Source organism: Muntiacus reevesi, chromosome 2 (assembly GCF_963930625.1).
Source record: "Muntiacus reevesi chromosome 2, mMunRee1.1, whole genome shotgun sequence".
Classification (NCBI taxonomy): domain Eukaryota; kingdom Metazoa; phylum Chordata; class Mammalia; order Artiodactyla; family Cervidae; genus Muntiacus; species Muntiacus reevesi.
The window spans coordinates 205,060,280-205,175,144 of record NC_089250.1 but is presented as its reverse complement, the minus strand read 5'-3'; the positions used below and the strand labels follow the sequence as shown (position 1 = coordinate 205,175,144).

The 114,865-nt window shown below is 48.2% G+C and overlaps 6 protein-coding genes and 3 non-coding genes across 23 annotated transcripts; 3 read left to right on the top strand and 6 right to left on the bottom strand.

The window, feature by feature from the left end:
* The first annotated feature begins 16,530 nt into the window (after positions 1-16,530).
* Positions 16,531-25,216, top strand: ZNF629 (zinc finger protein 629). 8 transcript variants are annotated; one of them, XM_065924667.1, is made up of 4 exons: positions 16,531-16,699; positions 17,235-17,903; positions 19,115-19,222; positions 19,383-25,216. In XM_065924667.1, the coding sequence occupies exons 3-4, from the start codon at positions 19,150-19,152 to the stop codon at positions 21,914-21,916; spliced, it is 2,607 nt and encodes an 868-aa protein (XP_065780739.1). In that variant the 5' UTR covers positions 16,531-16,699; positions 17,235-17,903; positions 19,115-19,149; the 3' UTR covers positions 21,917-25,216. The 8 variants fall into 8 exon arrangements, with proteins under 8 accessions (XP_065780739.1, XP_065780742.1, XP_065780746.1 ...); XM_065924671.1 differs by lacking the exon at positions 16,531-16,699 and having other exon boundaries at positions 17,051-17,383; positions 17,801-17,903; XM_065924668.1 differs by lacking the exon at positions 16,531-16,699 and having other exon boundaries at positions 17,051-17,383; positions 17,724-17,903.
* A 1,717-nt stretch (positions 25,217-26,933) lies between these two features.
* On the bottom strand, positions 26,934-41,062 carry RNF40 (ring finger protein 40). The gene is made up of 20 exons (XM_065924658.1): positions 40,929-41,062; positions 40,617-40,820; positions 40,024-40,191; positions 39,748-39,889; positions 38,918-39,124; positions 38,260-38,381; positions 37,992-38,138; positions 37,819-37,893; positions 36,624-36,743; positions 36,344-36,523; positions 36,014-36,149; positions 35,079-35,200; positions 34,565-34,992; positions 34,361-34,478; positions 34,086-34,235; positions 33,696-33,908; positions 33,490-33,615; positions 32,221-32,361; positions 32,028-32,129; positions 26,934-29,918 (listed from the first exon to the last, which is right to left on the bottom strand). The coding sequence occupies exons 2-20, from the start codon at positions 40,746-40,748 to the stop codon at positions 29,742-29,744; spliced, it is 3,006 nt and encodes a 1,001-aa protein (XP_065780730.1). The 5' UTR covers positions 40,749-40,820; positions 40,929-41,062; the 3' UTR covers positions 26,934-29,741.
* Positions 41,063-41,468: 406 nt separating this feature from the next.
* Positions 41,469-45,253, top strand: CFAP119 (cilia and flagella associated protein 119). 3 transcript variants are annotated; one of them, XM_065924663.1, is made up of 9 exons: positions 41,469-41,687; positions 42,054-42,085; positions 42,645-42,710; positions 42,883-43,052; positions 43,598-43,668; positions 43,863-43,979; positions 44,060-44,129; positions 44,207-44,296; positions 45,075-45,253. In XM_065924663.1, exons 1-9 carry the CDS (start codon positions 41,484-41,486, stop codon positions 45,251-45,253), a joined length of 999 nt encoding a protein of 332 aa, XP_065780735.1. In that variant the 5' UTR covers positions 41,469-41,483. The 3 variants fall into 3 exon arrangements, with proteins under 3 accessions (XP_065780735.1, XP_065780737.1, XP_065780736.1); XM_065924665.1 differs by lacking the exon at positions 43,863-43,979; XM_065924664.1 differs by lacking the exon at positions 44,207-44,296.
* Positions 45,254-45,380: 127 nt separating this feature from the next.
* PHKG2 (phosphorylase kinase catalytic subunit gamma 2) lies at positions 45,381-61,660 on the bottom strand. Of its 3 annotated transcripts, none has more exons than XM_065924659.1 (11): positions 61,544-61,660; positions 54,536-54,884; positions 54,094-54,206; positions 50,490-50,773; positions 50,178-50,232; positions 48,967-49,032; positions 48,720-48,883; positions 46,487-46,577; positions 46,227-46,380; positions 46,029-46,154; positions 45,381-45,932 (listed from the first exon to the last, which is right to left on the bottom strand). In XM_065924659.1, exons 3-11 carry the CDS (start codon positions 54,186-54,188, stop codon positions 45,639-45,641), a joined length of 1,329 nt encoding a protein of 442 aa, XP_065780731.1. In that variant the 5' UTR covers positions 54,189-54,206; positions 54,536-54,884; positions 61,544-61,660; the 3' UTR covers positions 45,381-45,638. The 3 variants fall into 3 exon arrangements, with proteins under 3 accessions (XP_065780731.1, XP_065780733.1, XP_065780732.1); XM_065924661.1 differs by having other exon boundaries at positions 50,490-50,665; XM_065924660.1 differs by having other exon boundaries at positions 54,609-54,884.
* On the top strand, positions 56,489-56,592 carry LOC136162100 (U6 spliceosomal RNA). The gene has a single exon (XR_010661949.1). It is a non-coding gene; the product is annotated as a U6 spliceosomal RNA (small nuclear RNA).
* Positions 56,886-56,992, bottom strand: LOC136162013 (U6 spliceosomal RNA). The gene has a single exon (XR_010661865.1). It is a non-coding gene; the product is annotated as a U6 spliceosomal RNA (small nuclear RNA).
* On the bottom strand, positions 58,914-63,189 carry TMEM265 (transmembrane protein 265). The gene is made up of 3 exons (XM_065924666.1): positions 62,761-63,189; positions 61,544-61,714; positions 58,914-60,255 (listed from the first exon to the last, which is right to left on the bottom strand). Exons 2-3 carry the CDS (start codon positions 61,709-61,711, stop codon positions 60,094-60,096), a joined length of 330 nt encoding a protein of 109 aa, XP_065780738.1. The 5' UTR covers positions 61,712-61,714; positions 62,761-63,189; the 3' UTR covers positions 58,914-60,093.
* A 147-nt stretch (positions 63,190-63,336) lies between these two features.
* Positions 63,337-94,104, bottom strand: SRCAP (Snf2 related CREBBP activator protein). 4 transcript variants are annotated; one of them, XM_065924654.1, is made up of 34 exons: positions 93,816-94,104; positions 92,242-92,315; positions 91,238-91,500; positions 89,775-90,026; positions 87,833-88,018; positions 87,456-87,596; positions 86,458-86,680; positions 86,065-86,342; positions 85,352-85,442; positions 85,122-85,211; positions 84,439-84,627; positions 84,020-84,348; positions 83,739-83,916; positions 82,744-82,880; positions 82,357-82,526; positions 82,034-82,226; positions 80,410-80,546; positions 80,136-80,322; positions 78,973-79,142; positions 78,337-78,602; positions 77,834-78,121; positions 77,125-77,289; positions 76,665-76,850; positions 76,180-76,446; positions 74,328-75,835; positions 71,180-71,445; positions 70,841-71,043; positions 68,937-69,106; positions 68,582-68,778; positions 68,371-68,485; positions 68,043-68,162; positions 66,769-66,963; positions 66,533-66,616; positions 63,337-66,424 (listed from the first exon to the last, which is right to left on the bottom strand). In XM_065924654.1, the coding sequence occupies exons 3-34, from the start codon at positions 91,289-91,291 to the stop codon at positions 63,737-63,739; spliced, it is 9,723 nt and encodes a 3,240-aa protein (XP_065780726.1). In that variant the 5' UTR covers positions 91,292-91,500; positions 92,242-92,315; positions 93,816-94,104; the 3' UTR covers positions 63,337-63,736. The 4 variants fall into 4 exon arrangements, with proteins under 4 accessions (XP_065780726.1, XP_065780728.1, XP_065780727.1 ...); XM_065924656.1 differs by having other exon boundaries at positions 68,043-68,159; XM_065924655.1 differs by lacking the exon at positions 93,816-94,104 and adding an exon at positions 93,522-93,745.
* LOC136162276 (small nucleolar RNA SNORA30/SNORA37 family) lies at positions 85,527-85,657 on the bottom strand. The gene has a single exon (XR_010662082.1). It is a non-coding gene; the product is annotated as a small nucleolar RNA SNORA30/SNORA37 family (small nucleolar RNA).
* Positions 94,105-114,865: the final 20,761 nt, after the last annotated feature.

Genomic DNA, 114,865 nt, shown 5'->3' with positions numbered 1-114,865 from the left:
TACACATCTGCTTCCTGTCAGTTTTTTACATAAAAGCTCATCTTCTCAGAGAAATACCCCTGGCTTCTCTCTACAAAACAGCAACATGCTCCCTGATGAGGACACTTCCCAGTTTCCCTTCCCCACTTTGTTATTTTGTTTTTATGTCTTCCTTAGACTTTAACTTCTGTGAGGGCAGGTTTTATTTTAATTAAAAAATTTTCTTTGGTTGCACTGTGCAGCATGCAGGATCCTAGTTCCCAGACCAGGAAAGGAACCCATGCCCCCTGCAGTGAAGGATGGAGTCCTAACCACTAGGGAAGTGGTCCCTAACCACTAAGGACTCCTAGGGATGTCCCTGGTGTTCTTCATCTGTTTAAGTCCCTGGGTTCCTCAATTAAAAACTCAGTTAAGATACACATAAAATAAAATTTACCATTTTAACTATACTGAAGTGTAAAGTTCTGTGGTATTAAATAAAGCCTCAGATGTTTGGAAGGAGCACAGTGCTAAGCTCAGAAGCCCTGGAATCAGCCCAGATAGACTTAGCTCCTGGCTCAGCCTGTTACCCTGTGGCTTCAGGAGAGTTAAACAGGCATTAGAGCCTCTGCCATCTCTCTGTAAAGAGGAGATACGGTATTGATGCCATGACCCTAGTGGGGCTTGAAGGCCATGGGTGTGAAGCACGAGGCAGGGCTTGACTCATGGGGAGCTACGGTACATGTGAACCATTGTTGTTAATTCTAGAGCTTGGAATTCAGAATCAGAATCAGGCTGGGTTTCACTCACAAGGTCACATGGATACAGCTCGGTTAGAGATGTAACTTTAGCTGAATTTCGAGCAAAGCCTCCTGGTCCAGGGGTTTGTGACGCGCTCCTGGCTGTCAGGACTGAGTAAGCCTCTGTTCTCTCTTCTCTGGGGCTGCCTCTCCATTCTTCTGCAGCACTAGGACGTGGTGAGCAGGGGGTGCTGCCTCCAGCCTTGGGCCTGGGCTGAAATTTGATACTTATTTTTTGCCTGGGGCATCTCCTTATGACACTTATTTCCTTAGCCATAACCAGGTGTCTGCTGTGTGCAGGGACAGTAATGGTTGCTAGGGAAGTGAAGACAGATCCCATTTGGACCCCATCCTCAAAGATCTTACAGTTCAACCAGGGGAATAAGACAGGTATGACTGGGCCATCTACTAGCTGGTAATTACTTATTGGGGCTTCCCTGATGGGTCAGCAGGTAAAGAATTCATCTGCAATGCAGGAGACACTGGAGACTCAGGTTTGATCCCTGAGTCCGGAAGATCCCCTGGAGGAAGAAATGGCAAACCCCTCTAGTATTCTTGCCTGGAAAATCCCATGAACAGAGGAACCTGGTGGGCTACAGTCCACGGGGTTGCAAAGAGTCAGACACAGCTAAGCATAAGCACAGTTATTTACTGACCGCCTACCATGTGTGAGATGCTGTCTAAGACATTGATTCAGGAGCAGCCATAGAAATCTAGAGGAGGGAAGAAACAGTGGGGGCTTAGTCATACTCATCTAACCCGGTGCCCAGCCTCCAGAAATACTGCTGAGATGGATGGAGGTGGTTGGATGTGTGGTTGTCGGGGAAGGTTTCATGGAATAGGACTAGCTGTGGACACTGCTAAACAGAATCTACTCACTGGAGAAGATACTGCAAAGATATGGTTCATCTGAGAGGCTGTGAGGCAATCTAGCTGGATATGAGTGTTTCTGTAGGGCAAGTGGAAAATTCAAATGGAAATAGAGTCCAAGAAAGAAAAGGAAAAGTGTGAAGGAGGCTGGGCGCATACTTCCTGTTGTCCTTATTATTTTTTGGCTGCATTATGTGGCATGTAGGACCATACTTCCCCCACCAGGGACTGAACCCATGCCCCCTGTATTGGAGCAGGGAGTCTTAACCACCAGACCACCAGAGAAGTCTCTCTCTGTGTTCTTTGCGAACAGGTCCCTCTGGGTTTACTTTCTATTTGAGTCCTTTTGATAAGAGACATGGGCTTCCCTAGTAGCTCAGTTGGTAAAGAATCTGGCTGCAATGCTGGAGACCTGGGTTTGACCCCGGGGTTGGGAAGATCCCCTGGAGAAGGGAACAGCTACCTACTCCAGTATTCTTGCCTGGAGAATTCCATAGACAGAGGAGCCTGGCAGGCTACAGTCCATGGGGTTGCAAAGAATCAGTGGCTCTAGGTGCTATACAGTGGAAGTGACAAACAGATTCATGGGACTAGATCTGATAGACAGAGTGCCTGATGAACTATGGACAGAGGTCCGTGACATTGTACGTGGGGCAGTGATCAAGACCATCCCCAAGAAAAAGAAATGCAAAAAAGCCAAAATGGTTGTCTGAGGAGGCCTTACAAAGAGCTGAGAAAAGAAGAAAAGCTAGAGGCAAAGGAGAAAAGGAAAGATGTATCCATTAGAATGCAAGCTCCAAAGAATAGCAAGGAGAGATAAGAAAGTCTTTCTCAGTGATCAATGCAAAGAAATAGAGGAAAACAATAGAATGGGAAAGATGAGAGATCTCTTCAAGAAAATTAGAGATACCAAGGGAACATTTCATGCAAAGATTGGCACAATAAAGGACAGAAATGGTAGGGACCTAACAGAAGCAGAAGATACTAAGAAGAGGTGGCAAGAATACACAGAACTTTACAAAATAGATCTTCATAACCCAGATAACCACAATGGTGATCACTCACCTAAAGCCAGACATCCTGGAATGTGAAGTCAAGTGAGCCTTACGAAGCATCATTACCAACAAAGCTAGTAGAGGTGATGGAATTCCAGCTGAGCTATTTCAACTCCTAAAAGATGATGCTGTGAAAGTGCTGCACTCAATATGCCAGCAAATTTGGAAAACTCAGCAGTGGCCACAGGACTGGAAAAGGTCAGTTTTCATTCCAATCCCAAAGAAAAGCAATGCCAAAAAATGTTCAAACTACCGCACAATTGCACTCGTGTCACATGCTAGCAAAATAATGCTCAAAATTCTCCAAGCCAGGCTTCAAGAGTTTGTGAACTGTGAACTTCCAGATGTTCAAGCTGGATTTAGAAAAGGCAGAGGAACCAGAGATCAAATTGCCAACACCTCTTGGGTCATCAAAAAAGCAAGACAGTTCCAGAAAAAATGTCTATTTCTGCTTTATTGACTATGCCAAAGCCTTCGACTGTATCACAGCAAACTGGAAAATTCTTAAAAGAGATCGGAATACCAGACTACCTTACCTGCCTCCTGAAAAATCTGTATGCAGGTCAAGAAGCATCAGTTAGAACTGGACATGGAATAACAGACTGGTTCCAAATTGGGAAAGGAACACATCAAGGCTGTATACTGTCACCCTGCTTATTTAACTTCTATGCAGAGTACATCATGTGAGATGCTGGACTGGATGAAGCACAAGCTGGAATCAAGATTGCCGGAAGAAATATCAGTAACCTCAGATATGCAGATGACACCACCCTTATGACAGAAAGAGAAGACGAACTAAAGAGCCTCTTGATGAAAGTGAAAGAGGAGAGTGAAAAAGTTGGCTTAAAAAGCTCAACATTCAGAAAACTAAGATCATGGCATTTGGTCCCATCACTTCATGGCAAATAGATGGGGGAACAATGGAAACAGTGAGAGAGTTTATTTTCTTGGGCTCCAAAATCACTGCAGATGGTGACTGAAGCCATTAAATTAAAAGATGCTTGCTCCTTGGAACAAAAATTATGACCAACCTAGACAGCATATTAAAAAGCAGAGACATTACTTTGCTAACAAAGGTCCATCTAGTCAAAGCTATGGTTTTTCCAATAGTCATGTATGGGTGTGAAAGTTGGACTATAAAAAAGCTGAGCGCCGAAGAATTGATGCTTTTGAATTGTGGTGTTGGAGAAAACTCTTGAGAGTCCCTTGGACTGCAAGGAGATCCAATCAGTCCATCCTAAAGGAAATCAGTCTGGAATAGTCATTGGAAGGACAGATGCTGAAGCTGAAACTCCAATACTCTGGCCATCTGACGCGATGAACTGACTCCTTGGACAATATCCTGACGCTGGGAAAGATTAAAGGTGGGAGGAGAAGGAGACAACAGAGGATGAGATGGTTGGACGCCCTCACGGACTCGATAGACATGAGTCTGAGTGAGCTCGGGGAGTTGGTGATGGACAGGGAGGTCTGGCATGCTGCAGTCCATGGGGTTGCAGAGTCAGACAGAACTGAGTGACTGAACTGAACTGATAGAGTCCCAGGAGCCAAAAACCTGCATCTCCATTCCAGGAAAAACATCAATGGAAGCAAAACAGCTGATCCTCTGGCTCAGAGACGGAGAGGACTCAGAGTGGATGGGACTAGGGTAAACAGGGAACAGAGCCCTACCTAAAAGGGAGCAGGCACTGCTCGGTTCAAACCAGATGCTGGAGGCAAGAACCTGGGCGGGCAGTTTCCAGCTCTACTGATGGATCATAAGCTGGAAATCTGTGTGTGTGTGCTTAATGAAGTCTTCTGATGGTAAAGTAAACATCAATTCGAATTTTGAAAAGAAAGTCTGCTACTTAGGGCTCTACTTAGGGAACCAAGAGAAACCAGGTTAGACAGATGGGCTGAAGCCAAATTTTAACTGGCCTTGAATGCCATGCTTACAGAGAACTGATTTGAGTCCATATACAGCTTTACTTTAATAGATTAAAAAAAAAAAAAAAAAAAGACTAAAAGTTGGAAAGAAGATGAGGGAACCAGAGTGGGGTGGCAGGAGAAAAAATAACTGGGCTTCCAACTTGACTTAGAATGACCCAGTCATCTCGCAAATAGAAAGGGCAACGGGGCCGGTTTCAGACCTGCTTGGTTCAGAGAAGGTAGCCGGAGGCTAACCCATCGCCCCAGCTGACCGGGTACTGAGCTCGCGGGCCTGAGAAGCAAGACGCGCGTTCCTGCCTCCGCTCCTGACCCCGAGGATCTGGGACAAGCCCATTTATAAACTGACTTTATAAAACAGTCGCCTACAACATGGGGCCCATATCACCGGCTTCTCGGGGCAGTTGTGGAGTTAAGGAGGAGAGGGGCCGGCCAGCAATAGGGAGCGGGGAGGAACGAGCGAGCGCTTTCTTACCCGGGGCTCTGGAAGGTTCGAGGTCTCGGGGAGGGGCCGGCGGGGGACCGGGAGGCTAGCGCTTCCAGGAAAAACGGCCCCCCACCCTATGCCTCCAAGTGACAGCCTGCAACGGGGGAGATCAGAAGCCTCCCGGGGCGGCCAAGTTCACCGGCGCCTCCCCCCGCACGCCGCGGGGACATCTGTTCTGGAGAGGCAGGCCTTCGCCACCCCAACTCAGAGTCCCCCCTTTCTAGATCCCGGGGGTCAGGGATGCCTTTCGGGGAGCCCTACCCCTCTGCCCGCCCAGGGCTCATCCGCCCCACCGTGGGACTCCTGGCGAGGCGGGGGAGAGCGCCGCAACCGGTGGCCAGCGCGCCGGATTCCCGATTCCCAAACCCCCGCACCGCCGGAAGCAAAGTTTCCTCCCGCCCCCAACGCGGCCTCTCTAGGAGCCCGGGGTGCAGGCGTCTCAGTGGGAATAACCCCTTCGACCCCGGCAGAAAGCTGCAACTGGAGCTGCTCCCTGAGAAGGGCCGAGTTGTCTAGTGTTCACTCTGGGGGACGTTTTGATGATTCTGGTGCCCAGACCAGGGGGAGAAGCAAAGCCCAACTGCCTGGGTTTCTAAACCAGCTCGACTGTTATTCCTCTTCTCTGAGCCTTGGCTTTCTTTGCAAACATAACCGAGCCAGCTCAAAAGCTTTCTGTATGGATTCAATGAATTAATATATGCAAGCCCTTAAGTGCGCTTGACACATAATAAGTGTTCAGTAAATGCTAGTGTGTGTTTGTTCGTTTGTTTGTACTGCTACCTTTTGTTGTGGCGGTGGTGGTTTTGGCAGCATGGCTTGTGGAATCTTAGTTCTCCGACCCAGTATTGAACTGACGCAAAATTCTAACCTCCGGACCGCCAGCCAATTCTTTACGGCTTCATTTTTTTAAACGGCTGTTGGTAGAAGGTCAGTTCTGCGACAGGAACATCAGGAACACCATAGAGAGGATAGTAAGGGGCTGCTGTTGACTGCGGACCTTCTTGCTAGGTTCCTTGTAGACCTCATCTCAGTGGCTGTGGGGCACTTTTGTGAGGGAAGTATTCTTCCCATTTTAGGGGTAACTGAGTGTATGTAGGTCAGAGTCTGATTTGAACTCAAAGCCCCAGGTCATGTGCCTCTTCTCCTCACACTGCATCTCTGAGTTTGAAAACTTTTTCTGGAAATTCCAAGCTAAAGCATGGAAGCCATCAAAACTAAACCCATGTGTGTGGTGTCACAGACATGAATGTCTAGAGTCCAGGGCTGAGGAGGCTGTGCCAAAGCACCTAATTTCTCCCCAGGATGGACACCATCCTCACCTGAAAAAAAGGTTCTTGTGACCTTAAAAAGAAGCAAGTTGAAAAAAAGAAGCAGCAGCAAGCTGCAGACATCCAAAGAGAGAAAGGCGTTGAGTATCCATTTTAAGGATAAATTAAAACCACATTTTTACTTTCAAAAACTATTACCATCCAGCCCAACCTTTCACACACCCTGTGGAAACCTCAGGGGCCAGTCTGACTGGCCATTTCTTCCTGCTCAGGGTCCCTCTGGGCAGTTTTCACTGGGCTCTAGCGCTTAGTCCGACTAAAGGTCCTTGGAGAGTGTGGAAGCCTGGAGGAAGTGGGCAGCTGTCCTCTCATTCCCTAGGGATGCAGCAACTAGACAGACGTGCAGGAGAGCAGCCCAGGAGAGGGTGGGTCGGGAAGCTGTGAGTGAAAGGGGTGAGGGGCGATGGGAGATGAAGGTCCAGAGCTGGCAGGCGCCATCTTTCTTCCCCTCCCCTACCATGTCCTTAGCCACACTGCTCGCTCTGCCTGGCTGAAGGTTTGAGAGGGCTGGACATCAGCGTCCATCTTGTCGTTTCTGTGAGAAAGTGCTGGGCTTTCCCAGGACCACTCTACGAGTCAGTGATTTAGTCAGGACTGTTCAGTCAGAACAGGATATGAATTCTCACTTCATGTACCCCAGGCAGGAAGAGTGGTGTGAGGCCACACTGGTTCAAAGACCACACACACTTTCTCCAGTGAGGAAACCAGACAGGGTGCTTGCTAAGTCGCTTCATTCGTGTCCGACTCTTTGTGACCCCATGGACTGTAGCCCACCAGGCTCCTCTGTCCATGGAATTCTCCAGGCAAGAATACTGGAGTGGGTTGCCGTTTCCTTCTCCAGGGGATCTTCCCCACCCAGGGATTGAACCCAGTTCTCCTGCATTATGGGCGGATTCTTTACCACTGAGCTACCAGGGAAGCCCCATTATATGTTTAGGTCATAATTTATTTAATCAGCTCCCCTATTGGTGGACATGTAGGTTTTGGTTTTTTTGTTTGTTTTTAATTTATTTGGCTTCATTGGGTCTTAGTTGCAGCATGTGGGATCTTAGTTCTTAGTCCTTATAAATAATCAAACTATTTATATTTGAAGATTTCTTAAGTTAAAAATAGTGTTTCACGGTTGTTTTTATTTGCATTATGAAATTTGTTTATAACCAACAGTGGCAAGAGAAAATGGAAACGTGACATTGGAGGTGTGAGATTTTAAGAAAGCATTGTGCTGCTCTGAACTAAGTCATATCTTCTGATCCCACCTGGACAAGGAAAATGAGAAAATTTGCCAGTGAGCTCTAAGCCACCTGATTCCTTGGAGAAGGAGGTACAAAAGACAGACAAATGAAATCACAGTTTTCAAAAAAGATGTTAGTAATACAAACCAAAGGTCAGCAGTCTTGATGTTTAACTCAGCTGGAATTCTCAATCAGACCATCCAGTGGATGACTTGTGAGTACAATGGCATGGTGTAGGGAAGAGGAAAGACATTGAATCCCATCAGGCTGAAATAATAACAGCTCTTACCTAACCAGGTAACCTTGGGCAGCTACCTCATATATTGCTGAACTTATACCTCTTCAGCATAAAATAGGGGCAACCATAGCCACCTGCCAGAATAATGGCAAAAACTAAAATACCTCATGGGACTACTTGGCACAAATGTGCCAACTCTTGGGGGTTCCCTGGAGGTCCAGTGGTTAGGGCTTGGAGCTTGCACTGCCATCGTAGGTTCAGTCCCTGGTCAGGGAGATAGGATCCTGCAAGCCATGCAGTGTGGCCAAACAACAACAACAAGAAAAGCATATTATGTTAATATGGAGGGAAAGAGGTCAAATCTGAGCCCTAGACATCTGAGAAAAGAGGAAGAAGGCTGGACAGATAAGCTGGAGATTGAGTAGCTGAGAGCCAGAACAACTTGATTGCCCCTGTAAAAGGCAGTCTTTTTCCAAATCTAGTGATCAGATCTCATGTGAAAAATCAGACAAACAAACCTCCAAGGGACTTCCCTGATGGTGCAGTGGTTAAGAATTTGCCTTGCAATACAGGAGACGAAGGTTCAATCCCTGGTTGGGGAACTAGGTTCCACATGCCACAGGACAACTGAATCTGTGCACCACGGCTACTGCAACAAAAATCCAGTTTGCAGCAGCTAAGACCTGATGCAGCCAAATAAATAAATAACTACTGGTTTTGTTTCAAGCCATCTGCTTATCAGCTAGGTATTTCTTTTCTTTTTTTTTCTTTTGGCCAAGCTGCATGGCATGCAGGATCCCAATTCCCTCTCCAGGGATTGAACCTGAGCTCCCCTGCAGTGGAAGCGCAGAGTCTTAACCATTGGACTGCCAGGGAAGCCCTGTATGCTAGGTATTTCTAGGGCCACCATTGCATTCTTTGTGTATGGCCCCTGGAACTGACACAGAAGAGATATTACTGTGTATTTATCTACCAACCCCAAAGAGCCAAAAGGCACATGTTATAGCTAATCCCCTTATTGAAATCATTTATGACTCGGATGTGTAATCTGTAACAGAGTCTTGAAAACTGGTTGAATTTACAGTAGCCATGCTGCATATCCTGTCCCGCTGGGGCTTTGCTTGCCATCTGTCTCTGTGTTGGACTGGATTCAGAATTAGGGGATGGGTTGAGGATATGACCCTTGGCATCATAAAATGTCATTTTAATGAGAACTCACAGGAGAACTTTCTCCCAAACCTTATATGAATTTTTAAAAATTAATTTATTTTTGGATGCACTGGGTCTTCATTGCTGAACGCAGACTTTCTCTCGTTGTGGCAAGCAGGGGCTACTCTTCATTGTGTTGCAAGAGCTTCTCATTGCCATGGCCTCTCTTGTGGAGCACAAGCTTTAGGTACCCTGGCTTTAGTCATTGCGGCATGCAGGGTCAGTCGTTGCAACTCGCAGGCTCTATAGCACAGGCTCCATAGTCGTGACCCATGGACTTAGTTGCCCCATGGCGTGTGGAATCTTCCTGGAGGACACATCAAACCTTTGTCCCCTGCCCTGACAGGTGAATTCCTATCCACTGTGCCACCAGGGAAGTCCTCATATGAATTTTGTAACCAGTATTTTCTGGGGCCTCTAGAAAGCTCAGCAAATCTATAACCCGCTTTTAAAAAAAACATCTTTAGTGGAGTATAGTTGACGTACTAAAGCCCACTTTGAGCAATTGTACAAACAAAGCTCTATACATATGTATTGTACACCAAGCCTGGGTTCATGTTATCACTTTCCACTTATTTTCCTTTTGCCATTTTATTTTTTATCTTGATCATGATACTGTGCTACCACAGCTACAATTGGTAATGATGGCCAGCATTTTAATGGCTGGGAGGCTTACTAGATGCCAGGCACCTGTTGTAATGCTTCAAGTCCTTTTCTGAAACCAAGCAAGATACAAATAAAGAAACAAACACAACTGCCAGATTCCCTATCTCCCTTATGGTTTGTTGTGATCCACACAGTCAAAGGCTTTAGCATAGTCAATGAAGCAGAAGTAGATGTTTTTTTTCTGGAATTCCCTTGCTTTCTCTGTGATACAGCAAATGTTGGCAATTTCATCTCTGGTTTTTCTGTCTCTTAGAAACGTAACTTGTACATCTGGAAGTTTTCAGTTCATGTATTGCTAAAGTTTAGCCTGAAGGATTTTGTGTATAACTTTGCTAGCATGTGAAATAAGTGCAACTGTATGGTAGTCTGAACATTCTTTGGCATTGCCCTTCTTTGGAACTGGAATGAAAACTGACCTTTTCCCAACCTGTGGCCACTGCAGAGTTTTCCAAATTTGCTGACATATTGAGTGCAGCACTTTAACGGTATCATCTTTTAGGATTTTAAAGAGTTCAGCTGGAATTCTGTCACCTCCTTGGATTGCAAAGAGATCAAATCAGTCAATCCTAAAGGAAATCAGTCCTGAATATTCATTGGAAGGACTGTTGCTGAAGCTGAAGCTCTAACACCTTGGTGACCTTATGTGAAGAGCTGATTCATTGGAAAAAACCCTGATGCTTGGAAAGACTGAAGGCAAAAGGAGAAGGGATGGAAGAGGATAAGATGGATAGATAGCATCATTGACTCAATGGACATGAACCTGAGCAAACTCTGGGAGACAGTGGAGGACAGAGCGGCCTGGGATGCTGCGGTCCATGGAGTCGAAAAGAGTTGGACTCGACTTAGTGACTGAACAATAACAACAACTCTTATAGTACCAACTTTAAAAAGATGTCGTTTTAGTATCTGAGGCCATAAATCTTAGAGAAAGGCTACATATCTGACTTCAGGTTCTCCACATGAAGCAGTATTTGGAAATAAGCAAACCTACAGAGCAAAACAAGGATCTCTCAGTAGTCTGAAGGCATCAGTTAGGGACTTCCACTTAACTGGTGGTCCAGTGGTTAGGACTCCATATTTCCACTGCAGAGTTCCTGCGTTCAATCTCTGGTCAGGGAAATAAGATCTTTCATGGCCAAAAAAAAAAAAAAAAAAAAGAGGGCATCAGTCAAGTGATAATAACCTTACAAAGCTCAACCCCTAAGGTTCCTATAGGAAAGTGGTGATCACTAGGAGCCCACAAAGAACCATAGAACCAGACAACACTCATGTCACTTATCCAGTGAATACAAGAATAGGAACTGACAGTGACACAGTGCTCATTCTTTCTGAGCCCTGGTCTAAGAGGTGTCATGCATGGTCTTAGCAATATCTTTCTAGATATGACTCCTTAGACAAGAAAAACAAAAGCAAAAATAAAGCAATAGGACTACATCAAACTAAAGAGTTTCTGCACAACAAAGGAGACCATCGATACAATGAAAAGACAACCTACATGGTTCAGTGATTAAGAATCTGCCTTCCAATGTGGGGGTTGTAGGTTTGATCCCTAGTGGGTGGCGCTAGTGGTAAAGAACCCACCTGCCAATGCACAAGACTTAAGAGATGCGGGTTCGATCCCTGGGTCAGGAAGATCCTCTGGAGAAGGAGATGGCAACCCACTCCAGTATTCTTGCCTGGAGAATCCCATGGACAGAGGAGTTTGGAGAGCTATGGTCCATAGCATCACAAAGAGTCGGACACGACTAATGTGACTTCACATGCACACGGGGAACTAAGATCCCACGTGTTGCAGAGAAACTAAGTCTGCATGCAGCACTCCAGAGCCCGTGTGCCATAACTAGAGAGCCCGCACTAGTCAATTAAAAAAATGGACAGAGGAGCTGAACAGATATTTTTCCAAAGAAGGCGTACAGATGGTCAACAGGCACATGAAAAGATGTTCAACATCACTGATTATTATCAGAAAGCAAATCAATGCAAGAGTGGGATATCACCTCATGCCTGTTTGTGGCTATTATCAAAAAGGCAGGAAATAATATATTTGGGATTTTGCACTAGAAAAGTAGTATAGCCATACTAAAGAAAATATGTGAAAATTAAATCATACACCTGCAAATCACACAGTAGTGTCAACTGAGTTAACAAATTAACTCACTCATTTTTAACCTGCCCCTAGTTCAACCATTTTTGCCTATTACTGTATTTCCTCCTTCTGTTTTTCTAAGCTTGAAAAACACAGTTGTCAGTTTTTGTTTCTTCATTGTCTTCACAGTCGTATCCGTTTAAAAATGATTTTATTTATTTTTCGTTGCTCTGGGTCTTGATGGCTGTGCGTGGGCTTTCCCCACTTGCAGCAAACGGGGGCTATTCTTCCTTGGGGTGCACAGGCTTTTCCCTGCGGTGGCTTCCCGTGCTGTGGAGCCAGGCTCTAAGCACATGGGCCTCAGTGGTTGCAGCATGCAGGCTCAGGAGTTGTGGTGGGCAGACTTAGCTGCTTGTGCATGTGGAATCTTCCCAGACCAGGAATTGAACCTGTGTCCCCTGCATTGGCAGGCGGATTCCTATCCACTGTACCACCAGGGAAGTGCTTCACAGCCATACTTTTAATAGCTGTATGTACAATGCCTTCCATATCTACCACCTACACTATATCATGCTGAGTTATTTTTCCTGTGTTTGGATATTTACACTGCCTCAATGTTGTGCTCTTACATGTAAAACTTTAATGAACATCACTGAGAATATATGTCACCCGATTTTTGTTGTTGTTGTTTGGCCGCACGACTTTGGGGATTTTTGTTCCCCAACCAAGAGTTGATGGGGAAACAGGTCCTTGCTCTTAAGGCTGCTCATGAGTGCTTCTCCTCAGTCTCCCATCGCCTCCCTTTCCTAAGTAACAACTGCTTGAATCTGCCCATTGGAACTGAGGGAAGGTCCTGGAGGCTGAGTGAAGGCTGATTGCTGTAATCAAAGAAGTGGGAGACACAGAAAGGCTTGGCGCCCAGGAGCCCCACAGCGCCCTGAACACCTCCAGCATGCATATCTCGGGGGTAGAAGGGCCCATCCTTTTCTGGTGGCAGCATCTGGCAGCCTTTCTGCCTGTGGCTAGAAAGGTGTCTTCACGGCAAGGTGCCTGGGGTGGTGAGGTGAGTGGCCTCCTCTGGCTTCACCTTCCCAGCCCTTGCCTCCTGCCTTGAGAGCATCCCTATCTACAAAGCAGGGGACTGGAGCGTCTAGTCATGGCCCCGCATCCTCCCAGATTACCCAGGACACAGTTTCCAGGTTCCTGGCTCTCCTGCCCACCAGGCTGAGGGCTGTGCACTCTGACAAGGAAGACTGAGGCAGACCTGGCTACAGTCGGTCAGCTCTGAATTCTTGCGTCACCTCAGGTAACCCTCCCGTCCCTTGGAAAACAAGGCTTATCCTCTTTCCAAAGAAGAGGAAGCTAAGTCTCTAAGAGGCAAAGTGAGTTGCCCAAGCCCACATTGGCAGTGAAGATGGAGGGTTTGGACCAGGATCCACCTCCAGGGGATCACAGGATGGCACCAGTGATAAAGAAGCTGCCCGTCAATGCAGGAGACACAAGAGACGCGGGTTCAGCCCTTGACTCGGGAAGATCCTCTGGAGCAGGAATATCTTTGTCTGGAAAATTCCATGGACAGAGGAGCCTGGCAGGTGCAGTCCATGGGGTTGCAAAGAGTCGGACACAACTGAACACAGACACACACCTAACCACTGTCAGGACCCTACCGCTCTAAGCGTAACCTGGGCCTTGGGGCACAAGGCCGTGTATTAAGGGGCCGCATGGCAGGCTGGTGAGCTGTGGCCAAGAAGAGCATGGCAGTGGGCTGTCCATGAAAGGCAAGGAGCCAATGCTCATCCTTCCAGAAATTTCCCTGGCAGGAGGGTCTCCTTCATGGCTACTGTGCCAGCTGACTATAGGCAATAGGACAGCACACTCCCGCCTTCAGAGCACCCTTTGCCTCCCTAGAAGTGGGTCAGGAAACTGTCTGGAGAATGGCTCGGCCCACCTAGGGTGCCCCACCCTTCCCAATTCCTCTCTCCAGCTTCTGGAGCTAGTGGAGGAGAGAATGGTGGGGCTGAGAGGTTTACCCTGTGGTCCCAGACACACACACACACACACACACACACACACACACACACACACACACCCCAACCTGAGTCATGGTTAAGAGCCATGATGTTTCTGAAGTCAGCATGCCTGGGTTTGAATCCATCTCATTCCTAGAAAGTTGTGTCCCAGTGACTCACTTTATCTATCCTCAAATAATAATAATGGTTTCATGAGTTGTTGTGAAGGTTTGTGGAATTACTACATGTAAGTCCTTGGGACAGTGCCTGGCATCATCAATGGAACCACGTCAGCAGATATCATCCTCCTATTTATTATTCTGAATCTGGTGAACCTAGAACAAGGGATAAAGAATTAATAGCTACGGTGACGTGGGTGCTGGAGCATCGACAATGAAAGATGATTAATACATTGAAACTGCCTTTCAGTCTCACGGTTGGGGACACAATGGAGTGACAAGGACTGTGACAAACGGAGAATCAGTGTCCTGCTAAAGAAGCACCCGACCACCCAGCCAGTTGTCACCACGTGAAAATTTGGGTGATGTTGCCACATCTTTGGATTTTCCAAAATTCGATTTTTTTATATGAAATGTACCAGTTTGGGGGTAGTCATTTAAAAATGTATTTATTTTTGGCTGCACCGGGGTCTTCGTTTCTGTGTGGGCTCGTCTCTAGCTGCAGTGTGTGTTTCTCATTGCAGTGGCTTCCGCTGTTGTGGTGCACAGGCTCTCGGGTGCAGGCGCTTCAGTAGCCACAGCACATGGGTTTAGTAGTTGCAGCCCCCGGGCTCTCGAGCACAGGCTCAATAGTTATAGCACACAGGCTTAGTTGCTCTACAGTGTGTGGGATCTTCCCAGATCAGGGATCAAATCAGTGTCTCTTGCATTGTAAGGCAGATTCTTTACCGCTGAGCCAGGGAAATCCTGAAATGTACCAATTTTTTAAAGGTGGCAATTTATTCAGTTAAAAAAAAGAGACAAAAATCTTGTAGGTCAAATTCACCTCTTTCTGTGAGCCTCTAGGGTACAACTTTCCTGTCCACCACCGCCCCAGGGCCCGGTCAGGCTTTTGTAGCCCTGGGAGGGCTGGAGAGAGCCTTGGAGGTCAGCCTTTCTGATCCCACGTCAGCCTCCCTCTCACACGTCCCTCAGAGAGAGGGGGCGAGAGTGGGGATGTCTGTGAACGAATGTGACTGTGCCCTGGAGGCTCTGCCCATCTCTGCCCCATCTGTCCAGCTTGGGGACTGATCCAGAAACATATAGAAGAGGCAGGAGGTTGACTTCATTCCATGCACTGGGCACCTACTCCCTGCCAGTTACTGTTCTAGGTGGCAGTGATGACAAGAGGCCAGGCCCCTGCCTGGGTGGAGCTGATCTTAACCCCTGTGCGTGCAGGAGGGGCCGACAGTGTTGGGGTGAAACATGCTGCGAGGAGAGCAGGGGAAGGGGGCCCAGGAGGAGCACAGACCCTGAGGTGACAGCGAGGTGTCAAAGGTGTCGGAAGCCAAGGATAAGATGGAGATACGGCTGCTAGGGAAGGTGGAAGGTGACAGTGCTGATAAGGAACAGAGGCAGACCCAGCGGGGCCTCTAGTCCTGCTGGCCACACTCTCTAAACGGCAGATGTAGGTCCAGAGAAGCTGCGTCCACTGTAGCAATTTCTATAACAATTTTTGTCCCTCCCCTGGCTCCAGCTCACTCACGTCTCTGAACAGATAGAACTCATGTTCTCCTGTAATTCCTTTGTGTTTAACGCACACACACACTCAAACCTTCTGAGTTCTTGAGGGTAGAAAGTCCAGTTTTCGTTCAACTCTGAGGTCTCCCCACCTTTCTGTTCCCCACAGTGCCCAGAGGTAATAGGCTTCCATATACAAATGTGTTAAACTGAAATAATGGCATGGCCTCACATCTCACACCTTAGTTTCCTGTCCTGTAAAATGGGGATGATCATGAACTGGAGTGAGGAGGAAAAGAGATCAAGGCTATAAACATTGGGAACCCACATAAACTGGCCTTGGGAGGCCACCTGGGTTTTCCTCTTGCTCTGAGCCGGATGCCCCAGGAGCTACTGGGAAAGGCTCTGGCCCTCCTCCCTCCTGCCACAACCTGGCCTCAGTTTCCTCCTGTAAGGAGAGCTAATTGGGGCTGAGGGGGCGGGCACACACTTGCCAGGGACACAGGTTGCCACAAATCCCTCCTGGCTGTGCTGGTCCCCTCAACCCAAATGCTTGCTGCTGCGACTTATTTCAACTAAGCCGTTTTTTTCGTCTGTAGATGTTCCATCTCCAAGTGTGGCCAGGTAGCCCCTGCTCCCACCCCATAACCCAGGCATCCAAGCCCCCTTCGTGGGTCTGAGTCCCAACAAAGGCAGGCCCCAGGGGACCAGCAGCCACCAAATCAGAGCTCAGGCTTTCTGGGAGCGGCAGGCGGAGCCCCTGCGAGATGCAAGGTGGCCAGAAATCCGGAGCCCCTCACTGGTATCTCGGTTCCCCCAAGAACCAGCTCCCACTGGAGACGGAGAGAGGGGCGCCGTCTCTGCCACCTCCCGGCTGCCCCGTCCTCTTTTTTTTCCCAGGCTGTGGGAGGCAAAGGGTTAAATCCCATAGAGCTGATGCTCTGACTCCAGGCTAGAGGGGCCCGGGAAGCTGGGGTCACTTCCTGCTCCGTCCCAGTCACCCTGAACTGGTCCCCGGGTCCTCAGCTTGGGATCACCCCTTGAGAAGGACCCTAGAGTCCTCGGCATCTAGCCCGCCCCCCGAGGCAGGGCATTCAAGGGGTTAAGGCCCCTGGGGCTGGATCCTGCCTTCCGGCTTTTCCCAGACCCCAGAGCCGTGAGTGGGGGACGCCTGGGTTCCCGGGGGGGTGGCCCGGAGGGCCCGGGACGGCCGCCGGGGAACAATGGGGCGCGGGAGGACGGGGGCCCGGGCCCGGGCGTGAGCCCCCTCCCGCGCCCCCCGGCCGCCCGGGGTAGGGGTGGGGGCCGGGCAGGGGCCGCGAGGGCCGAGGATTCTGGGAAGAGCGCGAGGGTCTGGCCGTGGGGGAGGGGAGGGCGTGAGCATTCTGGGAAGAGGGAATTCGGCCCGGCGGGCCGGGGGCTGGGGCGCCGCGGGGGAACCGGGAATCCTGGGTGCCCCCGGGGGGCGGGGGAGGGGAGGATCCCGGGCTCGGGGTTGGAGAAAGGAAGAAGGGTCGCGGGGACGGGCTGGAGCCGAAATCCAGGGTCTGGGCCGGTGCGGGCGTGGGGGGACCGGGGCCAGGGTGGCTGCATTCCTGCAGCTGCCTCCATGTCAGGGTCACCCTGGGCCGCTCTCCACACCTCTCTGGGAGGCAGCCTCCTCCTCTTCTGCCCTCCCTCTCCCTTCGCAGTGGGGCTGGCCTGAGGTCGAGGCCCGTGCAGGCCCGAGCACCTCTCACCTCCCTCGGCCCCCACTTTCCTGCTCCATGTCGGCCTTGTCGTTAACCCTTTCCCTTCTACCCCGGACCGCTGAGCTTGAATTTCTCCAGAGACGATCAAGGTACATGAGTGGTCACCTGTCCTCAGCAAACACAGCAGGTCTCTTCAAAATAGGCAGGCAGCCCCCAGCTTGGCAGAGGTCCTGGCTGCCACCTCCCCACAGACACTTACGGATGGGGGTGGGGGATTCTCAGCGCCTAAGAAGCTGCAGAGATGAAGAAATTCATTTACTTCCTAAAATCTAACTCCTGTCTCTCCTGGGTTCAGCTAGCTCCTGCTTCAGTTTGGTTACCACCCAGCAGCCTCCTCTGGGGTCCTTGCACATGGCCACCCAAAGCCCAGGCCCCAACAGGGTCTCTCTTAAGGGTCTAGATGTTGTGGGGAGTTCTCCTCGCACTTAGCTCCTGTGGCCCTGTTCCCCCATCCTGGAATCTTATCACCGTTTTGGGAGTGACAGCTGCCTGTGTTTCACTCTGAGCTCCTGTTCTTCTGCTGCCATCCTCTCCAAAGCACTGGACCAGAGAGGTTTTCTAGGAGCAAGGGGCATCTCATTCATTCATCCAGAATTTACCGAACACCTAGTACGTGTTAGGGATGGGGTACAGCAGCAACAAAAGAGAAAATGGATTAGAATAAGGGATGCCAGGATGGAACCATAGTGGAAGGCTTCAGCAGGGAGTGTTCTGTTTCTTGTTCAGAGCTCCAGGTTGTCAGGATCCAACCCCTTCCTTCATAGCCAGGGAAACCTTCTGGTCCCAGGAATTTCTCCAGCCCGTTCCCATGGCCAGCAGGCTCTGACTGAGCTGTCTTTCCCCATCTGCCCACGTTTCTGAGTTTCACATGACTTTCAAGGTCATCTCCCTCTCTTAGAGGCCAGGACATGCCAGACACAGAATCTTGCATTCCTGGTCTTAGCTCTGCCACTTCCCAGCCTGTGACCTTGAAATCTCACTGGGCATTGGTTTCCTAATCAGGAAAATGGACAACGTGATTCCTGGGTCTCCTCACAGGACTTGGGGGTGAGATGATGAGGACCACATGGCAGGCACTGTGTCTGCCGTCACATGCCAGTTGGTCTGCACACATTCATCCTGTCTCTCTTTTCCTTTCCATTTCCCTCTCAAAGTAGTTTCTGCAGAAGCCCCTGATGGCTTAAATTGCCCCATCTCCCTACCTCTAGCCCGAGCTTCCTCTTTCTTTCTGTGCTTAGATAACGGGAAAGTTCTCCAGTCTTTTGGAATGCCCTGTCTGTCCCCTCAGGGAAATCGGGGTGGTTATTACTTTTTTTTTAACTCTTTAAGTGTTCCAACTAGCCTTGGTTCTCTGTGGGGCTCATAAGCAAAGTTTATTGGTCCCAATTAGCAGCCCCATTAAGGAGGAAAATTAGAGTCTTAATGAGCTTCCTCTGATTAACAAAATAACAGGTTTCCCAGCCTCTGGGCATCCGAGGGGTGGGGTGAGAGTCTCCTTTTCTGTGGGCGTCAGATGCTTCTCCAGCCCCCAGTCTGGGTTCAAAGGGTTATGACTGACGAGCTTTTAATTACACTCTTAAATTCACCTACTTGCTTAGTGGTGATCTTCAGCTCTGGAGCACAACGCAGGCATGCAGGGGGAGGGGGTCGCGGTGAGAACCGAGGCGCAGAAAAATGGGGAGGTAGGAGACTGCAGTTCACATCAGAAGGAATAAGGGCTGGGGATGGGGCAGATGAGGGAGTGGGGCTGGGGGAGTCAAGGCAGGCTGGAGCTCAGCCCCCTGCGGTGTGTTCTCTCCCTGCCCCACCATCACCCCCAGGGTCCCTGGAGCACTGGACAGCCCTGAGTTCCGGGATGGAACCTGAGACAGCGCTCTGGGGCCCAGATCTGCAGGATCCTGGACAGAGCCCCGACGATGCTCACACAGGTGAGGGACACAAGAAGGGACGGCGGTCCTGAGGAGAGAGTGGCCCCATTCAGGGAGGGGCGCAGGCTCTGGGAGAAACCCTGGAGGGGAGGGAAGTGAGGCCTGCCCCGGGTTCTGAAAGGAGATGGGTGGGGGCTGGAGACTCCCTTTCTCTCTGTAGGTGCAGAGAGTGGGAACGAAGAGGAGAGCACTCAGCAGGAAAGTTCTGGGGAGGAGGTCATCTTGGGAGATCCAGATCAGAGCCCAGAATTCAAGGACCCATCAGAGATGCCCTTGGAGACACCCTCCCAGGATGCCTCTGGCCCCCAGGATGCCCCGGCCCCGCTGCGTCACCCCAGCCCCTCGGACCACCAGACCCCTCTGGACACCCCCACCCCCGAGGTAGTTCCGACCCCGTCAGACTGGACCAAGGCCTGTGAGGCCAGTTGGCAGTGGGGGACTCTGACCACCTGGAACAGCCCCCCGGTAGTCCCGGCCAGCGAGCCCAGCCTGCGGGAGCTGGTGCAAGGCCGCCCGGCCGGCGCCGAGAAGCCCTACATTTGCAACGAGTGCGGCAAGAGCTTCAGCCAGTGGTCCAAGCTGCTGCGGCACCAGCGCATCCACACGGGCGAGCGGCCCAACACCTGCTCCGAGTGCGGGAAGAGCTTCACGCAGAGCTCCCACCTGGTGCAACACCAGCGCACGCACACGGGCGAGAAGCCCTACAAGTGCCCCGACTGCGGCAAGTGCTTCAGCTGGAGCTCAAACTTGGTGCAGCACCAGCGCACGCACACGGGCGAGAAGCCCTACAAGTGTACGGAGTGTGAAAAGGCCTTCACCCAGAGCACCAACCTCATCAAGCACCAGCGCTCGCACACAGGCGAGAAGCCCTACAAGTGTGGCGAGTGCCGGCGGGCCTTCTACCGCAGCTCGGACCTCATCCAGCACCAGGCCACCCACACGGGCGAGAAGCCCTACAAGTGCCCGGAGTGCGGCAAGCGCTTCGGCCAGAACCACAACCTCCTCAAGCACCAGAAGATCCACGCCGGCGAGAAGCCCTACCGCTGCACGGAGTGCGGCAAGAGCTTCATCCAGAGCTCGGAGCTCACCCAGCACCAGCGCACGCACACAGGGGAGAAGCCCTACGAATGCCTGGAGTGCGGCAAGAGCTTCGGCCACAGCTCCACGCTCATCAAGCACCAGCGGACTCACCTGCGCGAGGACCCCTTCAAGTGCCCGGTGTGCGGCAAGACCTTCACGCTGAGCGCCACGCTGCTGCGGCACCAGCGCACGCACACGGGCGAGCGGCCCTACAAGTGCCCCGAGTGCGGCAAGAGCTTCAGCGTCAGCTCCAACCTCATCAACCACCAGCGCATCCACCGCGGCGAGCGGCCCTACATCTGTGCCGACTGCGGCAAGAGCTTCATCATGAGCTCCACCCTCATCCGCCACCAGCGCATCCACACAGGCGAGAAGCCCTATAAGTGCTCCGATTGCGGCAAGAGCTTCATCCGCAGCTCACACCTGATCCAGCACCGGCGCACGCACACGGGCGAGAAGCCCTACAAGTGCCCAGAGTGCGGCAAGAGCTTCAGCCAGAGCTCCAACCTCATCACGCACGTGCGCACGCACATGGATGAGAACCTCTTCGTGTGCTCCGACTGCGGGAAGGCCTTCTTGGAGGCGCACGAGCTGGAGCAGCATCGGGTGATCCATGAGAGGGGCAAGACCCCGGCCCGAAGAGCTCAGGGCGACGGCCTCCTGGGGCTTGGGGACCCTGCCCTGCTGACCCCACCCCCCGGAGCCAAACCCCACAAGTGTCTGGTCTGCGGGAAGGGGTTCAACGACGAGGGCATCTTCATGCAGCATCAGAGGATCCATATTGGCGAAAACCCCTACAAAAATTCGGACAGCCTCCCTGCCCACCCCGCCGCCAAGCCGCCTCAGTTCCGATCCCCCAGGCTCCCTTTTGGAGGGAATTCCTTTCCCGGTGCTGCGGAGGGCAGAGCTGACCCGCCCGGACAGCCCTTTAAAATGCCCGACGGGCAGGAGAGCTTCAGCCACAGGCTGGGGCTGCCCTCCTCCAAGTCCTACATCTGTTCGCACTGTGGCGAGAGCTTTCTGGATCGCTCGGTGCTCCTCCAGCATCAGGTCACCCACGGCAGCGAAAAGCCCTTTCTCTTTCCCGATTATCGGATTGGCCTTGGGGAAGGGGCGGGGCCCAGTCCCTTCCTCAGTGGAAAGCCCTTTAAATGCCCCGAATGCAAAAAAAGCTTTGCCCTCAGCTCAGAGCTGCTGCTGCACCAGAAAGTCCATGCCCGCGGGAAAGCCCAGAAGAGTCCAGAGCTGGGGAAGAGCTCCTCTGTCCTCCTGGAGCACCTCAGGAGCCCCCTGGGGGCCAGACCCTACAGCTGCTCAGATTGTGGGGCCTCCTTCCTGGATCGCCTGGCTCTCATCCGGCACCAGGAGACGCATACCCGAGAAAAGTCCCCCACATCCGAGGACCCCCTCCCAGAGCCAGCCACCCTGTCCACAAGCCAGGAAGGTGAGGGAGAGGCCCCCGCACCCACAGAGAGCAGCAGCCATGAGGAAGGGGGAAGCCCCAAAACCAGCTTGGAAGAAAAGCCCTATTTGTGCCCCGAGTGTGGAGATGGCTTCACAGAAGTCTCAGCCCTCCTCCTCCATAGGAGCTGCCACCCTGGGGTCACCCTGTGAACAGGGTCTGGAGACCAGAGGCCTCTCCCTCCTGAGAGGAACACTGGGTCTCCCCAAAAGTTATGTGGGAAAAGGAGGAAAACCCTATCAGATTGTAGAGAAGCAGAGGATAAAGAATTGTGGGTAAAAGTAGTGCTTTTACATCAGTGATGAATAATCCTTTAAAATTGTTGGTGGGAACCACTTATAAGGCAGTAGAGAAAAACTGTTGGGTTAGAAACCCTATAAATATGTAGGAAAAAAAAAAGCCCTTTAAGTCTGTAGCAGAAAAACCCTATAAACCATAGTGGATAAAAGCCCTATTAATTGTAGGAAGAGGTCCCAATATGTCTCTAGACAACCCTATAAAACTGTATCAAAAACCTAGTGAAACTATAGGGTCGGGGAAGCACAGGGAATCCGACAATGGCGTCGACTTGGGAGGAGGGACCGTTAGAAGGTGTAGAAGGACCTCCTATGAACTCACTCCACAGCGTTCTCTCCCCCAAGAGTATGGGAGGGAGCCTGTCTGCCAGAGCCAGGGACAATGACACCGAGGAAAATGCTGGGCTGGGGGAGGAGCGTGGGAATGAGGAGGAACCCTCCGATTCCCCAGGGGAAAAATGACCCAGGAACTAGGAAGAGAAGGTCCAGTTCAAGGCACTGGGGGTTCCATGGGGAACGAGGCAGTCTTAGATGATTGTGTGTGAGAGAGGAAGAGGCCCATGGAACTCATCATCAGAAAGAACCCCAAAAATGGGGAAGAAAAAAACACATCCAGCCTGTTTAAAGGCCAAAGTTTGGGGTGCATAAAAGCTTTAAGTGTAAGGAGACTAGGAAACCACCACAAAAATTAAGAGGGAAGAGTAGGGTGATTTGTTAGAGTGCTTTGAGGAAAGCGAACCAAGGTGGAGAAGCCGTTGAGATGGAACCCAACAAACCCCAGGCTGCCCAGTCCTCCCTGTTTCAGAAGCTTGTCAAACTGCAAGTACAAGCAGCTCCTAGCTCAGGCCACCAGAGTTCTCCGCACCCTCGAGCCAGGCAGGACTCCCCTCTCCCCAGCACAGCTGGGGAATATCTTTGCTGCAAGGCCTCCAGGGATGGAGGGTCCCTCCTGCCACATTCTCAGGTCTCACTGTTGGGAGGCTTCTCCTGCAGTCTAACTGCCACCAGTCCTGAGGCTGTGGCAGCCCGTTTCCTTACATTCTGTCCTCAGAGAGGGAGAAGCCTTGCTAGTCGACCTCCAAAGAATAAAGCCCTTCAGAGACACGAGGTCTGTGTGTGGTCAAATCCTGGCCAGACTTCTCAAGTGAAGAGCACCACCTTTGATCCTCTGGCAACAAGGGACAGCAGAATGGACAGAATCAAGAACCTGGATTAGCCAGCAACCTGACTTTTAACCTCATTCTCATCTGAGCTTGTTAGCAAGGCTGCAAGAGGACGAGCCAGCAAGAGGACACGTAGTGATGGGTGTCCAGATGCCCCACAGACTGGACTGTGGGTCCCTGAAGAGTACGCGGAGACCTCACCACCTTCCTCACCCGAGTACCTGGAGCACTCTGAGGTTGCAGCAGCCCAGCCCAATTGTGGTCTTGGAAAGAAGACAGAGTCCACCCACTTGGCTTCTCTCCTCCTTAGCCAGAAACCTTCAGAGGGAGACAGAATGATGAGAAACACACTCCCTGGCCAGGCCCATCTCCTGTCCTCACACACCATGTACGGTGACATACTTTCATTAACCCTGCCAAACCTGCCCCCATGGCGGGGAATGAGACTGTTGTCCTCTGAAATGGTTGAAGAGCAAAAACTCGTGAAACATCCATATCAAGAACCCCACCCCTTAACCCCAGAAATCCTTAAAGGAGGACAGGACTCCCTGTCCAGAGCTGGGTCCAGAGGAAGTGCCCACTGACACCATGCTGGCCCCAGTAACACACTGTGGTACAAGTAGAACTGAGATTCCAGGTGGGAGTCATGTCCCTGGAGAGGGTGACCCGGCTTCTTACAAACCTGTGGAAGAGACCTCTGGTTCCATTACCTAAAAGTTCAAAAGGTGAAAGTCCTTCACCCTTCGTCTGTCCTGTTCCCAAAGGGATGACCCTCAAATTCAAAGACTGAAATCTAGAACACTGTAGGAGGAAAAGCCTAGGCCTGCTGGGGAGAAGGAAAAGGCAGGTCTTGGGGGACTGTGAGAAGACCCTGATCAATATCTGCATAAAGCCCCACCCACCCAAGTGCCAGGTCAGAAAGCACCACCAGGAGGGGAGAAGGACCCTGCCTGCCCTTAGTGACAGCATGGACCAGGAGGAGGTGTTCCTCTGAGACTGAGGAAGAGGAGACCATTCTCCAAGCAGGTTTTTTTTTTTTTTTTCTTCCTCTAAGATGGCAGCAGAAAGAAAATTCAGTTGTAGAGACAAACCCCTTGTAAAACTAGAAGCAGATCCTCTTGGAAATAGGCCTGAGGAATCAGTCTCCAGAAGGGCGCGGGAGAGCAGCTTTTGGGGCTCAGGGCCCATCCGGGGGGAAGATGGGTGGTCAAGGCTGACTGAGGACCTATTGAGGACTAGGGTGTAGCGTACATAGTAGGATGCTCGCATGTCATAGGGTGAGGGCCAGGGGTCTTGGCTGTGGTACTGAATGGATGATGTGGACACAATTAGTTGGGGTCTGGGGTTTCATAGCAAGAAAGGGGGCAGAGTCAGAGACCTTTGGGGTGTGACCTGTTCTCTGTTGCCCACCTCCCCAAACTCCTTTAGCCAGCTGCTCTCCTCCCAGAGCGAGCTACATCTTGGGAAGAACTAAGCAGGGAGCAGGCTGGGGGAGACGGCAACATTGACTCCTGACCAGCTCAGGCCAAGGCCCAGGGGATTGTGGCACTTTCCCACCGGAAGTGAGTCGGGAAGGCAGAGTGAAGACAAACCCTCCTGTCCAACTCCACGCAAGCCTGACTGTTTAGACAGGCCCTCCTGGAGGAGCGAAACACAGGGTCACAGCGTCATTGGTGAAAGTAGAAGGGAGAGTAGAAACTGATCTGAGCTTAGGGTGAAACTTGAAACTGCTATGGATATGGAGGTCAGAAGGGAGCCCGGGAGAACTTGCTGTGAATCCTGAATGGCGGGGAAGCTCGAAACCATCACAACCAAGAGGTGGGGTTCCATCACACCTGCCCCTCAGGTGAGCAGCCCCAACTCTTTTGCCCCCACTCATCTGACTTGTCCCCTTGGAGTGAAGGCCCCACTTTTGAGTATTGTGTGTCAATAGCAGTGTTGTGTCAGCGGTGGTCATGTTGATTAGTTGAAGAGAATAAAGGGAATAAGACTTCCCAGGTGTTTTCTATCTTCTCTTTGAAGCTCAGAGCAAGCTGAGAGAGTCCGTTCTCTGCCAGGGCAGGGTCCACATGTAACTCAAAAGCTCAGCCCAGCCCTGTTCCCAGAGGCCGGAAATCTCCATCCGGTGCTTGCTGGTGGGAGCCTACGGGTTTACAGCTTTAAAATCTATCCTCTTGGGAGACAGGGCGGGGGGAGAAATGTGCTGAGAAGGTGGCAGAGCCAAGCAGCACAACATGCTGACTTCTGGTAGCAGCCTGCTGACTCGCACTGGGCTGGCTCAGGGCCAGCTCTGCTGCCCCAGGGAGCCCTCTCTGGCCACGACACCCACACCCTCTGCAGACTGCCACGAGGCACAGCGCCCAAGATCTAGTTCCAGAAGCTGGCAGCCGCCACCCCTGGTTCTCCTGGGTTCTGGACTGGGCCCAGCCCTTCCTCTGGACCAGAGCCTCCTAGACCCTGAGGAGAGGTGGGTGGAGAACTGGCTTGTCCTCTCACTCTTAGGATGTAGCCTGTGAGCCCCCAACGTGTGGAGAGGCTGAGGCTAACAGAAGGCTGCCTAAGATCTACTGCAAGGTGGTGAGGGAAACCAGAATGACCAGGAGCAAGCTCTGTGTACAACCAAGCCTCTCCTCCCCCACCGCTGGGCCTGCCCGGGCCTGGTCTGGGCTCCACACTGTCTGGGTCAGGTGGGGATGCGCCGCTGAATCCTCCTTGCCGGCTTGCCTCAGCACTATTTCCTGGGTCTAGACCTTGCCCTGGTCCGAGTGGCTGCTTGAAGCAGCTCTAACCCAGGGCCTGCCTCTGCCCCAGTCTGCTGGGGGTCTCCTGCCCCAGCCAGGAAGCTGTCTCCACACCTTCCCTTTGTCTCTGTAACCCCAACTCCCAAGGCAGGCTCAATTGTCTCTTCTTTCCCTTCTCCATCTGGAAAGCAAGGGGTGGGGAAGGGGAAAAGAGAAGAGGGAATTGCATTTCATGAAGAAGCAAGTAATGAAGACTATTCTATATTTCCTGGAGACACTGAGGTCCATCAGCACAGGAGTCCTCTGTAAAATGAGGGGACTCCAGAGGAAGAACAGACACTGGAGCCCATTGATTCCTTTTTTTCAAGTACTTATTGGGTGGCACTGGGTCTTAGTTGCAGCAGGTAAACTCTTCGTTGTGGCATGTGGGATCTAGCTCCCTGACCAGGGATGGAACCTGAGCCCCCTGCCTTGGGAGTGCGGAGTCTTAGCCACTTGACTACCAGCAAGTTCCCCATTGGTTCTTACTTAGCAGAAGGGGTTGGATCCAGGCATAGTACCTGCCACAGCAGAGGGGCAGGAAACTGGCTAGAGGCAGTGACCTGAAGGATGAGGGCTGCAGGAACAGGAAATAGGAAGTGTCCAGGTCAGGGGGTGGGGTGGGAGCTAGAGAATGCATAACAGGTATCTCTTAAGAGCATAGTGGGGTGTGAACTGAGAAAAGGCAAGAGAGCAGAGGCTAGACTGTGGGGTACCTTGTTGGAATAACTTGGGGATAAGGACACCATTGGGGGAAAGGGGAATTAAGGAGAGTGACATGATCTTACCCCCATCCTCCCACTCTGGCCATGAATGGTGGCAATTTGGTAAATGATATGAGGAACACCAGCAGAGTATAGCACCAGAGAGCCCCAGCGAAGTGTTATTTATTTAAATCAAGTTTCAAAGAGCCTTGCTCTTATTTAGATGTAAACATTTAATGTGTGTCAACTCAGTCACCTCTAACTCTTTGCAACCCCATGGACTGTAGCTCACCAGGTTTTTCTGCCCATGGAATTCTCCAGGTAATACTGGAGTGGGTAGCCATTCCCTTCTCCACCAAGGGAATTTTTAAGAAGAGTGATTGAAATCAAACGCGCCACTGGAACCTGTGGCCAATCTCACTGGAACCTGGCTAAAACAGGTACCTTTGCCACTAAGGCCAACATCTGCTCACCCACACAGGCCAGCCAAGAGCCCAGGGTATCAGAGACACTGAGTTTACTGGTGCTTGGAAGGGATCAAGCACACTGTGGGGGAAGGGCCTGCCCAGCTCCTCCAGCAGATCTTCCTGGTATTGGGCAGGCTCATCCGAAAACCAGCATTTGTGAAGAACTTACTGTTCCCCCTGCAACATGAGTGCAGCTCTTCCCACAAATTTTGGGATTTTTATCCCACTCCCTTGGGCCCAAGCGTGAGAAAGTGGTTTGGTGTCCATTAAGCATGAAGACTCGGAGTTTTTAGACCCCCCCTGGATATGGAGACTGCTTAGGAGAGATATTTGGGGAAGTGACGTAGTCACTTGGATTTGGTAAGGAGTCCACGTGGAGGTGACTCCTGCGAAAGAGGATAGAGCTCACAGAGGATTGGCTGACCTCGACCTGTTCCAGGGCGCAGCACTCCTTTCTGAGCCAGACGGCATCTCTATGATGCAACATGCTGCGTTTTTTCCCCACCCTGGCCACCACTGCCCCGGGCCCGCGGACACTTCCTCGGCGGCCCGATGTCATCCCCCGCAGTGGCTCGTGCCTCGGCGAGCGCGCCCACCGCCGGCAGCCCTGCACCGGAAGTCAATGTAGCCCGCGTCTCCGTCTCGGGTCCGACCTGGACCAGACGCTGCGGCCCCGCCGAAACCTCAGGCACCACGTGGAGCCCGAAGGCTGACAAGGCCGCGAGCCCCAGCGAAGGTGCGACTCCTGATAAGGCCGTGGGGTCGCGCAAGGGGGTAACTGCTGGCACACCGGCAGCCGCTCCCGTGACCATGGCTCCAGTGTCAACACCCAGCCTGGTCATCACCGTCCCGAGCGCGAGCCCCAGCACAGCCTCGGTGAAGGGTCCGGCTGCGGACACGACAGCACACTGAACCCACAAGGGCCGCTAGACACGGTTCCCGAGAACGTGGCCAGAGGACGGTGCAAGTCCCAATGAAGGAAGTCACCCGCTGAGGTGTCCTGTCTGTCCATCTGAAGGGGAAGGGTGGGCGAAGCCGCTGGGGAGACACGGCCCAGACTGAGTGTACAGTCTCAGCTCTCCTCCGAGGACCTGCCACCAGGTGAAAACATGGGACTACATTTCCCAGGATGCAAGCTTGGGGCTCCCAGCTTCCCTGCGGCCAATGATCGCGGCGCGGGGGGAGGGGGCGTGGCGTGGCAAGCCGGAGCTGCGGAGATCTAGGGAGTGACGGCTCTTCCCGGTGGGAACAGGAGAGCAAGCTGGCGGCTGAGTGCTGACCACGACGCTTTCTCCTTGCAGGCATGCCCCTCCCACGGGCCCAGTCTGGGACCACGGACGACAGTATAAGCAGGTGTCAGGAGTGGGGTCTGATCTGTGCAGGCCCTCTAGGTTCACTCACCAGCCAGGGAGGCGCTGGGAATAAGTTTTAACAGCCAAAATCCGGGACCCACGTTTAGGGCAGGAAGCCTAGCTCCAGACTATAGGCTGAGTGTTGGACGTTTATTCAAAACAACAGCCTATACAAGACATCTTTAGAGCAGGGGCTGTGGGTCGGAGTGGACCCTTGCACCTGCCAGCAGCTCCACCTCCCGGGCCCCCTCGGACTGTCCTTATAGCCCATAAGAGTTTACTTGGGCAGACAGCACAGGAAGCATCATACAGGTACAGGCTCAGTCACAGGGCATTAGATGAAGCTCTTCTACCTGGAATGATTGGAAGTTGGCACAGCGGGCTGTCTGTCCCTTTCCCCATGGGAAGTTCTGCCTCCACTAAAGTTAAGGCCACCCGGATGAAAGCAGGGTCAGGGTGAGGGACCCAGCAGAGACCTGGGAAGCATGAGGTGGGTGTTAAGTCGGGCCTGGGAAGGGAGGAGATTGGAAGTGGTCTGATTAGGATAGAAACTGATGATCTTGGTTCAGCACTCCCCAGATGACTGCAACGTGACTGCAGCAAACTTGGAGCCTCCCAGAAGAGGACACTGCTCCCACCAAGGAGATGCTCTTAGCATAAGACCAGACCAAAGAGCCCAAGCAACTCCACAGAAGGGAAGGTCTGCTCAGGTCTGGGGAGCAGAGAGTGAAGGAAAGTATCCCTGGGCCCCAGGGCCGTCTCAAATCAAGGAGCTGAGGACCTGACCCACCCATGGTCCTAACTTCTGGGTGTGTTAAGTAGGTAGTGAGCCTCCACTTGTGTGGGAGGTCACAGCTTGGGGAATTTCCACATTTTGGCTGGGATGGGCCTGTAGAAAAAGCTGGAGAAGGGTTAGGGCCAGCTGCCAGCAAGTTTCCTTGAGTCCTCTGGGCCCCTCAGGGCTCTCACAGCAGACCTTTCCTGAAGGGCAAGTGCCTCCTAGGCTGGAGTTCTGACCTTGGGGAAAAGGTGAAACAGCTTGGCCAATCCCACACCCACTAGCATGCACTAGCGCCCCTGAACCAACCACGTGGGGAGGGGCTGGGCCCACAGGGTCCAGAATGGAAGGTGGGGGACACTGGATGTGGGGTGGGGTGAGACTGGAGGCACAGCCCCCAGGGTCCATGGTGTTCCAAAGTCCCCTGAGTTACGTGTTCAGCTGATGTAGACGCGGTGGAAGTCGTGGGCACCAAAGGCAGCGTTGCACTTGGGGCACTTCCTCTGGCGGGCCTCATAGCGGCCCCGCACACACTCGAAGCAGAAAACGTGGAAACACTTGGTAAGGACTGCATCTTTCTTGCGGGTGTTACAGCAGGGGCAGGTCAACCGCGCCTGGGCCGGGCAAAGGCGTCAACTCAGGAACAGTCCTGACAGTGCCCAGATCCCAAGCTGACAGCAAGAGGTGGTTCACTCAGACCACCCCACAGAAGGCTGCACCTAACTCTCATGATAGCCCTGGGAGGTCGGGATAAGCACTTTCCACGTAAGAAAACAGGCCAGGGAGCCCAGGTTTCAAAACTAGACAGTAACACAGTCTAGACTCTAACCTAGGTGGTGATGGCCAGTGGTCACAAGTCCCTGCTAAAGGTCAATGACCCACAGGCTCCAGCCTGAGCTCCTCCGCACTGGGGTTTCATCCCTTGCCCCACTAGCCTTCTTTGGCAAAAGCCCAGTCCTGGCTTAAGCTGACTGTTTACCTTCTACCTGCTAAGTCACAGCTGGGCATGGCAGTGCCCCTAGAAATCTGCTGCTCTCAACCCTCAACTGGGCCCATCCCTGGTGCTGCCCAGAGATCCTGCTGTGGGTCGCTTGATTCATTTCTCTCTATGGAGGTTTTATAAATCTCTCTTTATCTTGAAATTTCCCACCTGCCGAAAGGTCTCACCTCCTACTCCAGATAAGAAATTCCCTCCACGCAGCATTCCCAATAATCTTCCTCTGTCCTGCCTGAAATCCCAGCCCAGTCCACCACCTCAGTCACTCCCCACAAGTATCACCCTTTCTCTAGCTCTCAGAATCCTACCCACCAGCATTTAACAGTCTCCACAGTCTGCAACTTCTCCAAAAGTCCTTCCCTTCTCCCCTTTCAGCTGTCTCCACCCCTACAAGGTCAAACTGCTCCAAAAGGTTGTCTTTTTACTGACTCACCCTCCGTCCTTTCTTCACTCCAGGTGAGAGTCTAGGTGATATGACCTTCACCCTCTACCCAACAACCATTCCCAAGACTGTCAAACACAAAAGGTATCTTTCATCACTTGCTTCATGTGCCTTCTTGGCAGCTCTGAACTCACTCATCCCTGCCTCCTTGAAACTCTTCCCCAGTCATCTCCCTCTACATGGCTCTCCTTCCTTTTTTTTTTTTTTTTCTCCTTCCTTTTTTAAAAAAATTATTTATTTAATTGTGCTGGGTCTTAGTTGTGGCATGTGGGATCTAGTTCCCTGACCAGGGATTGAACCAGGACCCCGGAATTGGCAGTGTGGAGTCCTAGCCACTGGACTACCAGAGAAATTCCTCCTCCGTCCATTATTTAAGCTTTGAGGTTGCTCAGGGAAAATCACCCCTGTTTCGTCTCATGCCACAGGCCCTCCCTGGGTGACCAGTTCCACGTGGCTTCTGCCTTCGCCTCTGCTGACAATCCCCCAAAGCCTCTGTCTTTCATACCAGCCCTTCTCCTTTGTCCTCCCAGACAGCCTCCCAAGGAGTTCCATGAGTAAGTTCCTCATCCTCAATATCCTTGAGACGTCACTCTCTAGTCTAAAACCCTTGGATGTTTCCACACTGACTACTGAACAAGCCAAGAATCTCAACCTGGCTCACTAACCTTCAGGATCTGACACTGCCCAACACCCCCTCCCCCGCCCCCCAGGTTGTGACTCACCAAAGGCCCCTGTTCTGCCCTCTGAGCTGCCACTGCCCAGCCGTGTCCTCCAGCACGTCTCCCTTAACTAGCAGCCTCCACCTCTACCTCTCCCTTTGCTGGGACCCTTCCATCTCCATTCCTCACGGCCAACCGTGACTCACTCTTCAGTTTTCCTTTGGAGGCTATTCCTTCAGAAGTCGGCGGACTGTGCCCCCCTCCCCCCTCCCCCCCAGGGCTATTAAGGGCCTCCCCTGACTGCTCCAACCCCTCTGGCCTCTGCCATCACACTGCTCATCACTCAGGGGAAACAATTACTTGGCTGCCTCCTTCGGCAGACTGTCAGTTTCAAGAGATCCAAGACTAGGTATACGTCCCAGTCCTCCCACACCTAGCACTCTATCTGGCGTGGAGTATGTGTACCACACTTGAGAGCTGTCTTGATTCTCCACAATGGATTCTGCCCAGGCTTTGCTACCCTACCTTATTTCTGGGTTCCCCGGACTACCCCCTGGAGCTCTCACCAACCCCCAATCTGAGATTTCTCAGGTTTACGGAGCACAACCTAGTTCCACAGCCCTACCTTGTATTCCTTGATCTCCTCCTGGAGGATTTCATCAGCATCTGCATAAACTTCCACCTTCCTCTGCTTCTCCAGCTTGCGCCGCAGCCGGGAGATGTCCTCCTGGGGCAGGAGAGGGGGGAGGCTGAGTGCAAGGGTCCTCAATCCAAACCTGCTGACCACCCCCCGCCTCCACCCCCTGCCGGCCACACACCTGAGCCCTCTTGAGGTTGAAGCTCTCTTTCTCCCTCGCAGCCCGGCTCTCGGCCAGGCAAGGTTGGATCTCTCGCAGCCGCGTCTGCACATGCTCCAGCTGCACCTTCAGGTCCTCGGCCAGTTGGGCTGCTTCCACGGCCTGAGGTGGGTGAAATGGGGAGGAGGGGCACAGTTGGCCTGAGCCTGCGGAGTCAAGCGTGTGGAGCCATGGCCCACAGATGCTTATGTCAACTGTCCAGTGGTTCCTGCTCTTGGGATAAGTCCAACATCTTCACTAGAACTGATTCTGTCTCCTGACCCCACCAGCCTCACCTAGGAGGTGAGGTTCCTCATTCCCAGCACTTCTGGCTCCTCACCTGCATAACCTGTCTCTAAGGTCTCTAAGCCTCTCCTGTCTCTAAGCCTCCACAGGGTTCTCTGCTCCCCTCAACTCCCCCAACACACAGACTTTCTCTCTGCAGCTCTCTGAAGCCTCAGCTCAAATGTCACCTCCTGAGAGAGGCTCTCCTGTTTTTCTTTCATACACTTCTATTTCCTTTGTAAGACACACTGAGTTTCCTGGCGGTCACGTGGTTAGGATTCCGGGCCTTCACTGCTGTGGTCTGACAAACCATGCAGTGCAGCCAAACAACAAAAAAAGACATGCTGTGATCTGAAACAGTGTTCCTCAATCTGTGGGATTATCGGCTTGCTCTATGCCCCTGGAAGCGCCCACTCCCAGCAAAGGTGTTCTGTTCTTGTGATCTCCCCAGCACACAGTGTAGGTCCTGGTGCACAGCAAGAGCATGACTAACACTGCTTAAACGAATGAACTAAGCAGAGAGAAGTCCAGGGGGAGAAAAAAGATGAAAGTCAATGTTAAGCCTTTACCATGACCTGGAGGAGTGATGTCATTCCTGACTCTGTTCCCCTCAGAAGAACAACTACCACGAGCTAGAGACGTTTCTTAAGAGTTAATACAACTATGTGACAGAAACAGGTAAACAGTGCAGTGGTCAAGACATGGGTTGTGGAGTCAAGAAGACCCAGGCCCAAATTCCACTTCCACTCTTTCTTGAGCAAGTCAACTACCTCCCTAAACCTCAGCCTTCTCCTTTACAGAAAAGTAGAGAACAACAAAAACTGTTGTAGGATTATTTTAAGGCTGAAACATGACCCAACAGGGAAAGTCCTCAGCACAGGGTCTGGCACACATTAAGTGTCTGAGACGTGAACGGGGCTGTGTAGGGAAGCAGAGCCAGGCTCTGGCCCAGGTAATCTGCCTCACCTTCCTCTTGTTGAGCTCCAGGGCCTGGCTGCGTAGTGTCAGCTCCTTCTCCACACCCCCGAGGCTGCCCTGCAAGGCTCGCTCTTTTTCCTCCAGCTTCTGCACGGTCAGCAGCTGGGCATCCACCTGAGGACAGGAGTGGGGACTCAGTGCTGGGGAGTCCCTACCTCTCCAGTTCCACCCTAACAAGCTTGGGGCAGCCCTACCTGGGACTTGAGGCCAAGAACCTGCTCGCCCAGCTCGTCCTTCTCCTCCCGCAGCAGCTTATGAATCTGGTTGGCTTTGATCCGCTCTGACATCAGCTTGAAGTTGGCATCATCCTTTTCTCGCAGCTGCTGGAGCAGCCGCCCGTTTTGCTCCTGCATGTCCTCAAAGGCCTGGCCAGTCACATCCATCTCTGACAGCAGGGCCTCCTCCTCCTGCAGCAAGTGGGCAGGGGCAAGATGGAATGTGGGAGACGGACAAGATCAACTGTGGGGAAACCGCAGGAAAACACGGCTGTACAAAGACCCACAGAGTGGACCCAAGCCATGCGCTAGTCCAGGAGGTTTAAGGAATGCCAACATTCAAAGCTGGGGGTGGGGTGGGGGTCGCACCTGCTTGGTGGCACCCAACTTGCGCTGCAGGTGTTCAATCTGCTCCTCTGCCTGACGAATGCGCCGCAAGGCATCCTCGTCTGCGATCTTCTTGCTCTCCCTCCGATCCCTCTCCTCCAGCTCCCGGATGCGGCCCCGGAGTTCATCGACCTATAACCACCAGGAGGGAGCTCTCTCATCACTGCTTCCTGCTGACCCAGGGCTCGAGTCTGGTTACTGTCCCCCCGCCCTGGGGCAGCCTTTCTGCACATCCCACGGACCCTACCTGCCCTCACCTCAGCCTTGGCCTTGCGTTCCGCTGCCATGAGCTGCACCTTATCCCGCTGTTCCTTGGGCGCAGACTTATACATGTCCAGCAGCAACTTCATCTCCTTCTGGCTTTCCTGGGCCTTCCTGGGGGAGGCACAGGAGGAAGGCTGGGTGAGTAGAGCTGGAGGCCACTGGGCAGGGGTGGGAGGGAGAAAAGAACAGGGTCTCACTTGAGCTCTACTCGGAGACCTTTGAGGAGTTCTGATTCCTTCCTCTTGGCCTCTTCCACTTTGGCCTTCTCCCGATCAGCCCTTGAGAGAGCCGAGGCTACAGATGGGGGTCCCAGAACAGGCCCTTCTCGCTCCCGAAGCTCCCGCTTGGGTCTGGCCTCAGGTTCTCGGCCCCGGGAGGAGGGTCCCTGGGCCCCGGGGGTCAGGGCCTGGGTCTCTTCCTCAGAGGGCACCAGGTCTTCCTTCTTCGCTGACGAGGTAGTAATGGCAGCCACAGGCATGGAAGCCATCTCCTTTCTGGTGTCAGGGGCACCAACAGGGCCTGGCCCACCCTCTTCTTTCCCTGGGACTGAGGCACCAAGGCTGGAGTCCTCTGGGTGGCCCAGGCTGGGGATGGAGTGAGTAGAGCCACTGGCCTGGGCCCGGAGCTGCAGAGCAGAAAAAGAACAGGGCTGAAGTGAGACATGCTCACTGGGGCCTAGCCACTGCCTTCCCCAGGCAGCCCGCTCCTCACCTTGGCAATCTCAGCCTGCACTTCTCGCAGTTTCCGCTTGTATCGCTGGGCGTCCCCCTTTAGCTGGTGGTTGTGGTTCTGTAGGCTGCTGATCAGGTGGCGCATCTCGCGGTTGATGGGCCCTGGAGGAGTACAGGAAACCAAGGTCAGACTGGTCCCTGGGTTAGGGGCCCAGTCCCTCAGTGAGGGGAGAGGCAGGGCCGTCACTCCCACTACAAGGAGAGGACAACTGAAGCCTTATACAGAAAGTGAGCTCAGCAGATGACTGAAGAAAATTCACCCAAATGTAATCTGATGCTGTGTGTTATTTCTGCTAATGCAGATTTCTAAAACATTTCCAGATTTCCTTCAAAGGAACACATAACTGTAAATTCACAAAAGTAAGTTAGTTCACATCCTTTAACTTTTTAAACAAATGCCACCTTCTTAGTTTCATCTCCCTGGCATTTCTCCTAATACCTCCTTATCTTCCTTCCTTGCTTTACTTTTCTTGATATACTTGTCACTACCTAACATACACGTTCAATTTTTTCCTCCTTTGTTGTCTGTCCTCCCTTCCTATAACACAGCTCCACAACAGCAGGGATTCTTTGTATTTTGTTCACTGGTTTAATTCCAAAGGTTGGAACTGAGCCTGGCTCAAAAGAGGTGCTCAATAAACCTTTGTAAAGTGAACTAGTAGAGAAGTGCCCTAAAGGCCAGAGAATCACGGATGGAGCTGACAGCTCCTGTTCTGGCAGAGTCAGCACCATCAGTCACCTCAGGCGGCTGTAAGCCTCACTGCACCTTTGAGCCATGTGGTGGGGTCTCCATCTTCCACAGGGAGATGAGGCTCTGTGAAAGGAAGGGGCTTAACCTCTGGACAGGCATCTGGTCACACCAGGGCCCAGCAATCCCACAAAAGGCCCCACCTCGACCTTGTCCTCGCCACATACCCGCCTGCTCGTTGGCCGCCAGGTTCTGTTCAAACTCGATGCGCAGCATCTCGTACTCCTTTCGAACCTGGGCCAGCGTGTCCTCCAGCTGTATAACCTCGGTGCGTAGCTTCTTCTGCAGCCCCAGCTCATCACTCTGTGAGGTGAGGCATTAAGGACCCACAGAAGCCCTGGGCTCATGTTAAGCCCACCCTCAACCTCAGAGCTCAGCAGCTTAGGAAGAATTTATTCCCAAGGGATCCCTGGCAGGCACCCCGGGCTCTGACACCCTTGACCCATGAACAACCGAACCCAGAGGGCCTGACCCTTACCCCTGTTCCATGGGCATACCTCCATGTGCTCAATGTGCCTCAGGTGGGAATTCTTGGTGGCCAGCAGCAGCCCACGGGCCTCGTCCAGCTGGGTCTTCACTTGCAGAGACTCATTGTAGAGCAGTGAGAACTGTGCCTGCAGCATCCGGTACTCCCCCGTCTCCCGGACCACCTCCTCGGGAAGGCTCCGCAATGCTACCTAGGGGCAGGGCATCTGAACTCACTCAGCAAGAGGAAGGAGAGCGCAGGGAGAGCCCACCCTGCAGGTTAAGGCCTTCCCAGCCCCAAACACAACTCACCTTGAGGCGCTCATTGGTCCGCACGGCCCCCTGAAGTTCGGCCTGCAGCTTCTCCAACTCTGCCATGCGGCTATTGGCCAATTCCTGATTTTCCTCCAACTCCGCATTCAGCATTTCAAACTGTGGAGTGGGGAGGTCACTGGGAGGCAGGGCCAGGGCATGAGACATGCGTCCCTCACAGCCCCACCATATGCTCTGCCCAAGCTCCCCTATGTGGAGCAGTAATGGATTCTGAAGGTCCAGGGACAAGCCAGACCCAGGCACTTCCCTAAGTGTTCCTAGTCAAGTAGAAGGAAATGTAATATTGCAAGGTCAGTGCTGGGAACCAAGGCTTGTATCTGACAGTGGGTCAGGGAAGCCTTCCTGGAAGACCTGAAAAACAAGCTGAGGAAAGGAGGACAGGGAACAATGACTCTACAGCACCAAAAAGAAAAGAAAAGAAGTTCAGTGACTAAGAACTGAGAGAGCAAAAGCAGGACAGGGAATGGGACAGTTGCAGCAAGGCCCACAATGTGAATGCCAAATGACTCCAACACAACCAACACCTCTTTCCTCAGGGGTACTTTTAATCCCTTGGACAGCAAGGATATTCAACCAGTCCATCCTAAAGGAAATCAGTACTGAATATTCATTGGAAGGACTGATGCTGAAGCTCCAATACTTTGGCCACCTGATGTGAAGAACTGACTCATTTGAAAAGACACTGATGCTGGGAAAGATTGAAGGTGAGAGAAGGGGACGACAGAGGATAAGATGGCTGGATGGCATCGCCAACTCAGCAGACATGAGTTTGAGTAAACTCCGGGAGTTAGTGATGGACATGGAGGCCTGGCATGCTGCAGTCCATGGGGTAGCAAAGAGTCGGACACGAATGAGCAACTGAACTGAACTGACTTTTAATCAACTGATATACAATTTACCTACTTCCTGTTAACTCCCCCAACTAGAACTTATGTTCCATGATAGGTTTGTTTTGTTCTCCAAAATAACTGCTTTCTACAGAGTACCTAACATTCAGAATTCAGCAACTATTTACTGAATACAGATATGAAACAATGAAACAAAGAACACTGTAAGTGACAGGGAAAGACCTCCAAGACCACAGCTGATGTTTGTCCTTAATTCTAAGGGGGAAGTTCAACAGTACTGTAGAGAAAAGGTTGGGGGAGGGACCAGGAAGAATGCTGCTGCTCACCTTCTGCATGCTGAGTGTGATCTGGCCACCCTGGAAGCCTGAAGAGCTCCCAGACACATAGTAGCCAGAATTGAGCTGTGGAGAGAAGAGATGGACATATGGGCGTGGAGAAGAGAAGTTAGGGCCCCAAGTACTCTGTTCAGGCTCCATCTGACCCAGCAGCTGAATCTCACCTGCTCTAAGGCTTCTGCCAGGTGCTTATTAAGTTTTTGCTCCCGCTTCCGCAACTTCTCAATGTCCCACTGCAGGTCCTCTACTGTTGTCTCCATTTCCAGCACTTTGGTCTCTGCAGATGTCACTTTATCCTGGAGCTCAGAGTACTGGGGACGGTGAAGGGGACAGAGGCTAAGATGACAAACTTGGCTCCCCGAGATCCCTGGGTGTCCAACTAATCCAAACCCTGTCCTGGTTCCAACCCCACCCCAAAATCCCAACTCCCACCTCCAATGAGATGCGGTGGTGCTTCTCCTGTAGTTGGGTGGCCAAGTCCTGTAGCCGACGATTCTCACGGCCCAGCTCCCGGGTACGTGCCCGAGCCGCCTCACCGGGGGGCTCACTGTCCCCTGGGAAGGCAGGGCTCAGGTAAGAGCCAAGTCCAGGTCAGTGGGTCAAAGTACTAACCCATTTTGGAGTCTGCTATGTGCCCAGTGTGATCCACCAGCAGTCTTGCCACTTTCTCATGACACAGCCAGGAGTCTTTATCCTCAATGTACAAAGGAGGAACCAGCTCAGAGAGGAGAGCCATTTGCCCAGAACGTCCAGGAGGGACTGACAGAACTAAGGCTGGGCCCTTGCTGCTATGCCTTGGATGGATCAGTAACTGCCACTAAGATTTGTGAAAAGTGCTCCCAAGAGGTCTCTAGGCCCAAGGGAGGAGGACCCCTCTCCCAGTATCAACAACTCCTTCCACCCATCTCTCTAGACCTCAACTCCAAAAATCAAAGCCAGATCTCCCACTGCCAGTTTAACCCGACAATGTGGCTGATTTATCCCCCGGGGAACTGTGGCTGCCTCTGGGCTAGGGACACTGAGAAGGGGATACCATGAAGAGGTAAATGGAAGTTGGGGCACGTCTGGGGTGAGAGCATAAAGAACTAACCTCGGCTGTATACTCGCTGACAGAGTTCTTCCACCCGGCGCTGCAGGCGGTCAGAGGCCTCCACGACACGGGACACAGCTGCCTTGGAGAACTCCATGCGGCCCTGCAGCTGCAGCTCCACCTCCTCACTACTGCTTGCGCCAAGGGCCACCACAAAAGCCAAGGCTGGCTCACTGAGAGGGGGCCGCAGCTGCATTGGCAGGGGTTCTGGGAGGGACGGACAGACCATCGTGAGGACAACAGCAACAGTCACCACCACTCTGTACCAAGTTTCAGACTGAGCCCTTCAGCACTCTATAGCTTACTGAATCAACATAACCAACACCTGCAGTACTGTGTTATCCCCATCTTAAAAGTGAAATAACAGAAGTTCAGGGAGGTGATGTCCCTAAGGCCAGAGAGCTACCAAATCACTTCCTCAGGGAAGCCTTCTCTGCCTTCCCCTATCTAAACTAAAGTGCACACATACTAACTCCCTTTCAGCAGCACCCCCCCCTCTTTCTTGTGGTTTTAATCACTTCCTTCCCTAATGGTTGGGGCAGTTATCTCTTGTTATTTTTGTTTCCTCCAAATCTACAACAATGCCAAGTACACGGTCAACATTTAATACTTTTTTGAACTACAGATGTCAAGATGTGAATTGCACTCTTAACCATATCACTCAGATGTCAAAGCCTGTGTTCTTACCCACTGCCCTTGCAGCCTAGATATGAAATCAATTGTCTGTTAGCAGGCGGGGAATTTGGCAGCCTAATATCAAAGTCCCCTCCTCTCCAGGACCTTTCCCAGAACTTAATTAAGCTTCCCAGATCCTAGGGCTCTGGCCCTACCCCTCAGCTCCGAAGTCCCTGGCTCTGTGAGAGGGGTCTCATCACGTGTCGGCCCCTCCTGGGTCCCAGGTGCCTCTGTTCCTGAAGACAGCTCCCCCTGGCTCTCATGGTGTCGGAGAAGGGCTTCCACAGTTTCATCCAGCTGAAAGGAGAAAGCACCAAAAATGTTATGAACCCCTCAGGTGCTTCCCAGCCTGATACTCCTTTCCTACTAGAGGGATCTGAGGATTGGAAGTTGGATCAAGGCCAGATCTTCGAAAGAAGAGCGGCATCCACCTGGGCCCAGTAGCGATTGACAATGAGGAGGGTGGCGTCATCTGTGGCCTGCCGCTTCTCCAGCTTCTCAATTCGTTCTCGGAGTTCGTCTTCACATGCCTGTCTCTGTTCCAGTCGCTCTGCAAGTTTCTTGTTCTTGAACTGCAGAACCTTGAGGTCCATCTCCTCCTACCAAGGAAATAAAGGGGCCAAGAAGAGGGTCAAGCAGGGCCCCAGAACCCAATCACAGAGAAAGACAAGAAAAGAAAAGGCAATGGAAGGGAGTGGGGAGCTTCCCCAGATGAACTGCCACTAGGATTTAACGAAGCTCAGACACCCACAGAGAAAGCGTCTCGATTGTGAGGCGGGTCATGTTCTTCTGCTTCTGCCTCTTCCTACTTAAGTCTTTGACAAGCCACACGCCCTGTGGGAACCCGTTTTGCTATCTGTAAAGGGAAGGCTGACGTCGTGTCCACGGTTGCCTTCAACAGAGCGTTCTGTAAAGTGGATCTTGCTAAGCCTGGGGAATTGGGAGTTAAGTTCAGGACGATGTGGAGAGAAAACAGATGGGAGTTCTATCAAGTTTTTGAGGACTGAGGCAGGAACCCACGAACCGTGGAAGAGATGCCTCCCAGGCGAATGGGCTCTATAAGCGTGGTGGTGGTCTTCTCCTCGCGGCTCAACTTCTTCTCTGGGGGCCCCGAACCCCCATCCCCAGCGGCGCGTTTGTTGCCGGGTCCAGACATGGCCGCGGCAGCGAAGAGAGGAGCAGGGTCTCCCGAGGGAAGTCAGGCAGGCGGAGGCTGCACTCCTGTCACCTGCAGAAGACAGAGCGCAAAGATGTGGAGGTGGCCGGAGCTCCGCAACCACGCAACTCCCCCTTACCTACCAGAGGGTCCCCGCCCCGCCGGCCCTGAGCCCCTCACCGGCAGCAGGATCAGCCCACGGGCGCCATCTTGGACTCCACCGGACGTCACTGGCCTCCCTAGCACAGAGCGCAGGCGCCAGGGGCAGTCCCGGATGTGGCGAAATCGTCATTTCCTGTTTCTATTGGTCTCGCCTTGTCCCGCCTCTCGGGTCTGTATGGGTTTCTTTCCGAACGCTCTTCTCTCCGTGATTGGTCAGTAAACAGTTCCCATGGTAACCGATAACACAGGACACCGCCTGCCCCAGATTAGCAACTTTGAAAGGAGGCCATGGGGGCGGAGCTTGCATCTTATTACGCACGCGCACTCTCTTCTCACTGATTGGAGGGAGCCGTACACTTTCTCCTTGGCTCCAGGAATTCCCTTAGCAACGGTCACCGTTGAGACGAGGGAGACGCCGCCAGCGGATTGGCTGCCCCGGGCATCTCTGCAATGCAGATTGGCTGGAGCGTAGATAGAGGGCCAGACCTTGGCAGTGGCTGCCTGAGAACCGGCTGTCCCAGAACCGAGTCAAGACAGATCCTGTGGTGACCCCCAGCACAAAAGAGCGACAAGATGATCCGCCGGAAGTCCAGCCAATTCCAGGGACTAAAAATGCAGTCGGAGCTTGTACAGCACTACGAACTGCGGCGAGAACCCGAAAAAGACCTCAGCTCGTTGGATGAATCGGCCACGCGTATGGGAACAGGTGTGCGGACCGAATCCGGGACTGTGGCTTCGGTGGATGTCGATAACGATCCTGCAGCCAACTTGTTCCCGGTGAGGATGGGACAGTGATCAGATCACGGATGTTTAAAAAGGGCTCCCCATCTGGGGAGCTATGTTATGTTATGTTTACTAAACATAACCCGACGATATGTTTACTCTAAGTTTAAGTTTCCCCGGGCTGCCTTGGTGAGGAGGCAGAGGTGTGTGACCCCGCTTGTTAATATGCTCGTGAATAGTACTTAGGGATGGCTGAAGCCCAGGCCGCCAGCATTGCTCCTAGGACAGCATCTTGAGCAGTCCTCAAGATGAGAAGGCAACTTAGCGAGTTCTTAGGCCGGTAGAGATCCGCAACGGGTCAAGAACTAGGGGCCAGAAACAACACAGCCCTGCCTTTCCCAATTCGCTTTCTCTCCGCAGCCGCCGCTGCCCCGGCCCCGGATCTGTATATGGTGAGTATGAAGAGTTTGGGGGTAAAGTTACCCTTCACACTTGTATTATTTCCTTAGGGCTTCCCAACAATCCTGTCAAACAGCGCTGGTATCCCCATTTTACAGATGAGGAAACAGGCCCAGAGATGCAATTACCTAAGATGACTATAAGCCAGGTCTCCTGCTGTACCAGTACAAAGATAGAGTGTGAGAAGAAGGTAGCCAAAGACTGAGAATGGAGCATTGTACAAATGGGGACACCGAGGCTCACAGAGGGAAACTTGCCCAGTTAAACAGCACGGGAGAGGCAGAAACCAGAACTTATGTTTCCTAACTCTAGGTTTTATAAATGAAGAGGATTCTAAGAGTTCATTTAAGCCATACCTTCCATTTATAGAGGGAGAACGTGAGGCCCAGAGAGGGAAGTGACCTACTTAAAGTGACACAGCAACTTAGCGGAAGGGCCAAACCTCTAACTCCAGTCTCTTTGTTCCCAGTCCAATGTACTCACCACCACAGTCATATCATCAAACTAATGCATGATAGACACCAACACATTTTCCCTCTTTTCCTATGACAGGAAGTACCTGGACATCCATTCCATGCACAGGCTGGAGAAGACAGCCAGCACTGAGGAGATGAGGGAGTATGGTGGGGGCGGTGGGGGGGAGGAAGAGCTAGCTTTGGGGGACAGCTGAGGGGTAGGTGGGCTGGGAAGGCATGAGGAGTGCCTGGCTCCAAAGTCTGTTGTGCACTAGTGTGGAGCAGGGAAGGGATACTCTATAGTTGTCACTGATTCCTTCCTCTCCCCCTCCCAGGGTGCTGGCTGAGCTGTTGGGACTAGGTTCTCCTGAGAAGAGCCTGCGGGATGCCATCACTCTGGACCTCTTCTCCCATGCACTCATCTTCTGCCGCCAGCAGGGTTTCTCCCTGGAGCAGACCTCAACAGCTTGTGCCCTGCTCCAAGATCTTCACAAGGCCTGTATTGGTAAGAGGAGGGGGCTCCCTGAGGGCCTGAGTCCAGGGCAGAGGAGGAGGAGGCTGGCACAAGTGATCAGGGGAAGTAACAGCAGGATTACCACCTGGAATCTTTGTTCTGTCATCACTAACAGAAGTTATCACACACAAGTTACTTCACCTTTGAAATTCTCTATCTCCTGATCTATAATCAGGCTACCACACTAAGGTTATTAAACTGTTCCAAGAAATGTTATGTGTAATATGTGTAAATATGTGCACAGTGCTCAATAAAACAGCTCTTTATTCCTGAAACCCATTTTCTACAGAATGTTTAATGAGAGCTAAATTATGTATTTCTTGCTTTACTGTCACTTCCACTGGAATATATACTTCTTAAGGGCAGGACCTTGTCTGTCTTGTTTAGTGCCTAGAACAGTGCAGAGTGGATACTCAATATTTGTTGCCTAGATCTGTCTACTTCTAAAGCTCATGATCAGTAAGTAGCTGTTGAGTGAGTAAAATGAATGATTATCAGGGAGGGGACTCAATGTCACATCTTGCTTTCCCTCCCAGAAACCCCCTTGGGCAACGTGGAGGAATGTTACCGCTACTTCACCAGTGTTCTTTTTTGCCATGGAGTCAGGGTCAGTTTCACTCTCCCCATCCCCCCAGCCCCATGAGGTCCAGCCCAGCCTCGCACCCGCTCTCACACACATTACCCTTATCTTCCTCTGAAGGCCCCAGTGGGCTCTTACTGCTCCTGGACTGCCAGGCACTTGGAGAAAAGGTGATGGTTTCGAGAGGTGGTCAGTCCTCTAACTCCCAATCATCTCCACAGCGCCCCCCTTTCAGTATTGACCTCTTTAAGGAGGAACAGCTGCTGGCCCTGGCGGATTATGTGGTGAACACCTACTTCCGCCACTTCAAGCTATACAAATATGTCTTCACACCCCAGGTACTGGGCTAGGGGCTACAAGAGGCCGCCCCTTGTCTCCCCTCTTTTCCCAGTGCAGTTGATTTCCTCCCTCTTCCCAGGTGCGGCTGGATCTCTCTTTGACTTACACGGGGCTAAAGCCACCCAACCTCTGGTCAGAGGATGAGACAGGTAAGGGAGAATGCCGGGGCGAGAGCTGGACTGCACTGGGACTGGGGCTGAAGCCTCCTCCTGCTTCTGGCTTACAGAGAAAGAAAAGGGAGGAGAGGTGGAACAGCAGGCAGTCATCAAACAGGAGGTGGAACCGGAAACAGTGATTCAGCCAGAGCCAGAGCCAAGTGAGGACCTGGAGGGGCTGGGGCTCCCTGTGACTTCAGGCAGGTGTGAAATGAAGGGTTTAGACAATATCAGGATTTCAGATTTTTCGTTTTAGTCATGGTATCCTTTCTCCAAATGACTCCTTATGGAGCATACATGTTCCAAGATGCAACAAAATAAAAGCACAGCTGTTGGGGGTGAGGCAGGAGCTCCAGAAAAGGATTATAAAACCAACGACAGTAACAGCCAGCACACATCTGGCAATACTATGTGCTAGGCAGGCCTTGTTTTAAGCATTTTATATATATATATATATATATATATATATATATATATATATATATATATGTTGCCTGTGCCAAGTGGCCTGTGGAATCTTAATTCCCCAATCAGGAATTGAACCTGTGGCCCAAGTGGAAGCATGGAGTCCTAATCACTGGACCACCAAGGAATTCCTGCATTTTACACATAGTAACCCATTTAATCCTCTCTCAATCCTAGTTGCTAGGTGTTATCACTGGATTTTACACAGGAGGAAACTGAGGCATAAAAATGTTCAATCACCTGCCTGAGGTCACACAGCTGCTGAAGGAGCAATTGGGAAATGCAGCATACATAAACCCCTGCCCATCATTCTCTTCTAGAAGGGCTGGCTAACATTTCCTGAATTAAAGAAACACTGCACTAGGGTCACTCCTAGGGTAGTCCCCCTTGAAGGTCCTGCATGCCTGGCTAGGGGGCGGTCCCTCAGCCCCACGGCCTCTCCCCTAACCCGCCCCTTTTTCCCCACCCCTGCAGGCCAGGTCTCCATCCTCCGAGCCTACATCAAGACCCAGATGAATAAGGAGCTGCGGCAGCTCCAACAACTGGTGGAGGAGCGGCTCAAAGCCAGTGAGGAAAGGCTCAGCAGCAAGCTGACCACCCTCGAGCGGCCCCTCCAGCTACCTCCAGGCAAAGGCAAGAACAAGATCAAGTGACTCCCTGAGTTTTCCCCAATAAAGACCTGAGCCAAAGTGGCCCCACCACGCCCTGCCATACCCCCTCCTGAGCACCTTCTGAGCTTCCCCGCTGAAGCCAGACACCAGACACAGGGGACTGGCTCTCTCTGTGTGTAGCAGGTTTTATTGCATACGTGATGCAGGCAGCACAGATAAGGCCAGGCGTGGCACCCTGGATGGCTCTCTGCCACCCCAGCTCTGATCTCAAAGCCCTGGCCAGCGGGGGTAGGTGTACCACACTGGTCTCTATAATAGTATGATTGGTGGTGGGCCTGGTCAATGGTGGCCTGTGGCTAGAGCCCAAAGGGGCTGGAATGATAAAGATCCTTCTCTTGAAGAGTTCTGCATCCTCCCGGATGATGTGCTAGCCCAGCACTAGCATGGCATCATCCTCAGCGATAGTAGCCGAGTCCCCCTCCTCTTCAGGGCCCATCATGGGAAAAGGCCCGGGGGGCCGGTGCTGGAAGAGGGCTGCCCGGTTCTGCTGCTCACCCTTCTTCACCCAGTGTCCGTACAGCCGGAAGGCACAGTTGTCGATAAGGCGCCGCACTGGCCGCAGCGCATAAGGGTCCCTCAACAGCGCACTCTTGGTCAGTGGCCGGACACGGTGGGCGCTTAAGGCCACCCGTCCAGCAGCCAGCACGGTCCACACTGCCACCTAGGAAGGGGGCGGTGTGAGCTCCACTGGCACAGTCACCATAAGAAAAATCCTGAGAAGAGGAGCAGGCCTAGACCCTGACACGCTCAGGCCTACCCGAAACCGCTGGCGAGGGGTGAGGTTCCAGGCTTGGCTGCCTTCACAGCGCTCAAAGAATGGGTGCTGTAGGGCTTGCTCAGCTGTCAGGCGCTCCACAGGATCCACCTGCAGCAGCCTGGAGATCTAGGGGAAACCCCAGAGCATGAGAAGCAGCTCTTGGGCTTCTCTCCTCGCCCACTCACAGCCCCAGCTCACCAGGTCTTTCACAGTGTCGGAACGGTCGTCCCACTCAGGTGAACTAAACTGGTACTGGCCCTCCATGATCATACGTAACATCAGGATCTGGCGTCGGTGCCAGAATGGTGGGGAGCCCGCCAGGAGTGTGAATAAGATCACCCCGCAGGCCCAGCTGAGAAAGAGGAGTAGGGAGGGAGGGACCATGTGATAAGCAAAGGTGGTGAAGAAAGAACAGTACACAAAGGAGGAAGGAAGGCGGGGGGTGATGGGAAACTCACAGATCGACCTCCTTGCCGTAGCCTGGGTGAGTTTCATCCATGGAGCACTTAAGGATCTCTGGTGCTAGATACCCTGGAGTCCCACACAACTCTGGGGAGAGAGGCCTGAAATGGATGGGGTGTCACCAGCCCCCTCAAGGACCCTTCACACCAGACCTCTGCTGGAGCCTCACCACCACCAGGGCCACAAGTGTTCCCATCCTGCACCTGCCAGCCTTCTGCCAAGTCCAGTGTTAGAGCCTCACTCTGGTGAACGAGTACCTACCAAGGCTCCTGGTGGCCTTCCTGGGAAAACCTGATGTTTTGGTTGACTTCAAAGCACTACCCAACTGTATCATTTGCCTCCTCCATCAACCCTCACCTCACACAACTTATTACCATATTTTATATACATACACACATAGAAAACAGAAATTAAACCTTTTCTGCATTCCTTTCTGCCCAAATCTAATCCTCCTCCTAGAATCTCTACTTCGGTTAGTGGAACCACCAGTCAACCCAGGGGAGTGTGTAGGAATATAGGATTTCTCAAGGCACATTCTGGGTATGTCCTTTGTTGAAAACCCTTCCCTGGTTTTCCATCATGGCCTCAGGGTCAAGTCTAGATTCCGAAAGCACAAAGGCTTCCATGACTTGATCAAAGCCTGTATTTTTACTTTTTTCTACCATTTCTGGCACCAGTTCTTCCACTCTAGCAGTTGCACACTGTGATCCATGGCACACTTCCAAGAGGTCTTAAGAGGCCTGAACTGAGAAACTGACTTTCTCGGCAAATTCCTTCCTAGACAAACTATTTACTGAACACCTACTGTGTGCCAAGCACCATACTAGACACAATGGCAAATTGAACGTGCCCTTAGCAAGCTCATCATCTACCAGGAAGCACATAAACAGCGTAAGACGTGTATTATGAAGTGGGGGAGATCTAAGAGCAAAAAGCGGCGGTTCTACCCTGACCTGGAGCTTTCAAGTAAAAACTGAATTACCCAAGTCAAGGGTGACGGTGGAGTGGGCAGGGGCAAAAATGATTCAGAATGGAGAAGTGTGTGGGAGCCCAAGGGGAGAAAAATTCCTGCATGTGGAAGATGTGTAAGTCCACAGAATAGGAGCATGAGCTCTGGAGTCATACTGCCCAAGTTCAAATCACACATGACCGTGGGCAAGTCACTTCACCTCATTAAGCCCATTTATAAAATAGAGACACAGATACTATCTCAGAGTTGTTAAGAGGATCTAGAGAAACAAGCCATATAAAGACTCCACGTGCTGCCTGACTCAGAGCAAGTGCCCACTGAAGGTGGTGGTGGTTCAGTTGCTCAGTCAAGCCCGACTCTGTGATCCCATGAACTGAAGCCCACCAGGCTTCCCCATCCTTCACAATCTCCCAGAGCTTGCTCAAACTCATGACTGTTAACCAGTGAAGGTAAGCTGTTAAGAAGCCCAGGGCAGAGTCACCGAAGGAGAGGAAGTGGCCTATTAAAGGCTCTGGGGAGTCCCGCAGTTGAACTTTGTCTAGTTTGCCACTTGCATTAGAAATGGTTGTCACAACAAATGTGTTAATGTGAGGGGACCCCGAGTCCCCAGGCATCAAGTGAGCAGTGCTGTCGGGCCACATCAGACTCCTCAAGGCACTTGAGCAGGACACCGTGGCCCTGCCTCTGCCAGCCCGCAAAGATGCAGCTGAGCCCTTCTGTCACTGCATGTGTGTTAAGTCACTTCAGTTGTGTCCCACTCTTTGCAACCCTATGGACTGCAGCCCACCAGGCTCCTCTGTCCATGGGTTCTCCAGGCAAGAATACTGGAGTGGGTTGCCATGCCTTCCTCTAGGGGATCTTCCCAACCCAGGGATCGAACCCATGCCACCTGCATTGGCAGCTGGGTTCTTCAGCACTAGAGTCACCTGGGAAGCCCTGCTGTCCCTCGCTCCCTCCTTTTTCTTCCTATGACAAGCCTGGCCACCCCAGGCCCAGGTCCAAGCCCCTTCCTCTGTGGGGCCCTACATCTGAATCGGTGTTCCTTCCTTCTGGCTCTCCGGCATAGCTCCCTGTCTGCTGTGTGCCAAGATCTGTTCACTCCATCTTCCCCAGGGCAGGGAGCCCACTTCCATTTGCACACTAGGCTTTGCACCCAGCAGGTAGCTGGCAAGCGCTGACTTTCCGTGGGACCCAGCCAACTAGTCTCAAGCCTGAGCCTCCATCCCTCCCAAGCCCCTCAGAGCACCAGGTCCCCTCACCTCGAAGCTTCTCGCCAGGTTCCAGGTGGCAAGAGAACCCAAAATCTGAAAGTCGGATCTGCATATCGTCATCTAGGAGGATATTCTCGGGCTTCAGGTCTCGGTGTACAATGTTGTTGTTGTGGAGAAAACTCACTGCTTCCAGCAGAGACCTCATGATGGACCTGGGGGAGGCACAGTCTCCTCTGCTTCTCCCTGCCCCGCCCCACCCCCTGCTCATCCCGGGGGCTGCAGGCTCAGCCATTACCTGGTTTCTTTTTCTGAGAGGGCCACCTTCTCTGTGAGATAGTCAAACAGCTCTCCCTTCCGCATCCTAAGGGACAGGAGGGGTTGGGAGATGGGTGCACCTCACAGTGGAGGCTGAGAAAATAAGTCAGTGCTCACAACAAATACCACGGAAGAGGTAAGTCAAGGAAGATCCCTCTATAAGCAAATGAAAGGGTCTTGAGACAAAGCCCTCCAAGAGTGAATCAGATGTCAGGGGCAGTTTGGTCCAATGTCCCGGCGGTCATAATCTCTGCACTGTGGGATGTCCCTGGCAGTTCAGCGGTTCAGACACTATGCTTCCAGAGCAACAGCTGCAGGTCTGATCTCTGGTCAGGGAACCAAAATCCCACAAGCCGCATAGTGTGGCCACATTAAAAAAAAAAAAACCTGCATTGTGCCACAAGGGGGCTATTTTAGCAAGAATAAATTATCATTTACAGGAAGTCCCTGTTATCTGACAATATACTAAAAAAAAGCCTTTTGAAGTGAACCTGTTTAGACCATGGGCCAAAATTTCACAGTTAATAGTAGCAAGAAAGTTGAATAGGACTTGACTTTGAATTTTGCTTACTTTATGTTCTCTTAAACTGAGGTTATAATTGCAACTCTGTATCAATCCTTGAAATAAAGAACACATCAGGTTCTGCAACAGTGTTGCATGGTGAAGCAGGCACTTCCTACTTGCCCTCCACTTTTGCAGAGGTCATTTCAGTCTGAAGACTTTGTAAATTTCTCCCAAGTGCCTCTCTTAAACATCTGGTATCCAAACCATTCTCTTTTGAATTTCCTTTGTAACTGGTTTGCATTAGAGCACCACATAATATCTGACATTCACATCCAGACCAACCAGAAAAAGAATCAATGGGCAGAGAGATTCCAGTGGAGGGTGTTAAACACTGGAAGACAGGTGAGGGAAAAGTCTGTCTATAAGTGGTCAGCTCATGAATGAACACCTTCCTCTTAAAACAGAGTCTCATGAAGACCCTTTATATTTAGCTGATCACTAAGACTCTTGAAGAACTTGCCTCAATCAGGCACCTAGAAAAAAGGGCCCACGCCCTGGGCTGGCAGGTCTGAGCCGGAGCAGAGGAAGGTGTGAGCAGGGTGGTCTTCAGCCCACTGCGCTGTAAGGCTGGGGAAGTGCAAGGAGGAGAGGAAGAGGCTTTTCGGTCAGGGAGGGGGGATACTCACAGGTCAAACACCAGGAACATGAAGCTAGAAGACTCGTAGGAATCGATGAGAGTGACTGGGGAAAGAGGTAGAGAGGCAGAGAGACAGAGATGGAAAGGAGCAGATGCACACCAAAGGGCCTTTTCCACCCTGAGGCAGCAGGGGGCTGTTCCTGGGAAGGAAGGAGAACTGGAGGAGGCAGGAGGGGCCCAAAGGCTGGCCACACTTTGATGAGGTGCAGCGGAGCCAGGAGGAAGGGAGCAGAGCGTGGAGGCATTGCTGGGGCAGGTGGGTGGTGGGCTGGGCTAACAGGAGTGGGGAAAGCAGTCTCACTGATGTGGGGGTGGCCGGCGACCTGGCGAAGGATGTGCGTCTCCCGCCGTGTGGCCTCCCGCACCTCCTCCAGCTGCTCAGGACTCAACCGCTCGGCTGTCACCTCCATGATCTTCACCGCAAACTCCTGGCCAGTAGCACGATGAACGCAGCGGCGGACCACAGAGCTCACTCCTCTGCCAGAGTCGCACAACGCACGAGTCAGGGCCTCCTGCCCTCTCATTTCCACGCAGAGTGGAGCGTCGGCAGCCTCACATCCTCTGAGCCAGACTCCGGAGACCCAGCTAGACAAGGTGACTTCCTGAGGAGCTCACCTTGGCCTACGGGAGCTTCATAGCAGCCTCAGTCAGAGACCTGGGCATCCAGCAAGGAGCGACATAGAGCTCACAGGGCGGGGGGCAGGCGTCCCGGGTTCCAGGCTCTGTCACTCCCCCTGGAGGTGAGCCCAGACACCGAGCCTCCAAACCTGCCCTATGCCCCTGAACCCAAGGAGAAGGCAGGAAGAAGTGACCCAAGACCCCCTTCAGATTTTACCCACTTCCATGGTTACCCCATCTAAATCCCAAAGTTCCCCTATAATACCTCAGGTGAAATAAACATTGGGCCATTGACTGGAAGACCAAAGTTGAGAAGCAGATCTTGGGTTTAGGCCCCAAATTTGCCACTGATTAACCTCTATGTGACCCCCTGACATAAGGTCTCTGGGCTCCCACTTTATTGGCTCTGAAATGTAGCCAACAACATCCTGAAGGGATGCTGAAAGGCATTAATGAAGCACAGACAGGAAAGCCCATTTGGCTTTGTAAAGACAAAGCCCCTAGGAGACTTTCTTGGTGGTCCAGTGGTTAAGAATCCACCTGCTACAGCTGGGGACACAGGTTCGATTCCTGCTCTGAGAAGATCCCTCATGCCTTGGGGCAACTAAGCCCAGGTGCCACAACTACTGAGCCCATGGTCCAGAGGCTGTGCTCTCCACAAAAGAAAGTCTGGGTGCAGCAATGAAGACCCAGTGCAGTCAAAAAAAATTCCTAGGGAATTCAACGGTGGCTCAGTGGTTAGGACTCCACACTTCCACTGCAGGGGACTCAGGTTCCATCCCTGGTCAGGGTACTAAGATCCCGGAAACCGGGTAGCACAACCAAAAGAAAAGAAAAGAGACAAAGTCCTAGACAGGCATCTCCTGGCTTGGGCTCTGTCACCAACTCCAACTTGTATGACCCTACAAGTACTTCAGGCTAAGGTGCAAATCTCTCCAGAATCTGTCCTCACATCACATTTCACATGCTGGTTCCCTGGCTGCCCTTCACATAACGTCATTTCTGTGTTCCCAGAGCCTCCTTGCATTTATGGAACTCTTGCTTGAAATGCCTCTCACCTACCTCTCTGCTTCAATCAGTGGATACAAACTACTGGTCCTCCAGCCTAACACAGATACATTACACTGGGGCAAGGGCACTGTTCTCTACAAATCTGAATTCACATCTCTTAGGCGGCTGAGAACCCTGCAGCTGCCACAAGGCTCAACCACTTTCTACTCTTTTACTCTCGGCCACTTCACAGTTTTAATTTCCTGCCCAAACACTAAGGACATTGGAGTTTCATGTCCTTGGTCTAGTTATTACTCATCTTTCAGTGAACCTCTGAGAATTTGTGAAAAGCTGCAGATCTCTGCCACACATACCCAACATTTTTATAATTTCAGGGGGTGGGTCAAAGATCCTCTGAAGCCATTCATCGAAGAATCCCTGCTTTAAGACCCAAAGTAAATTGAGATGTCAACCAATTCTTTGTTTATTCTCCAGAAGAAGGGACCACTCCCTTCTCTGGTATCCTACAGTACTTTACCTGTAGGAGCATTCCCTTTTAATTAAGCCTTCCTATATATGTCATGACTACCAACTTGGAAAACCTGAGTCTTTGGACTCAATCTCCAAACTTTTCCTACTGATACAGCCTAGTACCTTGTTCTCTGAAAGTGAAAGTGTTAGTCACTTAGTCATGTTCAACTCCTTGCAACCCCATGGACTGCAGCCCGCCAGACTCCTGTCCATGGAATTCTCCAGGCAAGAATACTGGTGTGGGTAGCCACTTCCTTCTCCAGAGGGTCTTCCTGACTCAGGGATTGAACCTGGGTCTCCTGCATTACAAGCAGATTCCTTACCATCTGAGCCACCAGGGAAGCCCTGCCCACCCCTTAAATGTAAAGACTTTCCCAAGATCCCATCCTTGGCCCTCCTGTTCTCAGCCACATACACTCTCAGTAACCTTATCCACTTCCATGACTTCAACATTCACGCCCAGATGCTACCCTCCCACCCCCTTTCTTTGGCTACATCACACAGCTTGTGAGATCTCAGTTCCTCAACCAGGGATTGAACCTGGGCCATGGCAGTGAAAGTCCAGAATTGTAACCACTAGACCACCAAGGAACCTCCCCCCACCCCTGCCCCTACGTCTCCCTGAATCAGGCCAGCATGTCTTACTGAATGAATTGCTTCCCGAGGTCCTAGAGACATCCTTCTGTCATCATGACCTTGTGAGTATAGTCTTTACCACTGAACCCCCAGATGGATAGTCCCTCTTTCAAATTGTCCCACTCTTAACACACTCTGGCCACTATAATCTTCTATTGCTTTAATTGACTCTTTGCTGCTCTGAGCCTTTGCACTACCCTTCCCTCTGCCTGGAATATATCCTGCCTCAGTGTATCATCTGTTCCTTCTCATCCTTCAAGTCTCAGCTCCATTAATTATTCTTGTTCCATCACCTTATTTATTTTCTCCCTAGCACTTACACTGAACTTGTTTTCATGTTTATTGTCTCTCTCCACCACTCTATATAAACTCCAGGAGAACAGAAATTTTATAACATGCAGGACGTGGGTCTCACATCTCCAGTGCACCCAGCACATTGTGCATGCTTTGGAGGCCCTGATGAATAAACGTATTAGTCACTGCCTCTACAAGTGAAGCTTTCCTTCTATATGATGCCTGCTGAACTCCTGTTCATCCTTCAAGACCCAAATATCACTCCTTCTGGGAAGCTGTGGTTTTCTGAGACCCAATAGTACTTTTTACACAGCCTGATGCTATTTGAATGTTCCTGTGTCTCTTTCAATCACTTTACTTGGAGTAGCTCCAGTGCATATATAGTCCATAGGGTCGCAAAAAGTCGGACAGGACTAAGCGACTTTCAGTTTCACTTTCCAGGACATAAACATCTCTTCTAACCTCCCCATGTTTACCTTTGTGTCTGGCAAACAGTAGGCGCTTGAATTATGTTTGTTGAACACATACATGAATGAACTGGTGAAAAAATAGGGGCTGACTCAGAAAAAGAGTCTAATCACCAAATGTTTCTCCACTCACCACTGAACCTTCCCATTTAGAACTTTCCAGGGAAATGTGATGGAGAAAGAAACGGCAACCCACTCCAGTATTCTTGCCTGGAGAATCCCATGGACAGAGGAGCCTGGCAGGCTATAGTCCATGGGGTCACAAGAGTCGGACACGACATAGTGACTAAAGCAAGCAAGCAAGGGAAATGCATACCCTGGCTAGGACCTGACCTTTCTGGACCTCTGTTTCCCTAGCCGTGGCCTTACCTGCCAATGACGTCCTTAGGGTCGTACTTCTGGTAAAATTCTTTGGCCGCAGCCCAGTCGGGCAGCTCATCCTCTGGGCCCACGTCCAGTGTCATTCTGAAAGAGGTGGGGGCCTGTGAGGAGGAAACGGAGGACAGTGAGGGCAGGGAGGCCCACAGGCTCTGAGAGGACGCACATCGCCACTCGCGGAGGCGCAGCCCTTGTGGCTGGGGAGCCAGGATCCTGGGGGATGGGGACGGGGTGGGGGAAGGATCGGGACTGGGGAGACCCCAGGAAAGGGCCTTAGGGTTTGGGATGGGGCGGCAAGGCAGGGAGGGGCGGGGGAGGGGAAGGGAAAAGGTACAGAGGAAGAGGGGAAGGGGCACCCGGACGGGCGGCTGTTGCTGCGCAGCCGCACTTGGGCGGGCTCTGGGAGGGGGCGTAGGGTCTCGCGCGGGCTCACCAGCGGGGTCGGAGAGAGAAGCCAGAGAAGATCAGAGGCAGTCCTGTCGCGGGGTTCGCCCCTAGCCTCTTACCTTACCCACTGGCTGTGCCGGCGAAGACCTCAGGCCCCGCCCCCATTCTGTTCGCCAATGGCCCGAGGCACCCAAAGACTGACGTTCAAAAATCCTTCGGATTGGAAACTGGTAGTCCAATAGGAAGCCGAGAGGCCCGAGGCTGGCCCGGGAGTTCGAGCTCTGAGTTACCTAAGGCTCCGACGCTAGGGCGGGGCTTCAGATACGGCCAATCAGGGCACGGTATCTGCTGGGACCAGCAGAGGGCGGAGCTTGTTCAGCAACAGGGCTAGAGGCCTGAAAACAGACCCGGAAGTTAGGTTTACCGGTAAGTGTCACCTCCTGGTACCTGATACGCTGGCCTCCTTGGCCTTCCGATTCCCACCCGGATTTGGGCATGGTCTCCTCAGTCGCTCAAAATCACTGTCTGAATTTGGGTGTTAAAAATATTAGCAGCCTGGTCCAAAGCGCCTGCTTTGAGGGGCTGATTCAACCCCTTAAAATGTTAGGAGCACGCAGCCTGATGCTGAACTTGGCTACTTGTTTGAGCCACGGCCTTTCAGTCAGAAGAGGCTTTCTCATCCTGTGGATGCTCTGACTCGGATACCTCCAAATCCCTTGCTGTTCAGGGACTCAGGCGAGTCCGACTCTGCGATCCCATGGACTGCAGCACACCAGGCTTCCCTGTCCTTCACCATCTCCCAAACTCATCTCTTCAGTTGGTGATTCCGAAACCCTAGTGCTATCTGGAAGACCATATTTTCCGGTTTCCCACCACCCCCGCCCCAAAGCCTTGAGGAATATCACCCTTTTTAAAAGTATTTTTATTTATTTGGCTGCGCTAGATCCTAGTTGTGGCACGTCGGATCCTTGGTCTTTGCAGCATGCAAGAGCTTTGTTCTGGGGCATGTGGGATCTAGTTACCTGATCAGGGATTGAATTTGAGCACACTGCATTGGGAGTATGAAGCCTTAGCCACTGGATCACCAAGGAAATTCCCTCGCTCTCTGTTCTAAGCTTACCAGGTTATCACTCTGCCAGGAGCGACTTGCTCCATAAATTTTCTTAGTGCAGCTCAACCCTGGCATTCACTTACTCATTCGACAAATATTTGTTGAGCATCTAAGCATTAGACTAACAGCAACAGAAAAAAATTAGGTCCCTACTCTTGTGGAGGTTATATTCCAGATAGAGGCAGAGAATTAATTCATTTAATTTTTCAACAGCTATCTTATTAAGAGAAATATAACTTTCGGATTGCAACCAAATGAAGAGAAAAACGAATTCAAGTAACTTTTTAATGGAGTACTTTGACCGTATACCATTTATCTAAAGACAGAATAACTCAAAGAAATCTTGTATCTTACTTGATAGATTTGTTTGGTAGTATAATGGGACAATTATTTTGAAACTGAGCAAGTGAATAAACACATTGATGTAGTTGGCAGTCTGTTCTTACTGTGGGAATATTTGGAATGGGGAGAGAACCTTATGACTGAAATTGGAGGTATGATTTTAAGAATGATTTAAGATAGATAACATTAGCTATTTTCTAGCTCTAATCTGTGAAAGGGCCAAGGACCAATAGAGCCTGTCCAGTAGAGTGAGCACAATTAGTGCCTATATATTGATTTCAAAGCAACAGTCTTCAATAAAAGGAACCAGGGCTCCTTGGGAGAAATGGCCAATTCCCAGGCTAGAGCAGAGAAAGTACAAGATGAGCCTGGAATAATTTTTACCAGAAAGTGAAGAAAGATGGGAACTTAAACACAAGAACCAGGTTGAAATCAGGGACAAAAAGGATGATGACACTGAGAGAGCTATGAGGGAGCCTTCTCATGTGCTAGAAATGTTCTATTCACCTGATTACACAGGTGTGTTCACGTAAAAACATTCACCTAGTGCTCGCTTTGGCAGCACATATACTAAAATTGGAACAATACAGAGATTAGCATGGCTCCTGCACAAGGATGACACACAAATTCGTGAAGCATTATATTTTTAACAACAAAATTCTGTAAAGCAATTATCTTTCAGTAAAAAAAATTAAAAAAAAAAAAAACCATTCACCTATTGGCACAATAAGATCTGTGTACTGTAAGTAAATCATGCCATTATACCTCAACAAAACTATTTAAATAGGTTAACGGTAGTAATGGGTATAATAAAGTGAATTTATTTCTTTTTTTAAATTTGCCAGCACGTCAGAAAGAACCTTTATTCTGATTTGAATAGCCTCTATGCACTCATGCTTTCTTGCCAGATGCCTTTGGAGCAGGTGCTTTCTGAGATGGAGCTAAAAATATGGAATGCTTCACGAATTTGCGTGTCATCCTTGTGCAGGGGCCATGCTAATATTCTCTGTATCGTTCCAATTTTAGTATATGTGCTGCCGAAGCGAGCACTAAAGTGAATTTAAAAACAAATCTGAGGCCATACTGACACTAAAAACTATAAATAAATAAATGAAGGAGAAAAAACCTTTATAATAGAACGCCAACTAATAAATGTAGAAAGAATGACAAAGTTAAACATCAACATTTTGTAAGCCTTGTAATAACTGACTTGGGCAAAACAGGCATTAAAGTTATTGGGGAAAATTTGGTGAGGTATTTAAACAGATAACTTTTTAACTACAAAGAAAAAAATTATCTTTACCTTGCAGAAATATGACACTACCTTAGAACCAAGTTGTCTGTGTTACATCTGCCATAAAAGGGCAAATTGACACATGTCTCTTGATGTGATGTATTCAGGGCATACAACTTATGTGTCAGCCAAAAATGCATAAGTCTGAATTCAATCACAAGAACCCAAATTAAGAGACATTCTACACACTGGCCCCACCTCAAAGATGTCATGAAAAACAAAGAAAGAAAGGATGAGAACCTACTAAAAATTGAATGCTGAAGAGCTGACAAACTAAACGCAATCCTTGTTCCCGCACTGAACTCTAAAGTAGAAATTGCTATAAAGTATGTTACTGGGACATCTGGCAAGTTTGAATATAGACTATTAGAAGATAATATTGTACTGATGTTAAACTTCTCTGAATTAAATCTAATTGCACTATAGTTATGTGAGAAAATATGTTCTTAGGAGATACAGATCACAAGGTATTTCCCTCAAGTGGTTCAGCAATAACAATTATGAGTATTTAGAAAGAGGCTTCCCAGGTGGCTCATGGGTCAGGAAGATCTCTTGGGGGAGGAAATGGCAACCCACTCCAGTATTCTTGCAAGGGGAATCCGCATGGACAGAAGAGCCTGTGTCCATGAGGTCACGAGAGTTGGACAGGACTTAGTGACTGAACAAGAAATTTAGAAAGATACAAAAGTGGTTGAGTTGTTAAAAAATATACATCTAGGTTAAGGCTACACAAGAGTTCATTGTACTATTCTTTTATTGTTCTATAGACTTGAATTTTTTTCAAAATAAAGAGATTAAAAAGTAGCAAGATCTCATGTAATCAGTTTGGGGGGGGTGGCATACTCTAGTAAATGGAACCTGCTGATTAATCAAACACTAGATTTAAATTTTTGTGTGTGAAAAATCTCCTTAAAATGAGTTCTCCTGATGCCCAGGCAGTGCCTCACATGAATTAAATCAGAATCTCAGGACTGGCGGGGGGCAGTGGGGAGGGGGGGGGGGAGCAAGTGGTAAAGCTCAGGAATAAGTTATTTTTTAAGGCTGTCCAGATTACATTTTGAAGTCAAAGTTCAAAACCACTGCTGTCTATATAGCTTCTATCCATTGTTACAGTCCTAATCTCTGGAAAATGGAGTTCCTTCACTTTTCTTTCCTGAAACACTTTGGAACACTGAAAAACACAATCATGTGCCCCTCTTTCCCCCTTAATCTTCAATGTACAACATCAATAATTCCTTTAGGTACTCTGCTGGTCTCTATTGGTGAAATAAATTCCATTCCCAGGGTACATGTACTTCAAAAGACATATAAGACTGTCTATAGCAGCATGATTCATAATATCCTAAAGTGGGAAATGTTCTGAAAGTTCACTAACAGAAAATGTGTTAATTGTAATATATAATGGAACGTGTTAGTTGCTCAGTCATGTCCAACTCTATGCGATACCATAGAATGTAGCCCACCAGGCTCCTCTCTGTCCATGGAATTCTCCAGAACACTGGAGTGGGTTGCCATTCCCTTTTCCAGGGGATCTTCCTGACCCAGGGATTGAACCTGGGTCTCCTGCATTGCAGGACTCTTTACCACTGAGCTACCAGGGAGTCATATAATGGAATACTATAGAGTAATAAAAACTACAGTTACACCCAATATTGATGAATCTCAGAAGCAGTGTTAAGTAAATAAGCAAGACATAAAAAGAATACATTTGATTTCATTTATGTCATATTCAAATGCAGGCAAAAGCAAATGACATTGTTAGAAGTCAGAATACCTGTGGATAACAAATATAAAGTTACCTGTGGAAAGAAAGGAAGGCAGAGTGATGGGAGGGGTAGAAAGGAGGCTTTGGAGTGCTGACAAAGTTTAATTTCTTGACTGAATAGTGTTTTTTTCAGATGTTTTGTGTTAACTTATGAAGTTTTATATTTGTTTCTGATCTTTTCCTTTATGTACCTCACAATTTTAAAAATGTTTAAAATATTATCATGAGACCCAAGATAAAGGATATGGAAATTCATTATAATCATACAGGTCTCCACATACTGGGTGGTGGTTGCTGTTACCCAATCCTTTCACTCCTCTCTCAGCTCTGGAACTAAACTGTCTAGGTTGAATTCCAAGTATGCCCCTTACTAGCTGTGTGACCTTGGAAAATCTGTGCCTTTTTCCTCAACTGTAAAATAAGAACAACAGTACCTACCACTGAGTGATTTTGAGGTGTGAAGAAGAAACATAAAATGCTTAGAACACAGCCTGGAATATAGTCAGCACTTGATAAACAGCAGCTGCTGCTACAACTCTTGCTTTCTGGCCTCACAGTCTGTTGATAGGTAAGAGAGAAGTGTGGGGTTTTCCAAGAAGGGAGACTTCTAGAAGAAGGAAAAAGTCGGGCGAGGAGGGAGGATCCTTTCCTCCTCTTGAAACTCCTAGGTAAGGGGAGATGCAGGCTTCCGCCATGATCACATGTTCAGTCTGGCTCTCACCAAAGGCTCAGGGAAAAGCAGGGGAATAACAATTAGACAGGAACATTTCACCACTAAAAAGATTTTTATTACAAAACAAATACTAATAAAATCAGGACTGGTCTTCAACCTCCCCTCCTAGAGGCCCCTAGGATGGAGTAGATTGGGGGGAATAGGGGTTGGTGAGCACTGAAAGAATAGAGCAGGCTGACCTCCCCTCATCAGTCTCAGCTGCTGCCTTTTAGAAAAGGCTAAAGAGCTCTTCCAAAGCCCTTTGAGAGAGGCACCATCCTTCCAGCCAGGAAGTAACCATTGTTGGCACCAGACCCTCACAATACTGCATTGGAGGATCCAGGATGTCTCGGCTGACTCTCAGCAAAGGCCACCCAGGGTCACTCAGCCTGCGCGATGGCGTAGGAGACCAGCCATAGAAGCAGGGGGCCCAGAACGAGGACAGTGAGCCAGACGGCAAAGCTGGCCAGGATGAACCTCCGGGCCCGGGCCCCCCAGTGCACTGCCTCCTCCAACCGGCCTGCCTTATGCCGCTCTTCCGCCTGTGGGGGCAGGTTTTTGGTTAGGTTCTCCCCCCAAAATGCCCATTGCCCCACTCCAATCCTACATCCTCGTTATGGCTCAGAATCTCACACCCATACACTCCACCTCCCTTTCCAGTTTCTCTCCCTCATGTCTCAGCTGCAAAGGAAGGTACCCAACTTTGCTCTGCCTCCTTTTAAGGATGGCTGTTGTTAGCTCAGATCACATACGGGAAAGTACTTTTTAATCATTTTATTCCTCATCCTTTTCTACTCATCTCAGTTTCATTCAGAACTTGGAATTCTTGGCAAGAAACAGTGAGCAATCTTACGAGTATTTCACTCATGTCCAATCAAACACTCCATTCTCATTAGCCCAAAGGCTAATCTCATCTTTTTCATTAAGGATTCTTTTTATGATTTTGCCCTAATGAAACCCACAAATTATTTTGATGATAAGAAAATAATTTCTGATAAAAATACAAGTAGAATAGAGGAAACGGCAGTATGATGTTTAAGTTAGCCTGTGTGGCCTTTCAAAAAGTACATGTGCAGTTTCTGTCAGATGTTTTGGAATGGTGAGGCTCATTCTAAAATTTCACAGCTTCTTCTGAATACCTACAGATTATTCCAATTACTGCTCAGCGGCCCTGAGTCTTGCCCCTTCCAATTCATCCTCTTTATAGGCCTTGAGAGTGGATCTTACTGCAACACAAATCTGATCATATCATTTTCCTTAGCAAAAATCCTTGAGAGGTTCCCTAGTACTTCCTAGATAAAACTAAAACTGCCAAACACAGCACTGGAGGCTCCTGGGAATCTGGATCCTCTGGCTTCGTCTCTTACTATTCCTTACTGGTTCAGTCACACTGAACTAACAGTCCAGGTTGCTTTTGTATAGGATGCCCTTTTATCCTTATTCACTCATCCTTTAACATTACTTTCTTTTCACACCTGTAGGATGCCTTTCTGTCACCCATTCTCTCTTATACACGTACACGTAGTCACATACATATATCCTCCTAGTGCCCAGAATACCCTGCGCTTCCTCTATCATAATACAGATGAGCTGCATTCTGTTAATAATTACCCATTTTCACAGCCATCTCTTTTGCTAGACTGTGGGCCCTTTGATGGCAGGAACCATGTCTTATTCTTATTTCTGGCACCAGGCCCACAGCCAAGCTCTGGCAGGTACTTATTAACTCATCAGGTCTGAGTTAACTCATCAGTGTAGACAGATCAGGTATACAGAACCACTGCCTTTCTACATCCACACCCCTGCTCCCATAGGAATTGCATTCCTCACCTTGATGGCAAACACAAGGGCCACTATTCCCAGGCAAGAGCAGCCACATATAATGCTAGTAGCTGCTAAGCAGCGGAGGCGGAGCCAGCAGCAGCGAATGGGGGATGGAGAACAAGCAGCTTCCGTGTTGCACACCAGGCTCTCTGCTGCATTCTCCTCGTCCTCCATCACCTGTGGGCGATACAGTCAAGATACTTGTAAGCCCAACAACTGAACTCTCAGCCTGCCTTGCTCAGACTCTCCCCCTCTCCCTGATCATGCTCTGGCCTAGCCAAACTCTCAGGAATGCTGCCTTACTGGGGAATTCCCCTAGTGACTCACAGACCAAGACAGGAAATGTGTGTCTGGAATCTCTTCCTCAGCCTAAGGTTCCCAGCCTTCAAAGGCAAAGTGGTGGGAACACAGCATTATCTGTATTACTTACTGTTTTGACAAGTGGGGAAAAGCAAAATGACAGGTACACACTGAGAGGCAGTAGAGAAACACAGTATCTCAAAAGGCTGCTAGTATCTCAGTCTACCCCAGTCAGTGATTTTAAACTGTATTTCAAAGGGCCCTGAAGTTCCTTAGAGGCTGCCCTCAAATATTAATGAGGGATCAGAGAATGGCACCCTAAAGTCTGTACTCTACCTCAAGGAAATCAGTCGTTTCACATGAAAACACTATCCTGAGGCTGGGGAAAGGAGAGGAAAAGCATCACTTAAGCTCTCTTTATAGCTAAGGAAACTCAACACCAGAAAGACCTCACCTCCCAAAATCAGAGCCTCCCTTGCTATGCAGACTCCCTTCCACCTCCTCTCCCCATTTTAACCCAGGTTACACAACACAATCAGTTAAACACTGAATCCAAATGACCTCATAACCCACACAGAAACCTGCATAATGATGCCCTACTTAATCATTTCTCATCTCCCTATTTCCCAAGCTCAGAGCTCTGGCATCAAACCACCTTTCTACCTTCACCCCCATTCATTCCCCACACCCTAGACAGAATGAAACCATTTGCAGTTCTCTGAACACAAGTAACAAAGGATAGGAAGGATGAATGAGAAAGAGCGAGGACAAGCAAGGAGTCAAGAATGCCATGTACCACAAAGCTGCAGAATGCATGTGAGGGAAGAACTCAGACTCGGTACACACAGTCATCAGAAGAACACAAGGAGAGGGTCCAGTGAATTAAGATCAGAGAAAATGAAACAATGAACCGGGACTCTTACCTGGCGATAGGCCTTGAGGAACTGTTTGAGTTTCGGCTCCTGCTTCAGGTTTGATTTGGCTTGGGTGGAGATGGAGCTGACTCAGGGCTCCAAGCCAAGCCCAGGGGTGGGGTTCAGTGGCCAGCCACCATCTGAAGATCCCCAGAAGCTGGAAGGGGGTGTGGCTGATTCAAACCAGTCTGGCTAGATGGAGGAAAAGCAAGGGAAGGCAAAGGATGGAGTAACTGGAGGTAGGATGCCTGCCTTCTGAAGAGGGAGTGAAAGCACCTGAGCAAGAGGGATTAAAGCAGGGAAAAGTCTGAGGCATCAGATAGCCCCAAGGGAAGTCCAGGAACCAAGGGAACAGAAGGAAGAGAAGTACGAATCTGAATGACTTAAAATTGAAACCTTAGAGAAAGGTACCCTACCAGATCAGATTTGCCTTTCTTCCCTCTTCTTGGGTGGAGACTTCTGCCTCAAAGACACACAATTCTGGGTTAGAGATCAAGTCTTAGCAAGAAAGGAGAAAAACGAAACCCAAGTTCCCACCCAACCCTCCACCAGACCAGAAAATCAGAAGCCTCCTTACGCGGATGCTCATACAGAAACTAAGTTTATTATTTTTTTCTTCTTAAAAAAAAAAAAAAAAGAAAAAACTCATTGTAGAGAAGCCCCTCCCCCTTCCCCTAAGGGTGGGGGGGGACCGTGAAAGATAGCTGGGGACATCAAGTACAAAGGGGTGGGGACAGAGACTATCTTGCCACCCTTAACACTGCCCAGCCATGTGGGGTGGAAGGGAAGGGGATGTGTGAAGAGCCCCGTTTCCATGACAACCAGATGCCTACCCCCTACTTTGGTGGAAAGAAGGGAGAAGGCCCCTATGTCTCCCTGGAGGATTTCCCCCTCAAAAGACTTCAAGTAGTGGTTAACAGAGTCAGGCCTGGTCATGGAGAGAGAGGGGCTGTGGCAGAAAGCCTAGGTGAAGAGGACAGGCCACTCACGTCTTGGCCTTGCGGCCTCTGTGACTAATAGGGCCAGCCAAGTGGGGAGGGGCGCTGCTGCGCAAGATACGCTGGTCCCCTTGGGTGGTGGCCCCACCAAGCCGGCGGGGGCCAGGCCGGCGCCGTGGGGTCCCATCCCCTTCCTCCTCCTCACCTGAGGCTTCGGCCTCAGACTCCTCTACTGAACCCTCAGGCCCCAGGGGACTTGGGGGCTGTAGGCGGGTCCGCTTTGCCAGCCCAGGACCACTGCTGACTGGGGCCCCTGCCCGTTTGCGAGGCACCTTCTCAGTCTCTAGAGGGGGAACTAGAGACCCTGGACGCAGCCGAGTCGAGCGCAGTTTTGGAGCTAATGAGACCACGGGAGATGTCAATTCTAACCCGCCTGGCCCACTATCCACTAAATCCAGGTCATCCTGAATTACAGCCACCACCATGGACCCTTCACTCTTTCGTCCCCGTATTCCCTCTGCTTCAAGACGTAAGCGGGCCAGGCGGGTGAGGGGGCGGCTTCCATCCTCATCAGATGAACTACCCTCACTCTCCCCCTGGCCCTGGGGTTGCCGCTGCTTCCCCAATCCACAGCTCTCGAGGACAGAAGAGCTGTCGCGGTCCAAGACAGGGAGCTGGCTGGGCCGAGGTGATGGTGGATTCTTGGGAGGTCGGCCTCGCTTCCGCTTGGGTGGGGACGTTGAAATGGAGAGAGTGGCGACAGTGTTGGCGACAGTAGCAGTGGGACAGGAGAGGAGTGATGGGAGTGGTGGCAGGGGTGGTGGTAGCGGGAGTGGCTGTGTCCGACTCTCTAAGTTGCCATCCCCTGGAGAGGAAGTGGTCCCAGGAAGGGGCAGATCTCGGGCCTTAGGGGGCCGCCCACGCCGTCTTTTCTCCACAGGTGATAGGATGATGGGCTCGGGTCTGTGAACTGGCTGGGGTCCGAGAGGCTGGGGCCCAGGAATAAGCTGGGGTGAAAGGACAGGCTCCGCAACAATAAGGGTCTCAGTCCCAGGGACTGAGTCAGCCCCACTGGTTTTTCCCTTAGAGGTGGATGAAGGTGCCTCATCCACCCCTCGCCCAGCATCCGCTGGAGACCTGTTCTTCTTGGGGGGCCTCCCCCTCCGACGTTTCACAGCAGGAGGGGTGATGGCAAGCAGTGCCCCTTCTCCATTTTCTGAGCTGCCCCCACCAGTTACCCCTAGCTCAATGCGACGGCGAGCTATGAAGGGCTGCTGGGTTGGAGTGGGCAGTGTGGATGGGGGAGCAACTTCACAGGGACCGCTGGTGGGAGGTGAGGATTCTGGCCCCGACATGCTGCGGGCTGACGGGCTTCCCGGGCTGGTACCAGTCTCAGAGACCCCAGGCACTAGGGTGCTGGGAGTACCCCGCTGCTGCCGCCGTCGCCTCACCAGTTCCTTTTCCTCTACCACCGTCACCAGCCGTCCTGGCAGCTTGCGAAGCACTTTGGGACCTGGAGGCTGCCCTGGCCCACCAGCCCCTTGACCCCTAATTTCTACATCTGCACTGGTGCGACGCCGAGGGGGCCGGGCTGGCGAAGAACCCTCAGGTGTGGAGGTGGCAGAGGATGAGGTTGACGGGGCTGTGGCCTCAGCTGAAACAAGTTCCTGTGGTTTCTCTGGAGTAGAGGTTGGAGTCTGGGCCTCCACCAGCTCTTCTGAGTTCTTATCAGTCTCCAGTGGCTCTGGAAGTAGTTCATCAGATGCTGCTGAAGGTGGGAGCTCCAGCCTATTGTTCTCACTCAGACACGTGGGCATTTCCTCACCATCAGGCAGCACTGAGAGGATGGTCGCCTCGGCAGGCTCGGGCACCTCCTGCTCTTGACCGTTGGGGACGCTGCCAGCCGCCAGGGTTGGGCTAAGTGCAGAAGAGGTGAGAGAAAGGTTCTTCTCTGACACAGGCAGGATCTCAACAGCAACTGGCAACAGATCCTTAGGGGGCACAAGAGTAATTGGGGAAGTCTCGGAACTGGCCATATCAGCCAGCTCCAGGGACTCAGTAGATGCCATTGCTTGTGCACACAGCTCTGCCTCAGGCCCCAGGCCCAAGGGGAGGTTGGTGACTGGCGGCGAAATGGGCACAGAAGGTAGGCCAAGCAGAAGAGGAGAGGAAGGAGTTAAGAGACAAGTTTGGGCTGGAGGTGGGGTTTGAGCTGGTGGAGGAGTACAGGCAGGAGGAGGGGTACAGGCAGAAGAACAAGAGGGAGGAATCTGTGTAGAAGGGAGAGGCGGAGAAGGCAAGATATGGACAGGAAGCATGGTTACTGGGTTTGGGGCTGAAATGGGGATTGGGGCAGAGATTGGGATAGGGATTGGGGCAGGAATTGCAGCAGGAGCTGAAGCTGGAGGGGGTCGAGGCCTAGGTGCTGGCCGGGGAACTCGTTCCCTAGCAGGGCTGCAGCGAGGGGGTGTGGAGGTGCTGCGGCTATGATGGGTGGATGGGACAGGAGTGTGGTTTGCCCCTTGAGTTTCAGCTCGGGCTCCACGAAGACGCTCACTGACGCGAGTCCCTGGCCTTTCAGGGGCCTTGGCCTTCTTACTGCGCCGGTGGCTGCCTCCACCAGTCCCACAGGAAACCTCATCCCCAGCCCCTGGCCCCTCCTCCTCCTCTTGGGGTAGGCGGAACACCTCCTCCTTGGCTTGGTCCAGGTCCTTGCGGGCAGCTTCCACTTGCTCCTATCAAAAACAGAGCCCAAGGACTGGTCAGAGGGAGGCAAGTAGCACATAGAATAGGTGGAAAGCAGTCACTTTCCACTTCTATCCCCACCCTCAAGAAATACTCACTTCTGCCTGCTTGAGCTCCTCTCGGCTTACCTCCTCCAGGGAGGCTTCCAGGAATTTCATGGCATAGCGCTCAATGGGGGTCAGCTGTGGGAAAGAGCAGTGGTGATGAAAATAGCAACCTGGTGCCCAGGGCCCATCACTCATGATTATTTTCACCAGAGAAGGAAGACAGTCACAGAGTCCAGAGGAAGGGGCTATGGAGGGTGAGGCTGAGAACTACTGGATCCAACACCAACCTGTTCTACAAGGGCAGCAATTTCCTGCTCAGCCCGGGACATTTCCTCATCTTCAGCCCCAGGCCGACCAGCCTCCTCTCCCTCACCAGCAGGAAACCCATCATTCTCATTGAATTCTGCAAGCTCAGCAACCTGCTCCGCCTTGGCCTGGGTGGCCGCACGAATATCCTCTTCATCCTCTGCTCGACACAATGCCTACAAGGGTGTGGGAAAGAAACACCATGAGAAAGTTCTTTCTTTACATCCTGTGATTTGATTCTGGCAAATATTTGAGGCCAGATTTACACCAAAGCAGATTTACACCATAACTCAACTCTCTTCTGGGCCCCCCAAATTATCAAAGCAACACAGTGGTCCACGTAGGATACAACAGATTCAACCAGGAGTCCCATCAGGGACAAAATAACTGTTTTTGTGACCTCTAGTTCTACTTACTTTCAAGTCAACCTCATATCTTTTTAAAGCAGCAGATTTTTGAATACAAAATAATCCATAATTCTTTTTTACACTGAGATGCCTCAGGACAACAGACTAATATCTGATCATTCCCCTGAGATGAATATCCAGAGAGATCACACCAAAGTCACTGAGGGAAGTAGCCTAGAGCATAACAGGAATGCACGTGGTAGGGAAAATTTTCTCCATGATAATCCACACCAGTAGTTTTTAAGCATCTGTCTACTTCCAAAAGACTACAAATGCCCAGACCTCACCCTTAAAAATCATGATTTAAATAGAAAGACTGTGAAACAGGGCCCAAGAATCAGTCTTTTTCAAAGCCTTCCAAATGATTCTAGTACGCACTGCTGTGTGAAAAAAAGAGTTCTACACCATATACAAAGCAATTCTTAATCCGCTATGCCATTTAACCCTCAGTTACTTCTAATTTAGCATTTCAGAAAAGTGGGAATTGAGGCTCAGAGGATTAAATGGATGTAGCTTAACAGACACTATCAAGAAGCACTGTTGGAATTCAAACCTAGAACCGTGGTTCTATCTATGAAATCAGGTGAACCAATAAGCAATCTACTCACAAGTATCAAAGGTGAACTGTAATCTGGGAAGCAGCAAAAACAGTTCTTTCTCCTTGGACAAACTCAAGAGATTGAAAGATGACACACACTACAACCATTAGCTCTACTCTAGGGACTGTCCACTCGTTTTTTGCAGGGCAGGATCTCAGTTCCCTGACCAGGTATGGAACTTCTGCAGTGGAAGCGCAGAGTCTTAATCACTGGACTGCCAGGGAAGTTCCTGCCCACTCTTTTTTTCACCTGCTCCAGGATATGGGTCTGCTTGCTGGCCACAGTCTCCTCCTCATCATCAGGGGCAGAAGGTACAGATGAGCCAGATGGCTCCTCCAAGGGCATATCAAACAGCTCTCGGATGGTCTGCTTTGGAAAGAACATACACAGAGTGTCAGAGCCAAAGGAATGTTGGTCTCAGGTCTATAGCTATGAAGCTGGTAGCTATCAGTGGTATCAGAAGCATCACTGACTGAAAAGGCAGGTATGTGGGGGTCAAAGCATCCTTTCTAATAAGCAGCAGTAATTCCCATACGCATAGCAGTTCTCTCCTACACAGACTGGAAGATCTTAGTACCTGTTTAAAATAGGCTGTGGTGAAGTTGCCTCCCTCAATAGCCATATCTCCCAACATTCTCTTCTGATTTGCCTTTTTTAGGATGTTCTCTTCCACTGTCCGTTCACTGATAAGCCTAGGCAGGTGATGAAGGACATGTATAAACAGTTAAATACATCAATAAAACCCTATTAGCAAAGGAAAAGTAAGGTAAGGGGAGACAAGGCAACACCTATATATGTGGACATCTCGGGTCTGGCCAATTCGGTGACAGCGATCCTGGGCCTGAGCATCCATGGTAGGATTCCAGTCGCTGTCATAAAAAACAACAGTGTCTGCCCCCGTCAGGTTCACGCCCACACCCCCACTCCGAGTTGAAAGGATGAAGCAGAATATGCGTTTGTCTGCATTGAATCGTTCCATCAAGGCCTAGAGGGAAAAGGGAAAAAAAAAAAAAGAACAGTATTGGGAGACATATCTCCAAAAACAGACCAAGGCTAAGTGGGACCCCCTCATGAGACTCTTGAGCCCTAGAAAAGGAGACTGAGCTGAGGCAAGCCTCTAAGGGTTGCAGGTGCCTGGGTTACCTGTCTCTGTTCAACTCTAGTCGACCCATCCAAACGCAAGTAGAGGTGGCCATGGTAGGTGAGAAATTGCTCCAATACATCCAGCATTCGGGTCATCTGGGTGAAAATGAGCACCCGGTGGCCGTCTGCCTTGAGCTGTCGCAACAGCACTGCCAAAGTTTGCAACTTTCCTGAAGAGATATGAAGGGGTACAGGGAACGAGCTGTAAGCTGGAGTGAGGAGAACACTTAGCACTGGAAGCCTATGTACTTGAGAGATAAACGTTTTACGCCAGGGTTTTGGTTAACTCAGAGGATCAAAAACTATGTATTTTCTTCCCTTAAGGGTTCTTCCTCTTAAGTCTGCTCTTGTCTTGGACCTGACTTCTTTCAGTCTAGGGGAAGGGTAATACTGACCCTCGGGGTAAAAAAAGAAATCCTTAATGGTGTATGAGCAAGAGACCTTCAAGTACTACACTGAAACACAAAAAAGCAATTCACAAGATAACAAATCCGTTGATGTCGTGAGCTCACAGGGATGGAAGGTCACTAAGATCAGATCACAGAGGCAGGATCTTATGAGGTTATCTAGTTCAACCTACCATCAAACAAAATAACTTCTGTAACATTTCTGATTCAATCAGTTCAAACACTTTCAACAATGACTTTCATTTTACCTATTCTGAATGGTTTCAAATGTTATAAACTTAACTTTTTTACTAAAATAGCTATTGAATACGTATTATTAAAAATTCTGCTGCCTCTCTTCTAAGACATTTACAAAATCTCCAAATTTTATGTTACTATAGATGTATCTGTGCAGAGCTGCAGCAGAAACTATTCACTATTATCATTCATGGTTAACAGAACCCAACTAATCCTGTGAACACCTGGCAGAGATCCCTTGATTCCCAGGGAAGGCATGCCTCAAACCAACTCCAGAAGATGAATCATTATAAATAAGCCACAGTTCCTCTTTGACTTTCCTGTGTCAGTGATTACTCTAGGGATCGGCATATGGTTCTATCTGAGTCAATGAATTCTGAATCAAAGTCAACTGGGTGGGCTTTTTTTCCCCAAAAGAAAAAAATCAAAGTCTTGCTAGGAGTATTTTGTCTCAACCTCTTGCTTTCTGCTTGGAGTACTGGTGTGCTCCCTGGAACATCATCTTAATACCACGAGGAAATAACCATGAGAATAAAAAGATACAAGCTAAGGATGGTAGGCAAAGTCTTGGGTCCATGAAGACACCAATGAACTGCTAAACCAGTTATATACCATCTTTCTCAGCATTTCTGACTTGATAAACAATAAATGATTTTGTGATTTAAGCCACCTTTGGTTGGTTTTATTACCTGCAGCCAAATTCCTTCTAAACAATAAGATTCTAGCCAAAAGAAAAGGATCCTCATCCAAATCCCAAAATAAAATCTACTATTTACATTTTTTTTGGCCATGTGGCTTACAAAATCTTAGTTCCCTGACCGATTGAACATTTACCCTTAGCAGTAAAAGCAAAAAAAAAAAGTAAAAACAGTCTTAACCACTGGACCATCAGGGAATTCCCCCAAATCTACTATTTATTGTGCAGTCGTGTACTACCACACACCTTCCCCCTAAATCTAAAAACTCCATGCTGTGCTATCTCATTTGCCATTGTATCCTAAATGGTACACAATATAACAGATGGTCACAAAATAAATCACTGAATAAATGAGTTAGCAAACACTTTCAACTTTCACCAAAGTCAAATTTACGAATGCCAAGAATCCATCATAAGGCCTACATTTCATCTCACCCATAAGCATAACCTAAAAGAGTATCTAATGTTTAATGAAACGCACAGAAACTACATGTATAGCATCCCTCTGTCTTGAGACTAAGACAAGAAGAGACCAAGGGACCCTCACTGGCCAGTGAACTCACCACAATCATACTGGATGAGCCTCAAGTCAGGAAACTGGGTACGCATGTTACACACAATACGGTGCAGAGGACGAGCCCGAGGCCAGAGTTCACGAGCCAATTGCTCCTGGAAGGCTGCCTGACGTGGGGCCAGCCAAGGAGGTGGATGGCAGGCGTGCAAGGAAGGGGGAGGAGCCTCCACAGGAGGCATGACAAAGATGAACCTGTAAAAAGAAGCCAAGCTGTAGAAAATATGGAACTCTGAATGGCCCCAGAAGTCAGCACCTTTAACAGCCCTAACCACTATATCCACTTAGAGGCCCCAAGACCCACTTCCCATTAGCACTTAGCCCTGCCAACCTCTCAATGATTTCTGACAGCTGGTCTAGTCGTTGCTGGGGAAACAGTACAGCCTGGCGGGCAGCCTCGGTATAAGTCCAAAAGGTGGGGTGGCTGGGGCCAGGAGAACGAGGGCCGATGGGGCTGGCAACAGGTTGGGGCAGGGTACAGAAATCCAAGACTTCAGTCCCATACACGGGTGCCAGGGCCCCATGAGCCTCACTAAGTTGGAAAATCCGTTCCAGGCGTTCAGACCGCTGCCGCTTCCGCTTTTCCTCCAGACAGTCCTATGAACATAGAAAAAGTCATCAGCATCCTTACAGAAAACCTGGCAGTAACTCCCAGAATTAAAAAATAATTTATGGAAACCCAAAGATTCAAGAATACACTATTTTAGCTTTCCCAAGTTGTCAATATGGGAATAATTCTTTTTACCACATTGAATGAAATGACTTCTCTGTGAGAGAAAACTGATCTTCCCTGTATGCTACCAAAGCAGATGTCTGAATACTCAAAATTAAAATCTATATATTTGATAAACTTATAGAATGGATGATATGTGTGGATTTTCCCATAAAACACTTAACTCCAGAATACCCTAATTTATCTTCTTATGGTAGATCCAAAACAATGACTAAAATCCCTCCTCAAAGCATTGAGCAGGATGCAGGGACACTAACCAAATCCATGGCAGGTCTCTGTCAGAGGTTAGACTGGAATGGGGTGGGATGGGAACAGCTAACCAGACATCTAGGTACCATCACCCTGAGAGAGAAAAGGGAAGGGGAGATTTTTCCCAGTGGCAGAAAATCTGTATGATTCTGACCCAATCCTTTCCCATCTTTTTTGCTTCCAGTTTCACAGGCTATCAAGTCACCTAACTCTTGTAGCACTTATCACTCTTGCAAGTTTTACATGGCTATGATTCTTTAACATCTTCTATCCACTAAACTGTAAGCCCTATATAACATGAAAAATATCTGATCTTGTTCACCGTATTCATCTAATATTCGGCTTGTTACCTGGCACAAAGTAGGCTCTCAATAAATATCTGTTACTGGAATGAACAAATAATGAAGACTAGAATCTACAAGATGGTCCTGAAAAAAAGCAGTGTCCCAAATTTCCCTTCCTGACTGCTATCTTAAGCTTGACCTCTTGGCTTCTGGTGGTCTAAGTGAGGAAGGAAAGCATCTTAGAGGGAAAAATCATTAAAGCCAGCTCTCAACAGTAGTAGCAAAGGAAACAATATTTGCAAATCATCTATCTGAAAAAGGACTTGTATCCAGAATACATAAAGAAATCTTACATATCAGTAACAGAAAGAAATAAAATAACCCAATTAAAAAAGGGAAAGGATCTGAATAAGACATTTCTTCAAAGAAGAATATACAAATGGCTAATAACCTCTGAAAAGATGATCAACATCATTAACCATCAGGAAAATGCAAATCAAAACCACAAGGCGCCACTTCAAACCCACTAGGATGGATATAATCGAAAAGACAGACAAGTTTTGGCAAAGACGTAGAGAATCTGGAACCCCCACAAGTGCTAGGGAATGTAAAATGGTACAGCCACTTTGGAAAACAAGTTTGTCAATTCTTCAGTCAAACAGTTACCATACTGCAGCAATTCCACTTCTAAAGTTACATCCAATATAAATGAAAACACATGAAAAGATACAAAATCTTATACATGAATGTTCAAAGCAGCATTATTCATAACAGCCAAAAAGAACAAACCAAATGTCCCCCAATCAACTGATGAACAGATATATAAAATATGGTATACCCATACAATGGAATAATACTCAACAATTTTTTTAAAAAATGAAGTACTGTTGTATACACATATAACTCAGTTATAGCATAACATGGACAAACCTCAAAAACATTAAAATAAGTGAAAAAAGCCAGTCACAAAAGACTATATATTATATGACTCAATAAGTAGAACATTAAATAGGCTAGTGGTTATTTAGAGCTAGGAGTATTAAGGAAAGTATTAAGGATGATGGGTAAGTGTGGGGTTTTCTTTACAGAACATGCAAACGGTTCTAAAGTTGACCATGGTCACAGCTGCACAACTCTGTGAATATACTAAGTCAATAAATTGTATGGTTTAAATAGGTGAACTGTATGGTATGTGATTTATATCTCAAACTTCTTTAAAAAAGTGTCAAGAAGCTGCTACCTATTAATACTTGCAGAGCAATGAAAGTATAACACAGATTATGGGGTTGCACCCTTGGGCTAGGATCTAGGCTTTCCTTTTCCTCCGAAAAGCCAGACCAACCTGGCAGCGTTAAGAGAAAGACCAAAGGTGGAGTCAGTGGCACTGATGGAGGGTGGCGGACTGGGGCTGAGGCACAGAATAAGCAGCAGCTCTATTATCAGCGGGAGAAAAGACAAGAGGACCTGGAAAGACTCATTAGATCTTTCTCCCTTATTAGGTCCTGGGTTACTTACTCTGTGTTCCAACTTTAACTTAACCAAACACACACAGAACTATATACATGACAGAAAAAAATGGCTACCAGAAAGCTCATGAAGGGACAGAAAAAAGTTCTTTTTATTGCCCACTTAATCACCATGAAGGTAAAACACTACAGCAAGGCTCATGATCTTTAGGGAACTGTATTCCATGGTGTCCTTTATCCCTTACAAGTTCAAGTATCGATGGTGATCAACTGAGAAAAATCTTCCTGTCTCTGAGACTGCCTCTTGGGCGGAAGAGAAAGCAGTAGAGTCAGCACATCTGTATTCTCACAAGTTGTGTAAATTTTAAAACATCATTTAATGAGCTAGTTTCATCTGTAAAATGGGGTAATTATATGCCAACACTAACTCAAGAGTAAACAAGAACCAAAGAGACCAAATGTAACAAGCCTTGAACACATCAGTGATTTATAGTCTTAAAAGCACATTATGTCCTCAACTATTCCTTTGTGAAAAGTAGGACCTGCATTATCATTCCCATTTTACAGATAAGAGTAAAGGCCCAGGGGAAGGCTCTGTCCAGTGGCACTCAAGTATTAGGTCCAAAAAAAACAGGCTTTGTAATTTAGCAAGATAAAAGTGACATTATTTTGTTCCATCCACTCTATAGCAATACTCCAAAAGAATTCAGTTTCCTGTCCCCTCTCCTTTGAGGCAGTAAAACTTACCAGATAGAAAGGGGAACGAGGTGGTGGTGGGGGCTGGCGTCGAGGTCGGGGACCACTGAACGAGGTAGCAGTGGAGGGAGGGCTGGGGGGACCAGAGCGTAATGTCAGTGTCTCAGGCTCATCCTTGGAAACAGGTAGCCGGGATACCATGGTGACAGGCAAGGGAGCGGCGCCAGATGCCGAAACCACAAGGGAAGATGCCTGGGAAGCTAGGCTCTGTGTTGAGGCTGGGGCCAACGCCAGAGTCTGAGCTGCTGCTGGGCCCAAGGTGGGCACTGGAACTTGGGCAGGGCTCAAAGTCAGTGTCTGCACTGAAGCTGGGGCCAGGAGTGAAGCAGATGATGATACTGGAGCCAAAGTCAGCGTGTGAGCTGGAGCTGGGCCCATAGGAGAAACTGGAGCCAGAGTGGGTGCTGGAGCCAAAGACAGCGTCTGAGATGGACCCAATGGTGGTCCTGGTGCCAAAGACAGTGTTTGGGCTGGAGCTGGTACTAGGGATGATGCTGGAGTCAATGACAATGTCTGAGCTGGAAAGGGATTTTGAGGGTTGCCAGTTCCCAAAGAGAGTGTCTGAGATGGAGATGAGCCGCCAAGAGTGGATGCTAAAGCTGGGGGTAAAGCCAGTGTCTGCGTAGAAGCCGGACTCGGAAGAGGTGATGGAACTGGGGCTGGTACCATAGTTTGAGCCGATGATGGAGCCAACGCAGCAGCTGGGGCTGGCCCCAACGAGGAGGCTGAGGCTAAAGGTGTTCCTGGAGTAGAGGATGAAGCCAGAACTGGAACCGAAGTCTGCGATGAAGCCAGGACAGAAGTAGGACCTGGTGATGGAGCCAGGACTGGAAGAGGAGCCAGAGGAGGAGCTGGAGAAGGGGCCAGGATTGCTGTCTGTGGAGCCACCATGGGAGCCAGAGAGGTGGCCAGAGCCTGAGATGCAGTAGGTGCTGGAGCCAAAAGGGAAGCCTGAGCTGGAGCTGGATTTGGTGTTGCCGGAAAAGGATTGGCCAGAGCAGAAGCCGGCACCAGGACAGGTGAACATGCTGGGGCCACGGCTGAGTTCAACCCTGGAACATGTGAAGAGGCCGGAGCCAACAACAGAGGGTGACCAGGTGCCTGAGATGGGGACAGGGATGGAGTTGAAGCCAAACCTAGAGTCAAGGCTGACGCTGATGGAGAAGCCCCAACTGGTGCCAAAGAAGGAGGTCCAGGGGCTGCTGAGACAACAGGTGCCAGTGTTGGAGTCACATTAGTCAAAAGAGTTGGGCCCGAAGCCGAAACAGGCAAGGGGGCTGAGATGGGAATGGTGAGTGGAGCTGAGGCTGGGGAAGGAAGCGGTGTGGAGACAGAGATGGGGAGTGAAGATGACACCGGAACTGCGACTGTAGAAGACACAGGACTAGCAAGGGGAGAGGAGTTGGGAACTGGCACTGGAGAAGAGGCTGGTCCAGGGAGTGAGGACGGCACAGGAAGAGGAGAAGAGATGGTCAAGGGAGCAGCTCCGGGTGCTGAAGCTGTGGAGACAGAGGATAAGTTAGCCCCGACATTCTTTTCTTGCTCCTTCTGTTACCCTGTCCCACCCATTCCCCTACCCACAAGGTTCACCTTTTCCCAGAAGACCTTCACTCCTATACCATGAGGTCAAAGATTCAAGGAATCGAACAATTTAACATTTCTTCTCCTTACAGGATTCCAACCAATGTATCTCAGAATCAGACAAGGGCTCAGCAGCCCACTAAAGGGCCCACTGCAAATCAGTATACTGATAATGAAAGCGTCTATTGTGACTTAAATACCCTCTGGGCCACCCTATCTCCATTCCCAGCAAAAATTTCTGGCATCAGCCACCTTGACTCACCACTGACTTCAGGCGAAGGACTGTGGACCAGCTTGAGAAGCGGCCTCACGAGAGTGGATGTGGGTATGGGGGCCCGGGCAGTACCCAGATTAGGTGCGGATAGACGTCCAGGGGTTAATGTGGGGCGTGGAGTCAACACAGCTGGAAGTCCAGAGCTCGGAGGCCGGGGTGCTGGGGCCAACGGAGGAACAGGAGTCAGTCCATCCCGAGGGGCCTGTCTCACTACAATCTTCACCACGCCTGTATTATTCACCATAGTTGGTGGCACTGCAAGAGGAAGCTACATTGAGGGGAAGGTAGAAAAGAAACAAGAAACCCAAAGGATGGAAAAAGTCCAAGGGCAGGAGAGGGTAGCAGACAGATATCAGAGTTACTGGCAAGGGAAAACAACACTGGGGGAAGGCTAGACAGACAGTAGCCCAGGGCATGCCTGGAAGGACCAAGGCCAGCAAGGGCTAAGTAAGTAGGAAGGCCAGAAGCCTCACCCTGGTTAGCAGCAAGCGGAAGGCTGAGGCCAGTGGGGGCAGGGGTGGTGCTGGGGGTCGAAGAAGGCAGCACAGAGACAGGGGTGGGGCCAGGGGTCGGGGCCACGGCCTGGATGAGGGCCACATGGGCAGGCTGGCTGATGAGGTGGTGCTGCCCCCCTGCTGACACCAGGTGCACCACATTCCCTGGGTTAAGGGAAGAGAGAAAGAGAGAAAGAAGCAGCTATCAGCCGGAGGAGGGCAGGGGCAAGAGGAGAGAGAGAGAACAGAAAGGAAGTAACTTCTCCAGAATAACCTCATACCTATCTTGATCTAAAAACCCCTTCAACCATTCCCCTTGGCCATACCCACCAAAAGCTAGGGGTAAAAAACATAAAGGCTGACATCTGGAAAGAGCCACAAAAACAAAGGGACAAGGAAGAGGAAGAAAAAGGCAGGACAGGGGGTGGGTTTTACCTACTTTGCAGCGGGCGGGGCTGCCCCACAGCAAGCTGGCGCACCTGGGCACCAGTCAAAGTCAGCTTGTTGCCCTGGATTTGGAAGGTGAGAGGTTTGCTTCCCCCTGTACTAGCCACTGGACGTTGTGTTAGTGAGGCCAACTGCCCAATGCTGACCACTTCACCTGCTACAAATAAAGAAGAGGCTTAATGTACATGGGGCTCACTCTGCTCAACATTATTTCACAGACCTCCATGAGGTACAAGTCTCCAGGTTCTCCAACCTGTCCCCCACTCAATTTACCATGTTCTAAGAAACTCAGCCTCCACCTACAGCCTCTGAGCTTTTGACATGCTACTCCTTCCAATCCTGCTTGTTTACTCTGTAATCTCCTTTACATCCTCTAACAGCCTTCTACCATCCTGAGCTCATCACTCACACACACACACCTGCCCACTAAGCTGCCCTCTTACCCCACATAATTATCTACTATTAGGCTGACCACTATTCACTCATCCATGGGTCACCTCCCCAACTAGAGACTGTGAACTACTTCAGGACTCTTACTTGATTATGAATTATCAGTGCCTGGTAAAATACCTAATATGTGTCAGCTCCCTAGAGTCTGACACGCGCCTGGCCCCCAGCTTTTCTTCTCTTGCTCCATGGCACACAGACAGGCCTTCCTCCCAGCTCAAGTCCTTCCCCCTCACAGAGCCCTGGGGACTTACAGGGCAGGCGAGCTTGCATATCAGGAGACAGGATGAGGCGCTGTGGTGCAGGAGTAGGAGCTGGCACTGCCGTGGTGGGAGCAGTGACCGTGGTGGTGGAGGTGGTGGTGACAGCAGCATTCGGGAAGGTATAGCCGGGTGGCACTGTAAGTGGCTTCAACAGGTTGGAGGAGCCTGGTGGTGGGGCAGGGCTCAGGCGAACAGGGGCAGGTGGGGCCGGCTTCAAGGACAGGGTTGGCGTGGGAGGCCGTGAGGTCCCACTTAAGACCCCCAGAGGGGAAGGTAACACTGGAAATACAAAGCAAACGCCTGTCAGGTAGAACCTGACCGATGACGCCTTCGCCTGCCCCTAAAAGCCTCCATATACAGTCCATTGTAGCCCATCAAACACTACATCCCTGTCTCCAACCCAGTTCCTCAAACACTAAATTTCATTACTTCTCCCCCAATCCGAACAATCCGCCTGAAGTACCCCCCAGCATCCTGGCTCCCTTGCAACTCACCCTGGGGGAGAGGCCCACTGTTTGGCTGCAGTGGGGGCAAAAGAACAGGGCCAGGAGGCCGGGATGCTGGAATAAGTGGGGGTCCGGAAGGCGAGGCTGACACCATCAGTGGTGCTGGCAGCACTGGGGGGGTTGGGCCAGGGGAGGGCTGGGCTGAGAGTTCAGGGACTGGAGGGGGTCGGACTGGGACAGGGCCCAGGGGGGTCCGTGGACTGTTCACAACCACCACTGTCCGGCCTTCTTGCTTGGGCACTGGCTGCAGCATCCTATGAGGAAAAAACAAGGGGATGGGTAGGGAAGGAGGGAGAGTACGGAATAGGAAAAGAAATAAATAAGGGAGATGAGGCAGAAAAACCAGCAAATTATAAAAGCAAAAAAAGGAAAAGGTAAGACCCAAAGGAGAAAGAGAGAAAGAAATCCGATAACCAAAAGGCCCCAAGCAGAGGGAGAGGGGAAAACAATCAATGACAAACACAAGGGTCTCACCCAGGACCATCTTCTAGTTATTCTCTCCCCCATTTTTCATCCATTCATATAAACAGTCGAGCCTACCCTCCAACTTTCCACCCCAATTCCCCCAGCCAGTTGTAGATACTTTTTTCTAGGAACCCATCCCTTATTGCTCAGCCTTGGTACCTGTTGACTTTCATCTTGACTGGCTTGGGCCGGGGTGGGGGGTCAGGAGCAGTAGCCACTTCTAGCAGAACCCGACGGGAAAGGCGGTACTGGGGTAGAAATGTGTCAGCCTCATATCTAGAGACACGACCCTCCAGGCCAATGAGGTCAAACCGACCCATGTCTATCCGCTGACATAAGAAGGAATACAAATGCAGTGTCAAAGGAGCAATGATTCCACAACGATTTGGAAACTTGGCAGCTATTTCTTGGATATCATACCAAAAGCACAGACAGCAAAAGCAAAGACCTGATAAACTGGACTGCACCAAAGGACACTATTAAAGTGAAAAGGCAACCCATAGAATGGGACCAAAACTACAGTATTTGTAAATCATGTGTCTGATAAGAGCCTAGCATCCAGAAAATACAAAGTCCTACAACACAACAAAACAACAACATGCATAAATGTGAACATACACAGACATATACACAAAAACATGTACAATAGAATATTACCCAACTTTAAAAAGGAACAAAATTCTAACACGTTTGAAGGCATTCTACTAAGTGAAATATGCCAGCAACAAAAGGACAAATACTTTATGATTCCACGAAACATATATGAAATACTAGAATAGTAAATTTATAGAGACAGAAAGTAGAATGGTGACTGCCAGGTGCTGGGACTAGAGGAATGAGGAGTTATAATTTAATGAATATGGAGTTTCAGTTTAGGAAGATGAAAAAATTTCTGAAGATGAATGATAGTGATGGCTGTACAACTATGTGAATATATTAATGAAACTGTACCATATGCTTAGAAAAGGTTAAAGTGGTAAAACTTTTTATGTGTATTCTATTGTAATAAAAACAAAAATTTGGGGGGGAAGTGGCCAAAAAGAGGGAAGGAGCAGGAAAACAAAGTAATATTTAAGTATTAATTATTATGCAAAGCACTCCTAAAAAATACTAACACAATTCTCTCACGCATACTGCAGAATAGGCCTTACAACCCCAATTTTGAAGGGCAAGCAAACCTTGCCCAAAGCAACACTGTTATTAGAAAACAATGAAGCTAGAACAGTGCTGAGGTGACAGGGGAAGTAAGATGCTAAAGGTCAGCCTAAAGAAAAGAGGTGCAGGGTTGGGTAGGGCCAATAATCTTGGGGACAACTGCTCACCTGGAGAGGGTGGACATCAGTGGCCCTTAGCACCAGAGAGGCGGTGCTGAAACAGATGCCTGGAGTGATGAAGGGAGAGGTAACAGGTCGAGGATCAAATAGGTTTGGATGATTACAGACTTTTCGCAGCTGCATCAGAATGTTGATGACACTCATGAAGTGGCCAGTGGCTAGCGTCTCCTTAGTTCTGGGAGAAAGGAGAAATAAACAGGCACCTTAACAGTCATCCCTGCTCCAGTCTGGGGCCCCAGGCCCACCCGCAGTCCTCCCTTACGTGGTCTGGGCCATGAAGTCATCATAGAGACAGCGCTGGCGCTTGGAGAGCCGGCAGCGGATAACATGCTCATACTTTTTAGGCATCTGCTTCTCAACATCCACCTTAACTCGGCGCAGCAAAAAAGGCCGCAAAACCTAAAAGCAAATAAGCAGGAGGCTGACAGGAGAAGAGCAGGCACTGTGTCCCAGCTGAACCCTCTCCCTGGGTCTTGGCCTGATGACCAGCGGAGCGCTGGCTTAGCCCGTTAGTGAACATCCATGTAGCCATGCAGCAAGCAGGAACCAACCACGCAAAGATGAGTCAGATATAAGCCCTCCTCTCAAGGAACTTACTACAGTGAAAGAAACAGACACAAAGATGATCATCACAACATAAGTGACCCAGGAAGCACCAAGGACAGAGCAACTAACTACGAAGAAGCGATGAGTCAAACTACGTTCAGGAGTGACTCTAAATTCACAAGATTATCGAAGTAAATCCAGCTGAGAACAAATCCGTGGCACTGACAGAAGCATAGAAAACAAAAGGCAGATCTGAGCTCTCAGGAGGTAAAATCTGACTAGGATATAGTTATCAAGTTGACATGGAAGAAGTTCAGAGATGAAAAGAAGTGAAGAGTGATAGTCTCACTAAACCTAGTGTGGTAACCATTTCATGATGTATATATATCAAATCATTATGTTGTACAGCTTAAACTTATACAGTGCTGTATGTCAATTATAACTCAATAAAACAAATAATTTTTGAAATATTACAAGATTTTAAAGAGGAGAAAGTATAGTTAAGGAAAAATGTAATGGTTTCTTGTTTGATTTACCAAAATAATGATATGACAGACCAAAATGGAATAGAAATAACAGGCTATAAAGTTTAAGCTATTTGGCTTATAATAGAGTGAGTTCAAGAGGAACTTTCAGGCAGGGTGGCAAGAGTCACCCAGGGGAGGAGCAGGGTGGTGAGCCCTGGGGGCCAAGGAGAGAGGGAAATCCCTTTTGCATTCCAAAAATATCAGACTAATGGCACCAAGCTGAGATGGAAACATTTATTGTTTTCTGTACAAAATTGCCCATGAGATGGGGATCAAAAGGGTTGGGGGCAGATAACAAAAATACAAATTTAAAAAAGAGGAGCTTTCAATTAAAAACGTCATTAGAAATTTACATATAGGCTGAGAGGTCTAGAGAGTCAAGGAATTATGAATATGCGAAGGAGATAAGTAAATTGAGAGACAAAAAAAAGTGAAGATCAAAATGCTGAGAAGTGTTATTTAAAAGCTGGACATTGGACAAAGGGAGAAAAGCCAAAAAAGACCAAAAAGGAAAAAGGGAACACAACAAAAATATGAAGTTGTGATAAGTCATGTAAAGAGAAATCCAAGCCAGAAACTGTTCAGCATTATTCTACTCAAGGAATAAAAAGAGAAATGTGACTATTAAAAAACAACAAGCAGAATGATGACTAAGATGAAGTCACTCAATCTGGCCATGGGTTAGTCACTGGAACACTGCAGCCTGACAACTGAGTAAACTCAGCCCAGCACTGACTTCCCTCTCCCTAAGGGTTTTCCGGCTGTTAACCTTAGTTATTCCCCATGCCCTCGACAAACCAGTATAGACCCTACCTTGTGAAGGCGTTTGACTAGACCTTCATTGTACTCTTGACTGCCCTCAATCATGCCAGTTAGGGGGTTAGAGAACCATTCTTTGAATTCTCGATGAGACTGGAAGACATGGGGCATCAAAAAGTGCATCAAGGACCACAGTTCCATGAGGCTATTTTGCAAGGGTGTTCCTGTCAGGAGCAGGCGTCTCTGGCTGCAAAGAGGAAAATGGAATGGGGAGGAGGATGGTCAGCAAAACATCCTCTAAGTGTCCCACCTTCCAAGCATCCCACCCTTCAGGACAGGTCTACTCTCCCACAAATCCCGGACATCTCCATCTTCACCTGTTGAAATTCAGCAATGACTGCCAGCGCTGTGACTTGAAGTTCTTGATGTTCTGAGCCTCATCCAATATAAGATAACGCCAGTTCTTGCGGCGGAAGGCCTGGTGGTCCTGCAGCACCAGCTTGTAAGATGTGATACACACATGGAAGGCATTGGGCTTGGTCCAGCCCTGCAGTATCAAGAGAAAGTAGCAGAAAGTAGGGTGAAAAGAACAAAAAAAAGAAGACATCCTAAGGTCTTCAAGGGACAGCAGTCAGGTTGGGAGAAAAGTCCCAGGAACAGAAAGGGTAACAGAAAAGGAAGGAAAAGAAACTAATTTGAGGAAAGGGCCTAAAAGTATAGGAGGTATCAACAGTGGAGGGGAGTGATCACACTGGGGAGCAAACCTGCCGCTTGAGCTTCCTCTCTTTCTGGGCTCCATAGTAAGTAAGGATTTTAAAGCTGGGGCACCAACGTTTCAGTTCCATCTCCCAGTTCAACATCACGCTGGTGGGGACAATGATCAAATGGGGACCCCAGTTACCTGTTTAGCAAAAGAATTAAGAGATGTACAGCACAGTGATTGCAGTTAATAATACTGTACTGCCAAGAGACCATATCTTAAAGTGCGCATCACAAAAACTAAAATGTTTTATAACTATGTGTGATGATGGATATTAACTAGTCTTACTATGATTGTCATTTTACACTGTATACACATATTGAATCATCATGTTGTACACCTAAAACTAATGTTATGTTAATTACACCTCATTAAAAATAAAGATTTGATGAAATTTGGGGCAAAGGGAATTTTTTAAATGATGAAAGATGGTTAAGAAATATAAACTTTGGAGTTCTGGTTCTCACATATAAACTGTGAACATTCTGTCCCAATGTCCCTTCCTAAGAATCATAGCACCATAATATAAATAAACCTACTTACAAAAATAGAAACAGACTCAGACACAAAAAACAAAATTATGGTTTTGTTAAAAGGGAAAGAGGAGGAGGGATAAATTAAGAGTATGGGATTAACAGATATGCAGTACCACAAGTAAAACAGGTTAAAAGGATTTACTATATAGCACAGGGAATTACATTTGTCTTACAATAACCTAAAAGGAAAAGCATCTGAAAAAGTATTATGTATATGTGTATAACCAAATCCCTTTACTGTACACCTGAAACTAACACAAAATTGTAAGTCAACTAAATTAAAATTGAGGGAGAAAATAAAGGATCCCAGTGCCCACACTGACCTCTCTATACAATTACTGATTACATTCAATGAAGCTACTTAGCAGCAAGAGGGTTTCATTGTGCTGCAGCTGAAGTTATTAAATAAGCTTCTGAGGAAATTGGCCATGGAGACCCAAGAAGAAGTGTCCTGCCTAATTACCTTTCTCACAGGCCAAGTGGGCAAGCAGGGAAATGGTCTGGATGGTCTTCCCTAACCCCATCTCATCAGCAAGAATGCCATTAAGCTTCTTCTCATACATAGTAACCAGCCAGTCCAGTCCAATGTGTTGGTACTCTCGGAGCTGTCCTCGCAGGAGCAAGGGGATGGGTGTCTTCACCTGGTAGGGAGGAAGAGAGCTATCACAACGGAACTGAGGCATCTATCACTGAGAAACAGGAAAGTGAAGATTCAAGAAAACAGAAGCTTGGGCCTGGATATACCTGGGTAGTGGCCAAGGTGTAACCCTTGGGCTGGAGACTTTCAGCTGCTGCAGCAATGTCAGTAATTTCTTTCTTAGGGCCTAGAGTGGTGGTGGGCCCTGGGGTGGGAGGTCCACTGCCCCCATCTGCCTCACTCTGCTCTTCATCCCGGGCAAGCAAGTACTCGACCCCAAAGTCGTCATCTTCCTCCTCTTCCTCATCTGCTTGGCTCTGTGACTGGGACTCCTCAGATTCCTCAGACTCGGATTCCTCCGATTCCGAACTCTCACTTGTTTCTTCCTCTTCCGAATGTTCCTCATCCTCATCCTCACTCTGTTCCTCAGCAGAGTCTAAAGCACAAGATCAAGGCTTAGTGTTCACCATACCTGCTCCTCCAGTACCTGCCCTTCCCAGCTTGTCCTTCATGACCACACATTCACCTGATTGACTGCTACTATCCTCCTGAAGAGCCTCTTCAGCTTCTGTGGCCCCCTCTGGTTCACAGTCAGAGCTGTTAGCCTCAACTTCATCCTCATCTTCCTCTTCACTACTCCCAGAAACTGGGGCAGAGGCATCAGACGCATAGGCTCCTGCATACCGCTGCAGTAACTCCTCCATAGACAGCTCACCTAGAAGAGAAGTGAAGAGTAAGCCTTTAGGTGCTTCATGGGGAAGAACAGGAGGTCTGAGTGGCAACAGTTCATTTTACCTCAGGCTCTGCAGACACTGATAGGCCCAGGTCAGAGGGGAGGCAAAAGAGTTTACTTTCAGCACCAGCTACTTTCAGCTAAGCCCCTTGACATGGGCCAGAACCGTGGATGACACAGCCTTCATTGGGAAGGATGGTATCAATCTGATAAACCTCTCCTTTAAGATTTAGGTCAAACAAGGCCACTATCATACTCCCATAGTTCTTCCCTCCACTTGCTCTCACATCACTATGTTCAAATTTCCATCATAACCAGTCATAATTTTCTATTTATAATTATTCACTTATAAATCTGTCTGTCATTAGATCTGGAGTTCCTCCAGGACGGATAAAAAGTGTCTTATTCATCTCTTTATCTCTGGCATTCTGCACAGAAAAGACCAAGTGAATACTCAGTAAAACATGTGGTGTCACCTTCTCGAGCTAACTCGCTCAGCTCCATGGCATGATCCACCTCCCCTTCCAACTGCTCTTCAGCTGCTATGGTATCCTCTTCATCCTCCGCTAGGAAAGAGAATGAAACAAGATCAAGTGGGACAGAAGTTCAGGTCATACAGTCCAAGTAGAAGAGGTGAAAAAGCCTGAAACATCAGGTTCAGATGATTCAACGGGTAAGAAGCAAGAGGACTGAGAACAGGTCTGACCTTCATCCTCATTGGCAGTAAACTCTTCATCATCCTCATCTGGATGCCAAGGCTGTTTGTTGCGCTGTGTGACAGAGGGTGGAGGCTTTACCTGTATGGCAGAGAATAAGGAAGGAGAAAGCCTATGGTTAGAGCAGCAAAAGAATGACCCAACACTGAGTAAGATGTCAGAATACTCTGTCCCATCAATTGACAGTTGCCACTGACACAGTCCCAGGGCAAAGATATAATCAAGGGCTTTCAATTTTAGCACCAGCTACCAAATCCTGGCCCCACGGTCTGGGGGAGGACCTGTGAAAGTGCTAGAAAAGAAATACAGCCTCAAACAACAACCCCATGCACTCAGACACATGTAAAAACAGAGCTTAGGTCCAGAAGAGACTTCAAGGTTACCATCCCAGCTCCAAACCAGCAAGTGAGTTATTAGCGACATTTCATAGAAATGACAAGGGCCAAGGAACGTACTTCTTCAAGGTCACACAGCAATGCAAAGAGTGCAGTATATTCTTCCACACATCAGAAATATGCCCATCTTAGGCTGTAACTTGCCCAAACCCAGATTCTTTCCTATCCATCCTCAAATGAGAGCCCAATTGCTCAGACCAGGGAGAACTCCTGAAAACCACAACGAACCTTACAGAAGAACTCAAGTTCTTTTGAGGCTCTCCCTCTGCTCCTACTCTGAATCCACCTTCTATCCCCTTCTGCCATACCTTCAACACCTGAGAGGGTTCTTCTTCACCACCTTCTTCAGGACCATCTCGGGTGTCACTATCATGAGATGAGGGAGTTCTTGAGGGGCTGGAAGGCCCTCCTAGCAGCTGAGGGGGGAGGGAACGGAGCAGCTCTTCCAGTGGCAGTTCTCCCTCATGACGAAGTAGCTCAATCTCACGCCTCTGGGTCTCTGCATCATTGCCTTCCTGTTGTTCTTCAACCTCAATCGTCTCCTCATCATCCTCTTCCTCCTCCTCTTGGGGTTGGAAGTCCCCATCTATAGCAGGAGAACAAGGTCACAAAGTCCACGGGGCCCTGCAAGCCACAGGGTGGGTTTTCAGCTCTGGAAAGGGCACATGAGGAAGAGTAACAGAGCTAAAGAGGACACACACCTTCATCATCCATCCGGGAACCTGGGGGTGGAGGACTAGAGGCAGCTGAGGAAGAGCCAAGGCAAGGGGAAGAACCAGCCTTGCTGGAGGCTAGTGGCTGGTTGAGGCTCTGGGACAGAAGGTCTGAGTACTTTTCAGTTTGCCCCACGATGAAGTCCAGGTGCAGGTCCAGGGCTTTCTTCCTCTTTTCCTCAAGCCGGGACTGTTGCTTGAATTGCACCACCTGCCACAAACAGGAAATGGAGGGGTCACCAAAATAACCTTTTACTCTGTACTATTACTCAACATTTAGAGAAGCCTCCTGTATGCTAGGCCCTGGCTTTTCAGGAGGGAAGAACTAAATGACCTTAAGGATGCTTCTGAGAAAAGCAGAAAGGAAGTACAGGAGAGAAAAGAGCCAGCTTAGTCTCAGGCAATGGGGAAAGACTCACAAATGCATCTGGAGCTGAATCATAAACATTAAGTAGGTGTTCCCTAAGTGTAAATGAGGAGAAAGGCGTTCCTAGCAGCAGAAAAAGCATGTGTAAATGGCCATAGATATACAAAACAATGTTTGAAGTGGAAAGGAAAGGAACTGGCAAGATACAAGAATGAAAATATAGACAGAAGCCAGATAATACTTAAGAAACAATTACAACTTAATGTTGATATATGGGAGCAATTCAATTAACGAGAACTTAGATGTTATTTAAGCAGCTAAATGGCACAGACAGGTTTTAGAAAAAGCATGCTGAATGCCCTGCAAAGGACAGATGAACTAGAGAAGTAAAAAAATCCTATTAACAATCGCCAAAGGCAGGGCCCGTATTTTTCCACTGTTTAATTCTTTCTCATAGCAGTCAATGCTTGAAAGGTCCAACACACAACAGAAATGTCATTAGAGGTGCAGGAAATCATAATTATTTACTCTCTCAAGGAGAATTTCTGATCATTCCTGTTACCATGCTACCCACACATTAAACCCAAAGCACCTCCCTTTCCCAATCTCTGCTGCATACCTTCTCCACATTGCTCCAAAACTGCCTAACATCCTTGGCCATGGCAGAGGCGATTCGGCGCAGTTTGGCCTGCTCCTCCCTCCGGGCCCGTTCCTCTTTCTGCCGCTGCTCCTCGTGGTGCCGGATCACCATTCGCACCACCTGTGAGAATGAAGTGAAACACTCCAAGGCCAGACCCCTGGCCTCTCCCCATGTCAAGAGCAAAGGGAAAAATCAAAGCCAAGAATTCAGTGGAGTGAGAGCTTGCCTCTTGAGACTAGAGGCATTTGTAAGCACCCTACACTATTATGTTTGGTTCCATTCCAACCAACCTAACCATCAAGGAAAAGCAAACCTGAAACAAAAATGGAAGGTAGTAGGCCCAGATGAAGACATACCTTACGGGCCACACCCCGTTTCCAACGGCGCTCCTGAGCAAAGTCAGCAGAGAGCCACTGCATCTCCTCACACAGATAGTCCCAGTGGCCCTTGGGGCGGGGAGGTTCGGGCACTTTAGGCAGCCTCTTCAGTGACCAGAAACCCTCCTTCCGCAGCTCAGCAATTCGAGTCTCAATCTCAGCCTCCTAACAAGGGAGAGTTAGATCAATCAAGTTACTGGACATATACTTCATCTCATGACCATGGCTGAATCCTTGGGCTATGACTACACATAGGCTCTGACTGGACTAAGTGTTACATGCTTGTCTTGAGTCAACATTATCAATACCAGCTTCAAGAGTTGATGTTATATGCTCTTCAGGTGACTAAAAAAAAATTTCAGAAAGATGAAGTGATTTACTTGAGACTACACAGGTAGGAAGTGATAAGGACTGAGAATTAAAAATAGGTGCAATGACTCCAAACACCAGATTTCATGCTCTTTCCGTTATTTCACACTTCACACTTTAGAAGTGGGGAAACAAAACCCAAAGGGGAGCTTCCCAGAGAACTGGGGAGAGCAAGCCTCCTTACTAACTCTAGCTACAAGGGATTTCCATGGCTGGCAAATTCTTACACAAGAGTAACCATACTTATAAATATGCTGAAACTCCAATTGACATAATTTCGTTTTTTAAAAACATTATTTTTATAGAGATTACTGCAAAATTATACACAAAAAGATTAACAATGATTAGTATAACAAAGTTATAACACTTTCCACACTGATTATATCTCCTAAGAAAAATGAAAGCACTTGAAATTTTTATTTAATAGAAGTGACTTAGGACAACTCAGGACAACTGCCCTCATTATTTTTATCCTCTCCTGACAAAAGTTAAAGCAAAGGAACTAACAGTCATAGATAAGACATGGAATTAAGTGGCCTGATGGTCACCAAGAAACACATGGATATTAGACCAACAACTCTCAAAGCTAAGCATGCATGAAAATCATCTGTACTGCTTTTAAGAGTACTGGACCCCATGCCTAGAGTTTTAAATGGGTAGGAAGAAAAGAGGTATGAAGAATTTGTATTTCTAGTAAGTTCCCAGGTAATAATGCTGATATTGCTGGCCCAGAGATGACATTTACCTCTGCTAAGTATAACAGAGACTATAGAAGACAAATATAAAGTAGAAACTAATAAATTTTAGAAACTACTAGCTAAATTTTTTTTAGCTTACAAAGCACTTTCATGTCTACTTTCTCCTTTAACTCCTTTTTTAAAAAATTAATTTATTTATTTACTTGGCTGCACTGGGTCTCAGTTGCCACATGCAGGATCTTTAGTTGTGGTACGTGGGACCTAGTTCCCCGAGCAGGGATCAAACTTGGACCCCCCACATTAGGAGCGTGGAGTCTTTTTTTTTTAATTTGGCTGTGCAGCATATGGGAAATAAGTTCTCTGACCAGGGATCACCCCCTGCACTGGAAGCTTGGAATCTTAGCCACTGGACCACCAGGGAAGTGCCAATTTAAACTTTTAAGTAATGGGGAGGGAGGTGGGAGGGGGGTTCAGGATGGGGAACACATGTAAATCCATGGCTGATTGATGTCAATGTATGGCAAAAACCACAACGATACTGTAAAGTAATTAGCCTCCAACTAATAAAAATAAATGGAAAATATATATATATATAAATATATATATATAGTTGAGCACAATGTAAAATAAATAAATAAATAAACTTAGGTAGCCCACTGGCTATTACACCATCCTTATTTTACAGAAAAGAAAATGAGGCTCAGAGTTCAAGCAACTTGCTCAAAATCATGTAAGTCAAAGCAGAGCCTATATTCTAAATCAAAGACAAGGAAAGAAATGTTAAGTACTCATGGGACACAGGAGTTCAGGGAAGAAGACTCCCAAGAAGCTTCACGGGCCTTTCCAATACGTACATGCTTGGCCTGCTCTGCAATTTCAGCATGGCTCTTCTCCCACTTTGGGCCCCTGTTAGCCAGGTCAGCAGGCTGGGGTAAGCTGAGCCCCTCCAAGGGCACTGTGGCACCATCTGGGGGCCCTGGAGGTCCATCCAAAGAGGAATCTTGAGCTATATGCTGGGGAGAGATGCCACCTGCCCCACTAGAGGCTGGGGAACTGGATGAGGCAGGGGACACGGGATTGCTGCCTGTCATGCCGTCCGACACCATCTAGAAAAGACAAAAATGAGAGATAAAATGAATGCTTAGTAGCACTCTAAGGAGTTTTAAGTACATTACTTCATTCTATCTTCCCATGAAAAAACTCTGGAGTGGGGTATCAACCTCATTTTTATAAACACAGCATTTGGAATAGTTTTAATAAGGTATTCAAGATGGCAAAGCCAACTTTCCAGTAAACACTTATCATGCAAGAGGAATTATAGCCTGACATTTACATAATTCCCCAATTCAAAAACACTAAGATAGCACATGACTTCAAATCTTAATGATTTTTTCAGAACCTCCATGAGTTCACTCAAATAAACAACTCCCTATTTTTCCCTCCTTTTCACAGCAAGTATGGCAGAGTCATCCATGCAAATAAATCTGAGCTACCACCAAATTTAAAAGGTGACAAAAAAGCCCCAAATCATCCAAACCTCTATATGTTCATCACTAGCCTTGTTAAGGTTTCCTTTACTGGAGAGGTGGGAGGGGAAAGGGAAGGTTGGTCACGGTTCTCAAACATCTACCTATTACAAGGTACTGCACAAACAATAATAAGTAGAAAACAAAGTCCGACTTAATTGCGGATAACAAGAGAACTCATGAAATTCTCTCTGGCACACAAGCTTCACAGTATGCCACTCAAATTCCTACCTCAACTGAATTATGAAAGACATTACATCACACAATTTCCCAGGCAAATTACAAATATCAAACCCATAACCATCAAAAGTCTACTGTATAGAAATCTAGGTCTGTCCAGTTTTAAAAGTCATGATTAAATAAATAAATAAATAAATAAAAGTCATGATTTTTTCCCCCAATCTCCAACACTACCTCAATATAAGAAAAGATGAATACACCCCATCTATAAAGCTTACCTCCTTTCAGTTCCAAAAGAAATTGAGTTATTCTAAAAGCACACAGTCTTGAAAGCATTTTGTCACAAAACTCATTTCCAACATGGGTTAATTCCAACTTTTGCAGGTAATAAGGGGTTTCCATGCTCTTAGAGATCAACATAACACTAATGTCAAGTAGAATATGTGTATCCAACAGGCTTGACAGCCCACCTGAGTATCGAAAACTCCTCAAACTCAGCTACCAAGCTAGGTAGGATCGTGGAAACATGGCTAAAACCTGCCACATTCCTTCTGCCTCAAAGCCAGCAGCCCAAAGCAGCAGCAGAGAAGGAACCTTCCCCACTTTCGAACCTGTGTTTGCAAGATTGGGAGCTGAGGGTGAGCAGGGGAGGGGCAGCTCTGCATGGTCCCACTCCCAGGCTCCTCTTTGGATGCCTGAAGAACGACTGGGTCGTTGTCACCACTGCTGCTGGCCGAGGGGCTGGCGTCCGGCTGCAGGGCATGCTGGGAGCTGGCCTCATTCTGGGCCACCGGCCACCGGGACCCGCCTTCCAGGGCCCGGGGCCCACTAGGGCGTCCCAGCCTCCGCTCAGGTCCACCGGCCTCTGGAGCACCTAAAGTAGGGTAAAAACAGTAGAAAGTGGATTTAGAAAGATTATAAGAATTAAGAATCTTTTTAAAACCCAAGAATAACACTAACAAATAAAGTTAACTGAACAGTGATTACAGCTTAAGTTTCTTGAGCATCTATTATGTGTCAAATTCTTTACTTAGTACTTACTTGATGTGTTCTATCATTCTCACATCTTCCTTATAAACCAGATATTTTTCAAGCCACGACAAATGTTTATTCAGTTCCTTCTACATACTGAAAAAAAGAGCTACGCAGAAAAGATGGCTGACCTAAATGGAGCTTACATTCTAGTATTTCTTTCATTTTATAAGTTAGGAAATCCAAATGCAAATACATCAAATGACTTGCACAAGATCACACAGTAAAGAAGTAGGAGGAGAAGAACAGACTAAGACAGTCTGATGTCAAAACCAAAGAATGTGCTACTTTCCCTGGTGGAGGCAGGTTGAACAGATCTTTCTTTTTTTTGCTATTCAAAATTATTTAATTACAAGGCTGGATAACTAGAAAAGAATTTTCCTTTCAAAATAGCTTCATAGGTAGAAAGTAATACACTGGTTAACAGGTTATGATTCTACAGCAGTGTCATGGTCAAACAGAAATGCCTTGACTTGAACAGATCTTTCTCTATCCATAGACCCAGTACTGTGTTGCACCACAATCATTATCTTAAACATCTCTTCATTAGCATCAGTATTTGAAGCGGTATTTGAGCCCTCACCTGTGTGAGCTGAGACCACACCCCCTGTGAAAGTCTGCACTTCCACGGTGCCGCCGTACTGAGGGGAATCACGCCTGAAACAAACAGGGAGGAAAACAACAGTGAGGAACTAATTCACATCTACCAACACCCATCAAAGCCTTCTTTACACCAACTTTTGAAGTTTTTTTAATAAACCCAAATCAGTTAAAAGGCTGAAGAGAATTACAATAGTATAAAAAGATCACATTTCCAAACAATAAAAATAAACCATGTGCTGTGAAAACAGAATTTCCTAGGGATATGAGATTCTGGCGGGGGAGGAGAAGCAGGCAAGTGAAGCCTCGACAACAAGTTTAAAACGCTGAAGGGTTGCCACCTCTTTCTGAAAGTAAAGTGATGGATCTTCCAAAAAAAAAAAAAAAAGCTGAAGGGTAAAAGGCTCCAACCGCTGAAATTAACAAAGCCAAAAAAAAGCTGTCACATCCAGAAGCTCAAAAGGTGCTGGCTGCTTGGCAGCCTGCTCTCCTTTCCAATGAGGGCTGAACACAGGAGAATCCACCCTTCCTCAGGGGAGCCCTTCGACTCCTACACCTGCCCCATAAGACACTTCCTCAAACACCAGAACTAGAACTACCTTAGACTAGCACTCAGAGGTGAGGAAGGCCTAAAAGCAAAGAACCATACCCCGGAAATAGGCAGGGTAAACCCACAAAAGGCCCGGAAGTGTTTCCCCAGTGTTTAAGGAAATTCCTTAACCACGGCGCAGCCTTTGATTCACTCCCTCTTCCACAAGTCACTGGAATCGCGCTAACAACCAGAATCAAGAAGTATGAACTCTCCATCCCCGGCTTCATTACCGTCTCCCAACACGTCCCAACAGCCTGACCCAGAGTGACCCCTGACCTCTGCCCCAACTTGCCACTAGCCCTAAGGTGGCCCCGCCCCCTTCTAGACTCCCACCCCACCCAACGTGAGCGACTGGGGGAGGGGCCCGCGCGTGCGCGCCTGGAGGCGGAGAGAGCCGGCTGCGCGCACCGCCCGGGGGCTCCCGCCAGAACCCAAACCCACGCACACAAGGGTCGCAAGGCTAGGGAGTCTTTCATCCCTGCCGGTCAGGGAGCACCCCCCACCACCACCAGACCGCGAAAGGCTGAGATAAGGGAGGGCTAGTGCCGCCAGGTCCTAGCTCCTGACTGGATACGGTGGGCGCGCGCCCCGACTACTCGCCCCACGCCCCCCTTCCTCTTCCCGCGTGCCCCTGAGAGGGGGCTGGGGTTGGTGGGCGGGCAGGAGCGCACCTGGGTCCGTCCTCTCAGGGCTCGCTCGCTCGCTCAGGCACGCGTGCGCAGACCGGCGGGAGAGGGGAGGAGACGCGCCCGGGCCCAGCGCCGGCCAGGCTGGCCCCCCTGAGCCTGTCTCTATGGGCGCGCGCCGACAGCCTCGCGCACCGGCCCCGGGGCCCCGGCCGAAGGTGCGCGCGCAGCATCCCGGGAAGGTGGGAGGGGAGGCGGTGGCGGAAAGATGCGCGCGCAGTCACCCGTCAGGGGAGGGGGAACTGTGAGGCGTCCGCCATCTTGTCTCCCTCTCCTTACCTGCGTCCTCGGGGGCGTGCGCACCACCCCCCCTCCCGCCGAGGAGGGGGGAGGGCCCCCTCTTGGCCGCCGCCTTCGCGGCCTTTAAATTCCCTTGGGGCCCGCGGCTACTACCACCGCCTTGCTTCCACTGCTTCCTCTCGCGGCACAGTGATGCGGGCGGGCGGTGGGGAAAGTGGAAGACGCTACTCGCAGCGAACCGCCGCCGCCGCTTCCGAGGCCTCACCAAAATGGCCGCCGCCGTCTCGGCCGCCACCACCAACACCACCGCCACCACCACAGCTCACTATCGCTACCGCCGGCGCGGCCCGTCCTCTCGCGAGAAACAGTAACTGGAGGTTGGGGGAGCGAGGAAGCTCGCGTGCTAGCGTAGGGCGCTGCCCGAAGCGCAAGGCCGGCTGGGAGATGTAGTCCGCGCGGAGACAGCGCTTGCCCGCCACGGAGCGTTTTTATCCACTACGGAACCTGCCGCTGGAGCTGCATTGCGGCTGCCAACTCGGAGGAGTCCGCCCCACTTTAATAGATCACCTGGAGTGCTGAAGCAGTTTCTCAGGTACTTTTAGCTAGTTAGCAGTGGAGCATGGGCCTCTGGATTCATATGGCAGTCCACTTATGTAGACCTGCTTCATTTTACACAAGGGTTGTTGTTTAGTCTCTTAAGTTGTGACCGACTCGATACAACCCCATGGACTGCAGGACGCCCGGTTTCCTCGCCCTTCGCTATTTCCCAGAGTTTGCTCACACTCATGTTCATTGAGTCGGTGATGCTATCCAACCATCTCATTCTCTCTGTCTTCCCACTTATACCCCTTCCCTCAATCTTTCCCAGCATCAGGGTCTTTTCTAATGAGTTGGCTCTTGGCATCAGGTGGCCAAAGTATTGGAGCTTCAGCATCAGTCCTTCTCATCAATATTCAGCATTGATTTCCTTTAGGATTGACTGGTTTGATATCCTTGCAGTCCAAGGGACTCTGGTGCGTCTTCTCCGGCACCACAATACAAAAGCATCAATTCTTCAGCTTTATGATAGCATTCCCAATAACTCCTAAGCATTTATACCAATTGTTTGCCAACTTTCTAGGTTAAGTACCCCCTTTGAGAATCTGATATCCTCACCCTGGAATATAATAACAGGACCTTTACTGAGGTCACTTTTGTGCCCTGATTCTCTCTTTTATTCGCAACAGTGCTCCTCTTAACAAATGATTTGAGGCTGATAAAGATTAACCAGTGACAGAGCCCAAGACCAAGATTCATAGCCTACCAGCTTAAGTCACAAGGATACAGACTGTCACAAAATTTACCACCTAAAGCCTACCCTAGGAGCCAGGTTAGAAATCCAGGGTAAAGCTGTCAGTCAACTTCTCTTCCTTCACTCAGTTTAGCTCTTCCCCATTCTACTCGAAGAGCTGATGATTCTGTGTAAGTGATTTTAAGTACTGTTTTTCCTACAGTAAAGACCATGGGTTGAAAACAAAAACCTAGAAGGGCCAAGAAGGTAATGTAAAAGCAAAGAGAGCAAATGAGGAATGCCAGGAACAGGAGACCATATGCTCTGTCCAAAAGTAATAACCACTGTTCAAACCACTGTTCATGTGGTCGCCCTACAGGAATGTAGGCCAAAATACATCAGATTCGGGCTGTCAGTTTGCTACCTCTGTTCTTTGCTGGAGCCTCAGGGCACGCAGAAGCATACAGGATTGATTGATTGAAAATGTAGATAAATGCCCATCTATTTAGACCCAGTTCAAAGTGTTTTTTTCTAAGCCAAGATTACATATTCTCTCAGACACCATCACAGAACTGCACCGAGCTTCCAAGAGTCTCAGATTTCTTACCCTTGCCATATAATTTTTTTTAATCCTTTTTCAAGACTTTCTCCTCAGAATTTAGCTCAAAGGCCACAACCCCCAGGTGATCTCTCTTGATCACCCTCAGGCTGGTTTAATACCCCTTCTGGTTCCCACAGCCTCCTGGACTTCTTAAAACACTGATTGAATTGTATCTGGATTCACAGTCTCTGCACCCCACCCCCAAAACTGTTGTTAACCCCTTGAAGGTAGGGCCACAGTTTATACATGACAATGCTCAATGCCAGTCTCAGAAAGATTATTCAGGAAATTTATTAGTAGTATTACACCTTATTAAAAAAATAAATAACTAATACTGGTTATGTGAGCTCAAGTCTAAAATTTGTCTTCCATTTCCATGACTGTAACTGTGGTCCAGCCGCCATCATCTCTTGGCTTGGATTGCTCCTGACTGGGCCTCCCAGTTCCACTCCTGTTTTCCTTTACTCTCTTCTCCACACAGCAACCAGAGTGACTTTTTCATATATATCAGATCATGATGCTGTCACACTTAAAATCCCCAAATGGCATCCTAGTCCTCTTAACATAAAAATTAGGTATCATGGCTTTAGACAGACATTATGTGGAGCTGAAGAATAAATACATGTGATTCAAATTATGTAAAGTTTAACAGCAGCAAAAATTAACAAAAATCAGAACAATAACAGTGGGGGAGAAGGGTTTTAACTGGAAAGATGCACAAAGGGGATACTGGAAATGTATCTGAAGTTGGTAAACTATGGCTTGAAGAGCAGGTCCTGCACGCCACCTGTTTTTTGTACAGCCGACAAGCTAAGTGTTTTTTGTTTGTTTGTTTGTTTTGGCTGCACTGGGTCTCCATTGCTGTGAGGGCTTTCTCTAGTTGTGGCAAACAGGGACTACTTTTCATTGCACTTTGTGGGCTTCTTCTTGTGGGAGCTTCTCTGGTTGCAGAGCATGGGCTCCAGGTCCTCGGGCTTCAGTAGTTGCTCAGTAGTTGTGGTGCATAGGCTTAGTTGCTCCGCAGCATATGGGATCTTTCTGCACCAGGGATTGAACCCATGTCCTCTGTGTTGGCAGATGGATTTCTTTTTTTTTTTTTGGAAGATGGGTTTTTAACCACCAGACCTCCAGGGAAGTCCTTGGAAAAGCTTATATTTTCAAATGGTTGAAGAAAAAAGAAGGAAAATATTTTGTGATATGTTAAAATTACATGTAATTCAAATTTCAGTGTCTGTAACTAAAAATTTATGGGAATCAGACCATGCCTGTTCATTACATAGCAACTAGGGCTGCCTTCCTATAGTAGTGGAGCTAAGCAGCGACCATAGGCCTACAAAGCCTAAACTATTTTCTGTCTGGCACCTTACCAAAAATGTTTGCTGACTCCTGTTTTATATCTCGATCTAGATAAGGTCACATCCATGGGTGTATACAGATGTAAACATTCACTGAAATGTTTATGTAAAAATTGTATACTTGCAACTAAACCCATGCACCAGAACTACTGAAACAGTTCTCCAGAGCCCATGAACCACAGCTACTGAAGCCCAAAGTAACAAGAGAAACCACACAATGAGAAGCATGAGCACCACCACTAGCGAGCAGCCCCCCTCGCTGAGACTGGAGAAAGCTCTCATGCAGCAACGAAGACCCAGCACAGCCAAATATAAATAAATGTTAAAAGTTGTATCTAAAAAAAAAAAAAATTACAGGGCGTCCCTGCTGGTTCAGCGGTAAAGAATCCACTTGCCAACACAGGAGACAGGGGTTCAAATCGCGGATCCAGGAAGATCCCACATACCGTGGAGCAACAAAGCCCATGGGCCACAAGTATTGAGCTTGTGCTCTAGAGCCTGGGAGCCACAATTATGGAGCCCACGTGCCTGAGAGGCACCGCACGGAGAAGCCTGTACACCACCAGCTACAGAATATCCCCCACTCACCATGACCAGAGAAAAGTCTGCACAGCAACAAAGACCCAGCACAGCCAAAAATAAAATCATTTTTTAAATTGTACGTTGTATATATCTCACAACATGTATTTTTTACTTTCTTTTTCAAATAAAATAACCCTACAGGATATGATCCCTTCTATTTTTTTTAACCTCATACACCTCTCCTTCACTATACTATAGCCACCTCGCTCTTGTCCAAAACATCCATCACTTCTGCTTTCAGAGCCTTCATCTCCATTGTTGTCTCTGTCTAAAACTTTTTCTCAACGCAGTGCTTTCACTGCCATGGGGGCAAGTTCAATCCCTAGTCGGGGAACCAAGATCCCACAAACCATGTGGCCCAGCCAAAAAGTAATGATAATAGTAATAGTAAAGGTAAATAAAAAGTAAAAAATCTTTCTCATGGCCCAGTCTCTGTTTTCATGAAGGTCTTAGTCCAAATGTTGCCTCCTTAGAGAAATTCCCTGACATTAAGTAGCTCTTTCACTGCCTGTCACTCTTTATCACATGCCTTTTTCACAACCGTTACCTGAAATTATTAATGTATTTGTATGCTTATTTACTGTCTGCCCTGTTCCCACTTAGAGATGAACTCCTTGAGAGCAGGGACATTGTCACAGGGTTCATAGTCTCTAGATAATTAATCTATGAAAATATTTCAAACAACCCTGTGATGAAGAGATTTTTGTTCTATTAGATGGGTGAGATGTTGGTTGAATGAAAAGTAAATGTTTCAAGACTTAATATTGACAAGATGTCAGTTCTGCCCAACTTGATCTATAGATTCAATGCAGTCCCAATCAAAATCTCAGCAAGTTGTGTGCATATCAACAAGCTGAATCTAAAGTTTGTATGGAGAGTCAAAAGATCAGAATAGCCAAAATGGTGTTGAGAACAATGTTGGAAGACTGACACGACCAGACTTCAAACCTCATTATAAAGCCACAGCAATCAAGACAGTGTAGTACTGGCAAGAGAATGGACATGTCAATGGAACAGAATAGAGAGCCGAGAAACAGACCCACATAAATACAGTCTACTGATCTTTGACAACAGAGCAAAAGCAATTCTATAGAACAAAGATAGTCTTTTCAACAAATGGTGCTAAGACAACTGGACATCCACATGCAAAAAAGAATTTAGACACAGTTCTTAATACAGTTCACAAAAATTAACTCAAAATGAATCACGCAGTTAAATATAAAGCACAAAACCATAAAACTCCTAGAAGATAACATAGGACTTTGTATGTGGCAATGATGACTTTTTAGATGCAACAGCAAAGGTAGGATCCATGAAGGAAATAATTGATAAACTGGGTATCATTGAAATGAAAAAACTGCTCTGGGAAGACAATGCCAAGGGAAGGAGAACATAAACCACAGAGAGAGGGGAGATATTTGCAAAAGACCCATCTAATAAAGGACTGTTATTCAAAATATACAAAAAAACTCAAAAATAAGAAAACAACCCAATTTAAAAAAATGAGTCAACGATCTTTCTGGGTCAAAGAAAAACACCTCACCAAAAAAGATATACAGATTACAAATGTATGAAGTGATGGTCCAAATCATATGTCATCAGGGAAATGCAAATTAAAACAACAATGAGATTCCACTAGATATCTATTAGAATGCACCAGATCTAGAACATTGACAACATGAAATACTGACGAGAAGATGGAACAAGGGGAACTCTTAAGCATTGCTGGGGTGTGAAATGGTACAGCCACTGTAGAAGACAATTTGATGGTTTCTTTGGGCTTCCCCGGTGGCTCAGAGGGTAAAGCATCTGCCTGCAATGCAGGAGACCTGGGTTTGATCCCTGGGTCAGGAAGATCCCCTGGAGAAGGAAATGGCAACCCACTCCAGTACTCTTGCCTGGAAAATCCCATGGACAGAGAAGCCTGGTAGGCTACAGTCCATGGGATAGCAAAGAGTCAGACACCACTGAGCGACTTCACTTTCCTTCTTTTCTACAAATGTAAACATACTCTTACCATATGAACCAGTAACCGCCCAAAAGATCAAAGGATCACTTTAAACACCCAGAGGAGTTAACCTATGTAAACACAAAAACTGCACATAGATGTTTATAGCAGTTTTATTTATAATTGCCAGAACTGGGGAGCAACCAAAATGTCCTTCAATAGATGAATGGATAAATAAGCTGTGGTACATTCAGACAATGGGTGCTAAAAGGAAGTGAGCTATCAAGCTACGGAAAGACATGGAGGGAATCTTAAACACATAGTACTAAGTGAAAAAAGTCAATCTGAAAAGACTACATACTGTGTGGTTCCAACAATATAACATTCTGGAAAAGGCAACATCATGGAGACAGTCAAAAGATCAGTGGTTATTAGAGACTGAGGGTGGGGAGATGGGACGAATTGGAGCACAGAGGATTTTTGTATTTACTATAATGGTTGTTAACTCGCCAAGTCATGTCCAAATCTTTCACCACGCTATGAACTATAGCCCACGAGGCTTCTCTGTCCATGAGATTTTCCAGGCAAGAATACTGGAGTGGGTTGCCATTTCTTTCTTCACGGATCTTCCCAACTCAGGGATTGAGCCCATGTCTCCTGCATCAGCAAGTGAGTTCTTTACCACCGAGCCACCAGGAAAGTCCATAATGGTGGATACATGTCATTATACATTAGTCCAAAATCATAAAATGTACAACACAAAGAGTGAGCCATAATGTAATCTATGGACTTTGGGTGATAGTAATGTGTCAGTGTAGGTCCATCAATGATAACAAATGTACCACTCCCATGAGAGATGTTAAAGATGAGGGGATACTACACATGGGTGGGGGCAGGGGCTATATAGGAAACCTCTGAAACTTCCCCTCAATGCTGTGAACCTAAAATTGTTCTAAAAAATAAAGTCTTGGGGAATTTCCTGGTAGTCCAGTGGTTAGAACTTGGTGAGTTCACTGCCATGGGCTTGGATTCGATCCCTGGTCGGGGGACTAAGAGCCCACAAGCAATGTGGCAAGAAAGGAAGGAAGAGGGAGGGAAGGAAGGAAAAAAATCTTTTAAAAAGGAGAATGGTGGGGCTTCCCTGGTGGCTCAGTCCTTTGTTGAAGAAGATCTCACATGCCTTGGGGCAACTAAGTCCGGAGGCCACAACTATTGAGCCTGTGCTCTAAAGCCCGGAAACCACAACTGCCGAGCCCACGCACCACCACAAGAGAAACCTGCACTGCAACGAAGAGTAGCCCTCATTCTCCACAACTAGAGAAAAGCCTGTGCAGCAATGGAGACCCAGCACAGCCAAAAACATAAATAAATAAAGCACAAAACTGTCAAAGTATTGTTCTTCATGTTATTGAAAAAAAAAAGCAGTGAGTGATGCCCATCTTTTTAGACCCTCCCCCATCGTTCTCAGGCCAGGCCAGAGTCTGAATGGGTTGAATCTACATGATTCAACTCAGCTCAACTTTCTGAGCCTCACTCTCTTCATCCATACAGTGAGGATAGACTTGCTGATGCAAAATTGGTTTGAAACCTCCAAAGAACCAGCTAAATGCAAGGGTGTGTTTAAAACCTCTGTTTCAGAGTCTCAAACTCATGATTTTTCAGGTTTAGTCTCCAAATGTGCCTTACATAATATTTTAATGTTCTGAGTATTATCATTAATACTTTAGGCAGGAAAATGAATGCTCTTAACTTGCCATAAACCCCACCATTTCTTTTTATATATAATTATTTATTTAGTTTTGGCTGTGCTGTGAACCTAAAATTGTTCTAAAAAATAAAGTCTTGGGGAATTTCCTGGCTGTCCAATGTCTAGAACTTGGTGAGTTCACTGCCACGGGCTTGGATTCGTGTGGGCTTTCTCTAGTTGTGGCAGCTGGGAACTACTCTCTAGTTGCAGTGTGAGGGCTTCTCAACACAGTGGCTTCTCTTGTGGAGGACAGGCTCTAGGGCACGCGGGCTTCAGTAGTTGCTGCACATGGGTTTGGTAGTTGCATCTCCCGGGCTCTATAGAGCACAGGCTCAGAAGTTGGGGTGCGCAGGGTTAGTTGTCCACAGCATGTGGGATCTTCCTGGACCAGGGATCGAACCCGTGTCTCCTGCATTGGCAGGTGGATTCTTTACCACTGAGCTGCCAGGGAAGCCCTGCTCCCCATTTTTAATTGTCTTTTCCTGGGCAACTTCACACATTTGTCATACCTGCCTGGCTGCTGAAGGCAGCTGAATTTGTGACTGCTTGTTCTTACACGTGAGTGGGAGAAACAGGAATGAAGATGACACAGTCCTTGCTCTCAAGAACTTAGTCTTATTGGGGAATGAGTTGTGAGCTTGCTAAAAAGTCAGGGCAACGTGTTTTGATGCGACAGTGGTCAAGAGTCTTCTCGGATCCCGTGGGGAAGACTTCCTAGTGAAGTTGCCATTTGACTCTGACATTGAAAAATATAGTCACGAAGAGTAGGTACTTCAGGAAAATGACATGGCCTTGGTGAGGCTGAGAGTTACAGGAGAATTGATCAGCTTATCTTCTTTATGAGAGAGCAGATTGTGATAGATAGGTCACTGGGGCCAGGCTGTCAAAGGCTCAGCATACCAGGTTAGGTAGTAGGGAATTCGTTCAGAGGTTACAGGGAGCTACTGAAAGTCGTTGAGCAGGAATTGACATGGTCCATCCTCCACTTTTGAAAAGACAATCTAACAATGAATTTTGTTCCTCCTCTGACCATGGGATTTCCCAGGCAAGAGTAGTGGAGGGGGTTGTCGTTTCCCTCTCTAGGGGATCTTCCTGACTGAGGGATCGAACCCGAGTCTCCTGAACTCCAGGTGGATTCTTTGCTGCTGAGCCACCAGAGAAGCCAGCAGAATGAATGGGGTGGCTGTAAAGATATTGATAGCTTTAAGACTGGAGAGAGAGACTAGGGAAGTGACCCGGTTGTAATGGGGGCTATTAGCCAGCAGGTGGCGGTGGAGATGGAGGGAGAGACTGCAGAGAAAATTAGCAGAACTTGGCAAGACCGTTGATTGCTAGTGATAACGATCCTCTAAACAGCCGTTCCTCTAGACTTCTGTGAAGCTAGCCTTTCCCAGTCTCCTCCTACCTCCCTGGATGCTCCCTCTCAGTCTTTCTTACTGGCCACTTCTCCTGGACACCTCCATCAACTGTAGGGTGTCCTCAGCTTTCTTTCCTCAGTTGCCTTCTCTCATCCAACGCGTTCTCAAGGGCAGAAGTGGATATCCCAAAGGTAATGACCCCTGAAGCTTCAGGACCCCTCCCTTATAGGGAACCCTTCATTGCTGGAAGTACCTAGGGGTTATAGAGCAATCTAGGTGGGAAAGCCAGTTGGCAACCAGAAAGCACTGACATGTAAGCACCCCTGCTAATTTGCCTAGAGAGATCTCAGAAGAAAAAGACAATAATCCCTAAGGCTCCAGTTATTTGTTGTGATTTCATTGTGCAATCCAATGACCACCTCGGCTTTTACACCAAGGACTTGCGAGGAAGGACTATTCTTGGGTCCGAACTCCTGGGTTCTTTGTGCAAGCATCCCAGGCACCTTGGATGCATACATTTAAAATGGAGCTCATAATATGATGGGAAGACCTGGTGGCTCAATGGTAAAGAATCCACCTGCCAATGCAGGAAATGCAGATTCGATCCCTGGGCTGGGAAGATGCCCAGGTGGAGGGTGTGGCAACCCACTCCAATGGGGAAATCCCATGAACAGAGAGCCTGGTGGGCTACAACCCATGAGGTCACAAAGAGTTGGACACAACTCGGTGACTGCATACATGATCTGAACCACAAAATCTGCTCTGAGGTGCACCATTATCCACCCAGTTGCTCAAACCGAAGCAATCACTTTGTCTTTCTCTCACACCTCACATCCAGCCACCAATTCTTTTTCCATTACATCTGAGACATTTCTCTCTAATGGATAGTTCTATCCATTTCCCTCCAGCCCCACACCCGACTCTTAGCCCTTGATGACATAATCAGTGACAGTACCATGAACTGGCTTGTTGAGACTTGTAGGACTTTTTTTTTTTTAAGATTTTTTTTTTTTGGATGTGGACCATTTTTTAAATCTTTATTGAATTTGTTACAACAATATTGTTTCCATTTTATGTTTTGGATTTTGGGCCACCAGGCATGTGGGGTCTTAACTCCTGGACCAGAGATGGAACACACACACAGCCTGCATTGGAGGGTGAATTTTATTTTATTCTTTACTTTACTTATATATCCATTTGGCTGTGCTGGGTCTTAGCTGCAGCATGTAGGATCTAGTTCCCTCACAGGGATCGAACCTGAGTCCCCTGCACTGGGAGCACAAAGTCTTAGCCACTGGAACCAGAGAAGTCCGGAAGGTAGATTCTTAACCACTGGACCTCCTGGGAAGTCCCACTGCTGGGACTTTAGTCCTCCCCCACCACTACCATTATCTCTAACTGCCTCCCCGCCCTATTCTTTGATATGACAATGACTGTTTTCTCAGTCTTATGTAGAGTGATATGCAAATGAAGCTTCTAGATGAGCCGAATCCCTTGGTCTTCTGCCCTCTACCAGCCAGACAGTTGCTCCTAACTCTCCCAGCGAGGAAACATTCCAGGGCTTGGGCTGTCTGCACCAGCCTCCTAAGCAGTCTATCGTGGCTGGTCTCTCCTCTCGCTGGAGCCCCACCTCCTGCAGGGTTTCTGTTCCAACGGGGGCAAACCAAGGAGAAGCATGAGAGAGTGTAGGATGATGTCAGGGCCTCCTAACATGGTGTAGCCGGTGGAGGGGACAGAGAAGGGGGCCCGGAGAGGTGCCCTTTTAGTCTCCGGTGAGGTGGCGACTGAAACAGAGACCTGTGGAGGTTTCTCCCCAACACAGCAGCTAGGGAAAACTTTTCTTAACTGTAAAGCTGACAGAGTCACTATTGCAAATGCTTTCATGGTTCCCATGATATTCTTTTCTGAGTTCCACAACACCCTGCTTGGTGGCCTTTAGCAAATTCTCCAGCCTCATCTCTCCTGGCCCTCCACACTCCAGCCACACCGGTCTTCCCACTCATGTACCTTTATAGGCTCTTCTCCACTCTGGGCTTTCTCACATACGGTTCTTGCCTTTCCACCTAGTCGAAACCCACAGGGTAGGGGGCTTCCCTGGTGGCTCAGTGGTAAAGAATCCTCCTGCCATTGCGGAAGTCACGGGTTCGATCCCTGATCCGGGAGGATCCCACGTGTCGCAGAGCAACGAAGCCAGAGTGCCACGACTATAGAACCTGTGCTCTAAAGCCCAGGAACCACAACTGCTGAGCCCATTCTCTAGTCTCCACAAGAGTAGCCCCTGCTCGCTGCAACTAGAGAAAAGCCCACACAGCAAGGACCAGCACAACCCCCCAAACAGATACAAACCAAACCCACAGAGCACATCTTTGCCTCCGGAATCCTTCCCTGGTTCTCTGACTACATTGTATCTCTTGAACATTCTGTGCCTTTTTCTTTTTTTTTCTTGCCTCTGGGCACTTTAACATTGGAAACAATTACTTGATTTCCTGAAGGCTCATGGCAAGAGAGAAGCCACATCTGCCTTGTTCACTTACCTGCACGTGTCTATGCCCATTGTCTGGAGAGTGACAGACATATACTAAATATCAAAAGATAGGAACTGGTTGATGTCTACATGGGTACATGATGGCCATGACCCATATGCAGTGAAATTCACTCAAATTGTAACAGTGACAGGACTTCCCTGGTGACCCATTGGCTAGGATTCCATGCTCCCAATTCAGGGGCCCGAGTTCAATTCCTGGTCAGGACTAGATCTCACAAGCCACAACAAAGATCGAAGATCCCATGTGCCAAAATTAAGACCTGGTGCAGCCAAATAATTTAAAAATTATAACAGTAACAAACACTCTAAGCACCAACCTTTGTTTTTACACGTTAATTCATCTATTTCTCACAATAACCTTATTGAGCAGATCATCATTCCCGCTTCTACAGATGGTAAAAGAAAAAGATGATTACCAACAAGGACCTTCTATAGAGCACAGGGAACTCTGCTCTGTGCTATGTGTCATTGTTGGATGGGAAGGGGAGTTTGGGGAGAAAAGATACATGTATATGTTTATGTTCTGTTGCTATCCACCTGAAACTATCACAACACCATTAATCAGCTATACTCCATTATAAAATAAAAAAATGTTTTTTAAAGATGTTTAAATAACTTGTCCCACATGCCACAGCTGGAACGCAGCAGAGCAGGCACTCGAACCCAGAGAGACTGACTCACATGTGTGCCCTTAACTGCTGTGCAACGCAGCCGATCGAAGCCAGGTCTGTGAGGCTCCAGGCATCATTCTAGGCACCAGGGAGATGGTATTGGGAAAACAAACCAGTAGAAAACTCAACATTCAGGTTCTTATTGAGCTGATATTCCTGATGGAGAAAGGAACAAATATATAAGTAAATAAAAGTATAAAGTAAAGATGGGTAAAATGTGTTATGAAAAAACAAAGCAGGGTTGGATAGAGAGAGTGAGGGGCAGGGAGGTGCTCTTTTGAATAAGGCAGTCTGGCAAGGCCTCTCTGCAGCACAGACATTTGAACAGAGGATGCTTTGGGGGGAGAACATTCTAAGCAGAGGTAAGTTAGTACAAAGAGGCTGCCCAGCTTATTCTGAAAGGAAGCAACCAAGAGGCTCCGGAGGCTCCACGGGACAGCAGTAGGAGATGAGACGAAAGAGGAAGGTCAAGCTTGGATCTTTTTGAAGGAGTTTAGATGGAGTTCTAAGTGTGGCAGGAGGGCTCTGAGCAGAAGCCAGTGTTGAGAAAGAACTGTGGGTGTGAGATGAGAAGGTGATTGCTATAACCTCAGCCAGAGGTTAATGGAGATCAAAATTTTTAGGTAGAACAGGAACCTGGGGATGGGATTGCCAGATTTAACAAATAACTCTTCTGGGAGGACCTCCCAGAGGAGCCTCCGGAAGTCACTGTAGAGTGGCTGAGGTCCCAGGAGGCTAGGGGAAGGTGGTGAGCTGCCTCTCTCCTCTCTGGGGGGACTGGGAACTTATGAGAACACAGTCAAGCACAGAGGCTTTACAGATTGATTCCAGCGCATCTTAACACAGTGATCAAAAACATCCCCAACCTGGGTGGGGTGAACTGGGAGATCGGGACTGATATATGCACACTGTGCTAAGTTGCTTCAGTCGTGTCCATCTCTTTGTGACTCTATGGACTGTAGCCTGCCTGGCTCCTCTGTCGGTGGAATTCTCCAGGCAAGAATACTGGAGTGGGTTGCCATTTCCTTCTTCGGGGTTTCTTCCCAACTCAGGGATCAAACCTGTGTCTCTAAGGTCCTCTGCACTAGCCGGCAGGTTCTTTACTACTAGAACCACTTGGTAAAGCCCATAATACACCACTATGTATAAAGTAGGAGAAGGCAATGGCACCCCACTCCAGTACTCTTGCCTGGAAAATCCCATGGACGGAGGAGCCTGGGAGGCTGCAGTCCATGGGGTCGCTAAGAGTCGGACACGACTGAGCGACTTGACTTTCACTTTTCACTTTCATGCACTGGAGAAGGAAATGGCAACCCACTCCAGTGTTCTTGCCTGGAGAATCCCAGGGACAGCGGAGCCTGCTGGGCTGCCGTCTATGGGGTCGCACAGAGTCGGACACGACTGAAGCGACCTAGCAGCAGCAGCATGTATAAAATAGGTAACTAAAGAGAACCTGCTGTATAGTGCAGAGAACTCTACTTAATGCTCTGTGGAGAACTGAATGGGAAAGAAATCCAAAAAAGAGGGAGTATGTGTATGCATATAACTGATTCACTAAGCAACACAGCAGAAAGTAACACAACATTCTAAAGCCACGATACTCCAGTAAAATAAAATTTAAAAAAAACTCTAAAAGAGGGAATCTAAAATGATGCCCAATTTTAGGAAGGGCATGGGAAGACAGGCACACACGTGCTGCCCCAGGGTGGAGGGGAGTGTCCATGGGCACGGTCTTTTTGATTTGGATCTTTTAAAAGACTTTTTTTTTTTAAGTATTAATTTAAAAAATATTCTTTCCTCCAGAAATTATGCTTTTAGAAGTTTATTTAAGGAATCAGCCAGAAAAATTAGCAAATATGCATGGACAAAGATGTCCATCACAGCACTGTTTATAAAGGCAAAAAAAAAAAAAAAAATTTGGACATGACCTAAAGTCTCAACAAAAGGAAAATAGAGAATTCCCTGGCAGTTCAGTGGTTAGGATGTGGCACTTTCACTGCCCGGGGTTCAATCCCTGATCAGGGAACTAAGATTCCCACTCCACCCCACCCCATCCCACCCCCACACACACGCACACAAAAGACAAGTATATGAAGAAGTAATTGGGAGATAAGAAACTCAAATCGCCAATAAATATATTGAAAAAATGGTCACCCTCATGAATAATAAGGGAAAGGTAAAAGTGATAACATTACCATTTCATTATCTGTAAAGTTACACTTTATTTAACAATTCTACATACCAACAGTGCACCTTAGTATCCAGATTATGGTCTCTAACAAGGGCTGATTGCAGAAAAGGCCAAATCTAAGTCTAGGACTGAAAGGTACAAGGCGAGCCTGGAACATCCTATAGAGCCAGGAAGCAAGAAAGTTTTCAAAGATTAGCGTAGTCTTGTTGGAAAGACATGAGAATTTTGGAAATGGGGCTCCCACTGGCCAACGCTAATACCATTAAAACCTCCAAAGGAAAATGTTGCGCTTGTTGCACTAAAGTATTCACAGAATAGTTAACACAGTACTGTAATCTTTTTAAAAAGATAAATAAAATAAAATATATCCTATTTTGTTGTCTTGCTAGTGAAGAAAGAAATTTAAATGAAAGCAAAGAATGAACAAAGTGTGTGTTTGTTAATTCCAAGAGATGGTACACAGGTATTTATTATACTTTTCTGTTTTTAATTTAAAAACAATTTTGAAGTGTGTCTAGGATAGAGGTAACACAAATGTTTGCTTTATAATTACTTCTTGAGAAGTGCATATGCTTTTTATATTCTTCTGGTATATGTTGTATTTTACAGTTTAAAAAAATTTAACAGCAAGGGATTGGTTGATTAAATTACAGTGTAGCAGTTATGTGGCATGATGTGCAATCATTAAAATGAAGTACTGACATGGAACATATTGAAAACAGCAGGGTACAGAGTAGAATATTTTGTATAATAGTAATTTATAAATTTAGAGGATAAATATATTCTTACGGGCAGACAAGGAAATGTGAGCTTGCTCACCAGTATGTTAACAGATTATCTCTGGGTGGTAGGATCTGGAATAATTTCAAATTTTTGTGAGCTTGTCTGAATTTTTAAAAAGATTTGGTCACAGGCACGTATCATTATTATAAAAGCAACATGCTGTAAAAATCCATACCACCTCAATCCAATCTCTCCCCACAAAAAGCTACACTAAACAGAGTTTTATGGCTATTCTTGTCCATTTTTCAGAGCTTACACACACTCTTTCCTTTTTTAAACAGAAATGAGAGGATCCTGTACATGTTGTTCTACAACCTACATTTCTTATTTAGCAACACAGTTACAGAGATATTTCCTTTGTGAAACAGGCTTTTACAATCAGAAGAAAAAGTACCATTATCTATGGCTTTGGAAATAAATGATGCTTTGGTGTATATTACTAACATGGTAAAATGTAGGGGGAAAAAATCAGCCTATAGAATATAATTCCATTTTGCCTCCAACTAATAAAAATAAATGAAAAAAAAGAATATGATTCCATTTCATAAGAATAAATAAATCTAAATAGGCAAACAAAAAAGCAGACAAAATTTTAGAAAAATATAACAAACTGTTAATGTGATTATTTTGTTGAAGATGAGAAGGCAAAAACTGTTGATCTTTTCTTCTTTATAGTCTTCTTTATTTTCTTTAAAAACTTTTTTTTGCAGTGAGCATACATCTCTTCCTTTTAATATATAAGCTTCCATCCTAGCTTTATTGAGATATAATTGACATTGTATTTTGAACTCTTAAAATATTTTTTAAATTAAAAAAAATTTTTAAATAGCAGTAAAACATGTTTGCTTTTCATCAAACATAAAATCCAGTATTCCAAAGTATAAACCAAGAGGTATGTCTTTCCTTTACCTTCTTAATTCCACTCCCCAGAGGCAACCAGTGTTAAATTACTCATATTTCCTCAGAAATTTCCCATAAGTATGTGTCTCTTATACCTACAAACGATATCATATTGTATACATTTTTCTACATCTTGCCTTTTTACACTTCATCTATGTGTATCATCTTTCCAGGTCAGTACATACAGATTTACCTCATACTTTTATTATCTACCTAGTAATCAGTGGTGTGCATATAACATGGTGTCTAACTTTGTATCATGCTGTGATGAACAACCTTGTTCATTTATCTTGAGTTGTACAAGTAAATTCTCAAAGTGTAAAAGAATTGCTGGGTCAAAGAATATGTGAGAATATGTGAATGTGGATTTAAGATTTCCATAGATAGCTAAATATTGCCCTCCTAAGGTGCTACACCAGTTTCTAGTGCCACAATCGGTGTACGAAGGATGCCTGTTTGCTACCCCATCAATATCGCTAGTTAGCAAGTTTTTAAAACATCTGCTGTGAAATATCAATTCTAATGAATAAAAAAATTTGATTTTATTCTAATTTTTTTATCTTGACACAAACGCTTATTTGAAAGATATTCTATGCACATGATAAAGCAAACATTCCAAACAATACACAAAGGTATATACTAAAAAGAGAATCTCCCTATATGGCCTCCTAGCCCATTACCCAATCCAACCTAGTTACCCTGTGAAAGCCTGTTGTATGAGAGTGAAATTCTGGGGAACTCCCTGGTGGTCCAGTGGTTAAGACTCCAAGCTTCAACTGCAGGGCATGAGTTCGTTTCCTGGTTGGGACACAAGTGGCCAAAACAATAAATACATTTTAAAAACATAAAAAATAAAGTAAAATTTTCTAGGCATAGATAATATTTCCTTCACTAATGTTTCTTACACAAACAGTGGTATATGGTACATGGTTTTATTTTTTAGAAAAGACTTCATGTCTGCATGCTAGGTCACTTCAGCTGTGTCCGGCTCTTTGCGACCCGCTGGACTGTAGCCCACCAGGCTCCTCTGTCCATGGGATTCTCCAGGCAAGAATACTGGAGTGGGTTGCCATGGCCTCCTTCAGGGGACCTTCCCAAACCAGGGGTCAAACCTGCTTCTCCGGCAGCTTCTGCATTGCAGGTGGTTTCTTTACCACTGAGCCATGGGGGAAGCCCAGAAAAAGACTTCAGATACTAAGAATTGGATTAATTAAAATCCATCATCTGTGACATATGGTTATTATCTGTTTGTAGCCCTCTTGTATTTATTTGCTTGTTGTTTTTATGTTTTTGTTTATTCATCATATATGTATATATTTACTTATTCATATTACAATAATTCACATCGTCTAATGGCCCCCCCCCCTTTGTCCTGTTCATGCAGCAACACCCTCCCCAAAGCAGGAAACCATTATCTAGAACTTTGTGTTTATTGTTTTCTTGCTTTTAGTTTTATAGTTTTTTCCTCTCTATGATGATTAAACAATACACTGTTTAATTTTAGCTATCTACTTCTTTTATTCATTTATTTGGCTATGCTGGGTCTTAGTTGCAGCATATGGGGCTAGGGAACTGAACCTGGGCTTGAAGTCAAGTGGGCTGTAGGAAGCAAAATGAACAAAGCTAGAGGAGGTGATGGAATTCCAGCTGAGCTATTTCAAATCGTAAAAGATGATGCTGTGAAAGTGCTGCACTCAATATGCCAGCAAATTTAGAAAATTCAGCAGCTGCCACAGGACTGGGAAAGGGCAGTTTTCATTCCAATCCCAAGAAAGGCAATGCCAAAGAATGCTCAAACTACCACACAATTGCAGTCATCTCACTTGCTAGTAAAGTAATGCTCAAAATTCTCCAAGCCAGGCTTCAACGGTACGTGAATCGTGAACTTCCAGATGTTCAAGCTGGATTTAGAAAAGGCAGAGGAACCAGAGATCAAATTGCCAACATCCATTGGATCATCAAAAAAGCAAGAGAGTTCCAGAAAAACATCTGCTTCTGCTCTATTGACTATTCTAAAGCATTTGACTGTGTGGATCACCACAAACTGTGGAAAATTCTTAAAGAGATGGGAATACCAGACCACCTGATCTGCCTCCTGAGAAATCTGTATGCAGGTCAAGAAGCAACAGTTAGAACTGGACATGTAACAACAGACTGGTTCAAAATTGGGAAAGGAGTACATCAAGGCTGTATATTGTCACCGTGGTTATTTAACTTATATGCAGAGTACATCATGAGAAATGCCAGGCTGGATGAAGCACAAGCTGGAGTCAAGATTGCTGGGAGAAATATCGATATGCAGATGACACCACATTTATGCCAGAACGTGAAGAAGAACTAAAGGGCCTCTTGGTGAAAGTGAAAGAGGAGAGTAAAAAAGTTGGCTTAAAACTCAACATTCAGAAAACTAAGATCATGGCATTTGGTCCCATCCCTTCATGGCAAATAGATGGGGAAACAATGGAAACAATGACAGACTTTATTTGGGGGGGCTCCAAAATCACTGCAAATGGTGACTGCAGCCATGACATTAAAAGATACTTGTTCCTTGGGAAAAAAGCTATGATCAACCTAGACAGCATATTAAAAAGCAGAGACATTACTTTGCCAACAAAGGTCTGTCTCATCAAGGCTATGGTTTTTCCAGTAGTCATGTATGGATGTGAGAGTTGGACTATAAAGAAAGCTAAGTGCCGGAGAATTGATGCTTTTGAACTGTGGTGTTGGAGAAGACTCGAGAGTCCCTTGGACTGCAAAGGGATCCTACCAGTCCATCCTAAAGAAAATCAGTCTTGAATGTTCATTGGAAGGACTGATGCTGAAGCTGAAACTCCCATACTTTGGCCACCTGATGTGAAGAACTGACTCTTTGGAAAAGACCCTGATGCTGGGAAAGATTGAGGGCAGGAGGAGAAGGGGATGACAAAGGATGAGGTGGTTGGATGGCATCACCGACTCGATGGACATGAGTTTGAGCAAGCTCTGGGAGTTGGTGATGGACGGGGAAGCCTGGGGTGCTGCAATGCATGGGGGTCACAAAGGGTGGGACACGACTGAGTGACTGAACTGAACTGGTCCTCCTGTAGGTAGTCCTCAGAGTCTCACTTTCTGTTTTTACACTCAATGGTCCATTCATGAAGTTCATACTGTGTAGCTGTGGTTAATTCCAATTTCACTCTTGTGTAATATTTCATTTTTATCAAACTGCTCCAATATTTTTATCCATTCTCCTATTGAAGGGCTTTTTGGGTTCTTCTGGTTAGTGACTATTGATTCACTCCTGTTATGTCCATGTTATTCATGTCCATGTCTCCTCGAACACTTGTGCAAGACTTGTTCCTGGATATTTGCCCAAGAGTGGAATTGCTAAGCTTTAAGGTGTGTACATGTTCAATTTTATAAGAAAGAAATGATAAATTGTTTTCTAAAATGATTGTATGGGTATATATTCCCATCAGCAATGTATGTATCGAAGACCCACTGTTCTTTTCCAGTGCTTGGTGTTTGAATTCATGCCATAGACTGGATATCTCATATGATCTTGATTTGTATTTACTTGAATGACATTGAAAATCTCTTCAAGAGCTTTTTAGCCATGCTTCCTTTTCTTTGAAATGCATGTTCAAGTCTTTCGCCCATTTTTCTGTTGGCTTATTATCCTTTCTTGGCTTATAGATGGTCTTTAAATCATCTCAACATATATCCTTGAATGGTTATTTGAGTTTACACATACCTTCTTCCAATTTGTAGCTTATAATTTTAATTTTAATATAGTTCTATTTATTAATATTTTCTAACTAACTTTTTTGTATGTTGTTTGAGATTCTTTATTACTCAAACAAGGTCAGAAAGAAATTTTCTTATATTTTCTCCTAAAATTTTTCAAGTTTTGCCTTTGATCATTAAATCCTTATATCTGGAGTTGATTTTTGTGTATAGTGTGAGGCAATGATTTAACTTCATTTTTCCCATAAGAATGACATTTTTTCCAGCTCCATTTATTGAAGAGTGCTTTGTTAGATCTGCCATGCCACCCCTGTCATTTATCAAAAATTTTTATATCCATGAGTTCATTTTGCTGAATTTCTATCACTACCAACACCATCTTTCCTTCATCGCCACAGCTTTTTTAACAATTCTGGTAGAACAAGTCTCTTCTCTTTATCCTTCTTTAGAAATTTCTATCTGTTCTTAGCCCTTTGCTCCTCTGTATATATCTTTTAACTGGCTTGTTGAGTTTCATGGAAAAACCCTGTTGTAAGCTTTATTAACATTGCCTTGATGGTTACAGATCAGTTTGGAGAGAACTGTATCCTTATAATATCATCTTCCTGTCTGTGAACACAAGATAACCCCACTTGCCTATTAATAATCAAATCTTGAAGATTATCCCAGATTTGGGATCTACTTTATATTTTTAAAGACCATGTGTGAATGTTGAATGATATATTTCATCAATCTCCTAATTTGGACACTTCAGTTATTTTCATTCTCTAGCTCTAGAAATAATATTTTGGTGAGTAAACTTGTAGTGAATATCTTCATGTACATAAAGAACAAGTGTTCAGTTTTATTTTAGTCTCTGTCTATTACTAACTATATTTAACCTGTTCAGCACCCAGCATGATGGCTCTAGATGTTCTTGGTCCCTGTTCATCTCTATCTTCCTCCCCCTGTGTCTTCCCAGGAGACAAACAGAGGCTCTGTGAGCCCCAAGTATTGGGGTCAGAGTCCCCTAAAGAGTCTACAATTGCTTCCCCTGAAACTAGGGGTGAGCTGGGGAGATTTGGAGTTAAATAAAGTGATTTTGTTAGATAAGAAAAATTGCTTCGTTTCTAAGGAGGGTCAAGTGCTTCATAAACATTTCATCACTGCCCCACTCTGGCCCAGCCCTGAGCATCATTACCTTGCTGTTGTTCCTACTTTATCCTGAGACACTGAGCCCCCAGTTCATCCAGCATTTTAGAGACCTCGACTGGATTCCAAGCGAGGGTTATCCCAGCCAGCCTCAGGAAATGTTTATTGACAGTAAAGCCGGGTCTGAGTATATCAACAAACACTTATTAACCAATATTTCTCCTTTTTCAAAGTTCTAAACTTTTCCATCAAGGGCTCTTTGTTTTGCTAATGAAAAACGT

What these genes read in the sequence shown, in the direction of transcription:
- CFAP119 (XM_065924663.1), top strand. Translation starts at nt 41,484, where the DNA reads ATGATCCGCCGGAAGTCCAGCCAATTCCAGGGACTAAAAATGCAGTCG. An exon ending in CTGGTCAGAGGATGAGACAG is followed by an intron (nt 44,130 to 44,206) that starts GTAAGGGAGAAT and finishes TCTGGCTTACAG; the next exon opens with AGAAAGAAAAGGGAGGAGAG. An exon ending in TCAGCCAGAGCCAGAGCCAA is followed by an intron (nt 44,297 to 45,074) that starts GTGAGGACCTGG and finishes CCACCCCTGCAG; the next exon opens with GCCAGGTCTCCATCCTCCGA.
- ZNF629 (XM_065924670.1), top strand. Translation starts at nt 19,150, where the DNA reads ATGGAACCTGAGACAGCGCTCTGGGGCCCAGATCTGCAGGATCCTGGA. An exon ending in CCCCGACGATGCTCACACAG is followed by an intron (nt 19,223 to 19,382) that starts GTGAGGGACACA and finishes TTCTCTCTGTAG; the next exon opens with GTGCAGAGAGTGGGAACGAA.
- PHKG2 (XM_065924659.1), bottom strand. Translation starts at nt 54,188, where the DNA reads ATGACACTGGACGTGGGCCCAGAGGATGAGCTGCCCGACTGGGCTGCG. An exon ending in ACCTGGCGAGAAGCTTCGAG is followed by an intron (nt 46,578 to 48,719) that starts GTGAGGGGACCT and finishes CTCTCTCCCCAG; the next exon opens with AGTTGTGTGGGACTCCAGGG. An exon ending in CCCCTCGCCAGCGGTTTCGG is followed by an intron (nt 45,933 to 46,028) that starts GTAGGCCTGAGC and finishes CCCCCTTCCTAG; the next exon opens with GTGGCAGTGTGGACCGTGCT.
- RNF40 (XM_065924658.1), bottom strand. Translation starts at nt 40,748, where the DNA reads ATGTCTGGACCCGGCAACAAACGCGCCGCTGGGGATGGGGGTTCGGGG. An exon ending in ACCACCGCATCTCATTGGAG is followed by an intron (nt 38,139 to 38,259) that starts GTGGGAGTTGGG and finishes CACCGTCCCCAG; the next exon opens with TACTCTGAGCTCCAGGATAA. An exon ending in TGCAGGCTGAGATTGCCAAG is followed by an intron (nt 34,993 to 35,078) that starts GTGAGGAGCGGG and finishes TCTGCTCTGCAG; the next exon opens with CTCCGGGCCCAGGCCAGTGG.
- TMEM265 (XM_065924666.1), bottom strand. Translation starts at nt 61,711, where the DNA reads ATGGAGGACGAGGAGAATGCAGCAGAGAGCCTGGTGTGCAACACGGAA. An exon ending in CCCTTGTGTTTGCCATCAAG is followed by an intron (nt 60,256 to 61,543) that starts GTGAGGAATGCA and finishes CTGCCCCCACAG; the next exon opens with GCGGAAGAGCGGCATAAGGC.
- SRCAP (XM_065924654.1), bottom strand. Translation starts at nt 91,291, where the DNA reads ATGCAGAGCTGCCCCTCCCCTGCTCACCCTCAGCTCCCAATCTTGCAA. An exon ending in GTCAAGATGAAAGTCAACAG is followed by an intron (nt 78,603 to 78,972) that starts GTACCAAGGCTG and finishes TTTTCCTCATAG; the next exon opens with GATGCTGCAGCCAGTGCCCA. An exon ending in CAGTGGGCCTCTCCCCCAGG is followed by an intron (nt 78,122 to 78,336) that starts GTGAGTTGCAAG and finishes TTGTATTTCCAG; the next exon opens with TGTTACCTTCCCCTCTGGGG.